The 144179-nt window shown below is 44.5% G+C and overlaps 1 protein-coding gene across 4 annotated transcripts; it reads right to left on the bottom strand.

Moving 5' to 3' along the window:
- Window positions 1–20995: 20995 nt before the first annotated feature.
- Window positions 20996–120507, bottom strand: FUS (FUS RNA binding protein). 4 transcript variants are annotated; one of them, XM_044086359.1, is made up of 15 exons: window positions 120428–120506; window positions 102143–102170; window positions 101901–102058; window positions 100020–100152; window positions 96629–96843; window positions 95650–95845; window positions 94550–94584; window positions 93331–93363; window positions 92661–92767; window positions 89110–89239; window positions 73740–73841; window positions 66525–66627; window positions 64634–64734; window positions 29834–29981; window positions 20996–21169 (listed from the first exon to the last, which is right to left on the bottom strand). In XM_044086359.1, the coding sequence occupies exons 1-15, from the start codon at window positions 120438–120440 to the stop codon at window positions 21130–21132; spliced, it is 1542 nt and encodes a 513-aa protein (XP_043942294.1). In that variant the 5' UTR covers window positions 120441–120506; the 3' UTR covers window positions 20996–21129. The 4 variants fall into 4 exon arrangements, with proteins under 4 accessions (XP_043942294.1, XP_043942295.1, XP_043942296.1 ...); XM_044086360.1 differs by lacking the exons at window positions 64634–64734; window positions 66525–66627; XM_044086362.1 differs by lacking the exons at window positions 20996–21169; window positions 64634–64734 and having other exon boundaries at window positions 29843–29981; window positions 120428–120507.
- Window positions 120508–144179: the final 23672 nt, after the last annotated feature.

Raw genomic sequence — 144179 nt, forward strand, 5'->3', positions numbered from 1 at the left:
CTCACAAAAACGCCAAGAGCTCTGGAATCTAGCTGTTGCTTGAAGAGCGGCAAACTAGATCTGAGGTCAGTTAGGGTAGGCAGAGGATTATGGGTAAGGGGAGGAGCTAGGATCTATGCTATGATAGAAATTGCCGGATCGGATCCGTATCCCAAAGGTTGCTGACAAATGAAGTTCCTACTTCAGATTGGACATTTCAGAGATCACTTTTGGCAGAAATGAAGGATTAGTTCTCAAAGACACTTATCTTTATGAAAAATCAAGTATGGACTCGATGCATAAAGCTTGAAGCTCAGAGATACATCTGGCAGAAGTAATGGCTACCAAAAACAAGGTTTTCCATGACAAATATTGAGATCGCAAGAAGCAGCTGGTTCGAAGGGTGGCCTTGTCAAAGCTTGCAGAACTAATGACAAGTCCCATGGTTGAACAGGTTCTCTAAAAGGGGTCTTCAAATGATTTACACCTTTTACACAGGTCTTGCATAATTTGTGCGACATGAGAGGAGTCTTGGACACCCTCATGGAAATTAGATATTGCAGCCAAATGAACTATAATGGTAGAGGCAGACTGAAATAGTTCGGACAGATACTCTAGTATTATCGACACTGGTGCTGAGAAGGGATCTACTTGTTTTTCTTTCAGTCAACAGGTAAATCTTTTCCACTTGCTTAGATAAATAATTGTAGTGGAAGACTTATGAGATGCAATAAGAATGTCCCATACTGGTAAAGATCGTTCTGCCTGGCAATCAAAGGAATTGGAGGAGCCAAGCTGTGAGCTTCAGGCTGTCCAAGTCTGGGATGAACCAGATTCTGCGGGTGTGAGATCAACTCCGGGGTTGGATGGAGAATCCATGGTTGATCTAGCAGGTGAGGCCAAAGGAAGGGGAACCAAATCTGACGAGGCCAATACGGTGCTATGAGGATCACCTTGCCCTTCAACCGACGGGCTTTCTTCAGAAACCAGAGAATGAGGTGAAAAGGTAGGAATGCATAAAAAAGACCAGAGAGCCAATCATGGAGTAGAGCATCCCTGGGTGACTTGTCCCAAAGGAGGAATCAGGGCGAAGTAGTTGCTGCATTTGCAGTTGGTCAGGGATGCAAAGAGGTCGCAGCAAAGACGGCCCCAGCGGTGGAAGATCTCCGCCGCTATCAAGGAATTCAGGGACCACTCGTGAGGTTGCAGAATGCAGCTGCTGAGTATCACGTTGGAACTCCCGGGAATGTGCGTTGCTAGAAGAAAATGGTTGGTAGCCATTGCCCTATCCTCATGGCCTCTCAACAAAGGGGGTAAGATTTGGTTCCACCTTGTTTGTTGACGTACCAGACTACCACCATGTTGTCCGATTGAATCGCAATTGTCCCAGATGGCAGCAGGGGATGGAATGCTTGCAATGCCAGAAGCACTACCCTCAGCTCGAACATTTATATGCAGTTGGACCTCCAATTCGGACCAAGTGCCTTGGACTGTGTCCCAGACATAGCCCCCCCACCCCATTAGGGAGGCATCCATGGTCACTGTAGCCTTGGGTTGCGGGTCATCCACCAATTTAAATCCTGTTTGCACCCGTGGGTTACTCGAATCTTGGCTGAAAGAGGATGCTGAAAGGGTGAGCAGTAGCCATAGTAGAAGCGTCACATGAAACCTGGCCAGGGGGACAATGATGATGGAGGCTGCCATGGAACCCAACATCTGTAGGGCAGAGTGAGCTGTGGATTTCTCCCTTGAAAGGATTGAGGTCAGTTTATCCTTAGAATACTGTGCTCTGGGGATGGATGCTCTGCAATTCTTTGTATCCAAGATGACCCCTATGAATTCTGTGGACTGAGATGGGGTAAGGTTGGATTTTTCCCAGTTTATGGTTATGCCCAGCCTTTGTGCAGCGAGGAGAGAGTATGCCAGGGCTTCTTCCAATAGATGTCTGGTGGGGGTGGAAATGAGCCAGTTGTCTAGGTATGGAAACCTGGAATCCTTGTAGTCACAAGTGAGCTGTGATGACTGCCATGCACTTTGAAGGGCAGTACTCTGAACTGGTAGTGACTGGCTCCCGCACAGAAATCTTCTTTATGGCCTGTTCACTTTTATGTGATAGTACGCATCTTGAAGATCTATCAAGCACATCCAATCATCTTTTTCCAAAAGCGGGAGGATAGACTACTGTGACCATCCAGAATTTTTGTACTCACAAACTTGTTCAATACACAGATCCAAAATTGGTCTCCAGTCCCCGGTTTTCTATGGCACCAAAAATAGAGTAGAATCCGGATCCTATCTGGACTGGAGGGACTATTTTGGATGACTCTTTCTTAGCAGCTTTTCTATCTCTAGTGGTGCTTCTTCCCTTTGACTGGGTGGAATGTTGGGAAGGTTTTTTGAAGGGACAGGACAAAGATCTAAGGGGATATGATAACCTCTGGTTATAATCCTTTGTACCAAAGAATCGGTGATGATGGTTAGCCACGCAGGAGGGTACAAGGAGAAACTACCCCCAACCACCTCTAGAGAAAAGGAGTTGGGCCGCTCCTCAGGAGCGCTTGGAAGGATTGGCCAGGAATAGTCCCTGGAACCCTGGTTACGTGGACCCCCTCTGCCACGAAAGGGGCATCTTCCCTGCGAGTTTCCCCCTCTGCCTCTAGGGGAGAACTCAGCCTGTGTGTCACGGAAAGGACCCTGAGATTTCTTGAACCACATACTCCCACTCTTTAGTTTCGGGAGAAAGTAAGTTGAGGGGAAGAATAACGGTCACCTACGGCAGAAAAGGCCTTACCAGCCTGTTCACATCTGGCCATTGTGCTACTAACTTTGGGTCCAAACATAAAAAAGGCCTGAATGGGAGCATTAAGAGAGGAAGCCTTAAAGGGTTCTGAGAAATTGCACAAGTGCATCCGGGCTTGTCGTCTCAAGACCACAGCTGAACCCGCCCACTCTAGCTGCTCATTCTGATGCGTGAGATATCAGTCGCATGGAGGAGTTTGATATTGACTCAAATGGTGACCAGCTGAGAGGCCACTTTATAACGGACCTCAGACATGGCACCAGCCAAGGTTTCAGAGAGCTCAGAAATTCAATCCCTTTGAAGCCTGGGAAAGTGTGCCATATAATTCAGGGACCGGATAGCAAAGATCACTGATGCAAAGGTGCGCTTCCCTATCCTGTTCAGGGCACGGGACTCTCTGTTGGGCGGGTGAACAGTCTGGCTTTCTTCTTCCGCCAGATCCTTTTTGGTTGTGGCCGCCTCCACCAGAGCATCCACAGGAAGACTTTTAGACCAATGGGGATTCGTAGCAGGAGGGGACAATCTTATCTGGCCTCCGGGGAATAGCCTCGACGGTGTCAGGAGCCTTCCACGCACGCTGCACGATGAGCCAGACAAGTTCATCGGCAGGTGGGGTAACCCAGGAGGTAGAGGGCTGGGTGCGAAAAGCCTGCAGGAACACTGACTCCTCAGAGGTCAGATTAGAGGGCTGCCAGTCACCTCTCTAAGGATTGAGGATATCACCAAAGGATACCTCAGAGGGTGATCAAGGGCATCCTTCCCCCACAAAGTCCGTGTCTTCAGTGAGGGACTCCTCTGTGGAGTCCATGTGCTTCCTCTTGCACAAACTTTTCCAGTCAACTTCCTCAGAGGGAGAAGCTGGGGAAAACAATGGAAAGAGGGTTTCCTGTGGTAATATGTCCTGAGGCCCTTGCACCTGGTGTCCGCTAGGTGCGACTTGTGAACATAGCAGTCCAGAGGAGGGCAGGGAGATGGACAGTACAGTATCTCCAGCAGAAGCCGGAGCCTTTTCCATCAGTTGGAAGGCTGGTCCACCTGAAGAGGGGTAAGTGTCCAGGACAGGGGTCACTCCTCCCCTAAGTGGCTCAGCCTGCCGACCCGGACTCCTGTGAAACAAATTACGCGTGTCACAACTGTCACCCTAGGTCATAGGAAAACTTCTGCCACGAAGGCAACTGCAGTTCCTTAGTGAGATCCATAAAGGGAACCGTAGAGGGGGAAGACTGCGCTATATCAATAGACTTCAAAGGCAATGAAGACTTCAAAGGCAATGAAGGAGGAGAAAACAAAGGGGTCTTTGGTGATGGGTGATCACCTCCCAAGAAAGGGTAGGTCCTGGGGGGCGGGATACCTCTGGCCAGAAGCACTTTATCCACAAGACGCTACACGTAGTGTTCGGAAAGGCTTCTAGTGGACCTCATGGAGACTGAGGGAGGAACAGGTCTGTCCACAGAAGAGACAATCTCTGCGCTCACCTCACCAGTCCGCACTGAGAACAATGGTGCCGACAGAGACTGGACTATGGGTGTCTGCACAGAGGAAATCATTGGTGCCAAGGTCACGCTCTGCACTGACAAAAGGATCGGTGCTGAAGTGGTTGCCCGTACCAACGCTGGGACCAACAAAATTGGTGCCAATAACTGAGGTGTCGGTTCCGAGTAAGATGTCAGAGCCGACATGGTCAAGGTCTGCACCAACAGTTGGTGCAGATGTAGTAGTCTGAACCGAGGAGCCCCTCAGTACCGATACAGTAAAGGCTACAGTAGACAGAGCAGAGATCACTGCTGGCGCCGAGGGCCTTGGTGCCAAAGGTCTAGGCACCGAAAGCGCTGGGGCCGACTGAGTGAGCTCCGAAGCAGAAACTTTAGCCTTCTTAGGTCTTGGCTGGCGGGAGTCCCCAGCCAGGGACGAAGGCAAAGACTTGGCCTTTGTAGGATCATGCAAAATTTTCTTATGGGCTCCAGGAGGGGTTGAAGCCTCCGACCCAGAGATAGCCTCTGAAGAGAGATTTGCGAAGTCCCTTCAGCAACAACTTGCTTTTCCTTTCAAAGTTCTATTGGAAAATTTTTTTACAAATACCAGAAAGCGGGTCAACAGATGAGTGAGACACAAACAGACAAGGAGTGTGCATCTGATGTAGATAATTTGTGTCCACAATCAGAAGACCTTTTAAATCCTGGACTACCTTTTTTTTTTATCTGCCATGATAAGAAAGGAGACAATAGAAAGGGTACCAGCAATGGTACGAAAGAATACCCAAAGGTAATGAAGAAAAGGAAGGGTTTACCAACGATGGTAAGGTGGAAAATCCCTCGCGGTAAAAGTGCAGAGTAAAGAGAAGGAAACTCAAGAAAATACGGTCGCTAAATGTGATAGGGTACGAGACAACAAATTAGAAACTTTTCTGACAGAAAAGGTTATATATCTATACTTAACTCGAGAAGCAGCTTGACACGACCAAATAGTGACGCGGCAAACGAAATCTGAGGTAACAGGGAGAGGGGAATTCTGAGTACGAGTTTAGCTCGAGAGTTTGTAGCTGACACGAGCTTGGAAGATGGCCGGCTCTGTTCCAAGGTCAGATCAGATACCCATACGTAAGGAATGAACGAGGATTAACAATATCAGAGAGTGTTACCATCAAGGTATCTTTTCCTAGCATAGGAAGCAACTGGTGAGGAGTCAGCATCTTGAACTTTGGAATCACCAAAAAGGTGTTTAGAGTAGACAAGTCCAACATAGGACGCCACGAATTGTCCTTTTTGGGTACCAGGAAAAATTTTGAGTAGAAACCTTGTCCTTTTTCTGGTACAATCTGAATAGCCTTTATGTTTAGAAGAGGATTTGCTTTTGAGCCTCTGCCCACTGATTTGGGGGTAGATCTGGCCAACCTTTTGACTCTGGTAATGTGTGGAAGTGAAATCTGTATCCTTGCGACACTATTTAAAACCCATTTCTCCTGGGTAATGAGTTCCCAGTTTTTGGCCTGCAGACCAATCTTTCCCCCTAAAGGAGCATTCAGTTGAGAAGAGCTTGGAAGTTTTAAAATCAAGTCATTGAGACAGTTTTCCATAGGAGGAGTCTTACTACTTCCGAGGTTTGGAAGCAGAAGCCCCCCACAGCTTAGTCCTGTGCGTACCCTGGGACTGAAACCTGGGGTTTCTGTGTCTAGGTTTGCTGGAAGGAGCCAGAAAGGACCAATTCTTAGACGGCCAATGCCTACTAAATCCTGGAGGCTGAACTTGTAAGAAACAGTTTGCATAGATTATATTCCATCCTTTTAAGAACTTCCTCAGCTTTGTTGCCAAACAAGGCAGTCCTGATTTAAGGGAGCATCCAGTTTAGCTTTAACATGATCAGGCAAAGATTGCTCCTTAAGACAGGCATGCCTTCTGAGTACACACCCAGTGACAGCGGCCCTGCAAGAGGCCTCTAAAATCAAATCCACATTGCAAAGTACGTTTTCCAACCTGTTCAACAGAATGCATTAAATCCTGTAATTCCTTATTTTCAGCAGTCAGGAATCATCATTTTCTGTTTAAGCAATCCAATAATATGTTGTTGATACTTTTAACATATGAAACTTGCAGTTTAAGGCCCTAATGGCCAAAGTTGCAGATGTGTAAACTTTCTTACCCCATCTATCCAGCGCCCTGGAGTCTCTATCAGAAGGGGTAATGTTTTTGGCAGTAGAGGCCTTAATGCCCTTGGGTCCCTGGGAAATAGTCTCCGAATCCGCAAGAAAATTTTTAAAAAGGAACTTGTGAGAATCAGGAACCCTGCGATATCTGTCATGTTTTCTAGGAGGCAAAGAATCAGGTGCCAAACTATATTCTGAAAACGCATCAACAATGTCTAGTACAGGAGGTATAGCTAAAGGCCTATGCTGATGCAAGAGTAAGAAATCCCGGAGCCTCTTTTTTGAATCAGAAAAATCCTGGCTTTCCCAGTGGAAATGCTCCCTTAAGAGTATGCAAGGTTTCACCAAAAGAAAAATCCTCTGGAGGGGAAGCAGTGGGAATAGAGTCCTCTGCATCAGAATCTTCATACGTAGATAAGGGCAAATCCAGACCAGAAAAAACAGAATCCTAGTCAGAAGATTAACAACTTCAGTCCTCTGTCTCTTAGAAGGGGGGGCCTACCCCCGATTAGAGTTAGATCTTCAACCATTCTTATTTGTTTTTTAGGCATAGAGGCCTGAGCATAGTCTTTTTTAGGCATGGTTTGAGATTTAGATCTAAGTGAAGGAGGCGTCTGTTTAATATGCAAGTCCGTTGGCCTGAATACACCCTTAGAAGCCGGTGCCCGCACAGCAGGTTCCATAGCTGAAGCATCTCTCAGCATACCAGACTCCGAATGGGTCTCAGTAGAGGCCTGCGAATCAGAAGCAGCGGGTATCAGGGGCTGCGAAAGCACCTCACCGAGTACCAGCGAACTGGCAACTGGCTTAGAAGCGTCGTTGGCAGTTTTGGACCTCGGCAGCCTGTCTATCTTTGCATTTTTTTGGAATCCCAGTAGTCCGATAGCTAACCGACATTTCTGGATAATTAAAGATATTTAGAGGCAAAAATATACAGATAGTGTGCTGATTAAATAAGGCACAAAACCAACAGCAAGGTAGGTTGTGGTCAGGGCCTAGGCAAGGAATACAGTACGAATTAAAGTCTTTATAACTTCAGGAAGAAACAGCATTAAGAGTACTGGTGTCTCCTTGACCACATTTTAAAGGATTAGTTTTGCAGGACGTCATGACCAACATCCAATTAATCTGACTACTAACTTTAGTAGATTACTGAAGTTCTTTGTAGCATTGTCTGTACACAGTGTATTGTGAGGTATTTGCATTCCACAAGTAATGCAATTAACTTTTACTGACATCGGTAAGGAGTTTCCCCAATGAGGAAACGAAAACTTCAGGAGTCAGCCGACCAGCACTTGCAAACTGCTTTTGCTTCAGGGACAGCACGGCAAGAAAGACTGATTTAATGGCATCGGCTGCATGTTTTATACCCCTGATGTCACGGAAGAAGGGTCAGCAACCAAAGCAGGACCCAAGACTTTGTTAATCAGGCCAACTGAGGGCTACCTGCAAGCAGATAACCCAAATGTAATGACTGCAACAGTGAAACACGAAGAACATCAGTATTTATATTAATGTATTTACTGTACGTTATACAGGATGCCAGTTTTCATACATAGTTTATATCTGTGGGGCTTTTCTCCCTGGGTTTCTGCAGAAAATGGATAAAATTACCCAGTCAGACCTTCTCAGTAAACAAAGGTCAATAAATACGAAGTCAATAAATATGAATCCAATGAATCAATTGCATGCTTCCCTGCTGGTAGTTATCTAGGCAGTACTGGTTACTTAAGTGTTTGCATCGTCACCTAGGACATCAGAAACTGCATCTCAGATCTATGTAGAGTTTTACCCAACATATAACCCTGTGCAACTGCAGAAAAAGCCAGGGTAGCAGAGAAGTTTCTCTCAAAAGAGACCGCTACAAACTAATGCAATTTAAAGGTCATGCTACTCAGCACTAGAAGTCTAAAACTCAAAATGCACTCGCTCAAAGCACTCCTTAAAATGGAGTGCAGCAACAGAGACCTGGTTCAAGGCAGCAGAAAGCACCCCTGCACTACCAGTCTAACTCGTTCCACACCTTTCACACCCAGAACTGGGACCGAAGCTCCAAAAGTGGTGGTGTTTCCATATTCACAAAGGACGTGCACACCTCCAGACTAGTAGCCCAACATAACACATAGATACTTCAGGTGCAGCTAACATTGGGTATGACAGCAATTCAGGCATAGCCTGCTATAGGTCCCCAACCATGTCCCAAGACTCGCACTCCATGTTCCAAAGCACCCTGGAGAATATTAAGGTCCAACGTAACACACTCATACTGGGCGACTTCAACTACCCTTCCACTAACTGGGAAAAGTACTCTGGTACCAATACACTTGGCCAAAGTTTCCTGGAATTCATTACTTCCAATGCCCTGGGTCAGCTCGTCCTTACCCCCACTACAGATAGCAACATCCCTGACCTGGTCATTACAAACATGGGTGACCGTTGCTCAACACCAACAATCAACTCTTCCCTGGTTAGATCTGACCAAACACTAATCACCTTGGACCCCCCCCCCCCCGCAAAGTTAACCAACATGAAAAACTTCTCCAAAGCTAACTGGGAGCCCAACTTGACTGCACCCATGCAAATGGAGATCAGATGCATGACTGCTGAATCATACACTAATGCACTGTATGAACATGTACACAAATGCATGGATCTCGCCATAGCCAATAGAATAAAGATGCTCTCCTCCAAAAAAAGGAAGCCAATGTTGTGGTCCCCCTGCCATAAACACAAAACAGGAGGAGGAAACGAATAAGGAAGTCCCAAGACTGGAAAAGCTCCCTTATCAGCCTCAACAAAAAGTTGAGATCCCTCATAAAATACTCTAAAGCCAACTATGAAAACAACTGCAACAGATGGTAAAGACAACCACAATGCCTTCTATAGTTATGTAAAGAATCTCCACAGCAATACCCAGATTTGCTCTGAGTTACTGCACAATGGGACCTCCCATACTGAGCCAACGGATATTTGCACGCCAATATACTGGCAGACAGATTCAGTGTCAACTTGACCCCCCTCTCTCCCCCTAAGGGACCAGTCACACTACCAGTAGATTGCCAGGCACCCAGTATTACTGCTGCACTGGTTAAAACAGCACTGTCCAAGGCTAAGAATAAGTACTTATGTACCTACCATAACGTTCCATGTTAGTTGTCTTCAGCTCGCCTTCTTTCTTGCTGGATGGGTTCGGAGCAGATCCTCCGCTCCGACTCTGTCTTTTACTAAAGCTCGAGAGCTATTTACCGGCTCAAGGCCTCCCCTTATCCCACAATAATAGGCGTCAGATATCCAGATCTCGTTTGGAAAAGCTAACACCATGGAAAAAACACACTAGTTCCCACCAAAGGTTTATCTACAGTGCTACAAACAGAGGAGGATGTAACCTAAAAACAAGGTCAACCGTAGGAAGGCCGCCTCAAAAGGGATTCTTCTTGGTCCTAAGCAGGCTAGGAGGATGGAGGGTGGGACGCAAGAAAGAAGGCGAGATGAAGACAACATGGAACTTTATGGTAAGTACATAACTTCTTAATGTTAAGTTGTCTATCTCGCCTTCATTCTTGCTGGATGGGACAGCGTCCCTAGCACCTTAGTCCTGGGTGGCTCATCGAAACTCTAGCACAGTGGAACCAAAATCAGCTCGACTCCTGGAGGCCATATCCAACTTGTAATGTGAAATGAAACTACAAGGAGTGGCCCATGTTGCTGCAGCACAAATAGATTCCATTGGAAGTCTAGCTTGAAAAGCTACCGACGTAGCCAATGCCCTGGTGGAATGAGCTTTTGGTTTTGAAGGAAGTTCTTTATGTCTGTTGGTAGATCAAGGTAATAAGAGGCCAGCCACCTAGGCAAGGTAACCTTAGAAACTTGCAGGTCCTGCTTCCCTTCAGCATAGGACAGGAAGAGTTGATCTGATTTTGACTGTTCGGTCCTATCCAAATAAAAATGTAGCTGCCTGTGAATGTCCAAACAGTGCAACTTTTGTTCAGCTCTGAATAATTAGGAAAAAATACAGGGAGATCAATGGCCTGATTGAGATTCGTCTCAGGGGGTATTTTGGGCAAAAAGGAAGGATTAGGCCTGAGTGAAACTCTTATCTTTGTGAAATGGAGGGCGAACGCAAAGGGCTTGAAGTTCCAATACTCTTCTGGCTGAGGTGATGGCTACCAAGAAGAGAGTCTTCCAGGAGAGTAATTTTAAGGAACAAGAAGCTGCAGGTTCGAAAGGAGGGAGAATCAATGAAGTTAATATCAAGTTCAAATCCCACGGAGGGGGAGATATTTAACCGGGGGTCTAAGTAACATAGTCCCTTTAAGAAAAGCTTTACAAAGTTTGTGGGACATGACACTGGACTCAGGCTATCGTGAAAATTTGCGATAGCAGCCAATTGTACCCTAATGGTGGCAGCAGAGAAGCCTGCTCGAAAAAGTTCCGCCAAAAAATCTAAATTATGGATAGGGGCTGTAACTGAGTTAATCTTTCTAGCCGATGGCCAGAAGGAAAAGTTTCCACTTACTAGCATAAGTCTTTCTAGTAGAAGGTTTGTGCGAAGAAAGTATGATTTTGCATAGGCTGAGAAACATGTGGAAGCCTGGCTAAGGTTGGAAGTGAAGCAACCAAGCTGTGAGGTTGAGAGAGACTGAAGGGATTGGTGCAGCCCGCCCGACTGATGGATCAAGAGGTCTGGCACTGGGTCCAGATTCCAGGGCTGCTCCAGCAGGTGACGATGCAGGAATGGGAAGCAAATTTGTCGAGGCCAGCAAGGAGCAACGAGGATCAACCTGGATCCCAAAGCGGTCGCTTTCTGAATCAAGTTTTGGAATTAAGGGAAAAGGAGGGAATGCATAGAGCAGACCCCGGGGCCAATCGTGAACTAGTATGTCTCTGGGAGTTTGGCCTGGGAGAGGGAAGAGAGTGAAGAAGCCGCTGCACTTGCTGTTGAGAGGGGTTGCAAAAAGGTCGCAGTTAGGATGACCCCATCTGCAGAAAATTTTGTCCGCTACTAACTGAAAGACCACTCGTGAAGCATAAGGATCGCTCTGCTTAGCCTGCCCGCTATGACGTTGGACTTCCCGGGGGATGTGCGTTGCTATCAGAAACCGTTGAGAGGAGATTGCCCACTGCCAGAGTCTGAGTGCTTCTCGACATAAGGGATAGGACCTAGTTCCGCCCTGCTTGTTGATGTACCACACTACCGACATATTGTCCGTCTGAACTGCAATAGTTCCGGTAGGTAGAGTCCTGAAGAGTTTGCAATGCTAAAAATACCACTCATCTCCAAGACGTTTACGTGCAGATGGTACTCTAGGGATCGCCAAGTGCCCTGGACAATCCTGCCCTGAAAATGCCCCCCCCCACCCGATCAGGGAGGCATCCGTTGTCACCGTGGCAACCGGAGGAGGCAGTACAAACGGTCTGCCCTGAAAAACTTGAGGGGAGACCATCCACCAAGAAAGGTGGTCTTTGCGTGACTGGGTGATTTGTGAGACATCGGTAGCTGTTGAAAAGACCATTGGGTAAAAAGCATCCATTGAAGAATCCGCATGTGAAAACGAGCCAGGGGAAGTAATGCGATTGCTGCTGCTATGAGACCCAAGGTTTTCAGCACAAATCTGGCCTGGATTCTCTTGCATTGTAGTAACGTTTGAACATGTCGGTGAATGACTAATACTCTTTCTAATGGAAGTTTTGCCGACAGTTCTTTTGTGCTTAATATGGCGCCTAAAGTTTATAGATTGACAAGGAGACAACGCAGACTTTTCGAAGTTTATGGAGATACCTAGCTCTGAGCAAGTTTGGATGGTATAATCCCTGGCTCGGATTAGCTGATGCCTGGTGGAAGCAGTTGGGAGCCAGTCGTCTAGATATGGAAACACCTGGAATCCTCGCAGTCTCAGGTGAGCCATAACCACTGGGGCTCTGAATTGGTGACTGGATCCCAGCCGGAAGCGGAGAAACCTCCTGGAGCGTCTGTTCATTCCGATATGGTAGTACGCATCTCGAGGCTCTATGGAGCACATCCAAATGTCCGGATCCAAAAAGGGTAGAATGGACTGAAGCGTGACCATCCTGAACTTCATTCTTTGAACAAATTTGTTTAACCTGCTGAGATCCAAAATGGGTCTCCAGTCCCCAGTCGTCTTTGGTACCAAAAAAAACTTGGGAGTAAATCCCGGATCCTTGCTGGTCTGCTGGGACTGGCTGGATGGCTTTTTCTTAGCAGTTTTGAGATTTCTACTACTGCTTGTTCCCTTAGACCGGGTGGAACATCTGGAAGGGATCTGTTTGTTTGAATAGGGGTGTGGACAAAGGGGATTTTGTAGCCCTCTGATACGACAGCCTGTAGCCATTTATCTTGCCAGGCTTCTGGGTACAGTGATCTCCCCCAGACTGCCTCAGAGAGTTGACAGTCGGGCAAGCCCCTCAGAGGTGCTGAAAGGGTTTGTCGGAAAAAGTTTCCATGCTATCCTGATTCTGCGGACTCCCCTCTGCGGCGTCTGTTGTTGTTCCCTCTGCCCCTGGAGGGAAACTCTCCGTGTCAGACACGACTCCTTGGGGTTTGCGAAACCACATTTTCCCACCCTTCTGAACTTTAGGGTATGGTCTAGGAGTAGAAAAACAGACTCCCATGGCAGAGAGAGTCTTGCCTTCCTGCTCACACCTGGTAAGGGTATCTTTCACCTGTGGTCCGAACAAAGCCAAACCATCGAAGGGTGAAGGACGCCTTAAAGGGGTCAGCAAAATTGCATAACCGCATCCACGCATGTCTTCTCAAAGCCACGCCTGTGCTTGCAGCCCTACTCGCCCCATCAGCTGCATAAGAAGTGAGCCGCATGGAGGAGTTAACTATAGAATTAAGGGTCGCCAGCTGGGAATTTATCTTTTCCTGAGACCCCGCAGCAGATGGATCCTGAAGGGTATCACCCAGTTCCTTAAGGAGATCTCTCTGAAGGCGGGTGAAATGGCACAGATAGTTCAGCGACTGCATAGAAAAGGTCGCTGAAGAGAACATCCGCTTGCCGTACCTATCCATCGTTTATTAGGTGGATGGACAGGCACCGAAGGGTCAGCCAACTCCTTAGTAGCTGCTGCAACCACCATAGCATCAACAGGGACACCCTTAGTGAGAAAGTGTTTATCGGATGGGGCTGTGATGAATTTTGTGGGGCTGCGGGGAATTGGTTCTACTGTGTCAGGGGCAGTCCACGCCGCCCAAGCCACTACTTCCATGAGTGGGTCGAAAGGCGGAGACACCCAAGGAGGTGGAAGGACGAGAACCAAACGCAGCCAGATACACAGACTAGTCCTCTGAAGGGTTGAGAGCAGTCCAGTTCCTCCTCTGCTTAAGGATCTCAAGGATGTCTGAAAAGGAGACATCCTCAGAGGGGGACCTTGGGGACCCTTTCGAATCCTCCAAGTCGGTGTCAGAGGTGACTGACTCGGGGGAGTCAACATGCTTCCTCTTACATTTTCTCTTCCGAGGGGGCTCCTCCTAATGATCAGGGGAGGCCTCGGAAGAGAAAGATGCACCCAATGGGGGGCTAGCTGGAGCGCTTGTTCTCCACACTTGGGGTCAGGAGGGTGGACAGACAGACACAGGCACCATGGGGGGAGGAGCCGAAGGGGTCGATCGCAGAGCCGACCCAGGAGTCAGCACACTCCTCATGACCTCAAAGGCACCCCTATCAGGCAGAGAAGAGGGCCCCCGCTCCAAAGAGACGTGAACCCCTCCTGGCACAAAGAGGGATGGCTCAGAGGCAGATGGGGCCGAGCTCATCTGCGCCGAGGCCCCGAGAGGGAGAACGGGTTCGGACAAGGGTCCGATGCCACTCGCCCCCTCGGAGCAGACGAGGGAGTCTCGACGCCTGGATCCCGCCAAGGACGGAACCAATGAAGAGATCGGAGTCGAAGGGTGGGGTATCGGCTCAGACGATTCGAGCCCCAACAAGCTCCAGCTCCGAACACGGTAGTAGAGTCGGAGGAGGAATAGTTGAAGAAACAGGGATAGCCACAGTCTTCTGAGAAGAGCTAGTCAACATATTGGCCAGTGCCTGCGACTTAAGGAGCCTGCTGACCACCCTCTCTAAGTCATGGTCAGATAACCTGGAGGACAGAGAGGAATGGGACCTATGACTCTGCTCAGATTGTAGTAATGGGGACCTAGGAGCAGAGTGAACGGACTCTAAAGAGGGGGATCTCGAACACTTCAGGCTCAGAGAAGGCTCCGATGGCAAAGTCGGGGCCGACTGAGGTTTCAAAGTGTTGGTTCCAGCCAGAACAGATAAGGAAGTAGAAGCTCCGCTCGGCGTCTTATTCCTACGTTCCTGCAAGACTCTGACTGAAAGCATGACAGACCGAACAAGAGGTCTGCAGGTGTAGGGGGCCCAAACAAAACACAAGTGTGACCGTCTGTCAGACATCTTCTGACAGTACGAGTCACACTTCTTGAAACCTTGGTATCTTTGGACATAGAAGAGATACCAAGGAAAGTTAAACTAGTGCTTAAACACAGATACACACGCACTAGAACAGACAATGCAACCTCTACAACTATAACAGTTAATTAACCAAAAAACTATAAAACTATAAAAATATAACCACACTATAAAGAGATAGGCCTAACCACTACCCCAAATGCGGGATGGGGAAGGGAGGAAGGGAATAAAACTCTGTAATCAACAGAAAAAAAAAGGATTATAAGTGGGTCTAAAGAGTTTAGAATTTAACAACTCAACAGAAAAGAAAATCTGAAACAACGACTATGAAAAGTTATAAAAAGAATTACACGACCTGGAGCCGGTAAAAAACACAACCTCGTAGCTGAAGCGGCAAACGAGATCTGGATATCAGACGCCTAGCATTGTGGGATAAGGGGAGGCAGAGCCAGTAAATAGCTCTCGAGCTTTAGTAAAAGGCCGAGTCGGAGCAGAGGATCAGCTCCAAACCCATCCAGCAAGAATGAAGGCAAGATAGACAACTTAACATTACAGCTTCTATGGGACCTGACAATATCCCTGGCTGTGTTCTACATAACTACAGAGTAAACTGGCACCTCACCTGTGTGTCCTTGTTCAATCACAGCCTCACCTCAGGCTTTGTCCCTACTAAATGGTGCACTGCTACAGTCATCCCTCTCCAGAAAGGAGGAGCTACTACAGACCCTGGGACTATCGCCCCATTAGCCTGACAAGTCTGATATGCAAAGCTATGGAACGCATCATTACGAACCTAGCAAACAAGGATATAGGGAATCTCCAAACTCTGGATCCCACAGTTTGGTTTTTGTAAAGGGTAGATCATGCCTGCTCAACTTTTGAGTCCGTCAACAGAGCTGTGGATGAAGGCAAGGTGGTTTTATACAGTCTACCTTGATCTGGTCAAGGCCTATACCACCATTCCCCACTCAGAAAAACTCAGTAAGCTAGGCATCAACCCCTATATCACTAGGTGGGTTGCAAACTGGCTCACAGGTAGAACTCAGTGTTAAAGTAGCTGACTCAAGTTAGACTGCCGACCAGTCACAAGTCGAGTCCCACAGGGTTCAGTTCTGGGTCCTCCACTGTTTGCTATCTACTGTCAAATCCAACATGAAGGAACTCTGGCTGATAAAAGTCCACAGATTGCAAGTTGGGAGCTATTACTAAATTGCCCAAGTGATGTTGACACCCTACAAAAAGGCCTCACTGAGACCAACTGGTGTCAAAACCATGGCCTACAGCTTAATGCCAAAAAGTGTCATCCCTTTGCGAAAAACCTTGTTCCCATGAATTACCACATTGATGGTAGTCCACTGAACACAGAAGGCATTCGAGATCTGGGAACACAGGTTGACAGCAACATCTCAACCACCACATTGCCACTGCGGTCAGAAAGTCCTATGTGGCACATCTCATTACTAAGTTTTGCATTCAGGAAGAGGTAGTCTCCCTCTACTCTTCCCTCATTAGGCCAATCACTCGCGTACAGCTCCCTATTTGGCATGTACCTCACTAGGCCAATCACTCGCGTACAGCTCCCTATTTGGCATGTACCTCACTAAAACACCTGCAACAACTGGAGAAACCGCAAAAGTACCTCACAAAGAGAATCCTCTGCATTAAACATTTGTCCTATAAGGACAGCCTATTCTGTCTTGTATCGCCTACTTATAGCTCGGTTAGAAATGCTACATCTTAAGAATTCCCAGTCCCTCTGCACCACACTCTCCAGAGACCTCGACCTCATTACCACAAACAGAACATGCTGGAGGGACAGGTTCATAACTGGGACTGCCTATGCTATGGAACAGACTTCCCATACATGTCAGAGCACCTCACTGGCCCTCCAAGAGGAATCTTGAGTGAATGGGAAATAGAAAATTCACCCCAGTGGCTTTACACGACAGAGACACTGGGAACCAAGGTCGGGTGGCACAATGCCAGGGCAATCCTATGGGCTACACTTGTAAAGGCTCCAGGGCCATTAGCCTAGTACACACCTATGAAACCAAGTGATCTAGGATTTTCAAAGAAATCCATAGAAAAACTGTCTTCAGATAGTTACTAAAGGCTTTTTTCATAACATCCTTTTTACTACATAGGTCACATATGTTGTACAGTAGACAGAATGGCATTATCTAAACGAAATCTGCAATGCACTACATATAAGTTTAAGCTCACCTTACTCGTCTGATCAAATAAAAAATGTTCACAAAATGAGAGATGCCTGGCAATAATCTAAATATTTCCATAAAAATGTGCCATGGGTGGCTTGTCATCTGCTCAAGCAGATAAAATTAATAAATCAGCTCTTTAGTCTCCTTTGTCATGTCCAAGTTCCACTAACTCAGTCTACCATAATTAGCTGTCCTTACCAGAACCCTGATAACACTAATACCTTCTACCCAGACTCTTACCTTGAAGTGCCCCGATCACGCCATAAACTTAAAACCTCTTCCCCAACTTAATCTACCCATCATTTACTAAACCTCAAATTTCCTTCCTATCCCCACTCTTGATTGCTCCCTAAACCCAAAATATTTTGCACTTCCCATTCCCTGATGTAATAAACTTCAAGACCCCCCCCCCCCTCCATGCTTTTCAAAAGTACATGGCGCCTGCGATCACATCCTGTTATAGTACTGGCTGTGTGAAAACAGATGCTGCCTGTTGAAAACTTCAGCTCTTCAGAAATGTTTATGGCTAGTACAGCGAGTGTCTCTTCATAGCAACTAAAACCTAAATCCAGGGATTTAATCTGGAATGAATGCAAATGGCAACCCTCAATTAAAAACTATCGCTACTTCAAGAAAAGAGCCAGAATTGCTACTGGTGCATCAAAGGCTTCATTCACTATGAAAACCATATGGGCATATGAAGTAGAAACTTGCTGTAAAACTGCAAACGCGAAGTGCATTTTTAGCATTATGCTAGCGACAGAAGCAGTGCTGTGTGGGGAATCGGAACTCTTCTGCAGGGGAGTTTTTCTGGAGTGAGAGAATACTGACTGCACTGGTTAGCGTAGTCGCCTCACAGCAAGAGGTTTTCCGGTTAGAGTCTCATCTGGGGTGCCTTCTATGAAGAGTCTGCATGTTCTCCCTTCTGCAGGTCAAGTAGGTTTCCTCCAGATGCTCAGGTTTCCTCCCACATTCCAAAGACACGCAGTAGGTGGACTGGACACACTAAATTGGCCATTGCTGAGTGCGTGCGCGCAAGTGGTCTGAATGAACTAACAAGGCAGGGCTAACCACCCGGTAAACCTTGGCTTGAGAGGATTGTCACTGCAGAATTGAAACCCTGACTGCCATGTGCAAAAATGGGAAGGAGTGGAGGATGGATGGAGAGAAAAAATGGGAAGGAGAGGAGGATGGCTCGAGAGAAGACTGAAGGTCTGAATTTGATGTCAGCTGAAGTTGTGCAACAATATGCGCCTGACCGTAGACACATTCCTGGACTGACCCATTTAGGATCGAGACAGGATCCGCAAAGCTTACTGTTATTTTAAGGTACTTGCTTGGAAGGTCCTCAGCCAAGGTGGAGCATTGCATAGCTTAACTGCAGTTTCATACAAAACTGAGCATTGGTTTGAAAGTGAAAGTGGATGTGGGTGACATGTGGCTGCTGGGTAGGGTTGGCTTAAATGTTGGGGAATCCTTGGTTAGGGATACTACACTATCCACGGAATAGAGATGAAATTCTACTGCAGTTTCCACTGGTGAGGTATTTTGAGAGAGAGAGAGAGAGAGAGAGAGAAAGAGAGAGAGAGAGACAGAGAGAAGTTAAGGTTGAATTTTTAGCTGGTATTTAAAGCTGATCAGAATTTAAGGCCGTGTTTAGTTCTGTCAAAATGTTTCAATCTGAACACTTGAAAAACAGTGTCAGAGGTCTGTTCCAGTGTTCTTCCCCAAAAAAAAACAAAAAAAAAAAAAAAAAATTCAGAAAATTCAATTTCAATCCTCTCAGAAGAAATGCATTCACTGTTCCAGTTCTAACTCGCAATGTCTGTCCACATCAAATCTACAACCTTGCATGGCCCAAACCAAAAGCAAAGGTCTCTCTAGTCCATGGGAAACAGCTTCAGCCACAAAAAACGTAAAAATCCCACCCAGGTTTAATAGCCTACCCACGTTAAAGCTCAATTTGCATACTAAGGCATCACACTTCTGTCTTGCATTACTCTTGCAAATGACTGTTAATATAATGCTGTGACAGGAACAGAAAGCACCGAGCACATTAATAGGCACCCTGCTATGAAAAAGACAATTCCTGCAATGATTCTGATGCATTAAAACAAGAAAACAGATGTGACTGTTGACTGACATTTCCACAAACCTACCCGCAAAATCTGAGAATGAGGCAAATAGAAACTGCCTTACAAAGTTTAAAAAAGCCAATATCCCTCCAATTTCTAACTGAAACAGGCACCATAAGAGCATTTAATGCTAAGCTTTACTGGACTACAGTGTGAATAAACACATTGTATACATACATACACTGAAGTTCTAGGTTAACAGAGCTCTGAAAGATTTGCTTTGTGTAGCCCCCAGTGAAAGGCAGTCAAGGTCTAGCTAATTTAAAAAGGGGAAAATGGACTAAGAACCTTGCACTCTACCCCCCCCCCTTCCTGCTAGGAGGCTGAAATCTGAATCCCGAGAAAGTGAATCAAATAAGCAATAATACTTTGAATTATTTTTTTTGGGGGGGGGGGGGCGCTGGCAGACATCCTCCTGTACAGTAGTACAGTCTGGCTTAATCTGCACTAAAATGGATAGAGTTCACATAAATGCTGCTACTTAACAGCCCTCCAGGCCAAAAAATTGCTGCAGTGCCATCTGACTCTTAAAACCTGGGCAGTGCTTTTTGTGAATCAGTGCTACCACTAACAGAGACTTGTAAACGAATGACTGAAGTGCGTTAGGACAGCATTTATTTTGGCTTTAATAGTTTATACCCTTAAATCCTCACACAGACACAAAAAGACATAGGCTGCAAAGTCGTTGTCAAAGCTTAAATGCACACGTGTCATGCTTACAAAGTTAATTTGCACCTCAAGCAAATTTGTTCTACTTGCTGCCCAGACCTCAGTTTGGAAGTTGCAAGAATCCCAAAAAGCAGCCAACACTAGACAACCAACTCAAATCGCCAAGGAGGTACTTATTTTCAAGCTCTTTGTCCTGGCGCGGACCATTAATACAAGTTTCGTTCAAGAACTGAACATGGCATCTACATTTAGACACGATATCCAAGGAGGAGGAAACGAATGTGGGGGGGATGCCCATGAGCCAAAACTCTGGCAGAAGGGAGGACTCCAGCTGTGGCAGATACTAAAGTTACAAATGCAACAGTGACCAACCTAAACATCTAAAACATTCAACTTGCCTACAACAAAACATTACCTGTCCAGTTTCTGCTTAAGCTACGTGCATCAGTAGTGCTTCTCTATGCAAATATCACCCATTCACTATCCATCTACATGGTTGTCAGAATTAAAATCTGTAAAGAACTCTCAAGCCACCTCATCTCTAAGAAACAGGAAAGGACTTCCCTGGAGGTGTTTAATCCTACTCCACCCACTCAGACCTCAGCAAGGCCTCATCTCTCCACACTATTCTCTCTCAATATGCTCCCTTCTTGTATACCAACCCCTTTCTCAGAGGCCACCCCACCATAGCATCCGTTTGTCATGCTAGACTCCCTTTGGTAATAACACTTGGGACATACATAAAAACTCACAGCATCACCTCTTGAGCCCCACAAAAATTACAAAGCAACTGCTTTATCCAGAAATAGTTGATCTGGCCTTTGGAAACCAAAACCTATGCATACCTGAAGGCAAAACAGCCATCACACTTAAGTCAAACTAGGAATGCTCGCTCAAAAAAGCCTCACCCATGTACCTGAAAGACAACTCTCATTCTGCACACTGGAGAAAGTGGAGCAAAACTTAAAACATCTTAATGCTCTTTAGTTTATGGTCAACACATCAAGACATGTTTAACCATGATAGAAGTCTTGCAGCTGAATATCCTCAAAATACATGCAAGTCTCGCATGGAATAGATTTTGCAGGGTCAATTTTCAACAAATAAACAGACTAATCTAAAAACCAGTGTATTTCTTAATTTATTGTGGGAATGTGCAAGGCAGTACAAATAAATCATCCATTTACACACAATCTGCTACACAACACTGTATAAAATAGTACAAATTATATACATTTTTACAAGTTTACAGTTAATAAGGTCTGTCCCTACGATCTTGCCTGTGGTCACCCCTAAAAGGGAAAAAAAAATAGGTTAGTTTCAAAGTAAAGCACAGTACTGGTTTAAAAACTATACATGCACATTAAGGGCAAAGTACAGCAAAGGCTGTGAATGCCATAAACTGCAGTGATCACACAGCCTGCGAGAAAGTACTTCCATGGCCTTGGTGTTCATAGGTATTCAGCATTTTTTTCAAATACGACTTTTATGCATTTTTAACACATTTAATATCAAAAAACAGTTCAAGTGAAGTTTACAAAGTATGAACATTGCAGAGCATACCCCCCAAAAAAATACAACACTGTGTACAGACAATGCTACAAAGAAATTCAGTAATCTACTAAAGTTAGTCAGATTTATTAGATATTGGTCATGACGTCCTGCGAAACTAATTCTTTAAAATGTGGTCAAGGAGACACCAGTACATACAGTTTCTTTCTGAAGTTACTAGTGATATTTCCGAATCCAGCCCAGGACATTTATGTTGGGTCTAACTAGTTCTATGTTAATATACAATTTGATTAAGGGACAAAGTACGATTAGAATATGTAGCTTCTGGCCAGAGAATATAGACAAGTTGGTGTGTCCCAGCTTTTCCTGGTTAGGGGTCGCCACAGCGGAACTCTGGTCCGCTGATTGGCAGTAGACTTATGTGCAGAGTTGCCAGCCCCGATGTACAACCTTCAACGAAGATACGCCCATTCACGAATGTCTCCACACAGAAGACGCTCTGAGAATCGAACCGGACGTCTTACTGTGAGGCGACAATGCTACCACAGCACCATCACCGCAGTTCAGTGCAGACAAATTACAAATTCAAGGGAAAGAGTTGCTTTCTCATAACCCATCTTTCTAAGCAAACTCTAAAGAGTGCCATTATTTATAACCATTATTTATAAGAACATTTGTAGCTCCAAAATGGTTAGTAAAAATCAGCATTTGAATATTGGCACATCAGGGGGATCCCTGGCTTGTATTTAATTTGGATGGGGTTAAATAAGCATTATTAATTAGTTGTGTGTAGATAAGTTTTTGGAAAGGTGTATTGGATTAAAGAAATTGAAACCTTCTCTGAAGGACAAAGTCCCAAGTGATCAAAACTACTTTCAAGTACAACAGGGATGAATGATGTTAGAGTATTATACGCTCACTAAGATTTTTCTTCAACAGTAAAAACTTCAACAGCAGGTCCTCTAATTCTTTATCAAAAAAAAAAAATAAGTCTTTCACTAAAGACAGCACAGGTTCTCCTGTCTTACTATTGTGTAACAGGTTTAAATTGACGTTTCTAATGTCTTCAACAGAGGTGGTGCTGCGGTAGCGGTGTCGCCTCAGTTAGACGTTGCCCGTTCGATTCTCAGAGCGTCTTCTGTGTGACGGTATGCGTGAATAAGAAGTTATGTACTTACAATAACGTTCCATGTTAGTTGTCTTCTTCTCGCCTTCTTTCTCGCTGGATGGGTTCGGAGCCAATCCTCGGCTCCGACTCGGCCAATACTAAAGCTCGAGAGCCAATTCCACCGGCTCGAGGCTCCCCCATATCCCACAATGCTAGGCGGTAACTCCTCAGAGCTCGTTTGAAAGCTAGGCCAAGCAAGAAAAAACTCCATAACATGGAGAAGGGTAACCCACCTCTATAGGGCTGACTGTGAGGTGTCCTAAACCTAACAGAGGAAAAATATAGAGGTGGCAGAGCGTGGGAGAAAAGGATTGAAAGGTCACAAGACAATCTCCTCTAGGTCTGTCCAGGCTAGGGGGAAGGAGGGTGGGATGCAAGAAAGAAGGCGAGAAGACAACTAACATGGAACGTTATGGTAGGTACATAACTTCTTAATGTTAAGTTGTCTATCTCGCCTTCATTCTTGCTGGATGGGACCGCGTCCCTAGCACCTTGTCCCGGGTGGCCTATCGGAACAGACTCGTGAGAACAGTGGAACCAAAGTTGGCACAGTCTTTGGAGGCTATGTCCAACTTGTAATGAGAAATGAAGGTATGAGGGGAAGCCCAGGTGGCTGCTGAGCAAATAGAATCAATAGGAAGCCTATCCTAAGCTATGGATGTGGCAAAGGCCCTAGTAGAGTGAGCTCTAGGCTTCAAGGGCAATTGTTGGTGCCTGATCTCATAAATAAAGGTAATCGTAGAAGTAAGCCATCTAGAAAGTGACACTTTAGTGACTGGAAGGCCCATCCTGCCTTCCGCATATGAAATAAACAGTTGGTCTGATTTTCTAAACTGTTTAGTCCTGTCTAAATAATACCCAAGTTGGCGATGAACATCTAAACAGTGCAGTTTCTGTTCTGATCTGTTGCCATAGTTGGGGAAAAAAACTGTGAGATCAATAGTTTGATTCAGATTTGCTTGAGGACACCTTGGGCAAAAAGGATTGATTGGTACGCAAGGATACTCTATCTTTGTGAAAAGGTAAATACGGGGGACGACAGCATAGAGCATGGAGTTCCGTTACCCTTCTAGCTGAAGTGATGGCTATTAGAAAAAGCATTTTCCAAGACAACAACTTCATAGAACATGAAGCCGCAGGTTCAAAGGGGGGTAGAATCAATGATGCTAGAACCAAGTTCAGATCCCATGGAGGAGGTGGATCCTTGATAGGGGGCTTAGGAAGAAAGACTCCTTTCAAAAAGGCTTTACAGAGTTTGAGACATAATAGTCTGACACACCCACATGAAAATTAGATATAGCCGCCAATTGAACTCTGATAGTAGAAGGAGAAGAGCCTGCTTGGAAAAGTTCAGCTAGGAAATCCAGAATGGACTGAATAGGTGCAGTAAAAGGATCCATTTCCCTGGACGCTGCCCAGAAGGAGAAACATTTCCCATTTGCTGCTATAAATTTTCCGGGTAGAAGACTTACGAGAAGCTATCAAAATATCTCTGAGTGAGATATTAAGGGAAGCCTGGCTAAGGTTGGAATTGGAGGAACCACGCTGTGAGGTTCAGAGAAGAAAGGGATTGGTGCAGCTGACCAGATTGATGGGTCAATAGAGATCTGGAACTGGGTCCAGATGCCATGGTTGCACCAAAAGGTAACGGTGAAGAAAGGGAAACCAAACCTGTCGAGGCCAATAAGGGGCAATGAGGATCATTGAGGCCTTCAGAGCGATGGCTTTCCGAATCAGCTGAGGTATCAGTGAGAAGGGGGGAAAGGCATACAGGAGTCCCGGAGGCCAATCGTGAACTAGAGCGTCTCTGATGGGATGACCTGGTAGGGGAAAGAGGGTGACGAAATCGGGACACTTGCTGCTTTGGGGAGTGGCAAAAAGATCGCAGCAAGGTTGGCCCCAAGTTCGAAAAACTTCTTCCAACACTGATTTCTTCAGAGACCACTCGTGAGGCATGAGAATTGCTCTGCTCAATCTGTCTGCTATCACATTGGACTTGCCGGGAATGTGCGTTGCTATCAGGAAGCGCTGAGAAGAGATCGCCCATTGCCACAGTGAGTGCTTCTCGACATAAGGGGTAAGATTTGGTCCCGCCTTGCTTGTTGACGTACCACACTACGGACATATTGTCCGTCTGAATTGCTATAGTTCCTTTGGGAAGAGAGTCCTGAAGGGCTTACAACAGTAAAAGCATTGCTCTCATCTGTAGAACATTTATGTGCAAGTGGCACTCGATCGGCTGCCACGTGCCCTGGACTGTCCTGCCCTGGTAATGCCCCCCCCCCACCCGATCAGGGAGGCGTCAGTTGTCAGAGTTGCAGCCGGGGGTGGAGGAATGAAAGGTCTCCCTAGGAGAAGTTGGGGAGATGTGACCCACCAGGAAAGAGGATTCCTGCATGACTGAGTTATGCTGATAGTGTGGAACAAAGTTGAAAAGACCACTGAGTGAAAAGCATCCACTGAAGAATCCTCATGTGGAAGCGGGCTAAGGGGAGGAGAGGAATAGCCGCCACCATAATCCCAAGGACTTTCAACACCAGTCTGACCTTAACTCTGTTGTGTCGTAATAGAAGAAAAACACGCTTGTGAATGTCTGCTACTCTTTGTTCCGTGAGTCTGGCTGACAGACTGTCTAATCTTGCGCCTATAAAGGTAATAGACTGACAAGGCGACAAGACAGACTTTTCGTAATTTACAGAGATGCCTAGAGTCTGACAGGTTCGTAAAGTGTAGTCTCTGGCTAAAAGAAGTAGATGCCTGGTGGTGGCACTCAGGAGCCAGTCGTCTAAGTACAGAAACACCTGGAATCCCTGGCCCCTCAAATGAGCGGCGACCACTGCCATGCATTTGGTGAACACTCAGGGGGCTGTAGTGAGACCAAAGGGCAGGGCCCTGAACTGAAAATGATTGGCTCCTAGCCTGAAGCGGAGAAGTCTCCTGGATCGTCTGTTCATTTTGATGTGATAGTACGCATCCTGGAGATCTATGGAGCACATCCAGTTGTCCTGACCCAGAAAAGGCAGGACGGACTGCAGCGTGACCATCCGAAATTTTGTTTTCTTGACAAACTTGTTCAAGTTGCTGAGATCCAAAATGGGTCTCCAGTCCCGTCTTCTTTGGAACCAAAAAGAATTAGGAGTAGATTCCGGATCCTTGTTGGTCTGCTGGAACTGGTTGAATGGCTCTTTTTGCCAGCAGCTTTGAAATTTCTAGTGCTGCTTGCTCCCTTTGACTGGGTGGAACGTCTGGAAGGGAGTTTCTGGATTGTTTTGGGATGTGAATGAATGGAATTCTGTAGCCTTCGGATATGATAGACTGTACCCACTTGTCTTGAGTAAGGGAAAGCCAGGCTTTTGGGTACAGAGATAATTTTCCCCCGACTGCCTCCGAAGGTGGACAGTCGGGCAGCCCCTCAGGGGTGCTGAAAGGGTTCGTCAGAGAAAGTTTCTCGACTACCCTGATTTTGCGGGCCCCCTCTGCCTCTAGGACGGCGTCTATTATTGTTCCCCCCTCTGCCTCTAGAGAGGAAACTACTCTGTGCGTCCGGTAAGACTCCCTGTGGTTGTCTGCAGAACCACATCCCCCCCTTCTGACCCTTGGGGTAAGGCCTAGAAGGGGTAGAAAAACGGACTCAGACGGCAGAAAGAGTCTTACCTTCTACCTCGCACCTTGTCAGAGTATCCTTCACTTGTGGACCAAAAAGAGATGATCCCTCAAAAGGGGAGTTAGTGAAGGACGCCTTGAAAGGGTCCGCAAAGCTACATAGCCGCATCCAGGCGTGGCGGCGTAAGGCCACCTCTGTACCTGCAGCCCTGCTCGCTCCATCAGCCGCGTACGAAACCAGGCGCATGGAGGAGTTGACTACTGAGTTAAGGGTAGCCAGCTGGGAGTTCATCCTATCTTGAAACCCAACAGCTGATGGGTCCTTCAACACTTCACTCCTATCCTTGAGCAAGTCCCTTTGGAGGAGAGTGAAATGACACAGGTAATTCAGCGAACGCATAGAAAAGGTCGCTGATGAGAACATCCACTTACCGTACCTGTCCATGGTCCTAGATTCCTTATTAGATTCCTTATTAGGAGGATGATCCGCTAGTTCCTTCTTGGTGGCTGCAGTCACCACCATGGCATCCACAGAGACACCTTTGGACAAAAACTCCTTGTCTTTGGGGGTAGTGATAAATTTGGCTGGCCTCCTAGGGGTGGGTTCCACTGAGTCAGGAGCCGCCCAAGCCTTCCTCGCCACCACTTCCATCAGGGGGTCAAAGGGAGGGGACACCCAGGAGGTGGAAGGTCGAGAACCAAACGCCTCAAGGTACACTGATTCGTCCTCTGAAGGGTTAAGGGCTGGCCAATTCCCCCTCTGTTTCAAGATTTCGAGTATGTCTGCAAAGGAGACATCTTCAGAGGGGGAACGAGGGGAGCCCTCAGAATCCTCCAAATCAGTGTCAGAGGTGACAGACTCAGGGGAGTCAATGTGCTTCCTCTTGCACCGTCTCTTCCTAGGGGGTTCTCCTGCAAGGTTAGGAGGCGCTTCGGAAGAGGAGGAAATTCCCACTGGGGATACTGGAGGCGCAGATTCTCTACGGTCCGAAGCAAGAGGGTGAGACGAAAACACCGCAGGCACTATGGAGGGAGGGGCTGATGGAGCCGACTGTGGAGTAGAACCAGGTTCTAACACGCTCCGCATGACCTCAAAGGCACCCCTGTCAGGCAGGGCCAGAGGTCTCTGCTCCGAAGAGCCAAAAACCTCCCCCGGCACCGACAAGGATGGCTCCGAAGCAGATGTCAGAGCCGAACTAACCAGCTCCGAAGCACCGAGAGGGACAGCGGTGTCGGACAAGGGTCCGATGCCACTCGCTCCGTCGGAGCAGACGAGGGAAGTCCGGCGCCGAGATCCCTCCAAGGAGGAAATCGGAGCAGACGACGGCGCCGAAAGGAAAGGTATCGGTTCCGATGCTCCCACAGTCTCGGCTCCGAGCAGCACCGGCTCCGAACTCGAGAGTCGGAGGAGGAATATCTAATGGAACGGGGGTAGCCATCGACTGTGTAACATCTGGGCCAGTGCCTCGGATTTAAGAAGTCTACTCACCACCCGCTGCAAATCATGGTTCGAAAGTCTGGAGGACCTAGAGGAGTGTGACCTATGGCTCCGTTCAGACAAGAGCAGTGATGCTGGAGCCGAATGAACAGAGCCGATAGGAGACCTGGATCTCTTTCTAGTGGTCTGTTCCGACAAGGGTATCTGAACCAACTTCGACTCGTCTGTCTCGGCTCCAGCCGGAGCAGAGGACACTGTGTGGCAGGTCTAAGATCGGCTCCGGCCGGAGCCGATGTCTGAACCGTATGAGCGGTCTTTGAACCTCCGGAGGACGGCTCAAGACACTGGAGCAGACTGCCTGGAGGGCTTAGAGGGTTTCCCCGACAGAGACTGGGTCGGGGGACCCTCGGGCTTCAATAAGCCCCTCAAGATCAATTTGTTTTTACGTTCCTGCAGGACTCTAGGGCTGAAACAGTGACAGACAGCACAAGAGTCCTGCAGGTGTAAAGGTCCCAGGCAATACACACATGAAGTGTGACCGTCTGTCAGAGACATCTTCTGACAGCACGAGTCACACTTCTTAAAGCCCGAGATCTTCGATTCTTTAGACATATCTAAAGAGACAACACTAGTGCAATCACTCACACAAACACACAGATTACACTAAAAATTAAACTAAATTTAACAAAGATCCTGACAGAAAAAAAACACTCACTCCAACTACTAGGAGGGGTGGGAAGGGGCCTAAGGGAAATAACCCTTGGAAAGAATTTTTGGAAAGGGAAGATATTTGTAAGGGAGTGCTAACAAACTAAGTAACTAACTAATTACTATCGAAAAACTAACTTAAAGGGGGTCTAAGTTTACTAGAAACTTTAGAAATTTAACTAACATGCAGAGCCGGTTGGAAAAGCACCTCGTCAGCTAAGCGACAAACGAGCCGGTGGAATTAGCTCTCGAGCTTTAGTATTGGCCGAGTCGGAGCAGAGGATCAGCTCCGAACCCATCCAGCAAGAATGAAGGAGAGATAGACAACTTAACATTGGATGTTTCTTTGTTGAAGGTTGTGCGTTAGGCCCAGCAAGCCAGCACGTAAAAATCTACTACCGATCATTAGCGGACTGGAGTTCTGCTGTGGCGACCCCTAACTGGGAAAAAGCCGAAAGACACAACAAATGTCTTCAACAGATCTCTACATTTTAGTATATCCCACATATTCCAATCCAATTCTTAGGAGTAAAGATTAATAAATTTTCTTGTTGATCATATTTGGGTTCAGAAGTACTGGCTAAAGCAAAAGTTAAATTTAAAGAATACAATAGTTTTTGAAGTATGATTATTTTGTTTTTAAAGGTTCTCTTTTAATAAAAGGAAGGGCTCTTGGATTTAATTTTTAATTGTTGAATTTGCCCACAGTTTAATCCATGTTGTCACGTTGTGATCTAATCCGTCCTATTTGGGTCATAGCCCGAAATTTGCACAATCTTACAACAGCAAATTCAGAATACAATTTAAAATCCAGAAGGCCCATTCCACCTTTTTCTTAGGACTTACCAATTTTTGATAACTAATTGGAGTACATTTGGGATACCCAAGAAATTTGGTTAATGCCATTAAGTTTTTGAAACTTTCTTTAGAAATCATATTTGCTGCATTAAACATAGTAATTTAGAAGTTAATTTTTCTAATCACCATTTTCCACAAAAAAAAAAGCAGGTTAAGTTTGTACCATCATCGATTATCTTTAATCATTAATTTGCAATCCTTTACAAAGTTTATGCCAAAGTACTTTAAATTACAAGTTTACTTTTAGATCAGAAAATAATTTAATGACCAACTTGGTTTATCGGAAATAAGACTTGGAATTTATTTTACAATTTGATATCTTAGAAATATTTACCTTTGAAATAACTGCTTAAATCCATATTAGGGAGTTCAAAGTATATATTCAGACAAGCAAATGCGGTCAAGGTTAGAGTAGCTTTTATTTTTTGGTATGGGATGGTAGGTTTTGGGTTTTAAATATAAAAAATGGTTCTGTATGGAGACGGGGCAATCGTGTCCAGTTCCAGATAGATGTAGTAGAAAATGCTGAATACAAGCAGTTCTAACTATAACATTGTAATTTTGTTCAGCAATAAAATCACATCTTTCAGTTTAGCTGAAAACTGAAAGAAAGCTTTATATAGCAGCAGTGTAAACCAAATCTGCAGTTACTTGTCAGCAGTTAATTACCTGGAATCCATTTTTCCTGGTCCAAATCCTCCACCTCTGTCGCCACCTCTTCCTCTAAAGCCACCACCTCTGTCACCTCTATCACCACCGCGTCCTCCTCTGAAACCACGGTCAAAACCACCTCTTCCTCTGCGTTCTTCAAAGCCACCTTAAAAAAATATTTACAAAATTAACCAGGAATTCTCTACAACAAGCATCAAAAAGCAACACTGGCTTCTAAAGAAACAAACAATTGTAGGGAGGAGCTCACAAAAAGATTAAACTAAACTATTCTACCACTGAATATGGTCCAGACAACCAGAAATACTAGCAAAGGGTCAAAACTAGCTTGCAGAGGTGGGAATTTAGCATTATCCCCATCCTTAAGAGGTGGTGCACTGATTTGCTGCATAACTGACCGCCAGTGGGGCAAGTAAAGTGAAGCAGCATGCAAAACCATAGCTATAACTCTGCTTGTATACGAGGTATGTACTCTTCAGAGCCAGTTCTGCTGGCTGTTACTATTACACACATCTGGCTATTATGCTTGCTTAAGAAGTTATGCCTTACCATAACGTTCCATCTGTGTTGTAGACCTTTGTTCATGTTCAGTCCTCGGAACAGATACAGCCGTTTCCAACCTCGCGCCAGCCAAAAACTCTCAGCCAAGACCTACCCATAACTCCATTATCCTAGTTACTTCAGATTGAGTTTGCCCGCCCCTATATAATAAAGGGTAATAGAAAAATAGAAGGCTCTGAGCGAATACCCTAACCAGGAGGAAGTCCACCAAGGGACCAGGAAGGGGGAAGGAGAGCGGGAAGTAATGAATGAACAAAGATCTACAACACAGATGGAACCATAGTTATGGTAAGACTACTTCTTTATCTGATGTTGTAAATCTTTGCTTATTCATTACAAATAGGACTGGAGTCCTGGGTGGCCCCAAGGAAGGACATTCCAGAGTACCATAGAACAAAAGGATGTTAGTCCCCTGGAGGCCAAATCCAATTTGTAATGAGATATAAAAGGTATGAAGCCTTGCCCAAGTGGCTGCTGTGCAGACATCAGAGGGGCTCTGGAATGAAATGCTACACAAGTAGCCACAGATCTGGTAGAATGAAATTATTCTGGAAGGTAAGGATAGCTTAGTCTGATGGTATATGAAAGCAATGACATTTCTAAGCCAGGAGGATTAAGTCACTTTGGAAACAGGCTCACCCAATCTGGGTCCTGCAAAGGCCACAAACAACTGATCTGTTTTCCTGAGAGTCCTGTCCAAACAGCAACAAAGCCGCAGATGCACATCAAGGGTGTGCAAAAGGTACTCCCCTCTATTAGAATGCTGAGGAAAGAAAAACGGCAGGTCAACAGATTATGGAAAAAAAAACAGAAATGACCTTGGGCAAGAAAGAAGGGCAAGTACGAAAGGACACCCTATCCGTGTGGAAGATCAAGTAAGGTCTCACTCAAGGCCTGCGTGCTACTAGAAGTAAGGTTTTCCATGACAAAAATTTTAAATCACATGAATCAAAGGGCTCGAAAGGACCACCTGTGAGAGACTGAAGCACCAAAGTCAAGTCCCAGGGTTTTAAGTGAGGCCTGACCAGAGGTTTAACGTGTAATACTCCTTTCAGAAATGTCTTGCATAGGCAATGTGACAATCTAAGAATTATCAAGTCCATTATGAAAATTGGCGACAGTTGCTAAATGTACAGTGATGGGAGATGCCGAGGCTCCTGCATGTAAAAAATAGTCAAGTAGTGAAGGATCTTTTGAATAGATAAGAGAAGGGATCTATGTTCTGATTTTTAGCCCAAATAGAAAACCTAGTCCATTTTCTAGAATAAACTTTCCTGGTGGAAAGTTTGCATGAAGCCAGAAGATTTTTACGAACAGGAGATGGGATATCAGGCAGCCTGGCAGTCACTGAAAATGGAGGAACCAACCTGTGAGCGTGACACTGTGGAGGTTCGGAAGAATCAATCCCAGAGGATGAGAACAGGTCTTGGGAATGAAACAGGATCCACTGGCTGTGAATCAGATGAGGCCATACAAACAGGAACCAGACTTGACTGGGCCAGTAGGGGGCAAGGAGGATTACTTTCCTTCTTAACCTCTGAACTTTCTGTAGAAATTTTGGAATGAGGGAAAATGGGGGGGGGCGCATACGGAAGACCCAGGGGCCAATCAAGCATTAGAGAGTCCCTCGGGGGTTCTCCCTGGGGGGGGGGGGGGATCAGGGCAAAGTAGCTTCTGCATTTGTAGTTTAAGGGGGAAGCAAACCTATCAGAGCAGGGCTTGCCCTAGTATCAGATCTGATCTGCTGTTACAGGGTTGAGGGACTACTCGTGAGGCATCAGGATATTCCTGCTCAAGATTGTCTGCAATAAGGTTGGAACTCCCATGAATGTGCGTTGCTATAAAGAAAGCGGGTGGAAGCCATCACCCAGTGCCAAATCCTCATGGCTTCCCGACACAGGGATAAGACCTGGTTCCGCCTTGCTTGATGTACCAGACGATGGACATGTCTGTACTGCAATGGTCCCAGAGGGTATGGATGCACAAAACACTTGCAACGCCAAAAGAACTGCCCTCAGTTCAAAGACATTTATGTGCAAATTGGACTCCATGGGGGACCAGGTGTCTTGGGACAGTCTTTCCCTGGAAATGCCCCCATCCCCACCCTAACAGGAAAGCGTCCATAGTCAACATGGCCTGGGGAAGACAGAACAGTCGACACCAAAGGCTCATTTGTGGCTTCATCCACCATAGCATTTCTTCCTTGCAACGGTCTGAAAAATGTTGTGGTCAAGCGGGTGAGATAGAAACGACCATTGTGCAGAAACGAGTCACTGCAGGAGTCTCATGTGCAGCTTTGCCAGTACTAACGTAATGGCAGCTGCCATGGAGCCAGAGAGCTGCAGTACAAGATGTGCTGGTACACAGGTCTGAGGAAGGTGGTCTTGGACTTGGTGTCTTATTTTCGAAACCCTGTGAGGGGGGAGAAGCTTGACAAGATGTGTCGAAGACCGCTCCAATAAATTCCAGTGTCTTCATTGGAGACATTTGAGATTTGTCCTTGATTGTAATACCCAAGCAGAGAGATACCTTGAATTGAGAGGCTGCAGACTAAAAGATCCTTGGTGGGAGCGGTAAGGAGCCATAGTCTAGATACGTAAACACCTGGAATCCTTGTAATCGAAGATAACTGCCATACATTTGGTGAACACTCGAGGGGCTGTCGAGAGACATGGCAGTGCCCTGAACCAGTAGTGACTCTCAGCCGGAAGCAGAGAAACCTCTGGGAGAGGTGATCCATCTTTATGTGGTAGCACATGGAGGTCTATAGAGCACATCCAGTCGCCCCTCCTTAGGAAGAGAAGAATGGACTGCACCGTGACCATCTGGAATTTTTGATGTTTGATAAATTTGTTCACTAGGCTGAGATCCAGGATTGGTCTCCAGTCCCGTCTTTTTGGCACTAAAAGAATCTACAGTAAAATCCAGATCCCGTCTGGTGGGACTGTTTGGAGGACTCTTTCTTAGCAGCTTTTCTATTTTTAAGGCGGTCAATTCCCTCTGACTGGGTGGTAACATCGGGGATTCATTTGATGGGTCTGGGAATTTAATCGAATGGTATTTGGTAGCCTCTGGATATTACTCTCTGCACTCAAACAGTGGAAGCAATAAGATGCCAGGCTGGTAGGTGCAGAGAGAAAGAAAAAAAGAACAAAAAAAAGACTCCTGACTGCTTCCAGAGGAAAGCAATCGGGCCACTGGTCAGGAGCACTGGTAGGTAGGGTCTGCCTGAGAAAATCTCTAGCGCCCAGGTTACACAGACCCCTCTATCCCAAAAAGGGAGTCTTCCAGATGAGTTGCCTCCTCTGCCTGATAAGTTCACCATGTGTCACAAAAAGATCCTCGGGATTTCTTGAACCACATTTTTCCTCTTTTCTGGTTCCTGGAGTAGGACCTCAAGGGGGTTGCAAAAGCATATTGCCCACAGCAGAAAGGTCTTTCAGTCTTTCTCACTTCGTGCAAGCGTCTCGTACGTTGGGTCCAAAAAGTGTAAATTTGTCGACAGGTGCGTTGACTAAGGGACATTTAAAGGGGTCTGCGAAGTCACACAACCGCATCAAAGCATTACGTCTCACAATGCCCGATGTGGCAGCTCGAGCTGCCCGCTCGGTGGTGAGATATCAAATGCATAGAGTTCGAGATGGAGTCGAGGGTAGCTTAGCTATGAGGCGACAGCATCACGCACCTCATCAGGCAGTACCCCCACCAAAGAGAGACATTTCGGAAATAAGGTCTCTTTGGAGGCGAGCAAAGTGTGCCAGACAGCTCAGCGAGGAATACCCAAGTGTTAGCCTAACTTTGTCACAAAGTACAGCACACATTCTCTGCAAAACAAAAAGTTGTGCAAAATCTTACTGCTGCAGTATTCTTAACCGGAGGGATCTCCCACCTGAAGGTTGTACAGCCAGTATAAAGTATTAAACTACTGTGGGATGGGTTCTACACTGGATCCGGGGGGGGGGGGGGGGTCGCTGTTCCAACACCCTAAACATTACATTAAGTGGGGGGCTGCATACCCCCCCCAAATTAAATATACCAACTCTGAGACTGCACTACAGTGCCAAAAACGGCAAAGGAACGAAAGTGGCCAAGCAAATTCTTTCCCAGGGAAAAAATTTGCTTAAAAGCCGCCGTGATCTTTTGCGGTTTCCATATATTGAGTTCGACCAAGACGCATTTGAAAGAATGAGCCTTCAGTCTTCTAATAGGGAACCTGTGGGATGTCAGGCATATGCCATAAAAGTAACATGCACGTACCATCCTCAGAACTGACTGCCTGAGGAGAAATTAAAATTTCATCTCATCCCTTGGTTCCAAGCACAGAATCTCTTCCATTTTTCAGCATAAGGTTTTCTAGTACTAGGCCTCCTTTGCCTCCAAAACTACATCCATCACAGGCTTGCTGAGGGATGGTAAAGGAGAGTTTGTAATTAGCCAGGCTCCAAGGTTCAGTGTTGGAAGCTGAGGGTGCAGAATCTGGTTCTCCTGCTGAGACAGCAGGGAAGGAGTCTGAGGCAGGTGCCTTAGAGATAAGTGACACACTGCGCAGGAGGGGGTACCAGTGTTGGCGCAGTCAGTCTGGAGCAATCAAAATCATCCTTGGTTTGTCCCGTTTGATTTTTAGTAATACTTTGGAGAGCAGAGGCAGAGGGAGGAAGGCATAGACCGATAGGTTTTTCCAGCTGAAGGACAGAGCATCCACTTTCCAGGCTTGTAGTCCTTTTGCAAAATTTGTCCAATTGGTAGTTCTGGGGAGAGGCAAACTGGTCTATATCTGGGCTCCCCCATTCGCTTGTCAACATGTTGAAAATCCCTGGTTCCAGTTTCCACTCGTGTGGGTCCATAAGGTTTCTGCTTAGTCCGTCTGCCAGTGTATTTAATTTTCCTGGCAGGAATTGAACTTGTAGGTGCACTTGGTAGCTCTCAAGGCTGTGTTCCACAATGCCATGGCTAGTCTGCAGAGGGATAAGAATGTGTACCCCCCTGCTTATGTACCACATAACCGTGGTGTTGTCAGTCTTTACCATTAGTTGTCCTGGAAGAATGTAGTCCTTGAAGACTGTCAGAGCATTCTGTATATCAAACAGTTCTTTTTGAATGATATGCAGGTGCATCTGACTTTGGTTCCATTTGCCCTGAATGCACTTCCCTGCCAGGTGAGCACCGCCCCCCCATGCATAGTCTGATGGATCTGTTAGGATTTGGGCGGCAGGGGGTAGTAGTGTGAAAGGTAGTCCCTTGTTTTGGTGGCAGGCCTCTGCCCACCAAAGGAACTCTAGGCGTAGGCAAGGTATGACAGGAATCATTGTTTCTAGGTTGAGAGAATGTTGACACCATAGGCTTTTTAGATACCACTGTAGTTTCCTCATATGCAGTCTTGCACATGGAATTAGAAGAATGCAGGAGGCCATGAACCCCAACGCTTGCAGTATGTGTCTTGCAGACAAGCAGGGTTTTTGTGGCCACTTGTTTGAAGTAGGTTGTCAAATGAATTTGCTTTTCTGGCATGAGGCAAGCCATCTGGGAAGTAGTATTCAAACTTGCTTCCAAGAATGTAATTTGACAGGGTACCAGTTGGGATTTCTTTTCATTTATGGTGTACCCCAGACAAGTTAGAACCCTTTTTACAAAGGCCAGATGTATGTCCTAAAATAGACAATTGTCCAGGTATGGGTATATTTGAATACTTCTTTGCCTGCAAAATTCAATAACTGGAGCTATGCACTTTGAATACCCTGGGTGCAGTAGATAAACCAAAGGGCAGTGCAGAGAACTGATAGTACGTGTAGCCTGCATTAAAGCGTAGGCATCTTCTGCAACATTCCCTGATTTGGATGTGCAGGTAATGCTTCTTTTAAATCTAGTGTTGCCAGCCAGGCGTCTTTGCCTAGCATAGGAAGTAACTGAAGAGTCAGCATCTTGAATTTGAGAATCTCCAGAAAGGTGTTTAGAGTAGACAGGTCCAGGATAGGACGCCATGATTTGTCTTTTCTGGGTACCAGGAAAAGTCTAGAGTAGAAACCTCGTCCCTTTTCCTCTTCTGGTACCAGTTGAATAGACCCATACTTGAGAGAAAGTACTTGTTTTTGGGCCTCTGCCCACTGATTTGTGGGTAGGTCCTGCCACCTACTTGGTGTTGGCAACGTGTGCAAGTGAAATTGGTATCCCTGGGACACTATTTAAAACCCATTTGCCCTGGGTAATGAGTTCCCAGTTCTTTGCATGAAGAGCAATCTTTACCCTGAAGGGGGCAGTCAGAAGTTAAGCGTTTGGAAATTTTAAAAGGAAGTCACTGAGGCAGTTTACCACAGGGGGGAGTTTTATTACTCCCAGCTTTGGAAGTGGAGCCCCCCCCCCCCCGCTTAAGTCCTGTGTGTCCCCTGGGACTGAAACTTGGGGTTTCTGATGTCTGGGTTTGGTTTGAGAATATCTGGAAGGGGCTGGAGAGGACCAATGCCAACTAAATCTAGGAGGCTGAACTTGTAAAAAATCTTTTAACAGTTTGCATAGATTTAGCTCTATCTTCCATCTTTTTAAGAACTTTTTCAGCCTTGTTGCCAAACAGGCAGTCCTGATTTAAAGGAACATCCAACAATTTAGCTTTAACATGATCAGGCAAAGATTGCTCCTTAAGCCTTCTAAGCACAGACCCAGTAACAGCAGCCCTGCAAGAGGCCTCTAATGAATCAAAACCACATTGCAAAGTATGTTTTAAAACTTGTTCAGCAGAATGCATTAAATCCTGCGTCAGGAATCATTTTCTGTTTTAGCAGTCCAATAACATGTTGCTGATATTTTAACATATGAAATTGGCAGTTTAAAGCTGCAATGGCCAAGGTTACTGAAGTGTAAACCTTTTTACCCCATCTATACAGCGCCCTGGAGTCTCTATCAGAAGGGGTAGGATTTTTGTAAAGGAACGTGTGGGACTATGGGACCCTGTAGTACCAGTCAGGTTTACTGGGAGCAGGAGGCAGGAAATAGTACAGTTGTGTACACCTACCATAAATGTAGATGTTAGAGTGTCTTCACTGTTGCAGTCATGACTGTAGGGTTCTCCCCTGCCGGCAGGCATCCCTAGGTCGGCCAGAATCCCAAAGTCTGCGTCCGGCGTCAGCTGTTCAACCACGCTCCCTGACGTCAGAGCGCCAGGAGTACAAAGCTGACAGCAGACGCCATCTTCCAGTTTTTCTTGCCCCAGATGTCAAGAGTCCCAAAATGAAAAAGGTCCCATAACCTTTGCAAATACACCTCAGAAGAATGGTGAAAAAAGGAAATACACAAAAGTAAAAATAAGAGGGGACAGGAGGGAGGGAAACCCAGACTGCAACAGTGAAGACACTCGAACATCTACATTTATGGTAGATGTACACAACTGTACTATGTTCATAGTGTTTCACTGTTGCAGTCATGACTGTAGGGTAGAATCCCAAAGCTGAAAGAAAGGGAGGTGGTCATAAAGAAGGGGCAGCTAAAAGGCCCTGCAAGACTGCAGAGGCAAAGCCTGCCCTAGACTTAGAGTACAGAGGTAGATTGTAGTGCTTAGAAAAAGTATGCACTGAACCCCAAGTTGCAGGAACTCCCCTGAGGAAGGCCGCAGAAGTGGCAGCAGCTCTGGTGGAATGAGTCCGTATACTCCCTGAGATTTGCTTTCCATGATGAGAATAAAATCTGATTCCATGAGCAATCCATTTAGAAATGGTAGTTTTGAAATGGCTTTACCTTGGGAACTTGTAGCATAAGAAACAAACAATTGTTCTGATTTTCTGATGTCCTTGGTTCTGTTCAGGTAAAAACGTAGTTGACTGTGTACATCCAAGGAATGTAAGATCCTTTTCCCTTTATTTTGAGGAGTGGGGAAAAAGGTTGGCAAGTGGATAGTTTGATTTAAAGCCACTTTGGAAACCACCTTAGGCATGAAGGTAGGATTAGTCCTCAAAGGTACCCTGTCTTGATGAAAAATAAGGTTCCACAGCCATAAGAGCTTGTAACTCTGAAACTCTCCTGGCAGAGGTTAGGGTTAACAGGATAGCCGTCTTCCAAGATAAAAACTAAGTCAGAAGAGGCAGCAGGCTCAAAAGGAGGCAAGGTTTTTCCAAAACATAGTCGAGATCCCAAGCAGGAATGGGAGGAGATCTAGGAGGTCTTAAGTTCTTAGCTCCTCTGTCTCATGAGCTGGTGGGAAAAGATGGGAGGGTCTGTATTATGAGCAGAAATAGCAGAGGCATGTATCTTAATGGAAGAGAAAGAGAGACCCTTATGTAAGAGATCTGTCAAGTAAAGTAAAATTAAAGTAATGTTAGGAAGAAGAGGGTCAGAATCCTGAGCCTGCATCCAGGAACAAAATATTTTCCATTTTCCTGCACAAGATTTTCTAGTGCTAGGACGTCTGGCTTCTAAAATGACATCCATAACCTGCTTGGGCAGTAAAGAAGAAATCAAAGGTCCTAGATTAACCAGGCCGCCAGGCTGAGAGTTCTGACATGAGTGTAGAACCTGACCCTGATGTTGGGACAGAAGGTTCAGGGACTGAGGTAAAACCCAAGGGGGCTCCATGCATAGGTTTTTTAGAGTTGGATACCAAAACTGCAGAAGCCAATTTGGAGCCAGCAAGATTATCATCTTGGGCTTGTCCTGTTTTATCTTCAATAAAACCCGAGGAAGAGGCGGAAAGGCATATCCGAGAGGTTCCTCCAACTGAATGACAGGGCTTCCACTTTCCAAGCTTCTCTGTGGAAAGTCCTGGTGCAAAAATTCTGTAGTTGATTGAGATGGGATGCAAAGAGGTTTATGTGAGGACATCCCCAGACTGCTGTTACCATCCTGAATATTTTGGTGTCCAGCATCCACTCGTGTGGATCCGAAAGGTTTCTGCTCAGACTGCCAGGAAGTTTTGTTTCCCTGGTAGAAACTGAGCTTGAAGATCCAGATTGCAAGCTAGAGCTGTGTTCCATAGATCCATGGCTAGTCTGCAAAGGGGGTAGAAATGAGATCCCCATTGCTTGTTTATGTACCACAACTGTGGTGTTGTCTGTCTGTATTAGCAGTTGTCCTGGTTGTAAAAGATTCCTGAAGGCTAATAGAGCTTTCTGAACGGCTAACATTTCCTTTAAATTGATATGCAGGTGCTTCTGATCCTTTGTCCAAAGGCCCTGCAAACAATTGCCCTGAAAATGGGCTCCCCAAGCATAACCCGTGGCGTCCGTGGTTAGAATCTGAGTGGCAGGAGGCAGACTGAAGGGTTTCCCTTTTAGGGCACATGCCCTGGACCACCAAAGAAATTCCTTTTGAAGGCAAGGAAGGACGGAGATCAGTATGTCTAAACTGTGGCAATGTTGCCATACCCTTTTTTGTACCACTGTATTTTCCTCATGTGTAGTCTTGCATATGGTACGAGAAGGATGCAGGAGACCGGAGGCCATGTAACCCAAAGTCTGCAGGACTTTCCTTGCAGATAGCCGAGTTAGAGTTGCCAAGGTTCTGAAAGTTGAAGCCAGCTGTAATTGTTTTTCAGATGTCAGAAATGCCATCTGGTTTGTGGTGTTTAGAAGTGCACCCAGAAAAGTTATCTGTCGTGGTGGTGTCAAATTTGACTATGTTCACAGAGAATCCCAGGAACTTGAGGAGGTTCTGTACAAATTCTAGATGCTGGAGTAAGACATCCTTGCTGTCTGCCTGAATTAGACAATCGTCCAGATAAGGGTAAATTTGAATTCCATTGAGTCTGCAGTAAGCTACTACTGGAGCCAGGTGAAGACCCTGGGCGCAGTAGACAATCCAAAGGGCAGTGCAGAGAATTGAAAGTGCCTCGATCCGGCCTTGAACCGGAGGTATTTTCTGCGATCCTGCCTGATAGGAATGTGTAAATATGCCTCCTTTAAATCCAAAGTTACCATCCATGCATCTTTGGACAGCATTGGAAGTAGCTGCTGTAGAGTAAGCATCTTGAATTTTGAAATCTCTAGAAAGGTGTTCCAAGACCGACAGATCCAGAATTGGTCTCCATGAGTTTTGCTTCCTTGGGACTACAAAGAGCCTAGAGTAAAAACCTTTTCCTATCTCTGAAAGAGGAACCAGTTCTATGACATTCATAGCCAAAAGAGCTCCCACCGGGTTTAAGGCCTCCGTCCATTGAGGTTTTGGAAGGTCTGGCCATCCGCTTGGCCTTGGCAAGGTATGAAAATAGAATTTGTAACCTCTTAAAACCACATCCAAAACCCACTTGTCTTGGGTTATTTGAGTCCAATTTTGATAAAAAAAGAGAGAGTTTTCCTACGAGAGGGGCTTCCAGGCAAGAAGTTCCTGTAGCCCAGAGGGAGTCATTGAGTTTGTTTCCTTTGAGATTGTGACCCGACCTCTACTACCCTAGGGGTGGAAGCAGTCCACTGTCTTGGCCTATAAGCAGCTTGTGTTTGAGGCCTCCCTCTGGAGTGTCTATATCTACCCCTCTGAGGCCTGTCTGAAGTGGGAAAAGACCAATTTTTTTGAAGGCCAATTCCTGCTAAATCTAGGTGGCTGTACTTGTATGGATGGATTTCGCCTTATCCTCCATCTCTTCAGCTTTTGATCCAAACAAAACATTATGCTGAACAGAAGCATCCAATAATTTAGCCTTTACTTTTTCAGGTAAATTTTGTTCCTTTAGCCATGCATGCCTTCTAATGACTGTGCCAGAGACCGCAGCCCTACAAAAAGCCTCCAAGGCATCAAATCCACAGTGTAAACCATGCTTCCCAACCTGTTCAGTGGCATGCAATAAGTCATGTAATTCCTTATCTGCACAGGCAGAAATGGAAGTAAGCTTTTTAAGACAGACAAGAGAAATTGCTGGTATTTAAGCATATGAAATTGACAGTTTAAAGCCCTAATTGACAAAGTAGCAGAAGTGTACACCTTTTTGCCCCATCTTTCTAAGGATCGAGAATCCTTTTCAGTAGGAATGGGATTTTTGGCAGAAGTGGCCTTAACCCTTAACTCCCTTAGGACCTTGAGAAATGGTTTCAGGGTCAGCAGAAGGGTTCTTGTATAAAAACTGATGGGAATCAGGAACCCTGTAATATCTATCAGGCTTAACAGGAGCAGGAGGAAAAGAGTCAGGGGTTAAGTTAGCCTCCGAAAAGGCATCATCCACAATATCCACAACAGGAGGAATAGCCAGGGGTCTATGTTGGGGAAGAAAATCCCTCAGTCTTTTCTTTGATTCCAAATACTCCTGTCCTTCCCAGTGGAAATGTTCCCTCATTTCATGCAAAGTTTCCCCAAAAGAGAAATCCTCAGGGGGAGAAGCTGAAGGAATGGATTCTTCAGCATCAGAATCCTTATAAGGAGAGAAAGAATATTCCTGATCAGAAGAAGAAACTGAGGAACAGAAGCCTGATCAGAGGAATCATAATAAACATCCTGCCTTGGCCTTTTGTCTGGAGGGGGATGTGAACCCCTAATCATAGCAAGTAAATCCTCCGCCATCTTGAGTAACTGTTTCTGTGACTTGGGAGTCGGTTCAGAAGAGGCCTGTGTTGAAGTCTTTGATTTAGGAGGAGTCTTTGCCGTTACTATTAGCAGAGTAGGCCTGAAAACCCCTTCGGAAGCCGGTACCTGCACAGCGGCTCCGGACCCATCCGAAGGAGCAAATATTTAAAGGACTGGTTGGCTCCTCATGAGAGTCCATTTCGGCCGTCTGTTGAAAAGCGCCTCACTGACTATGGCCGAACCTGAAGCTGGCTCCGCTTGTGCGCTATCAGATTTGGACCTCGGAGGCCTGTCTATCCTTGCGACGTTTGTGAACTCCGGTAGCCGGGACAGTATCCGACATTTTGTAGTTAATGTGCCTACCGAAGTAATGAAAAGCAAAATCGTACCTTCGCTTAATTGTACGTTGATTGAATCTAGCACAAAACAGACAACTAGCTACGTCGTGGTCAGGGCCTAAGCAAGGAATACAGTAAGAATGAAAATCCTTGAGGTATTTGCTTCCCACATGAAACGCAATTAACTTTTTCTGACATCGGTGTGGAGCAAGAAAAAAGTTTCCCCAACGGGGTACTTGGCTTTGAGTGGAGAAGAAAGTCTTCGGACCGAAGTATATCAGAAAAATTAGTCAGGAGTCAGCCGACCGGCACTTGCAAACTGCTATCACCGCACGGCAAGAAAGACTGGAGAAGATGGTGTCGGCTGTCAGTTCTGTACTCCTGGCGCTCTGACGTCAGGGAGTGTGGTTGAACAGCAGACGCCGGACCCAGACTTTGGGATTCTGGCCAACCAAGGGCTGCCTGCCGGCAGGGGAGAACCCTACAGTCATGACTGCAACAGTGAAACGCAATGAACATCGGGCCAAACTGGATTCCGAGAAAGCATCAACAATGTCTAGTACAGGAGGAATAGCCAAAGGCCTATGCTGAGGTAGAAGGAAATCCCCAAGCCTCTTTTTTGAATCAGAAAATTCCTGGCTTTCCCAGTGGAAATGCTCCCTTAGAGTATGTTAAGGTTTCCCCAAAAGAAAAATCCTGAGGAGGGGAAGCAGAGGGAATAGAGTCCTCTGTATCAGAATCCTCGGCAAGGACAAATCCAGGTCATCAGAAGTCAGAAAAAACACAATCCTGATCAAAAGATTCATAATCAAGCTCAGTCCTAGGCCTCTTAGAAGGGGGGGGGGTTGGCTACCCAGTCCTAAGCGCCTCTCAAAAGGGGGGGGGGGGGGTTGGCTACCCCTATTAAGAGTTATTACATCTCCATTCTCTTTTTTTTTTTGCATAGAGGCCTGAGCATGTGGCCTGGGCATCTGTTTTTTAGACATGGACTGAGAAGTCCGTAGGCCTGAATACACCCTCAGAAGCCGGTGAATGCACAGCAGCTCCAGACCCATCCAAGGTAGAGACATCCGCAGGTTATATAGCTGAAGCATCTCATGGCATACCAGACTCTGAATGGGTCTCAGTAGAGGCCTGCGATTCGGGTATCAGGGGCCTGCGGAGTACCAGCAAATTGTCGTCGGCAGTTGAGGACCTCTGCGGTCTGTCTTTATCTTTGCGTTTTTTCGGAATCCCGGCAGTCTGATGGCTAACCGACATTTCTGGATAATTAAACAGAGAACCGAAATATTTAAAGGCAAAAATATATAGACGACTGATAGTGTGCTGATTAAAGCACAAAACAGACAGCAAGGTACGTCGTGGCTAGGGCCTAGGCAAGGAATACAGTACGAATGAAAATCTTTGAGGTATTTGCTTTCCACAAGTAATGCAATTATAAACTTTTACTGACATCGGTAAGGAGCAAGAAAAAGTTTCCCCAACAGGGTACTTAGCTTTTAGTTGAAGATTTCGGTTCTGAAACTCAGAAATGAAAATTTCAGGAGTCGGCCGACTGGCACTTATGAACTGCTGCTTCGGGTACAGCACAGCAAGAAAGCCTGATGCAATGGCGTTGGCTGCATGTTTTATACCCCCGACGACCTGACGTCATGGAAGAAGGGGACAGCAACTGACACAGGACCCAAGACTTTGTTAATCAGGTCGACTGAGGACAACCTGCAAGCAGATTACTAAAATGTAATGACTGCAACAGTGAAACATGAAGAACATCGTGAAGTGTGCTTTTGAAAAGTTTTTCACGGTGGTTTCCTTGATTGGGGGTGGGGGCGGAATGTGGATGTCTATGGTCTGATCTAACCAGCAAGGGTTTGACCTCCGGTGTAGATGTTGTAGATCCCATGTTGGTGATGACCAGGTCCAATGTCACCTCTGGTGGGGGTGTTGACCAGTTGATCCAGGGCGTTCGAGTTTATAAATTCTAGGAAGCGTTGGGCAAGGGAGTTGGTACTTCTTCTCTCAGTTAATGTTTGGGTAATTGAAATCACCCAATATTAGGGCGTTTGGTAGGACCTTCATATTTTCCAGCGTCTCCAGAAACACGGAAAAGGGGTCCTGGGTCATGGTGGGTGATCTGTAGCAAGCTACAATTTGAATTACATTTTGCCCATTGTTAGCTGCACATGGAAGATCTGAGGCATTGTGCTGTGCCACTAACCTGGAGGCGTAGGTATCTTTGATAAATATGGATACACCCCCACCCTTTGGTGTTTTGGTCTGGGTTCTGTGGCCGAAAAGAATGGTATGAGTTATAGCCTGGTAGTGCTAGGGTGCTCTCAGGAGCCTTAAACCAGGTTTCTGTTACTGCACAGATATCTATGTTCTCCATATTGAGGAGTGCCTCAAGTGCATGCTTACTTCTGACGTTGAGTAGCATAACCCTCATGGTTACTTATGCTATTTATGGTGGGTAGGTTTGTCTTTTGAGCCGTGCCTAAAAAAGGCACTATGTGGGTGGCAAAAGCCTTGGCCAGTATTCGAAAGCCTAAGGGTGACAGGTGCAAGCAAGCCATCTCTTGCGAAGCAACATGGCTTATCGACCATGTCATCCCAGGTGGACAAGGGAGTTGGAGAACAACTTACAAAATTTGAAAAAGGAGAGCTGAAAAATCTCGAGATTCCCTGCATCAACTTACCCCTCTCATCACACTTTTGACGACCTCTACAACATAGGAACATCTCTATCCTAAGGAGAATTTTTCACATCTGCTAGGTTGAGAACATATGCAGGTAAACCTCAAAAAAGTAGCAGTTACGAAAGTCCTGGAAGTATTAGTCATACATAGTAAACAATGAGTTGTGACTTAAAATTTAATTTTTTCCACAAAAAACTGCAAACAAAATATTCCTTATATGTTCTCAATTAGTAAGAATAAACTTCCAACATACAAGCCTGACAATTCAAAAATCAAAGCTGCAGAAGCATATACACTTTCCCATACTTAATCTTCCCATCACTGTCAAGAAAGACTAGAATTAACTAAACATTTAGCAGCAGCAGGATCAACTAAAGCTACAGCTGCTAGGTCAGGTTTGGGTAGTCTATAAAAACTTGGGCAGCAAAACTGCAGGTAGTTACACCTCCGAAAGAGGACAACGGAGAAATGGATGAAGGTTCTGGAAGTTTCTTCTGTAACAGACAGCATTTTTCTAAGAGACTCTTACCATAACGTCCCATCTGTGTTGTCAATCTTCACTTATCCTCGACTGTGGACTGTTCAGAGCCTCAGAAAAGACTAAAGACTGACTATTATTTCAGCTAGAGCCTTCCAAACTCTTGAGCTAGGCTTTTACCCATAATGCTAATCTCAAAAATTAGCACAGAGTTTGCCTAAAATAGTGGCAGACAAAATGAGTGTACATACATATGGTTGACCGGGTATGGCCAAAAGGTGTGGCAATATCACAGAAATGTGATTGCAAGTGTTGCGAATCACAAATTCCCATCCCCTTTTTGACCCATGTTAGCACTCATTTTAAGAGTATAGAGCGATTGAAAATGTAGAATTCTGTTTTTACGACATTCTGACCATTCAGCGTTACGAGACTCGCTTAGAAATGTCAGCTAACTGTATGGTCAAACAATGTGCACTCTACCATATGAATGTAGAGACACAAATGCATCTCCCTAACATGAAGCCAGTCCTGGGAGAATTTGATCCACTAACAGCCTCAAGGCTGGGGGATGGAGGGAGGGGATGTCAAGGATTAGTGAAGATAAACACTGATGGAACGTTATGGTAAGACAACTTCTTTATCTGATGTTGTCCATCTTCATGTAATCCTTGACTCTGGGACAGTCCTCAGCTACCTAAATCTTGGGAGGTCAAGAATATCGAGTGTTAAAGGTATGAGGAGAATCCCAAGTGGCTGCTGTACAAATGTCATCTCAAGAGGCTGTGGCATGAAAAACTGCAAAAATTGCCACCACCGTTGAATGGGCCTTTACTTGACGTGAAAGGTGGAGCCCTTTCGACTGAAAGCCATTTCACCAAGGCAACCTTTGAAATTGGATTACCTAGAGAGAAAAAGGAAACAAATGATCAGAAAAATCTTACAGAACTAAACAGCTGTCTGGACGTCTAAAAGGGAGTACTCCCATTTACTGGAAAAATCAGGGAAGAACAGTAGATGAAGTGTCAGATATTAGATTGAGACTTTTTCAGTAAAAAGGATTGATTAATCCTAAGGGAGACCCTGTCTGAAATATGTAGGATGGTTTGCAGGACAAGGCCTGAAGCTCAGACACTCTTCTGGCAGAAGTGATGGCCACTAAAAATAATTTTCCAAGTCAGAAACCAAGTCACAAGTAACTGATGGCTCAGAAAACAAGGGACTGAAGAGCTAGTTTTAGGAGGAACGGGTTCTTTAAATGGAGGTCTTAACATTAGGGCTCCCTTTAAAAAGGCTTTACAAAGTTTGTGTGACATTAAGGGATGACCCATCAAATCAAACATGAAAGTTTGAGACTGCCGCTAGATGGACTTAACTGTTCAGGTAAAAGAATCGGACTGACAGAAGTTAGCCAAGAAATACAAAAACTTTACCAGGGGTCGTACAAGGATAAAATTTGTTCACAAGGGCCCAACTTGCACATTCTCCCCCATTTACTTTGATAGAGTTTCCTAGTCAAAAGGCTTTGATGGGCCACAATTTGACACGACAGGACAGCAAAGGGAAGGATGCCTAGCAATCATGGGTATTAGAGAATCTATGCCATGAGCTTAAGATGGAGATTCAGATGAACCATGCCCTCCAGATTTGACAGCAGATCTGAAGCTGGTCCAGTATAAAGTAATTTTACCATAACGTTCCATCGGTGCTCATCTTTGTTCATTCATTACTGATGGGTTATCTGTTCAGTCCTCTGAACTGAGCCAGCCAATATCAAGCTAGTGTCAGCCAAAAACTCTCGAGCCAAGGTCCTACCCAGAATGCTCTATTCAGTTACCGCAGATCGAATTTGCAAGTTGATAGATAAAAGAGGCCATGTCTGGTCATAACAGACCTACCAGGAAGTAGTACATGAGATCAATGAAGAACCTCCGGATGGGGGACAAAGGGTGGGAAGTAATGAATGAAAACACAGACGGAACGTTATGGTAAGACATAACTTCTTTATCTGATGCCGTTAATCTTCGTTCATTTCTTACTGACGGGACAGAATCCCCAGCTACCTGTATTCCTGGCTCTCATGGAAAGACATTCCTGAGCACCATGGAACCAAAGGAAGCTATACCTCTGGAGGCCAAGTCCAATTTGTAATGAAGAATAAATGTATGAGGTTTAGCCCAAGTTACACCTGAGTACATACCATTGAGGGAAGCCTTGCCATGGAAAGCTGCTGAAGTTGCCATAGATCTTGTAGAATGTGCTTAGACTCAGAGGCAAGGTAAGATTGTTTTTGTTGTAGATAAAGGTGACAATTTCTCAACCATGAAACCAATTTAACTTGATACAGGATGACCCCGTCTAGGACCAGAAAAAGCCAAACAGTTGGTCTGATTTACAGGTAGATTGTTTTGTCCAAATAAAATCTTACTGGTCTATGAACATTCAAGGAGTGTAAGCAATACTCTCCCTTGTTAAAATGGTTAGGAAAAAACACTGGATCAGTAGAGTGGGCGATGGATCGCTCTGACACCACATTTGGTAAAAAGGTATAATTGGTTCTCAGTGATGCACTATCCTTATGGAAGATAAAGTTTGATGCATAAGGCCTGAAGTTCTGACAATCGTCTGGCTGATGTGATTGCAATCAGAAGCAGTTTTCCGAGAGAGATCTTGCATCACAAGAGGACACAGGTTCAAAGAGTGGAACTGTTAAAGCTTGCAGAACCCAAAGCAAAATCCAAAGGTTGTACGGGTTTCTGAAGGGAAGTTTTAGGTGGACAACTCCCTTCAAGAAAGCGAGTGTGTGACATAAGTGAAGTATCTTGAAAACCAGTATGAAAATTTGAGAAGGCAACGCACACGGACAGTAGAAGCAGACACCCCAGAGTGGAAAAAATGTGATAAGTAATCTAATATCACCGGGATCGGGGCTAACAATGGGTCTATTTGCTTATCTGCTGCCCATAGAAAGAACCTCTTCCATTTAAGATTAGTCTGGTGGACGATTTAAGAGATGCAATAAGAATATTGCGCACACAGGTTTTCATGCCTGGCAATCCTAGGAAGTGGAGAAACCAAGCTGTCAGTTTCAGGGTTGTTAGATTGGGATGAATCAGACCCTGTGGGATATCAATGTTGGTGATGGATCCTCCATGGTTATCTAGCAGGTGAGGCCAGAGGAAGGGAAACCAGACTTGAGGTCAATATGGAGCAATGAGGATCACTTTGCTCTTCAACTGTCATGCTTTCTTTAGAAATCTGGAGATGAGGGGGAGAAGTGGATAGGCATAAAGAAGACCCTAGGGCCAAACGTGGACTAGAGCGTCCCTTGGTAACTGTCCCAGAGGGGGGATCAGGGCAAAGTAGTTGCTGCACTTGTAGTTGGTTGGAGAGGCTAATAGGTCAAAGCAAGGCTGGCCCCAGCAGTGAAGGATTTGTGCAGCTATCAAGAGGATTGAGGAACCACTCGTGAGGCTGTGTTCTACACCTGCTCAGTTTGCTCAATTCATCCACTATGTTGGGGCTCCCGGGAATATGCGCTGCAATCACAAAGTGGTTGTGAGCCATCGTCCATTGCCATATTCTCAAGGCCTCTCCTCATAACTGGTAAGATCTGGTGTCCCCTTGTTTGATGTACCAAATCCCTGACCTGTTGTCTTGCTGTATCACAATAGTCCCTGACAGAAGGATGGAGTGAAATGCTTGCAACGCTAAAAGCACAGTCCTCAGTTCCAGGACACTGACATGCAAAAGTTCCCTCGTCTCTTACCAGGTGCCTTGGACAGTTTCCCTGACATAGCCCCCCCACATCAGGGAGGCACCTGTGGTCATCTTGGCTATCGGTAGATGGGGGTGAAAGGGCGAGACCACTGTTGGGGATTTCGAGACCTCCACCAGAGTAAATCTTGTTTGCATCTGAGTCGCACTACAGATCGAGCAGGGGATTTGTGATGAGAGCAAGGGAGGAACTGGTCTTATTCTCTGAAATCTGTGTTCTGGAAGGGATGCTGTGCAATTTGTGTCCAACAGTACCCCCTATGAATTCCAAAGAGTGGGGGTTATGTTGGATTTCTCCCAGTTTATACTGATTATACTGACTCCCAGGCTTCGAGCCGTTGACAATATACTGCAAGGCTTCTTTCAGTAGACGCTTGGTGGGGACCGTAAGGAGCCAGTCGTCTAGATATGGTAACACCTGAAATCCTTGACGTCACAAGTGAGCGATAACCACTGCTGTGCATTTTGTGAAGACTGAGGGGCTGTAGAGAGACCGGAGGACAGAGATTGAAACTGGTAGTGACCGGCTCCTATACGGAAGCGGATATCTTAAGCGTTTGTCCATCTTTATGTGGTAATAAACATCTTGAAGATCTACAGAGCACATCCAATCATCTGCTTCCAGAAGAGGAAGGATAGACCGAATCCTGACCATCCAGAATTTCTCTGTTTTACAAATTAGTGTATCGAGATCCAGAATCTGTCTCGAGTCCCATCTTTTTTAGCACTAAAAAGAGCCTAGAGTAAAATCTAGATCCTATCTGGTCTGGGGGGGGGGGGGGGGGGGGGTTGTCTGGATAACACTAGTGTAGCTGCTTTTTGGATTGTGTGTGCTGCTGTTTTCCTTTGGGTGGAACATCGGGTAACACTCTTGAGACTGGGCAAAGATGGAAGGGGATGTGATATCCTCTGAATATAATCTGTTGTACCCAGTTATCTTGCAGGGTACAAGGAGAAACAACCCCGACTGCTTCCCGAGGTGAGCAGTCGGGCAACACTGGAGCGTTGATAGGGATGGCCAGAGAATCTCGAACCCCGGTTTCAGATCTCCTCTGTCCTGAAATGGGAGTTTTCTGCCTCAAGGGGAAAACGCGGCATGTGTATCCCAAAAGAACCCAGTGATTTCTAGCCAATTTCGGGAATACAACCTCTGAAGGAGTGGTGTCTGCAGACAAGGTCTTGCCATCTTGTTCACACCATGCCAGCATATAGTTCACTTTAGGGCCAAACAAAGAAGCGGCCTCTCTGGGGACAATCATGAAGGGAAACCTTAAAGGAGTTTGCAAAGTCACAAAGGTAAATCCAAGCTTAACGTCTGGCAACTATACCTGTGCCTGCCGCTCTAGCTGCCTATTCCATTGCGTGAGAAATAAGATGGATGGAAGAGTTGGAAATGGACTCTAGGGTGGCTATTTGAGTTACATGCTTACATGCCTCCAGCTTCCACCCACAACATATCATCCAGAATATACCGAAATCTCAATTTTTAAGAGCCAGAAGAATTTGTTCCAACCAACAGTCCTATACAAACACTCGGGATGACCTTGCCCATAGATTTTTAGAGAGGGGTTATCGTCCATGTACTGTGAATTTGGCAAAAAGGTGGGCTTCCAACTTGAATAGGCAGGACTTATTGTGTTACAAAGACAGGAAGAAAGATGTGACAACAACCTATACGATTGGTTACTACTTATGGACGGAACTCAAAGGGCTTTATTAATATTATTCAGAGGCATTGGAATGTCTTGATGGCAGAAGAAAAACTTCACCCTTTCCTTAGAGATAGATGTTCTTTCTCATTTAGAAGGGGACGTACAATAGCTTCTAGGCTCAGTCATTACAAGAGACCTTCTTTTGACTCCACAGTGTCCACTCAAACATCTCTTAGAGGGGGACCAGTTTTAGGATGCATTCCATGTGGCCATTGTTCATACTGTGTCCGTGTTTTACACACCCGGGAATTTAGCAGTAAAAATACCTCTGATTTTTTACATTAAATTCTGGGCCAATTGCAGTACGGAGTGGGTCATCTATTTGGTGACCTGCACATGTTCTGCTTTTTATGTGGGTCAGACTTCTAGATCTTTTCGCCTCAGAATCTGTGAACATCTTAGCGATATCAAGAATCAACGCCCCAATAATGCTCTATACAAACACTCTGAAACATATTACAGCTTCTTTCAAGTTTGTTATTATTGATCATGTTAAAGGTGTTTGTAAAGACAAAAAAAGTTGGCATGATGTGCTTAATTTTAAAGAAAAGAAATGGATAGTCAAACTTGGAGCTTTATTTCCACCTGGTCTTAATGACCAACTTTAATTGTTAAATATCTGTTTTGATTGGTTCTTAGGTCATTTACCCAGGTATATATACATAGACACTGGGTTGTGAACATTTTGAATGTTTATCACCGGTTTGGATTTACCACTGACGTGTTATTCAGAGGATTTTTCCCTTGTGTTTCAATAAACCATTGAATTTTGCACTTTCTACACTTGCTGGTTTTGTTCTCTGGATTTTGGTTTATATTGCCGCGCAAGGGTTCCACTTGCATCTGCGTTTGGACTGGCTATTTGAGTTGCCACATTATCACGGACTTTGTCAGAAACAGCTCCTGCCAAGGTTTCAGAGAGCTGGCTGATAAAATCTTGCTGATGCCTGGTAAAATGTGCCAAATAATTCAAAGACCTTACGGCAAAGGGCGATGAAGCAAACTCACACTTCCCTAATCTGTCAATCGACCTCTACCAAACCCTTCTTAGTAGCAGCTGCCACCACCATAGAGAGTCTACTGAGAGACCACGTGCCCAGCGGGGGTGTTCTGTCGGGGGGGGGGGGTCATCGCCATATCTTATCTGACCTCTTAGTTATTGCTTCCATGGTATCAGGCGCCTTCCATGCGTGCTGCACGATGAACTTGACGAGCTCATCGGCAAGCAGGGTGACCCAGGAGGTAAGGGGCCGGCAAGAAAAGCTTGCAGGAACACTGATTCCACAGAGGAAGAATTAGAGGGCTTCCAGTCACTCCTCCCTCCCTCCAAGGATCTCGAGGATGTCACCAAAAGGACACCTCAGAGGGTGACAGTGAGGACCCTTCCACATCAAAACATGTATCTTAAGTCAAGGACTCCTCAGTGGAGTCCATGTGCTTCCTCTTGAACAATGCTTTGCGGGACGCTTCCTCAGTGGGAGGTTCTGGGGAAGACTGCAAAGAGGGGGGGGGGTCTCCTGAGGATGAGAGACCTGAAGCTCTTGTGCCTAGTGTCCGGGGGGGTTTGAGGGTTGTGGCAGTTGCAGCACAGGGGGAAAGAGGACCAACAACTGAGCTTTGCTAGCAGAGGCAAGCGCGCTTCTCCTGGAACAGAGCACAACCTCAAAACCTGGCGTCACACCCCACCGAACCTGCCCCCAGACCAAGAGTCTGAAAAGGACCATAAACCGCTTGAGAACATCCCTGGAAGGTGCCATGGGGGGGGGGGTCTGCATGGAGCCTGGAATGCCCTCCCCAACGACACAGCCACTGGTCTAAGAGCCAGATGCCCAGTGCACACAGGGCCACAAGGACGACTGGTTCCAAAGTGAGATTCACCATCAGAATCAGGAGGAGGGACACCGCTGTTGAGACTTAAGTAGAAGTCAAAGGAATATACGTAGGGGTTTGAGGCAAAATACGCTCACCTGAATGAGGGAATGTGGACTTGGGTCGAGACAGACCTCTGGCCACAAGCAACTGGTCAACAAGCCACAACACATCCTGCTCAGAAAGACTCTTGGTTGACCTCATGGAGAAGGCTGATGGCGATTCTGGCCTTTCCAGGAAAGGACTATACTGTTTGCAAAAGGATCCAATGAAGGGGAATATTTGGTCCTTGCTAGTTCAATAGTTGCAGAGCCCAGAAGTCTGCACCGAAGAAAATGGTGTGCAACAGTCTGCATCGGAGAGGTCTGTGCCATGGTAGTTAAAGGTGTCTGCATCGTAAAGGCAAAGGTCTGCCTTGAAGGGTACGGTGCCATAGTGGAAAGTGTCTGTACTGGCAATAAGCACTGCGTAGAGAAGGAACTGCAGCACAGTGAACAGAAGAGTCATACTTTGAGCAGAAGGTGACTGGACCAATAGTGCCAAAGAGGAGTGAACCTGTATTGACAGTGCCATTAGGGGTTGCAACAGAACTGTTGGAACCGTAGTTATCTGCACCGGGAATTCCGGTGCAGATATCGATAAAGGAGACATGGCTGTAGTAAAGATCATTTGGGGGCAGTGCAGAGCCTAGAGCACATGGCAGTAGTAATCAATTTCACCTTCTTGTGAGTCAACTCCCTACGATCGCCGGAGGGAGAAGGGAGCGACTAAGAAGAGGAAGAACACCTCTTGTGGGGTTTAACAGGAGGGGTGAGCATTCAGACCCAGAAATAGCCTCAGAGAAAGGAGATCTTTCAAAATGAACTTATTCTTCCTCTCGTTGAGAGTCCTGGTAGAGAAGTTTTTACAGATCCCACACGGAGGATCTACAGTTAAGTGAGAGACATTAAGACAGTAGACCAGTCACTGCCATCAGAAAGTGGTAACTTACGGCCGCATTCCTTGCACTGCTTAAAACCAACTGAACTTTTCTTCTCAGAGCGGTTGTGGAGAAGCACAGTAGCAAAAGGAAGAATAACTGCTACCCAAGAAAAGGGTAGAGAGAAAAAAGATTACAAACAATGGTAATGGAGAATTACCACAAGGTATGAAAATAGGGTAATAAAGGGAAAACACTAAAGTCTAAAGTGTGCGATAGGATAGGAAAATATTAGAACAAACTTGAGAAAACTTTAAGAGCAATATATAAACTCTCAAAATTATACACTTAGCTGAGAGTGGCTTGACACAGCTGGATCGCAGCAAGGTTGGCTCCAGTGACAAAATCTTCACCACTACAGATTGAGACCACTCATGAGGAATGAGGTCCCCAAAATATGTGCTGCCATGTTATGTACTCACCATAACGTTCGATGCATGTAGTCCATCTTGCCTCATTCTTACCCGTGGATTTGGCTCCGACTCAGCCATACTCTAGCTCAAAGTCTTTCAATTACCTGGGCTAAGAGGTATCCCATACTGCACTGCTCCCTTTCCCCAGATCTTGTTTGCTGCAAGCTCAAGTCACACAATCACTCCCCTTCATCCACATGACACAAAGGAAAAAATATTCCAATAATGAAAGGGAGTACTGAAACCATAACTAACCTTTAGGTCCTCCAGGATGGGGGATGGAGAGGGGGGTAATGCGAGGCGAGATGGACTACATACATCGAACGTTATGGTGAGTACTTAACTTCTTGATGTTATGTAGACCAATCTCACCTACATTCTTACCTGTGGGACAGCATCCCCAGCACCTGAACCCTGGGAGGCTCAGTGGAAAATACTGCTGAGCACTGTGGAACCAAAGGAAGATCTGCCTCTGGATACCAAATCCAATTTGTAGTGAGTAATAAAGGTGCGAGGAGATGCCCATGTAGCTGCAGCACAAATATCATCCATAGATCTCCTGGCCTGAAATGCTGTAGAGGTAGACCTAGATCGGGTAAGAACGAGCCTTCACTCTAAATGGTAAATCCTTACCACCCGAGGCATAAATGAAGGAAATACAACCAGACATCCATCTAGACAAAGTTACTTTGGAAACAGGAGACCCAATTTTGTTTTCTGAAAACGAGAAACCGCTGGTCTGACTTTCTAAGATCCTTTGTTTTATGTAAATAAAAGCATACTGCCTGTGAACATCCAATTGGTGAAATTTGAATTCTGCCCTATTAGAGAACTCTGGAAAAAATACGGGCAGTTCAATGGATTGGTTGAGATTACTAACCAAAGCCACTTTTGGCATAAAGGAAGGGTTTGGTCTGAGGGAAACCCTGTCCCTGTGAAATATCAAGTAAGGCGGTCTTACTGACGAGGCTTGGAGCTCAGACACATCTGGCTGAAGTGATGGCTACCAAGAAGATAGTTTTCCAAGTCAAATATTTCATGACGCAAGTAGCTGCAGGCTCAAAGGAGGAAGTGGTGAGGCATTGTAGCACAAAATTTAGATACCAAGGCATAACCAGTTCAAACACTGGAGGGCTAAGCAGCACAGTGCCCTTCAAAAATGCCTTACAAAGTATGTGCCATTAAACTGGGTTCATTGGCAACGTGAAAAGTGGAAATGGCCGCCAACTGGACCTTTATGGTAGCAGATGCTGAACCTTGATTGAAAAGCATGGAAAGAAATTCCAGAACTGAAGAGATCGGGGCCAAGGATCAATTTGCCTTTCATGAGCCCATATGGAGAATCTTTTCCATTTACTGAAAGAATCTTCCTGGTCGAAGGCTTATGGGAAGAAGAGAGTATAAACCACTTCCGGAGAAAAACTATGAAACCTGATCAGTGATGGAAGTGGAGTAGCCAGGCTGTCAACCGTTGGGTTTGAAGAGAGGGATGGAACTGCCCAGTAGGTCTGGTTGTGGGTGCGTCCATAAGATAGGGATGGAGAAAGGGGCCAAATTTGATGAGGCCAGTGTGGAGCAATCAGAATCAATTTTGCTTGCCAAGGATTGCGCTTTCTGAATAACCTTTGTCAGCAGAGGAACAGGAGGGAACAGAAGGGAAGGCATACAGTAGACCGGGGGGCCAATCGTGGACCAGAGCATCCCTGGGTGACTTCTCATGAGGGGGAATAAGGGTGAAGTAGCTGCTGCACTTGGTATTGAGGGAACTGGCAAATAGGTCGCAGCAAGGCTGATCCCATCTGCGGAAAATATGCTCCGCAACTTGACTGTTCAGGGACCACTCGTGAGGCATAATAGCAGCTCTATCACGTTGGACTTCCCCGGAATGTGCATTGCTACAAGAAAACGTTGGGAAGACACTGCCCACAGCCACACTCGCATGGCCTCTCTGCAAAGGGGATAAGATCTGGTTCCACCTTGTTCAGATACCATTGTCTGAGTGGATCGCAATAGTCCCGAGAGGAAGAAAGCTCTGAAGTGCTTGCAACGCTAGTAGCACTGCCCTCAATCTCAAAGACATTGATATGCAGATGTATCTTGCGTTCTTGTCACATGCCTTTGACTGTCCTGCCGAGATAATGCCCCCCCACCCCAATCTGGGAGGCATTCGTGGTCACTGTGGCAACAGTGTGAAGCCACCAGCGTAGATCCTGCTTGCACCTGTGATTATGAGATTAGAAAGCAGCATATTTTGTAGAGACCACTGAGCGAAGAGCATCCACTGAAGGAGCCTCATGTATAGCCCTGCAAGAGGGACCAGCATAATTGTTGAGGCCATTGTCCCTAACAATTTCAGAACCGTTTTTGCCTTCACTTTCTTTAAAGGGAGCAACAAGTTTACCTGTTGCAAACCTCAAATCCTTTGAGGTAAAAACGCCCTCATGTGCACGGTGTGTAACTCGGCGCCTATAAAGGTGACACGCTGTGGGGGCGACAAGGCAGACTTTTCCCAGTTTAGAGTGATACCCAATTGTTGACAGATTGATCATGGCGTCTGGTCTGTAGTAGTAGATGCCTGGTGGTGGCAGAGAGGAGCCAGTCGTCCAGGTACAGAAACAATTGGAATCCCTGACGTGTCAAGTGAGCTGTCACCACTGCCATACACCCTGGGGGCTGTGGTGAGACCAAATGGCAGGGCTCGAAATTGAAAATGACTGGCTCCCAGCCGAAGCGTAGGTGACTTCTGGATGTCCTGTCCATTTTTATATGGTAGTAAGCATCCTTGAGGTCGATGGAGCACATCCACACTGCTTTTCCCAACAATGGGAGAATAGATGTGACCATTCGGAACTTGACTTCTTCACATGGAGGTTTTAAGCAGCTGAGATCTAAGATGGGTCTCAGGTCGGCTGTTCTTTTCGGCACCAAAAAGAATCTGGAGCAAGTCCCTAATCTGAACCGGTCTGAGGGGACATGCTGGATGGCTCCTTTTTCTAGCAGCTTTTGAATTTCTGAAGCTGCGGAATCCCTTTGATTGGGTGAAACATCTGGGATGCTTTTCATCGGCAGGGGGGGGGGGGGGGGGGGGGGAGTGATGGGGTGGAATGTGATATCCTCCAGAAATAATTTTTTTAATACCCACTGGTCCTGAGTGATGTGCTGCCAGGCTTCTGGGTATAATGAGATGCGACCCCCGACTGGCTCCAGAGAAGCCCAGCCGGGCATCAGGAGCGCTGGTAGGAAGGACCACGAAAGGAGTCGCGGTCTCCCTGGTTATGCGGGCCTCCTCTGCTTCTAGGGTGACGTCTACTCGAGTTGCCACCCCCTCCCCTGGAGGGGGATTCACTTTGTGCGTCGGGGAAAAATCTCTGGGATTTCTTGAACCACATTCTCCCACCCTTCTGGCTCTTGTGATAAGGTCTAAAAGGCATGGAAAAATGGACTCCCACGGTGGACAGAGTTTTACCCTCTTGCTCGCACCTAGTGAGCGTCTTTCACCTTGGTTCCGAACAAGGAGGAACCATCAAAAGGGGCGTTGGTGAATAGGCCTCCGCAAAATTACAAAGGCGCATCCAGGAGAGACTCCGGAACCTGCTGCCCTACTCGCTCCTTCGGCTGCGTAGGAGATCAGCCTCATGGAGGAGTTAGCTATAGAATTTAAGGTAGACATCTGAACAGACTGAGCCACTGTCAGATGAGTTACCCTGCAGAGCATCTCCAAGCTCTTTCAGGAGATCTCTTTGGAGCCTTGTAAAATGTGATAAGTAATTCAGCGACCGCAGAGTAAAGGCAGCTGAAGAAAACATATGCTTTCCATACCGGTCCATGGTCCTAGACTCCTTGTCAGGGGGATGGACGGTAGATAAAGTCTCAGCCAGTTCCTTCTTGGCAGCAGCTGCCACCAAAATGGCATCTACTGGGACGCCTTTTGTAAGAACATCTTTGTCAGCAGGGGCGGACAGAAATTTGTTGCTTCACCTGGGGACTGGTTCCACAGTGTCAGGTGTTTCCACCCTTTGAACTCCTGGATCTGGTTTGTTATAGGGTGTGGGAGAGACCCAAGAGGCAGAAGGCTGAGCCCCAAAGGCCTTCAGGAACACTGACTCCTCTTCAGAGGGGGGTTTTGAGGGCCAGTGGCCTCTATTTCAAGATCTTTAGGATATCAGGAAAGGAAATATCCTCAGAGGACCCCTCTGATTCCTCGAGGTCAGTGTCTGACGTAAGAGACTCTTCCTGGGAGTCCATGTGCTTCCTCTTGCACGTTCTTTTTCTGGGGGGGGCTCCTCAGGCACAAACTCTGGTGAGCCCTCAAAAAATGGGGGACCACTCACGAGCGTCTCCTGAGGCCTTTGGTCTCTGCTGTCCAAAGATATAGGGCGATCAGAGACCGTTACCGGGGCTGGAGGGGGAAGAGTGTCAGAACTGTATTGATGCAGCAGCTGAGGATCTGGCCAGCACGCTCCATATGACCTTGAAAGCTGGTCCCCCCTGGCTCCGAAGATTGACTAACCGTGGAATCTCTCAGAGCAGAGGGGACAAGGTCCGAAGCACAGAGTGGGAGGCTGGGAGCCAAAGAGCGTCCCAAGGCCTCCCCTTCGGGTCCGATCAAGGAACCACGAGTCCTGGACCCTGTGGACAGAGCAGACAGGGCTGGAACTGAGCCAACAAGCTGGGATGGGCCACCGGAGCAGACCTAGAAGCATCATACAGAGCCGACCGCTCTGGCTCTGAAGGCTGGGATTTGCTTGGAGAATCTATTGACGATAGATGGGTGACTGGCTCCAGAGCACAGGGCTGGAGCCGAAAGCAATTTAGCCAACACCACACTATTCACATCTGCATCAGTGTGTCCTGGAGGACCTAGAGGACAAGGTGGGAGATCTAGAACTCCTCCCAGGAGGAGACCTGCAAGGAGGAGAGACTGGTCTAAAAACTGGAGACCGGCTCAGAGCTAGCATCTCTGTCACCGGCTCCGAAAAACTGGGAGCCAATGTAGGTCCTGTAGCTTCAGAAACTTCCTTCAGCAGCGAAGACAGTGGAGCAGAGGATGCCACAGTAGATTTGGTAACTTTCTCCAGAGGCTCCGATAGTAGACAGAGCCGGAGAACGTTTCTTTGCTTTATTTTGTTGAGAGAGGACTTGGCACTAGAAGACCTCTCCAAAATCTTCTTCAAAAGAGGGTTTCAGCAGACCCTTCAGTATCAATTTGTTCTACCATTCTTGAACATGAGGGCTGAACGCATAACAAAAAGCACAAGATTCCTGAAGGTGTACAGCCCCCAAACACATACCGAATGCCCATCGGTAATAGACATCTTGTACCCACATTTACACTTCTTGAAGCCCGAAGGCTTATGTTCTTTAGTATCTTTAGACTGTAGGCAGGATACTAAATACGACACCACAGACTAACCAGCAAAAAGCGCGGAAACAGTAACTAAAACTACAGACAACACACCAGGACCTCTAATTCAAACGGTCCTGATAGGACAGGACTAGGTCCTCTAACAGTCCTAGCCCAGAGGGGATAGGTACCTAAGCACAAGACAAACCAAGGGAGGACTAGGTCCTCTAACTGAAATGGGCCTAGCCCACAGGAAGATGGCTGACAAGATACCAGTAAAGTAGATAAAGAAACAGGAGTGCAAAACAGCTTAACCACAACACACACGCAGACACAGCTATGAAAATAGCTTTTGGAGCAAAAAATTAGTCAATTAAGACACAAAAGTTATACTTAGCCAGAGCCAAGAGCGAGACCGCGTCCGAGCTTTGCGAGCAGCAAATGAGATCTGGGGAAAGGGAGCAGTGCATTATGGGATATCTCTTAGCCCAGCCAATTGAAAGACTTCCAAGCTAGAGTATGGCAGAGTCGGAGCAGAGGTTCGGCTCTGAACCCAAGGGTAAGAATGTAGGCGACATTGGACTACATATCACCTATTGCCAAGGGCTTCTCTTGTGGGCACAAAATAATTAATTGCTGGCCTGAGAGAATCTCGTTGGAATGGAGCCACCATGAAAGATCCTGGTTGCAGCAACTGGTAGTCACAATTAAGACGGTTGATGCAGAGACCAGTGGGAGGCAAGGAGACATTGCAAAATTTTCATGAGATATCTTGCCTTGGGAACAAGAAATTGAAGCGGCCATCAAGCCTAATGCTTGTAGGACTAATCTGACAAACCTTTCTGCTTTGGATAATTTGGCCGACCTGAGATCTTATCCTCCGTAGTCTTTCTAGTGAAATAAAGCAATTCCTGTTAACATTGTCCAACCTCGCCCTGATGAATTATAATTGTTGAGAAGGCTAATTTACTGTGATGCCTAGAGATGCACAGACATGCAGAGTGTAATCTCTTGCCCATTCTGACACTTGGTGGTAGCAGTGAGAAGCCAGTCGTCGAGGTATGGAAAAACTTTACATCCTTGCAGTCTGAGATGAGCTGCAACCACTGCCATGCATTTGGTGAACACCCTGGGGGCTGAGTTGAGTCCAAAGGGCAGCGCTCTGAACTGGAAATAACTGGTTCAAAGCCAGAAGAGCAGGAACCTCCTGGAGCATTTGTCCATTTTTATATGGCAATACACATCCTGGAGGTCTACACAGCACATCCAATCGTTTTCAAAGAATGGAAGTACCAACTGTACAGAGACCATTTGGTTTGCAGAACTGCTTTGTTGAATTGGCGGAGATCAAAGATGGGTCTCTAGTCCCGTTTTCTTTTTGACACTAAAGAACTTGAGTAAAACCCAGACCCTATTTGGTTATGGTGGGACTTTTTGGATGTCTTGTCGAGCAGTTTCTGAACTGCTGCTTCCCTGTGACTGGGTGGAACACCCAGGACTTTTTTGGGGTTTTATGTATGGCAATGGGACATGGATATTATTCCCTAAACCCATTTGTCCGAAATTAAGTTGTCAGGGTTGTCAGGCTGGTGCAGGGAAAGTAGTCCCTCGACTGCCTCCAGAGGACAGCAAACAGGCCTCCACTTCTGGGATGCTGATAGGAAGCACCAGAGAGAATCTCTGGACCCCTGGTTCTGTATGCCACTTCTGCCTCTGGCACCTCGGTGAAATGGAATCTTTGCCACGTGAATCCCAGAAAGGCCATAGAGATATTTTTAAACCATAGTCTCCCACGTCTCTGGCTTCTACAGTAAGGAGTGGAGAAACGTACACCTATGGCAGAGAGTCTTCCCATACTTTTCACGTCTGGTGACTGAAGACTTTGGGGCCAAAAAGGGATGATACAGAGCGTTGACTACCGACTATAAAAGGCTCTGCAAAAAAAAAAAAAAAAAAAAAAATTCACACAAGAGCAACCAGGAATGCCTTCTAAAGGCTATGCCTGTACCCACCACTCTTGCCTGCTGCATGAGCAATCAGCCTCATGGATTAGTTAGAAACTGCTTCAAGGGTTGCGAGCAGAAAGGCAACTTTGTCCTATACCTCTTCAGCTACTGCTCAGGAGACTATATCAGATAGCTCTTTGATCAGATCCCTTTGCAACCTTCCTTCTTTGTTGTCACCCCTCTGTTTTAGGATGCCCCTGAAGGAATCATCTGGGGGGGACCTGGGGGAACATACCCTTCAAAGTCAGTATCTTTAGTGAAGTGGGGGGGGGGGGTGCCCGTAGAGAAAGCTACCAGGGTGGGTCCTACCTGGGTCATTTCCACTGTCTGTCCTGGGGATGAAAACGATGAAAGCTCCAGACAAGGAGATGTGGAAATCTGCCCCGACAGGGATGGCACAGACAAGACCACAATGGATAAGACCTTCTCCATAATTCGAAGGACCCCCCCCCCCCCGAAGAGGGATGACAGCCCGGAACCAAGGTCTCACTCTGCACTGAGATTACCCCCGAAAACATATGCCAGTCTCTCTCCTATAAAGGCCTCTGGTGCCAAAAGGCCGGAGGAACTCAAGGCAGCTCTTGGTACCAGAGAAAGTTGCTACCGAAACAGAGGGCTCCAATAGGGAGTTGTAGGAGGAATGAGCGGTGGTGTAGGACTGGTTTGACACCTCCAATAGGGAGTTTTAGGAGGAATGAGCGGTGTTGTAGGACTGGTTCGACGCCAGCTTGGCTAGGAACTGAAGCTAATCCCTCACAGTCAGGGGCAGAGACATCAATGAATGGGCATCAATGAATGGGCTTGGAGGTCTACCCTAAAAGGGATCAATTGAGGGACAGTACCTGGATCTGGGTACAGAGATCAATTGTTATTGCTCCAATACCAGTTCTTTTCTTGGTGCCAAGGAAGCTAAAGTTGGCTCTGAAATTTGTCTATGACTAATCTTTGTCTTTCGGTCTCGCTCATAGATAGGTATTAGGCTATTGGCCCTAGGGCCTATATAAGCCTAGCCAAAAAGGTACCCTGGCTTTCGCCACCCAAGAAAATTATTTTCATGTCGAGCAGAGGCCCAGATGTGGTTCCCAGGGTGAATTTCCTACTTCCCATCCAATCATATAGGTTCATAGACTGACACATCGGCACAGAAGGGTGTTTTTGAAACCTCCTTAGGGTGTTTCAAAACACATGGAACCAAAGGAGGATGTTTCTTAGAGGAGGATGATAAACAGACTTCAGGTTTTTGACAAAAATAGCCTCTTCAAAGTCGCTCTTCAAAAGGCTGTTAGGAATGAGCTCGTTCAAGTGTCCTAGTAAAGAAAAAGCATGACAAATATAACAGCTCTCCTGTAGATGAACTTTGCTTAGACAATACAGGGTACCTGCCCTTCCGAATTGTGCATTTTTACGACATTTGAGACGCCTTTTAAAACCTGAGGTGCACCTTTGGAAGACTTGTCTTTAGACTGCCTCACCAACCATAAAAGATTAGTCATACAAATTCTCAGACAATAAAGAGCTGAAAATGAGATAAAAATACCAACTATGGTAAAGAGAACACCTTTCAAGATAAAAAAAAGTACCAATAATACTACGAAGAAACTACAAACGGTAGTGTAGAGAGTGAGAAAGGGACACAAGGAAATTAGCTAATGACAGGGGGTTAAAAAAAAAAAAAAAAAAAAGATGTACTATAGGACAAACAAGGCCTTGGAAAAAGTATGCATTAAGATAAAGCCAAGGCTATGGAAATGTCGGAACGCATCCGACACAAAGCGGCAAATGAAATTTGAGGCAATGAGAGGAGCTTGTGGGTAAAAGCCTAGAGAGTTTGGAAGCTGCGAGCTAAAATAAACGGCAGAGTCTGTTCCACGGCTCAGAACAGAGCCCTCACTCAAGGAATACGTGAAGACTAACATCAGATCGAGGTTACCCCTGAAAACACAGTCACATTCCAGAAACAAGTCTCAGAGAAACACCCACACGGAGAGTCAAAACTGGGCTCTCCACAGTGTGGATCAGAAAACTGAGGAAAAACCATATACCTGTTCCTGCATCTTCCTGTTCAGACTCCGGATTTGAAATCTCTTCAGGAAGAGAGGAATCCCTCTTAACAAAACACTACCTTTAACAGCCTGAATCAAATAAGGAACTAGACCCAATAAACTACTTCTATCCAAAGAAAATGGAGTAGAAATATTCTTGGTTTCGCTGACAAGAAAAATGGGGACAATGGTAATGGTAGCAGTAGCCTCACCAGGAAGGAGTAAAACATTCTTAACCAAACAGGGAAGCCTTCCCTGCTCAGTCTCCCAGGGATGAAAGCACCTTCTTTCTTACTGCAGATGACATGGCTAACCCCTGGTCCATAACAGCTGTAGCTACTACACCACAGGAAGCTCACCACAGGAAGCTGTGGAAAAAGAGAAGTCCAAAAAACCTATGGTCTAGAAACTGCTAAAGTGTGGTGGCAAACGCTCTCTGCCTAACATTTTACTGTAGTGACTGGAAGAACAAACCACATGACTTGTAGTTTGATCACTGGTAAAGCCGAAAATGGACTTTTCCTGGGGAAAACAGGCAGCAAAAGCCACTAAAATTTTAAGTCTTTAAAAGTGACTTTCACATAAAACATAGTAAAAAGCACTAACAAGGGAAAAAAAAAACGTAAAAAAAGTGCTCCCGTTTAAAATACACGACCGTTTAAACTCCTAGCTTAAAAGAAAATTTAACAGGAAAAATACAACAAAAGGCCTTCCAAAGGGAACTTGTCTGCCCAACAAGGAAGAGCACAAACATTAGATTCGTGAAAACCCACAGAATAGCACTCAAACAGCAGGAAAGCTCCAAAGGGCTTCGCACCCAAGCCTGTTACTTTGGTTTAGCTCAGCCCGAGCAGACCAACAGTTGGGGTGTACGGAAGGTGCCTTGGAAGCCAGCCACTATATCTTTGCCAGGATATAACCTACATCCAAGGCTACTGCAGCTGTGATCAATACAAAAATGCCCAGCAGGCAATGTTAGCAGACAGTCGACATGTATACAAGTGCAATCTATGCCGTAAGGATGACTTGTGTATTAACACTGCATTAGACGCATGCAGACCGGCAGAAAGCATTTAACAGATCCTGTTTACTAAACACCCAAGTCTACTGACTTACCGCCCATAGGAGGTGATCCTCCTCCTCCTGGTCCATCTGGTTTGGGAGCTTTGCACTGATTGCACTCATTTCTCCATGAAAAATTCATATTCTCACAAGATCTGAAAACAATGGGAAAACAAAAATCTATCTAAGTCGCACCATACTCTAAAGAACTCCTGTACTGTAAAAAAAAATGTGGGTGTTCATAGAAAACCGATCCAAATGGCACCCCAAAAGGGGTGAAACAACCCTTTTTCAGCAGTTAATATTCTTTAAAACAATCCTTTACCAGGATTTCCTCAATAAGTGCAACTAAAGCCGTCACCACCTAGGCAAGACACTGAAACCTGCCCACCACAGATTCAAAATCAGAACACTCAAAAAATCAAGACCACTGTGAACTTCCATACAGCAAACTAATTTTCCCCAAGGAAACTACATATTGGCTTGTTGTGATCATATGGATTCAAACAAGGCTATGAAAAACCCCAAGTGTCATTTAAACAGACTTCACTATGCTCACTAAAGTGAACACTCAAATGCGCATTACAATGTCTAAACACAAATAAGCTGCAAAACTAAATTCCATTTGAGAAGGTTAAGTACCCAATGTCCATAGAGTTGGAAATGCATTTACAACACTGAAAAAAAAATGTTGAAAGGCATTTAAATCCTGTCATGTTATTGTACCGACTTGCATTTACTTCAGCAAGGAACGCCCACAGACAGTAACTACAGTCCTTCAGGAACGCCCACAGACAGTAACTACAGTCCTTCCAGGTTTGTCACTTGCCCTGTACATGCAAAGACATGCAGAGGAGCAAGAGCAGTTAGCATCTATTTAAAAAAAAAAAAAAAAAAAAAAAAAAATTCAAACTTGTTTGGTTGGTAACTTGCTGCTACCACTGGTACAAGTGACTGAGCCATCTAGGACACAGGTGTAGGCAAACATGAGCTACACATTATATAATAGTAATACATGATAGCTTTAAACATATCTGCTTTCCAAAACTGCAGGATTCAAGACCCCAATGAAATGCGCCACAAATGCCAAGCTACTGGTTACATACCAAATACACAATACCCCAGGGCAGCATAACAAGGTTAAATTACCTTTGCCTTAAATCAATTCTCAAACATTTATGCCCTCACATGTGGCATATTCACAGGGGCACAAGTCTCCTCAAGTCTTAACTGTCCAGAGACAGGGACAAAGGAGTACTAGTTTAGCAGGTTAGGTGATGGCAATAGACTTGTTCTAGAACATGGCTATTTCTACCTGGGTTAGAATAACCTAAACAATGACAGTTAGCCTCAACATTTTTACAAAGTGCATGAGCTAGTTTGTGACAAAAATACTAATTATACTCAGTAGGACATTAAGTGCTGTTCCAAAGATGGCTAAATCTACACATAACCATGGCAATGCCATCAATTACATTATACAGCTGATGCACAAACAGTCCAAAACAGGCTTAGTCTCTTGCACACCTCCATTCTAATTCTGGCACCCCCCCCCCCCAGCTATTTAGGCAGCAGCCAATCACAACAGGTTTCAAATAGTTAGTCAACTAAAGGCCTTTTAAATATTAGGTGTGCATATGCAACAATACTGAAAACAAGTTTCCCACCCATAGTAATCTGTTTACGGCACTGCCTTGTATACAAATATGTATACATATCACAGGATACATACATGCACACCATATATGCATTGTACAGCATCCCAGGAAACTACCACTTCAAACAACGGCATAACTGAGGATGGTGGCGACACCTGATCATCCAGCAATAAAGCACTGAAAAAGTGCAAATTCAGCTACTACCTTAAGAGCTAAACAAATCAGTTTATAAGACACACTTGTTCATAAAACCTTTGGTCACAAAACCATAAGAAGCTAACACTTACGGGTTTGAGCATTTCCAGTCTCCAGCTCTTTGTTGTCCACCACCTCCACTGGAAAATCCACCTCTGCCACCACCAGGAACGCCACCACCACGGCCCATAGGTCCTGGGGAAAAAGTACAAACATCAAAACTAATATGGAGCTAATCAAGAGCCACCCACTCAATTGAAAAAAGTTATGTTCTTAACATAACGCTCCATCTGTGTTGTTGATCTTCATTCATTCATGATAGATGGGTCTCTGTTCCATCCTTGGAACAGATGACCAAATATAACAAGCTCGCGACAGCCAAAAACTCTTGAGCTAAGGTTACCCATAGTGCCCCTCTCCTCATCTCCTCTGATAAGAGTTTGCCTGTAAGGAAAGTGGAGGCTTTGTCTAAGCAAATGTAACCAGGACTAAATCCGAACCTCTAGGAGTCTTTAGGAAGGTGATAGGAGGGTGGGATGTCATGAATGAATGAACACAAACGGAACATTATGGTAAGAACATAACTTCTTTATCTAATGTTGTTAATCTTCATTCATTCATGACAGATGGTACAGAGTAGAGTCCCTAGCTAATTTAAGTCCTAGGATATTCCCGAGCACCATTGAGCCAAAAGATGCTGTCCCCCCTTGAGACCCAAATCCAATCTGTAATGAGTGATTGGTATGAGGGGTATGAGGGGTAGCCCAAGTGGCTGTTGCGCAAATGTCATCCACAGAGGCTCTGGAATGAAAGGTCACTGAAGTAGCAAATGATATGGTTGAATGCGCACAAGAAAATAATCCAACAAAAATGTCACAGGATACCTTATCCTTGAAAAGAACCAGACAAGCTAAGGTTATAAGCGCTTTCGCTCCATTTGTTCACACTCAATACAAATGGAACTGCAGATACCGGATTCAAGTTGTTAAAACGCATTTGATTTTGTTGATGGACAAAGGAGATGTAGTCTCGGCCATTTGCCAAGATGAATTTGGAAACAGATCTTCCCAACTTGTTTGCTGAAAAAGACAGGAACAACTAATCAGATTTTTAAAAAGATTGTCCATTCCATGTAGAAACATAGTTTACTATATATATCCAATATATACAAACAATATTCTTTAGAAAAATTTGTGGCATATCAATGGACTGATTAATATTTAGCTCAGAAAAACAAATAGAAGTAGCACACCAGGATCCACCAAAAAGTATTTAAGCGCTTTCGTTTAAGTAAAAACCTTCATCACAATAACAGACATACAAAAAACACACTGACCCTGCTTTAAATACCCTTCTAGTTCATTAATATTGTCAATTACCTAAAAGGTATATGCCACTTAAAAACGTATACAAATTCATCACATATACATCCCCTTCCAAGTAAAACGAATGAACATTAGAGACTTTCAAAACACAAAATTGTGCAAACAAAACATACTATCATATTGTTAAGCCCCTGGTTATAAACTTGTAAAATATATTAAAAAAGACAAAACTATCTAAAACCATTACTATTGTAAGATTAAATAATTTTATATTTTATATGCAACCCTCTAACCTAAGCCTAAGGATAGGGCTTATAGAGATGTTACTGTTAAGCCCTGGTTGTTCAGTGGCATTAGTTCTGAACTGCCACCTCAATTCTTGCAATTCTAAAAAATCATTTAAAAGGACCTCCCCCACATCATAACCACATGCTCTAAAATAGTAAATATAAAATATAATATTTATCTCAGAAACTTTGGGTAGAAAGGAGGGGTTAGTCCGAGGAGATATTCTCTTTGTGGAAAACTAGAGAAGGACGTTTTACGCACAAAGGCCTGCGATTCTGACATTCTTCTCGCAGAGGTAATGGCTACCAAGAATAAAGTCTTCCAAGACAAGAGTTTCATATTGCAAGTGGCAGCAGGCTGAAAGGGATGACTAGTCTTGTAGGACTAATGTCAAACTCAAAGGTTCAATAGGCTCTTTGAATGACTGTTTATATGAATGACTTCTTTCAAGCTTTACAGACTGACATATTAAAAGAGGAATCTTGGAAACAGTAATGGAAGTTTTGATGGTTGCTAAATGGACTCTGATCTTAGAAGCTGATGCTCCTGAATGGAGTATGGTTGACAAATACTTCCAACACCAAATCAAAATCTGAGCTGAAAAGGGGTCTTATCCTTTTCAGAAACAACACATCTGTTACATTTACTAATTTTCCTAGACTGTTTATGGGAAACCGCAAGCATTTTTCATACAAGGGGAAGACAGGTTACTTAGCCTAGCAATTACTGGAAGTGGAGTTACCAAGCTGTCAGCTTAAGGCTCGACAGGTTTGGGTGATCACCCCCAGAGTATACAAGAATCTCCCAGTTGGAGCCAGAGTCCATGGGTCAGTGAACCAGGTGAGATCAAAGGAAAGGGAACCAGACTTTGGGCCAACAGGGTGCAATGATGATTACTCAACCGAAGCGCTTAGAGGAAAGGGAAAAGAGAAGGCATAAAGCAGTCGGGGGGGGGGGGCAATCATGTACTAGAGCATCCCTTGGAGAACTCCCGGAGGGGTGGGGTGGGGGGGGATTAGGGCAAAGTAGCTACTGCATTTTTGGTTGGCAGGAGATGCAAATAGACTGCAGCAAGGCTAACCCCAGCGATAGAAAATCTCCGTCGCTACATCAGGATTGAGGCCACTCATGAGGCAGGAGAATGCATTTGCTCGGTTTGTCCGCAATCACGTTGGAATTCTAGGGAATGTGGTTGCCTCCCAACTGCTGACTGGTAGCAATCGCACATTGTCAAACTCTCAGGGGCTTCCTGACAACAGGTAGGATCTGGTTTGGTTCCCCTTGTTTATATACCAGACGACCGACATGTCTTGAGTGGATAACAACTGTCCCTAACAGGAATAAGGCAGATTGGAATGCTTTCAACACCAAAGCACTGCCCTCAGTTGTAGGACACTGATATGCAAATTGGCCTCCAAGGGAGACCAAGTGCCTTGGACTGTCTTTCCCGGAAAATGCCACCCCCCCCCCCACCCCACACGTCTGTGGTCACTACAGCCACAGGCTGACAGGGTGTGAAGGGACTACTCCTTAAGTATTTCTGGCTTCATCCAATTCAGATCTCGTTGCAGTGGTTCGTTATGCAGATTGGATAAGACATAGGATGTGTCAATAGGGACCACAGTCGCTAGGAGCCAATGTTGTAATCTCGTATGGAGTCTTGCTAGGGGAACTACAGTGAGTGTTGCTGCCACCGATCCTAGCAGGTAAAGGACCGAACGAGCTGGGACTTAGGAGTTGAGATCTTAATCTCTGAAGCCTGTGAAGAGGAAGGGTGACTAGGCAAGACCTTGTGTCAAAAACTGCTCCTATGAATTCTAGGCTTTGAATAGGTAACTAGGTTCGACTTCTCTTCATTTGAGATCCATAGTAGTCGCATCCATTTGAGATCTATAGTAGTCATGCTAGCTGTAAAGTGTAGTGCAAGGCAAGAAGCAGTAGAGGCTTGGTGGGAGTGATAAGGAGCCAAATTGTCTACATATGGAAACACCTGGAATCCTTGCAGTCTCAAGCGAGTCGTTACTACTACCATAAATTTGAAAACTCCGGGGCTGTGGAGAGATCAAGCACTAAATTGGTAGAGAATGGCTCCCAGGTAGAAGCGGAGATATCTTCTGGAGCGTTTAATACTCATCCTGAAGATGTACTGAGCACAGTCTTTTTCCAAAAACGGGAGAACAGACTGAACAGTGACCATCCGAATTTGGTCCGACAAACTTGTTTAGGATGCTGAGGTCCAAACTGGCCTCCAGTCCATCTTATTTGGCACTATATGGGATGCCAGGCTAAGTGATGCAGAGAGAAACATCCGCCGACTGCTTCCAGAGGTCCAGATCGCTCTGTATTTTTGTTCCATCTCCGGGGGTTTGATTCAACAGTGTCCGGGGCCTTCCTAATGCGCTGCATTACCCCTCCCCCTCATCGTAGTCTGCATCTTTGGTGAGAGATTCCACAGGGGTATCAACGTGCTTCCTCTTGCACAATCTTACAGGTGGCTCTTCAGCGGGAACGCCTGAAGAGGACTCCTAAGAGAGGGTGCCCTGCTGTAGGGCATCTTGCTGCTCCTGTGCCTGATGTCCCAGTGTAGTGGACTGTCAGCTGTGAGCCAGAGGACATACATATGTGACATTCTAGCACCGAAAGAGCCAACTGCAAGCTTGCAGAGGCGAGTTCTCTCTCCATAACCTGGAAAGCAGCCCCGCCCAAAGAGGGATGGGAGCCCAGAACCAAGAACGAACCTCAGAACTGAAGAACCTCAGAACTGGTCACACCCGACTCTTGACGAGCCCGTCTCCAGGGAAGGAGCCACAAGAGAAACCAGCTGACAAGGCAACCAGAACCGTAGACTGTGCCATAGGAAAAAAAAAAAATCAGTACCATACTAGGGGTCATGGTGCTGACAGACCAGTCATGATCAAGGGTGGGTCAGCTCTCCAACTTGAGCAGAGGTCCACAAGGTAAGTTTACAGAACCACGCAAGATCTACCAGTGGAACCGAAGAAGCTGGCAGGATAGGAGTCAGCATCGTCACCAAGACCTTGGAGGAGGTTGAAGGAACATAGAATGGAGTCTGGAGAAAAGCCCTTGGCTCTGGGTGGGAGGGAGGTCCTAGATGGAGTTGGGATGCCTCTGGCCTCTAGGTACGGATCCAAAATTTTCACTACATCGAGCTCCTAAAGGATCCTGGTTGAACAGGTTGGCATCCCAGGTTGGCATCCCCAATGGTGATAGGGGGACCAGTTTTATGGGAGACACTACTGTTGTTGCAGAGAGGGTCTGCGGTACTGTGGAAGGAGTCTGTACAAGTGGGAATATATGGTTGTCTGTTCCGTAGTCAAGGACGGCACCACAGATGGAGTTTTGGACTCTGGTACCAAAGTAGGTAATTTTGGCATGTTTCAGTTTCGGTTCCATATGAACCCAGGGCTTAGTGGCTTTTGATTAATGGACGGAGGAGACCATTTTACTAAAAGGCTCCTCTTAGTTTCCTCCCTAGGAGACTTCAGATCTCTGTCTCAGATAAAGCCTCTCAGAAAGTTTTTTTTTTTTTTTTATTTTTTTTAAAGAGACCCTTTTAAGATTAATTTATTCTTGTGCTCAGCTAAGGTTTGGGCACAAACGCCCCTACAAAACTTGCACAGATATTGAATAGTCAAATGTGGTACCCCTAGACAATAGATGCAGGAGATTCCCATCAGAATTTTGCATACTCCTGCTACATTTCATCACATTGCTTAAAATCAGTAGTGCCCTTATCAGACATCCTGAAAATCCAGATAGCAAGACAGTAACAGTAATTAGACAAAATTAATATCCTGTTACAACTAGGTATATACACCCTCACAGAAAAAAAGGATACATTTATTTACCAACAATGGTAATAAGAAAGAGTAAAGGGAAGGAAAGAAGAATACCAACTACTTAAATTACCAAAAGGTAATGCGAAGGGAAGGGCCTGTACCAACAATAGTACGAAAAAATGAATGCAAGGTAAAAGGGAAGAAAATTCACTCACACAGGAAGGTTAACTAACAGTAACTATAAACTATCAAGACTGAGAAGAAAAAAAAAAACTTGTTTTGAGAGCTGGCCTGACATCTTGACACTACGCGGCAAACAAGATCAGAGAAGGGCGGCACTATGGGTAACCTTAGCTTGAGAGTTTTTGTCTGGAGTGAGCTTGTTGCATCGCCCAAGTTGGTTCAGAGGATGGAACAGAGACCCATTCGTCATGAATGAAGATAATCAGATCTCTAGACTATTTTCTGTTCGTCCCCCACCCAAAAGGCTGCAATATGGGTGTCAAAATCAGCACTTGCATTCCAACAGCTTTAAGTACTGCTCTGATCAACATAACACCTAGTTTCAGTTAAAAGGCAAATCCTACCCCACAAAGCTCTCCTCGGACAAGACTCCCCCCAAGTAACAGTTGTAGAATATGGAGGAAAACGCTGCATTTAACATGCAATGAATTGTCAGTGTAAACCTACACCACAATCTTACAAATTTCAAAAATGTTAAACATAGCATTGCACACAAGCTCAGTAGTACAAAACTATTTCACAATAGCACAGGCTTGTGCACCAAGGTAGAGCAAAAGCAGTGTTGCAACAGAAAGGCAATGCACTCCAACTTACAGCACAGGTAAAACAGCAAGACGATATATGCTCTACACAGCAAGATGTGTCCAAGCATTACACTACCATGTAAATCTTGATGCAACACCTGCTTGCTAAGCACGACATTCACACTACCATTACTACTAAGCTCCTGGTACTCATGTACTTCCCCAACTTTCTCAACAGTGCAGGCAACACCAGAATCAGTACTGCATAACACCCTGAAGCCAGAGGATCAGGGCTAGATAGTACAACTGTTCTACCCATATATGTCATGGGTATGTCACTAAACCATCATGTGCTCTCCCCCACATTAACCAACTCTATACCCCCTATTGAACAAACTAAATGAGATCCCCATACACTATATGCACGAGGAAAGACTTGGCTCAGACTACCAAACAAAATCTTTTTCTCTTGAAATATCAGTGGGCTACACCTATGGGAGCACATGCCCAACATAACTTTTATAAAGCAAAAGCACTACCCTCCACACTGTACCACAAACTTTTGGCACTCCCAACAGTATGCTTATAACCCTTCTCAATGTGCACAGCTGATGCACAACAAAATGCCCTTTGATCAATAAGCAGTACATGTGCTTACAAGCAGAGAACACAACTCAATTACAGACTGCTCACATTGCATAAATGGACTCAACACAGCCTCAGGGAATCACTGTTTCAAGACTCTCAGCCTGATTTGTAAGCATGTCAAAATGGATGGTAGAAAGCTGAAGGAAATACCAGGCTGTGAAGTATAATCCACTGAGTCATACATAACACCCTGTTTTTACACCATAAAAGTATTCAGCAATTCACAAAAAATTTCACCTCTGGTGAAGGTCCAGGAAAAGATTCTCTGCATTTACAGGTTGGTGTTTGAAGTAAATACATAAACACATCATATGAATTACATCTAAAAACTCAATGGCTATAGAATTGAAATTACATCATCTCTCATCAGGCATTTCAACAGTATACTGAATTATACACTATCTATAAAAATAGATGACAGACTATTACTGATTATTGCAAACTGTCACTTAAGCATTAATGTACAAAAATCCAAATACCCCCTCCGCTGCCTCTTCCACGGCCTCTGCCTCCACCTCTGCCAAATTCTGCTCTTCGTGTAGCAAAGGATACCTTGATGGGCTTGCCTTCAAAGTCTTTACCTGAGGGAGGAAAAGACAAGCCTCAATATTTCCAAGTTCAGAACATCTACAAAGCACACAAACTGGGGATACTTTCAGTGCATCAAATATAGAATTCACCACATACAGGGATACAAATGCAACATTAAAAATTACACTTTAGTAACTAGGTAGAATAAATAGAAGCATTTAGTCTACTTAAGTTTGCTGCAATCCAAAACAAGGACAGCAACTGCGCCCCACAGGTGGGATTAGCAGGGTTTGTTCATCCTTAGCACAACTTGCCCTCTACCAGCAGGGAATAGGAGGTGCATGTTCTCGCCCTGACAACAGAGATGGACCAACTGGATTCAGGAAGGTGAGACACTGGGCAGATTCACACCAAAACCTCAAACTCCCCAGCCTAACTCACTTGAAAGTGGAGTAAAACCACTTCTGAAAAGCTTTAAGTTTGAGAAAACTATTAAGACTATGCATCACTGCGTCCTGGAAAGGTAGGAGCATTAAAATGTACTTGCCAAAACAATTTTCACTTCCAGGTGTAATCCACAAGTACCACCTCTAACATTAAATTTTCAGTACTGGAGAAACTTGATTCCCAAGTACTGACCAGAAAAGGCAGCTATATGCCTAGCTAAGGTGTAAGCTACATTTAAACTTAGAAATGCTTTCAAGTGGCACTTGTTATGCACTTTAATGAATGTTGCTTACAAACTTCGTTCAGAAATTGAAGTAAAGCAGTGCCAAAATAAATAAAGGATACAAACCAAGTGAAGACAGACTGGTTTCAGTGGGGGGGAGGTAGGGTCGGGATAGGTAGAAGGGTGGAGGTGGGATGGGCTGTCCTGGGGAAGGACAGAAAAGGCTGTGAACAAAGCAAATCAGTCTTTTCAATCTACCTTGGCAGCTTGTTCTCTACTTTAGCAGCTTTCCCACTTTGAATAATGTAGGTGATCTGAACAAGGTAAGGGACTTTTTCATTTTGTATGAGAGTCCAGGTTGGGACCCATTGATGTTTTGTATCAGAGAAAAGGCTAGTTATGTTACTGTTGACGTTTAAAGACATTTTGGTTCAAGAGCATGGTAGGCAGATTTTTTAAGTTACCATCTGATGTAATGGCTTTAGTTTGTGTAATCTTGTAATTCAAATCAATTATATTTTTGAAATGCCTGGAGATTAGTTTACAAACAGGCTAGAGGGTAAAATATGTACCTGAAGGTATCAGACTAAATTTAAATGGCAGAATAGGTTTAAATTAATACTTCAAGTAGGGTTTGCTACGGGATTAAGGCTCACTTAAGGCATGAACAAAGGCACACATGCCTAAGTGTAGCCTGAGGTTTAGGAATAAGATGCAAAAGGTTTTAGCAAAAGCTGAAATTGTTTTTCTTAGCAATCTAGCAAATAGTTGTGGCCTGCAATTAATTAGATGGCTGGGGTCAAGTAAAGAATCACATGGCAAGGCTAGTGAGTTGGGGCCTGTTTATATGCTTAACACAACATAAATCACTTTTGGTTCACTCATTTGTTGTGCTTAATGCAAGTAAATCATGTCTGGTTAGTTTCTTAGAAAATAAAATGAAATAAAAAATAATACTACATAATTCAGCTAAGTGGGTCATTAAACTTAATCTAGGTCTTATGGAATTTATAGACATTCGCAGGTTGTAAATGAATACAGTGGGTAACTGTGGATAGAAAGGTTTGGCAAAAAGTGGAAACTCTTGTTCAGGAAAGCAAAGCTAATCCTGTGGATTTACTTATTTTATCTAACACTGCTAAACCTTGGTGGAGTAAAGAGCAGTTTGTTGGATGGGATTCTGTAGCTAAGTAGCAGAATATTGTAACCATTTCAATTTAGGTGGTAGAAAGGTGGGGGGAGGTAATGGGTCAGTGCACAGAATTTCTTCAGGAAAGGCTGGAATATTTCATAGGAGGTCAAAGCTTTGATTTGTTGGCAATATTTAGCTAGGATTTGAGTTATCACTGTAAAGTGGCTTGGCGGAACAGAAAAAAGCATTTTCCTGTTTGAGAAAGCAGGATTTCTAAATGGGCAAAAGTTTCATTTTAGCTGCTAATTCAAGCTAGAATCTTAACCCATGGCTGTAAAGTTTTCTGCAAGACAAGAAAAACTAGCAAGCAGGTTCTCTGTCACCCCCCACTTCCTGCAGTGTAATTAGGTTTTATAGGGGTAGGTTTGGTGGAGACAAAACAGATCAGGTAGGCACTATGCACTTACAAAAGGGAAATATGGGGAAGTTTTATGGCATTCCACATACAGTTCTTAGGAGGAATACTTTAAAGCCTTAGTAATTTTGGGGCACTGTAAAGGCCTTGAGTTGCAAAACATTAACAGTCACTTTATTAGCGCACATATTTTTGTAAGTTGATAGATGTGCAAATGCACTGTCTTGTCTTTAGATATCCACATTAGTTGGGTGGCAAGAATTCAGCAATAGAAACAAGAAAGCTTAGTCCGGAGGAAAGAGGTAAATGATCATTCTGAGTACTCAAATCTGGAGGCATATGAAGATGTTCGTAATAAAAATAAAATGGTGACAGCCAGAAGGTCCTCTAACGTGACAGCCAGAAGGTCCTCTAACGTGACAGCCAGAAGGTCCTCTAACGTGACAGCCAGAAGGTCCTCTAACGTGACAGCCAGAAGGTCCTCTAACGTGACAGCCAGAAGGTCCTCTAACGTGACAGCCAGAAGGTCCTCTAACGTGACAGCCAGAAGGTCCTCTAACGTGACAGCCAGAAGGTCCTCTAACGTGACAGCCAGAAGGTCCTCTGTCATTAGGTAGAGTGCAGCATTCCTTAACTTCATGGTTTAAGAATTCTGGTCAAAACCAAATAAATTTGTAAGTATTAATGAAATTCTCTTAGAAAGTTGTTAAGAGGACCATAGATGCTGAGAGTGTGCATTTTCCGAGTAAAAAAAAGTCACTATAGGACTTTGCTTCGAACCAAATAAATTTGTAAGTATTAATGAAATTCTCTTAGAAAGTTGTTAAGAGGACCATAGATGCTGAGAGTGTGCATTTTCAGAGTAAAAAAAAAGTCACTATAGGACTTTGCTTCGGGTGTGGTAGTTTACATGGTATTATGCAGTGTCATCATGCAGGTTATATGGTTTAGCTTGTGTACTAATTTGCTACAGTGTCATTCTCCATGCATAACACCTAAGGAAAGGAAGAAAAAAACAAGAATGAAGGGAGCTCTGAAACCAGACCTATCCTCCAGGACAGGGGGGGGGGGGTTCTAAGAATGTGAGGCGAGATGGACTACATACATCGAATGTTATGAGAGTACATAACTTCTTGATGTTATGTAGTCCAATCTCGCCTACATTTGTACCCTTGGGACGCGTCCCCAGCACCTAAATCCTGGGAGGCTCAGTGGAAAATACTCCTGAGCACTGTGGAACCAAAGGAAGACCTGCCCCTAGATACCACATTCAACTTGTAATAAAGGTGTGAGGAGATGCCCAAGTAGCCGCAACACAAATATCACCCATAGACAATCTGGCCTGAAAAGCTGTAGATGTAGATACAGACTGAGCAGAGTGAGCCTTCACCGGGAACGGTAAATCTTTACCCCCTGATGAATAAATGAAAGATACAACTGGAAATCCACCTGGACAACGTGACTTTTGGAGACAGGAGACCCAATTCTGTTTTCCGAAAAGGAAACAAAACTGATCAGATTTTCTGAGGTCTTTCGTTCTGTGTAAATAAAAACGTAATTGTCTGTGCACATCCAAATGATGAAATTTGAATTTCTTGTTTGAAAAACCAGGGAAAAAACAATGGCAATTCAACAGATTAAGGTTACTGACAGACGCCACTTTGGGAAGAAAAGAGGGATTCAGTCTGAGAGAAACCCTGTCCTTATGAAAAATGAAATAAAGGGGTTTGATTGATAAAGCTTGAAGCTCCAACACGCGTCTGGCTCACGTGATGGCTACTAAAAAGACAGTCTTCCAAGTTAAGAATTTTAAATCGCAAATGGCTGCAAGCTCAAAGGGGGGGTGAAGCAAGACTCTGTAGAACAAAGTTTTTAAGTCCCAAGGCATCACAGGTTCTGATACCGGAGGATGAAGTAACATGCCCTTCAGGAAAGCCTTAGAGTCTATGTGCCATCAGGCTAGGTTCATCTGCGACATGAAAGGTAGAAATCACCGCCAATTGGACTTTAATGGTTGTGGCCGCTGAACCCTGGTTAAAGAGCATAGACAAGAACTCCAATACAGACGAAATTGGAGCAGTGCAAGGGTCATTCCTTTTGGCACGTGCCCAGATTGAAAACTTTCCATTTGCTGTAATAAATCTTCCTGGTTGAGGGCTTATGAGAAGATAAGATATGAACCACCTCCGGCGAAAAAAGATGAAGCCTAACTAATGACGGAAGTGGAGTAGCCAGGCTGTCAACCGGAGGGTCCGAAGAGAGGGATGGAGCTGCCCTGACGTGTCAGTAAGTCTGGTTGTGGGGCCAGAATCCAAGGAGCGTCCATGAGATAGGGATGGAGAAAGGGGAACCAAATTTGACGAGGCCAGTGTGGGGCAATCAGAATCATTCTGCTTCCCAAGGATTGCACTTTCTGAATAACCTTTGACAGCAAGAGGACCGGAGGGAAGGCATATATAGTAGACCGGAGGGCCAATCGTGGACTAGAGCGCGTCCCTGGGTGACTCCCCCTGAGGGGGGATTAACGTGAAGTAGCTGCTGCACTTGGCATTGAGGGAGCTGGCAAAAAGGTCGCAGCAAGGCTGACCCCACCTGCGGAAGATCTGTTCTGCAACTTGACAGTTCAAGGACCACTCGTAAGGCATCAGAATAGCTCTGCTTAGCCTGCCTGCGATCACATTGGACTTCTCCGGAATGTGCGTTGCCACCAGAAAACGTTGGGAAGACACTGCCCACTGTCACACTCGCATGGCCTCTCTGCAAAGGGGGTAAGACTTTGTTCCTCCCTGCTTGTTCAGATACCACACCACTGACATTGTCTGAGTGGATTGCAATAGTCCTGAGAGGAAAACTCTTGAGTGCTTGCAGCGCTAGTAGCACAGCTCTCATCTCCAGGACACTAACATGCAGATGCATCTCGTGCTCTTGCCACGTGCCTTGGACTGTCCTGCCTAGATAATGCCCCCCCACCCCATCTGGGAGGCATCCGTGGTCACCATGGCAACCAGGGGCACAGGAACAAATGGCTTTCCCGCATTCAGGTTGTCAGTGCAAAGCCACCAACTGAGATCCTGTTTGCACCTGTGAGTAGAATAGGGTGAGAAAGTGGAAGACATTGGAGACCACTGGGCAAAGAGTAGCTATTGTCCCTAGCAATTGGAGGACCCATCTTACCTTCGCTTTTCTCAGAGGGAGAAAGGCGTGAACTTGTTGTAGGACTTTCCTGTGGTAGAAACGCCCACATGAGGACGGTGTCTAGTTCAGTGCCTATAAAAATGACACACTTGAGGGCAACAAGGCAGATTTTTTTCCCAGTTCAATGTGATGCCAAACTGTTGACACAGGTTGATAGTAGCGTCCCTGGTCTGAAGTAATAGATGCCTGGTGGTGGCAGAAAGGAGCCAGTCGTCCAGATATGGAAACACTTGGAATCCCTGACGGCTCAGGTGAGCAGTCACCACTGCCATGCATTTGATAAACACCCTGGGGGCTGTGGTGAGACCAAAGGGCAGGGCTCGAAACTGAAAATGACTGGCTCCCAGCCAGAAGCGTAGGTGACTTCTGGATGCCCTGTCCATCTTTATGTGGGTAGTAAGCATCCTTGAGGTCAATGGAGCACATCCACACCTTCTCCCAACAATGAGAGAATAGACTGCAATGTGACCATTCGGAACTTGGACTTTTGCACATGGGTGTTCAATTGACTGAGATCCAATATGGGTCTTGGGTCCCCTGTCCTTTTTGGCACCAAAACAAATCTGGAGTAAGTCCCTAATCCGATCTGGTCTGAGGGAACATGTTGGATGGCTCCTTTTTTAAACTTCTGAAGCTGCGTAATCCCTTTGACTGGGTGGAACATCCGTGATTTTCTTGATTGGAGGGGGAATTTGACGAGAAGGGAATGACGTATCCTCCGGAAATTATTCGTAGAACCCACTGGTCCTGGGTGATGTCTTGCCAGGCCTCTGGGCATAATGTGATTTGACCCCCCATCCCCCCCCCCCCCCCGGAGTGGCTCTGGAAACGCACAGTCGGGCCTCCCATCAGGAGCGACGATAGGGAGAACCACAAAAGGAATAGTGGTCTCCAGAGTTGCGGGGGCCTCCTCGGCCCATAAGGCGGCGTCTCCCTGAATAACCACCCCCTCCCCTGCCTCCGGAGGGGGGCTTCACCTTGCACACCGGGAAAAAAACTCTTAAACCACATTTTGCCACACCTCTGGGCCTTGGGATAAGGGAAAAACGGACTCCTACGGCAAAAAGTCTTTCCCTCCTGCTCGCACCTGGTGAGAGCATCTTTCTCCTTGGTTCCGAACAAAGAGGAACCATCAAAAGGGGCGTCTGAATGAAGACTTGAAGGCCTCCGCGAAATGACAAAGGCGCATCCAGGCCTGCCTCTAACAGCAACTCCTGAACTTGCTGCCCTACTCGCTCCTTCGGCTGCATAGGAGATTAACCTCATGGAGGAGTTTGCAATGGAATTGAGGGTAGACATCAGAGCGTTGACAGTCTGAGCCACCGCCTCAGAAACGTTACCCGTGAGAGAATCTCCAAGTTCCTTGAGATCTCTCTGGAGCCATGTAAAGTGTGATAAATAATTCAGTGACCATAAGATAAAGGTCGCTGAAGAAAAAGTACGCTTCCCGTACCGGTCCATGGTACTAGACTCCTTGTTACGGGGATGGATGGTGGAAAAAGTCTCTGCTAATTCCTTCTGAGTGGCAGCTGCCACCACCATGGCCATCCACAGGGACACCCTTGGACAGAAATTCCTCATCAGGAGGAGCAGACAAGAATTTATTGGGTCTCCTGGGGACGTTTCCCACACCCTTCGACAAACCAAATCCAGAAGCTCGAAGGGTGGAGATACCCAGGAGGTGGAGGGCTGAGCACCAAAGGCCTTCAGGAAGACAGACTCCTCCTCTGAGGGGGCTCTGGATGGCCAGTCACCTCTGTTTCAAAATCTCTAGGGTGTCAGAGAAAAAAAACCTCAGAGGATGACTTGGGGGACCCCTCAGATTCCTTGAGGTCGGTGTCTGATGTGAGAGACTCATCCTGGGAATCTATGTGCTTCCTCTTGCACGTCTTCTTTCTGGGTGGCTCCTCAGGCAAAAACTGAGGGACCCTCAGAAATGTGGGGACCACTCATGGGGATACCCTGAGGCCTTTGGGCTCTGTCTAGAGATAGATGGTGATCAGAGACCTGCACCAGTGTAGTAGGGGACAGAATGACTGACCTGCATGATTCCACTGACGACCTGGCCAGCGCACTCCGCATGGCCTCGAAGGCTGCCCCCCCCCCCAGAGTCCGAAGAACGACTAGCCTCCGAAGCTACGACAGGAGTTGAACTTCCCCATGCCGAAGCACCAAGAGGGAGACTAGGAGCACTTCCCTGGGTCAGACCGAAGGATCCGGAGTCCTGAACCCCATGGACAGCACCAACAGGGTCGGAGCGGACGTCTGTTCCGATAAGCCAGGAGGGGCTGTCGGAACAGACTTGGGGACATCACGCGGAGCTGAGCACTCTGGCTCCGAAAGCGGAGGTGTTCTCGGAGGAGCAAGTATTGAAGCAGGTTGAGGGGCCGGCTCCGGAACAGACTGGGTCGGAGCCGAGAACAACTTTGCCAGAACCAGTGACCGAAGGAGTCTCTTCACCACTATCGATGTCCACACCTGATAAGGTCCTGGAGGATTTAGTGGATCGAGACCTCCTCCCCGAAGGGGACCTGCGAGGAGGAGATACTGGCCTAATGCTAGGCGATCTGCTCCAAACAGGTTCCAAGAAAATTGCAGCCGAAGCAGGTTCCATAACTACTGATACTTCCTGCGGCCCCGAAGACAATGGAGCAGAGGATGTCGAAGACTTTGCTATTTTCTCCGGTGGCTCCGAGGAGACTGATGGAGCCGGAGATCTCTGATTTAGAAGATTTAGTAGGAGCTGGAAGCACTCTCCAGACCCTCATTGAAGGAGGGTTTCAGAAGTCCCATCAAAATCAATTTATTCTTCCTTTCCTGAAGAACTCGCAGAGTAAAAGCATGACAGAAGCTACAGGACTCCTGGAGATGAATCGCTCCCAAACAATGTACACAGACAGTGTCCATCGGTAATGGACATTTTGTAACTGCACCTAGAGCACTTCTTGAAGCCCAAGGGCTTGTGCTCCTTAGTATCTTTGGACATAGTTAAACACTAATAAAACTCCAAGACAATAAAACACGGACTAAAGGACCAACGGTCAGTCACAAGGCGGGAAAAACTACAACACACAAATACCACAAGATCTACAAGTTAAACGATCCTTATAGACACACAAGGGAGAAAGGACTAATACCTCTAATTTAAACGGTACTTAGACCCGGTAAACTTAAAAGACAAAGAAAGCAAGGGGACAGATTAGGTCCTCTAACTGAAACGGGCCTAGCCCGCTGGAAACAGCTAGTGGGATACCACAGAAAAAACTATCCAAAACAATTTTTTACAAGACAGGAACACACAATAGCTATTAAAATAGCTTTTTGTTCGCAAGAAATTACTCTGATAAGGAAGAAAAAGGGTACATAGCCACAGCCAAGAGCAAGACCACGTCCAAGCTACACGAGCAGCAAACGAGATCTGGGGATAGAGCAGTGCAGCATGGGATACCATCTTAGTCCAGCCAATAGAAAGACTTTGAGCTAAAAAACTTGGCAGAGTCTGAGCAGACATTCGGCTCCGAACCCACGGGTAAGAATGTAGAAGAGAATGGACTACTGACAGAGGCACAGCAAAATGATAGGCATAGTTTTTATTCAGACTAAAGGGGTGGCGAAAGCCACATAACTATGGGCTAGGCTTATAAATGCCCTTGGGCAGATAGCCTAGTATGAACCTATGAACCTATGAACCTATAACATCTAAAGTTCCCATTTTGGAATGGTATATCAAGTGGTGATTAGGATGAGGTTGGTGATAGTATTAAGGGTACATGTAAATTTGCAATATACATTTATAGCTACAAGTATGAATATGGTGTGTAGAGGTAATACATGTACACACATGTATGGATATTTCTGTTAAAAGGCTGGGGGAGGCAAATGACCAAGATTCTTGACAAGCGGTACCCCATAGATTCAGCTGTATTACACAAACTATGGCTTGCTGTTTCTCTTATGTAGCATTATTTAGGGCTGGCTTTTTGTGGGGCATTTAGATTGCTGAAACTGTCCAAACAAGAAGGCCAGTGGACAGTCTTGCCTTTGGCACATGCGCTGGGGGAGGACACTTGGATTTATGTGGCTAAATCCAAAAGAGATGAAGGCAAAGGTAACTGGGTAAGAGTGGCTACCCCAGTTTGGAATGAGAAGCGACTAAAGTGGAGTACAGCAGCTCTAGGGGTATGTTAGATGGCCCACTTTTTTGCCATCAGCGAGGTGAACCTCTCAAGTGTGAGCAGTTTTTAAAGGAGGCAATTAAGTCGAGTGGCTTAGACACAGACAGGCATACACTGCATTCTTTTCGGATAGAATGGGCAGGTGGAAGTCAAATGCTTATAAAAAATATGCAAGGTGTAAACTCTTGCCTTTATTTCTGATCCGATGTGTGAGCTGAAATACAACCTGGATAGTTGGTCACTCTTACTCAGAGGTTCTACCTCCGGGTCCAAGGCAGGCTGAGTTTATCTTTCCAAAGAGGAAAACGAGCTTCATGTAAACCAGTTTGGTTTGGGGCATCAGGAATGTGGTGGCATCATCTTAGTGCAGTAAAAGCAGCATCAAGAAGTGGTAAACCTCCTACAGCCATTGTGTTACACCTATGGGGTAATATCGGTCAACATCCAATAAAAGATCCAATTGGTATGATGGTTGTTTGTCTTTCAGCTTTTCCCGGTAAGGGGTCACCACAGCAGAACTCCGGTCCACTAATGATTGGCAGTAGATTTTTACTAAACGCTGAGGTGCCAGCTCGACGCCCAGCCTTCAAAGGCACACCCATTTACGCACGCATGTCTTTTGAACGCTACCCAACCGCGGGACATGCAGACTCCACACAGAAGGCACTCCCAAGCCCCGACGAGAATCCAATGGGAGAACTTCGCTGTGAGGTAACAACGCTGCCGCCATAACACCGCATTATGAATGCTAGCCACAAGCCATTTGTTAGACAGAAGTGGTACTGAGAAAAAGACAAGAGGGGTCTAGGTCCATTAAAGCTGTGGAAAGAATGAGACAGAATTAATTTGATGGATAAGGTGTGTTAAGGGGACATTAATGGGTTGTACATACGTCACCCTGACATTCAGGTCTGGTGGTCGGAACTAAATTACTACAGCAATCAACTTTCCTCAACTTGTCTAGAGGAAAAAAAAGTTGTCTTTCCATAATGTTCCATCTGTGTTGTAGATCTTTATTTGTTCCTTACCGTTAGGACCTCGGTTCTGAACTCTGAAAACACAGCCATTTCCCAGCTCGTGCAAGCCAAAAACTCCCAGCTAAGAACCTACCCACAATGCCCCTCTCCTAGATACTCCAGATAAGAGTTTGCCCGCCCTAGATAAAAGATGTAGTAATAGGAAAAAAGTAGGAGGCTCTGTCTGAGCAAATACCTTAACCAGTACCTGAAGTCCACCAGGAGTCCAGGAACGTGGGAAGGAAGGCAGGAAGTAAGGAATGAATAAAGATCTACAACACAGATGGAACATTATGGCAAGACATAACTTCTTTATCTGATGTTGTAAATATTTACTCTTTCCTTATTGTTAGGACAGAGACCCCAGCTACTTGAGCCCTGGCTGGCCCTAAGGAAGGATATTCCGTGCTCAGAACAAAGATGTTCGTCCCTTGGAGACCAAATCCAATCTGTAATGGGATATGAAGGTATGAGGTCTTGCCCACATGGCTGCTGCGCGGGATCCGCCACGTAACTCACTCAAGGTCACTCCACAAGTACAAATATGACTGTCACTGTCCATGTTGGTGTGAATGACCACAGTTGTACCTCCCTGGACTATATGAAAAGAGACATGGAGGAGGCAGTTTATGACCCTAGTCCGGAGTACCATCTTGCATCACCCAGAATGATACCACAATACAAGGACAATGATAGACTTCAACAACTGGCTAAGCTTCTGGTGTCATTCTAAGGGGATCCAGTATGTTTGCCTGGGATGACATGATAGACAGACCACGATGCTTTGCCAGAGATGGCCTGCACCTGTTGCCCTTGGGATTCCGGATACTGGCTAAGGCTCTTGCCACCTCTATAGTGCCTTTTGCAGGCAAGGTTCAAATGACAAATTCATCACCGTAACAGGTACAAGCAAGCAAAATCGGAGGGTAATGCTACAAGTCTAAACCTCAAAACGCATTCACTCGAGGCATTCCTTAAAATGGAGATCATCAACATCTGTGCAATGAGACCTGGTTCAAGGCTCCAGAGAGCACCCTTGCATTACCAGGCTATAATTCATATCACACCTTTCAACCACCTAATCTGGACCGAAACACTAAAGGTGGAGGCGTGTCCATATTCATTAAGGATATCCACACCTCCAGGCTGGCTGCTCAGCATAATGTATCCGAGATTATCCAAGCGCAACTAATTCTGGGCAAGACCGCAATCCAAATTGCAATTTGCTACAGATCCCCCCCCCCCCCACCATGCCCCAGGATTCCCACTCATTTCTTGATACACTGGAAAATTAGGGTACAACCCCAACACCCTAATAATGGGCAATTTCAACTACCCCACCATTACAACTTATCCACACCCCCCACTAGGGGCAGCAATATCCTAGACCCAGTCAATACCAACATGGGCGACCGGTGTTCCACACCAGAGGTAAATTCCTTGGTCAGATCCGACCACAAGCTAATCAGCCTAGACATCCACATTCAGCCCCCACCCCCATTAGGGAAACAACCATAAAAAGATTACTCCAAAGCCAACTTCACGCTTAAGACAGAAGTGGCAAACTTCACAACACCCATGCAGACTGACAATAGAGGTACGACTGCTGAATCCTACACAAATGCACTTTATAAGCACTTACGAGTGCATGGATCGTGCTACCCCTAACAGAACCAAGATGCAATCCTCCAAGTCAATCTGGTGGTCCTCTGCCATAAACTCTACAAGAGAAGAAAAATTGTTGCAAGAGTAAAATCCCATGACTGGAAGAACTCCCTGGTCAGCCTCAGTAAGAATGAGATCACTCAAAATCCTCCAAAGCTAGTTATGAAAACAAAATAGTCAGACTCTAAAGACACCCACAAAGCATTCTATAGCCATGTCAAGAATTCTCAATGGCAACTCAGATCTGCTCTAAGTTGCAGCACAATGGCACTAAATATACAGAACCAATTGATCTTGCAAACATCCTGGCAGATAGGTTCACTGCTAACTTCACCCCCTAAAGGGCCCATCTCTATACTGGAAGAATGCAAAGTGCCCATAATCACGGCTGCACCGGTAAAAAGACTCTCCAAAGCCACTACCACAGCATCCATGGGACCTCAACATCCCAGGCTGCATTCTACATGAACTACAGCATGAACTGGCATCCTACCCAAGCACCATGTTCAATCATAGCCTCACCTCAGGCTTTGTGCCCACTGAATGTCACCCCATTAGCCTGGTCTGCAAGGCCATGGAATGCATCATCATGGAACTTATAAACAAAGATAATCTCCAAACTCTGGATCCCACCCAGTTAGGGTTTGTAAAAGGCGGATCATGTCCCCTAAACCTGATGAACTTTGAAAAGTCACCAAAGCCGTAGAAGAGGGTAAAGGTGGTTCACACAGCCAAGGCTTATGACACCATCCCCCACACTGGAATTATAGATAAACTCACTAAACTAGATATAAACCCCTATGTCACAAGATGGGTTGCCAACTGGCTCAGTGACTGAACCCACACTGAAAGTAGCAGACTCCAAATCTGACTTCAGACCAGTGACAAGAGTACCACAGGGTTCAGTTTTGGGTCCTCTCCTGTTTGGCATCTACTTTTCTGAAGTACAGGCTAACACAGAAGGTCCTAACAAAGTTCGCAGATGACTGCAAACTAGGAGCCATAATTGAAACTCCTAACAATGTGGACATCCTACAAAAGGGCCTCAATGAGACAGATGCCTGGTGTCAAAGCCATGTCCTCAAGCTCAAAGCCAATGTGCACGGTCATCCCCTTTTGTAAAAACTCTACACCCATGAGCTACCACATAGGTGCACCGTAAGTTAACAAGATAAGTGAAGTTATAAACAAGATAAGTTGAGACCTTGGGACACAGGTGGGCAGTAGTCCCTCCTTTGATAATCACATTGCCATAGCAGTCAGGAAATCCTTCAACATGGCACACCTAATCACAAAAAAGGTTTCTCATCCAGGAAAAAAGGTCAGTGCTCCCTTCTACTAAGTCACTCATTAAACCCATTAGAGTACAACTCCCCTTTTAGTATGTACCTCACAAAACAACTGGAAAGGCTGCAAAAATACCTCACAGAGGATTACCAGCCTCAAACAGAGGCCCTACTCAGTCTCGAATAACTTCAGCTTTACTCCGTCACATAACGCCTACTCAGGGGCAATCTCTGCCTAACATACAATGCTGTGTCAAACAGATGTTGGGACATGCTCCACAAAGAAATCCCAATCCCTCAGAGCTACACGCTCTAGGGACCTAAACCTTGTCACCACAATAAACAGAACATGCTGGAGGGATAGACTCCTGCCTCAGAGACTTCCAGACACTCTGGAACAAACTATCTGTATCAAATAAAGCTCCTCATTAGCATTCAAGAAAATCTTGACTGGATGGGAAATGGGAAATTCGCCCCGGGGATCACATCTGTGGCTCTGCTAGACAGGGGCACAGGAAAATAATTTTCTTTAGTGGCAAAAACCAGGGTATGTCTTTGGCTAAGCTTGTATAGGCCCCAGGGCCGATAGCCTAGTACCTACCTATTACAGGGTTGGGGTTCATTTATCTGAAGAGGGTTCACAGGGCTTTTTTTATAAGGAATTACAAGCAGGTTTAGCTCTGAAGGGCATCCACCTAGAACAGGATGAGATGTGCTGGTGGAAGGGAGGAATACTTCTCCCTTCTAAGTGGGGGAAGAGGTCAGACTCTTTAGCTGGACCTTCCACAGTTCAGACAGCTTGCCAGGAGACTTAGCCTGGCAATGGCTCCTTGGCAGATTGTAAGGCGGCCCAGAGGAATTGTGAAAAGTTATGATGTGGGTATGATGAATCAGAAGGGTCTGGTATCGACAGTGCTGTCTGTTGTCCTGTAGGTTTAGGGGAATGCTATGAAGGAAATAAATGGGCCGCCCTGATATTTCTGCCGTGCGCAAATCTCATAATAATTGGCTTCTATTAGAGAAAAGGTTGACCGAAATTGGCAAACACGTGGCTGTGGCCATTTAATCCATCTGAGGTCTGCTTTTACTGAATATGTGCCTTATGGTAAACCTGACTCGTTAAGACACACAACCTTGATACATACGTTGACAATGATGCAATAGAATGACATGCTCTGAACTGATTCTGTATAGAGCTCAATGGCCTGATATGGATTATTAAAGGTATTATGAACAATGTGTTCAATGTTTTATGCAAGTTAACATGTGAAGGTTATTCCGGAAGAATCAGTGGCAAAGTAAAGTTGTCAAGGGTGGTTATTGGATTACTAAACTTTAGTAAAGGCAGGTAGAGCCACAATCTCGAACAAACAGGGTAACTATTAAAACAGCTAACATCTAAGCAACCACTCACTGTCATTATCACTTTGTTCATCCAGCTGATACCTTAAAGATGAGGCTGAGCAGCTATATCTATGCTACCCGGTTGGCTGAATATTTAGAAAAACTTTGACAGTATATAAATATTATGAACAAAGAACTTTCTACCTGCACTACTCAAATATCAATACAACTGTGTAAGCATCAAGAGGAAAGCAGCAGGATGCAATTGCAGAAGCACTTGGAGGCATCATTCAGCTGTAATGAGTCAATAGCCAGTTAGTTTATCAACTTCCTTCAGGACCATTTTGTTCTATGCATTCACTATACTGAACCACATTAAAACTTTAAAATGCCCTACTGCCCAAGATCAAAAGTGCCTACCATCAAACCAATCAATCGCAGCTTTTGCAGAAGGAGGGTCATCAAATGACACTGTAGCTTCTCCTTTTAATTTCCCAGTTTCACGATCTGTATAGAGGTTTATCATGGGAAGGCCAGTCTTTTTGTTGGTCTAAAAAAAACAAAAAGCTCAGTTTTAAAAGTGCAGGTAATAATGTACTTGACAATACAAATATGCCACATTAAAACACAGTGCAATCTTACAAAAAAGGCATCAGAATGGAGGTTGAGGGCTACACACATGGACACATTTGATTAAAACGGAAAGAAATTCTGTTACCACCAATGGAAGAAACCACGGTAAGCAAGTAACAATATTGCCCTCTGTTATGCTCCAATTAATTTTCCTATGGAAATATTTACATGGCAGAACACGTGCCTTTTGTTCAAAGTCTCCCTACTTGTAAAAGCCATCTTGCGATGTGCACTTTTTTTGTTCCCTTTTCTGCTGCGTAAAGCAGAACTATTTTCTCACTAGGTCATGAAACAGCAGAGATAACCTGTTGGTACCAGACATCTACTTACTACAACCTTCTAAGCTACACACTCAAGATATAGGATCCCTGGCTCCCTATCAGTATTAAGTCATGCAGCTACCAAGCTTTGCCAATTCTTTAATGCTCCTGCCAGTCAGAATGGCATCCCTTTTCCCAATCCCTCACTAGTTTAGACTACCAAGTAAACAGAAGTGTCAGATCCAGTTTAGTACCAGACAACTAAACAAATTTTACTGTAGTTATAGGACTAGGCTCTGAATTAGACCACTTCAAACCTACCTGTACATTTATGCTTAAATGAAGTGGACTACAAGACTAGGCAAGAAGTAGGTCTGTACTTGGCACAGAAAATATGGCATATAAAAACATACAGAGGTGTGGTTAATGACCACCATTTTCTTATATGCCTGTAGCTCAAGATACCACCTCAGCAAGTTACCATATACACTTTAAAAACATAATGGGTGGACTGCAGGACAACTGAAACTACCTTACGAAAGTGCTCAAGTTAGTCACATGTTTTATACCCCTGGCGCACTGACGTCAGGGAAGAGGCAACAGCAACCGACGCCAGACCAGGACTTTGGAATTCAGGCTGACTGCGGGTAGCCTGCCAGCAGGATAACCCAACTGTAATGACTGCAACAGTGAAACACGAACATCTATACTCTCGCTGTAATAAAAGGTGAAAACTATTTCAGGAAGTAATGTCGAGTGGGATTCCCTACTTGAGGCCTGAAATTTGCTCCGGCTCTGCATTTTAGTGAAAATCAGCTAACATTCAATGGCAATTTTGTTATACCAAACCATTTCTCACCTTTTTGTGATGTGACTGCAAAAGGCCTCATCAGCCACAGTAAACCCCAAATTAAGCTTTTTTTAGTGGGGCAGTTTTCCCTGGCATTGACCCCACTAAATTGGTTAAAGTCTGAAGGAAGTGCTTTTATTTTAATTTGCTGATTCTGCAGCCTCATTTAGGTTTATTGAAGAATTTAAATGCCAAGTTAGACTTACTAGCAAGTTACATCTCCCTGGTCTGGACAGACACTGGATCATCAAGACCAGTTTTACTGCCCAAGACTCTGGATCATCAGATCTCTGTTTTACCACCCTCTAATAATGGCAACAAACTCAAGCTCGAGCTCCTCTCATTTTGCATAATCCTCTGCTGCTTTCTTCAGAGTTCACACACATACAATTATGAATTACAAATAAAAAGGAAAAAAATCTTATGTCTGCTAGGTCTTGCACTCTAACATAATGCACGCTACTCTGCATTTGAGAACCTTTAAACATGGCAGGAGTAACTCCCTCCTTAGCTTCTCTGCAATCACACCAGTAGGCCTAGATATGCAAGTTGCTATTTTTTGCTTCCATAAGTAATGGGCAAAATCAGGCTCCCTCTTGCTTGTTCAAATACCATACCCACCTGCCCTATCCCCAGACTATGTAACGGCACCTAGAAGAGCACTTCCTGCAATGTCTACAATACAAGAACTGCTCTCCTTGAGTTTTAGGTGCAGAGGACTCTTCCACAGTCCATAAGCCTTGTTCACGTCTGCCTAAAAAATGCCTTCCCACCCCAGCGTTATGTAAGCTTGACAAAAAGATCCTAAAGACACTTCTATAGGTTTATCCATTAGTCTAGGCTTATTTCGATAACCTCTAACATTGACAATAACCTGTATCCCACAGTGCACTAACTAGGCTTAGTGGACCGATCTCACTGACCTGTTGAGGTCACTGCAAAATTCTCCTATCAAGTAGTGTCATGGGGAATCTATGACTTGACACTGCCAGAGAACCTTTACTTCAGTTGCTGATGGATGCTGCTGCTGAAGCAGGAGAGTGACCTTGAAAATTAGAGGCAACTATGTTCCGTGATAGAATCAGCTACCTACAGGTGTCTAGATGGCACCCTATAAAACCGGATCTCCTATAAAACCAGATCTCGTTAAAGCTTAATTTATTTACAGTTATCCCCCCCCCCCCCCCAAGGACATGCAGATTTGAAGTATTGTCACCTTACTAGAACAAGCCTTCTTAGAATGTGCTGCTAGAACCAATTGTCTAAAGTACAGGAATAGGATGATCCCTTAAACGTCCACTATGAGCTATGCATCTGATGACCCAGAGAAGCCAAGCTTCAGGGCCCAAAATTGATGGCCGTTTAAAGCTCAGGGCCAGAACCATAGGCACAGATGAAATCAGGTCAGTGCTGACAGACCTGCCTCACTGTTGACAAAGCTTCCAAAGTAGAGAACAAGCTGAAGATAGTCTATCCAGGAATCAAAAGCCAAATGTTAGCATGAAGAAAATGGCACCATAACCTTCAGGGCTTGCCCATTGTGCAGAAGGCCCAAGCCACTGATGACTTCAACAGTCTAAGGGTTCAGTGTGTGTAAGAGGTGAATTCTACCCATACTGAAGCCCATAGGTGGACAAGTAGCCATTGTAGAAAAGCCTCAAAAGTCTTGTTCAAGAAAAATGACCAAAGAAAATCCTTTAGCACTAGAGCTGTCTTAGGACAGTCGGACGTGGCAGAGATCTGAAAAAGCACCAGCAAGGGTTTATGGGTAGAGAGCAGCTCAAGCTTGTGAAGAGTTGGTTGCTATTACTAGGGAGTGCCAAAGGCACCAGTCCATCTGGTTTAATTTAGGTATTTCATTCTTGGAGAATATTTGCAAATCTCTGTTCATCTTACAATGGCATAAAATTTGCTCACTCTCAAACCCTCAATCAACACTGACCTACAAAATAGCCCAAGCTCTGCCCTGGCAATGCCTCAAACTACAGGCAAGACAAATTTAGAACTTCATAGGTTACAACAGGTCATTTAAAATAACATTTTTGCACTGCAAGTAGCTGCAGGACTGCTGGAGAATGAAGCTGAACATGTCTAAAGTGCGTATCTGTTGCCCATTAGCTTTCTGAAGGCCTACATTAATTATTTTTAGCAGTATCCTAACAAGGCTGAACAGCTCAATTTAAATAAAAGCTACAGTAGATGCAACTTAAAAGCTACAGCAGGCTTACCTTAATTATGCCTATCTGCTTGAAGTAATCCGCCACAGAATCGATAGTTACATTTTCACCAAGTCCCGAAACAAAAATGGTGTTATTATCCGAATTATCCTGATCAACTGTAAAAACAGAATGTTTTTAAAATCTCAGCTTACAATGAGTCAAACTAAATAGACATGCAAGCTTGCTAGTGACAAGATCAAACATTGTCCACTACATAAGATACCCTGACCCATTTAGGAAATAAACACCAAGTTGAAGCCTTCAAAAAAATGTCTGGCTGAAAAGTGCCACATTCTGCTAACTGTTTTCAGATTGTCAAGAACTAGAGGGAGTAGTCAATGCTCTCTTCTACACAAGTAATCATTCCCAAAAGGCTTGCTTCTGTAAGCCAAAATGAAACTTGGTTGCCCTCTGACACAGGAGTTTATTACCACAGCACAAAGACAAAGTGATAGCAAAAGGCCAACTACAATTAGTAAAACAGAACCCTTAAAGACTGAGGCTTTCATGTCAAGTTTAGCCCTGTATACCAGTCTGAAATGCTAACAAGTACTAGGTTCTACAAATAGCCAAAGTTCCACAAAAGATGCTGTACTAGGGCAAAGAAAAAAACTTCCTAGTCTGTCGAAGCATGGCTGAGCAAAATTGTTGGTATTTTTATTCCAACAACCTAACTTACGTGTCTCATGTCGTGGTCCCTGGTCACGTGGCCCTTTAAAAAAAACAAAAGTATGTCAGAAGTGGGAAACATACAACTGTTCTGACAATATTAAAACTTGCCTATGTATATTACTCAATTGTTTTCACACACCATCAATATCAAGTACACAAAGGACTTTTTCCACACGAGGAAATTAGCCATATTGGTTTTACAGAGCAATGACACTAACCAATCTAGTTAAAGAACCAAGTTAAGTGCAGACCACACTACACATGTAGTCCCTAGTGGGGTTTAAATGCACAGAAAGCTACACACCATCTTGCATTGAGTGATATGGACAAGGTACTCAACCCATTTTTGCACCTGTCCTTGTAAACACAGCCAACAGAGCAAAACCTAAGTCCAGGTTCTCAGATCCACCTAGTCAAAGTCTTGTAAATCAGGTTCCTCTAGTGTTGGCCTATTTTCTCTAAAGTGGGGACTGATGTGGCACTACAACAGTCCACAACCTACAGCACATCCACTATTACCAAGACATGCATATCGTGCTCAGGTATGCCATGGCCCCCATTTTCCACAAGCCATCACACCTCTGAGCCTTTCTGCATAGCAGATAAACCTTTTCCGAAATTTGCCAGTGAGAACTTTCAAACCCTTTTCATGTGTCACATTTCATAAGTTATAACAAAGTACATGCCCAATACCACATAACAGTAATGTAACAATTCATGCCAGACCCTTTTCAGTAACCCATGGGAAGCCTCTTTAAAAACCTCAAACCAAGAAAAAGACCTTGAAGCAAACATTGTACATGTCCCTTGTTAGACACTTTGCTTTCCACTTAGTGTACTGTGACACTTAAATAAAACCAGTACCTGTAGTACTTTATATACCCAGTATAAATTCATTTACACCAAGATTTCATTTACGCCTGATATGAATACTTTCTATCACCACTGCCATGCAAGATCGGCATTGTTTTTGCTTGCCAAGTGTGCTAGTAATGCACCTTTACCATGTTTTTATACCAAAATTTTTTTGGACACAGTTATTACCTTTTTACCAAAAGCAACCAACCAATCACATGTCGAATGACATTACCTTTACTATTGTGAAAAACTCTTATTACACCAATGAAGATGCTCCCATAGGTTATAGCTGATAATGGTGGCTTTACCTATCACATGTTGCATATGAAACACCAAGTTTCTGAAAAAGTTTGTCAACTCTGACTTACCACCAAATTTATTGAAGCCACCACGTTCACCACCTCTGAGGAAACAAATTAGAGGAAATATTTGAAGTTTGTCCGTGTTTGAAGATTCCACACTACCAGATCACCGGCAAAATTAATCAACTCTTTCTGCAAGACCTCAGATTGTCAGTTTTACTCTTCACCATATTTATAACCCAATATTTGATATACATATTACCACAGAAACAAAACTTCAGCCAGCATGGCATACAACATGGTGTCAAGCTTCCCCAAACGCCTGCCTTCAGATTTCTTTTCTGGGCTTCATAAGCTATGGAAGTAGATTGCATCTTGGGCTTTAATTTGTCCATTACCAATGAAGGAAACCAACAGTACACATTTGGCCAATTTGACGCACACAATGGAGTTTTTGCACAAATACAAAACTCCTAGAATGTGACTAATCTGAACCCCCTAAGATTCTGCAGTACAACAGATTTTTGTTGCATATAAAAACACAGAACATCTTGATAACCAATTTCAGAATAAAAACTGAGAACTACATAAATACTTACCACAATTTTTACACTAACTTGTTGGACAAAAAAACACCCAACTTCTAATTTTAAGACTGCTTTCAAAAGCCTGCAATACCAAAAATGATGCACGCTTAATGCAATCCTGGCTGGGTTTGGACAAAACTAGAGTTGCTTGCATGGAAACAAGAGGCAAAAACCTTTACTCATTTAAATTCACATTCAGAGAATATGAGTTAATACATTTCCTGTGGCAAGAAAGCCCACGCCGAGTTAATACCTTGTGAACACATTTTAAGCCCTTCCACCACTGCCGGATGAAAGCCATACTATATTTGGTTAGCTTCCACCATGTGTTGAGCCAAGTTGTGAAATTATTCTTAAACCATAACTCCTGCCTACGAAACTAATTTAATACAAGGTACCGATTTTGCAATAAAAAATACATGTTATTACTTATAGGACATTAAAAAATAAATAAAAATATGCATGCACGTTAACTTTTAAGACTTAAAGCAATAAAGGCACCACTTTAATTACAATTTCCATGCTGCGTTGTGTAATGCAAGATCAACTAACCAGCTCACCATTTGCATTAATACCTACCCCATTCCACCACCTCTTCCTCCACGGCCTCCTCGTCCACCTCTGTCAAATCCGCCACCACCTACTCCACCACCACGTCCAAATCCTCCACCGCCACCTCCTCTACCTCTGTTACGATCCTGCTGTCCTCCGTATCCCCCAGAATCTTGGCTGCCATATCCTCCACCCATGGAAGATTGATCCTGGCCATAACCAGCTGCACAAGGGGGGAGGAAAAACATTAACACTTTACACTAAAGCTGGAAAAAAAACTAGAACACTGAACAAAACTGTCCCAAAAATTACCACATTAACACATCACAAGTTAAAAAGATTACAAGGTACACTTGCGTATTATCACAAATGCAGCAAAGGCTCTACTTGCCCTCCACTACATTCAAACGTCACTAAATCAAATATCTCAAATCCTGCTGTAAGCCAGCAAGTGGTTTCATTTAATGAACAAGAACATGGCACTGTTTCAGCCAGTGTTAAAGGCAACGCATCGAACATTTTAATAAATTCCACAGTATTAAAAGTGTTAAAAGTCAGCCACCATATTCAAACTAAAAGTTGAACCATTATGGATGGGCTGCTCACCTATCTTTGAATACTTGCCCCATGAACAATTCCCACGGAAATGAACCCACATAACATCCTACAAACCCTGACCCTACTCACTTATACATTTCACTTCTTGTACTTCCTTGTTCAGTCAAAGGCTCAAAAAAATTCTCTTTCCTCTCTCACAACTGCTGCCTTTATTAAAGATCATCCTAAAGTTAGTCTTAAGGGGCACTAAATCTTTTTCATTTGTACAACACAATGTCCAGCCTTAATTTTCTACAGTTTTCGGTCAATGTACTACCCCCCAAATCCTTAACTAAACCTGTGAATATATGGTCTTGGTCAGAATTAAATGCCTTTACATCCAGTTTAAGTAAACCACATTAAAGTCAATCTGCATTCCGCAAGCAAGCAAAGGGAGATAAAGGCTTACATCCACCTCCTCCGCCATACTGTCCTTGGGATCCATATCCCTGCTGAGGAGGATAACTGGACTGTTGGCCATACGAGCCCTGTTGCTGACCACCATAACTCTGTTGTTGTTGTTGTTGTTGCTGCGGCGGCTGCTGACCATAGCCTCCACTCTGAGGTTGACCATAACTGCTCTGAGGTTGTCCATAACTGCTTGTCTGGGAACCACTGCCATACCTGTTGTAAAAAAAAAAAAAAAAGTTTAAATTTACCTTAACAATCCAGCACCATCTGCAAAGCTTGCACCAAACCAACCAATCTGAACACAGCAGACACTATTTAAATCTCACCAAAACTTAAATTTACACCAAAATGCACCACCCTACAGTTAAACTGAGTATGCCACCTTCCAAAAACTCCAAAAGGCACTTCCCCTCCTCCTCCAAATTACAAGAGGAACTGCACATTTGTGACAAAAGCTTCTTTGGGACTGAATCCATTTAGCCTGCTAGGTCCAAACAAATGGTCACAGAATAACAAGCCTTTCTAGTCCGCTGGAACCTTTTGAATATTTGTCAACATGAACATCCAATAATGGCAATGATGAAATGCAGGGAGTATAAATATCCACTGGAGGACTATCTATCCTTGTCCGTGCAGACAGTCTCCAAAGGAAGGCAAACAAGAGTTGAGACAGCTGCAAATACACCATTCTGTTACTGTAGGTTATAATGAATGCACGGCAGACCTGCATCTGGGAAATGCATTAATGAAACATTTCACACTCAGAGGGTCCCACCCCAGCTGTGCTCGCCTACCACAAGCTGCAATTCACCTGACACTCAACACTGAAAATATGAAAATGGATAAGTTAAGAACCACAGGTGAGTGCTTGCATCTGACACCCCAAGTCAGACCATAGTCAGAGGGATACAACAGATCAGTTTCCCACAACTTGTTAGCATGCAGGAGGTGGTTTCCTTACACAGGGTGAAGGGACAGAATTGACCAGCCACCCCCCTAGTCTCCACGGCATAATTTGAAGCTCACCTCCTACAACTCAACTTCTGGAAACGAAGTTAATAATGTTGGCCACTTATCTAGCCTTCTACTTGGGCATTTAACACCCAGTTCGGGTGACTAGCTGTACAAACTCTCAACATCAAAGAAACTCAGTTACCAAAAAATTTGAAAATCCTCTCTTCATTACGGAAGGCACAGAACCTAAAGGACAAGATAACTGGTGGCCGATGAAGCACCACTCCCCACCAAGCAATTTAGCTTACACCAGGAAAGCCACCTTATTACTAAGCACTGTTTTTCTTTCGGCTTTTCCCAGTTAGGGGTCACCACAGCGGAACTTCAGTCCGCTAATGACTGGCAGTAGATGTTTACAGCGCCGAGGTGCCAGCCCGATGCCCATCCTTCTAAGGTACTCCCATTCGCCAGGTCTTTCAAACACCACTCAACCGCAGGGAGGACATGCAGACTCCACACAGAAGGCGCTCCCATCAGAGAATCGAACAGGAGAACCTCTTGCTGTGAGGGGACAACGCTACCGCTGCACTACCACGGCTTCTGAGGCCTGTAAGTGTCAATGTGAGGAATCCATGTATCTGGAAACTCTGCATCAGAAGTAAACTGGCACAGGGAAAGGCCAACAGAGAAAAGGACTCCGTAATGCATCACAAGTTTCGCCAACAGGTGCTAAGAAAACCTGCACTGGTCGAATCTATGCCAATAGAATCTTGGCAACAGGTACCAAGTCCTGAAATAGAGGAACTGACCCCCAAATAGTGTGAGGGCTGATGAAACAGAAGCTGGTGCAAAAACTCAAGGACACCACCAGGATCAGGAAAAGAGCAAAAGCCAAAATTCCAACTGAAAGGCCACACCCTTTACCCAGAATCAATGAGCACAAGTAGAGCTTTTGTTTTTATTTTTTCTGGACTGACAGTCACACCAAGCCAATGTCCTCTCAGGGGAGACTGGAAATGCATGCACACTGAATAGGGGAAATCCAGGGAAGCACCTGGGAAATTCCCCTACTCTTTTTGACAAGTGTCCTGAGATTTTTAACTACCACAACTCAGCACCCACAAGTAGTGCAGCACCTCACCCAAGCTGCACTGTAGTACCAATATTGGAAAATAAGTATCTAGCATTGGAATTCAGCCTACAGCCTTTTGATCTAACACTAAATGCAAATGTATTATCTGTTGAATCACCGATAGTTCTGTACACTACCACGAGTCACAGCCAGTTAAGACTAATCTTGGGGAGTGCATATGAATACACATACGAGGAACACAGCATCCCAGAGAAGATTACAGGGCCTGGATCCATACCTGAAAACATTTGTTAAACTCTCAAGTGCTGAGTAGTTGAAACCATGGAATGATGCTCTCGAAGAAGCACAACTCCATAAGGTCTGTCACAGCAGGTGGGACAGCACAAGTGAAAGCAGTTTCACAATAAAATATGTTGACACTGCAAGCCAGCAAGTGGTAGGCCCAAGCTAACAGTAATGAGAACCAATGCACTAAATGAAAGTTTCTTTTTAAACACAGCTCAAAGCTCAGAAATTAATCTTGTCCAGACACAGTGTTTACAATTGTCACAGATAATCTTATCCATCAGATTCAGTACTTAGAATTGTTAGAGGTTAATTTTGAGAAAACTGATTCAGAGGCACTTAAATGGAAAAAAAATAAAAACAAACATCCAAGGACTGTTTCTTCTAACTCAAGCTGAAAACAACCAAGACAGTACTGCATGGCATGTTGAGTGTTTGGCAGCCTAACTAGTTACCTGCTCAGGACTGCTGCTGAGCAGTCCTAAAGACCGCAGCGTTAAGGCTTGCAATAAAGGCTGCCAAGAGACCAGCCTACTACATTCATGTTACTCTTGCAATTTTGAATAATACCAGAGACTACATTCTATTAACCCTACACACCTTCCAATGGTGGGCAATACAGGCTCCTCCTGCATTGCAATTTCTATAATACATTCCCCATCACCCACAAGGCCAAGCCATAAGCCTCTTGTCAATTTGTTTCATGAGCACACCTTTTTTTAAGAAAACATTAACTTCAGTTAATCACCACTTTTATTCCAAACCACAGACTCTAGTCACTCGCTGGACAGTACTACCCAGAGACATATCTGCCCCCACCCACCATCTGAAACAATGTAGCCCTAACACGATTGTGTGCTTATTTTCTAAACTACCCATATGTAATGCCTAAATATAAACACTACACTGAAGAGGTAAATTTCCACAAAACTAGCAAAGCTTTGGCACCTGTAGATGACATGATCAACCCTTTTTGTTCAGAAAGGAAAAAAAAACAGAAGTCATGTTCATCAGGACCAAAATACAGGTCACCTTTTTCACATTCCCAAATTCTTACCCTGAAGATGATGTGCCTGATGGCTGCTGGCTATAGCCAGGATATGACGATTGCTGCCCATATGATGGCTGAGAGGTCTGACTGCTTCCATAAGAAGATCCATAAGACTGAGAAGACTGGCTGCCGTACCCCGCTGAAATTCACAAAAGTTTCATTACACTCAACTAGTAAATACTGTTGAAACATCACTTCGTATTTATAGCCTTCCCTTCCAATTTCATGACATTCCAAACTAATACCACTCAGCATAGCAAGGTCTGTCTGAAACTCTACTTTAAGCAGTTAGCCACACACATCCCTACCGAAGTACATGGCACACTTATCACCATTAAACAAGTTTATTCCAACTCAAATTTGACAGGCCAGAACAGCCAAGCCTGAAACATTTCTAATTTGTCTATACATGGGCTAAACTCTTGGCTATGCTTATAAGAGCCTCAGGGCCAATAGCCTAGTAACTTCTAAACCATGCACAAGTATGTTCAAAAATAAATTTAATCATGCAAGACTGCTGTATTCATTTGTGCTGTAAAAGTGAGTGGGAATCCACAATAAAAATTATACCAGAGCTGAACAAACGTGTCCTCAACTATGAAAACCTGTTCAAGTGCACCCCCCACTTGGCTGACCAGATCAGACCATGCAGATGAACTGTGGAAAGGAAGCCCCTCAAAAGTAATAACAAAACTCAAAGTACCACGGTAAATGCACAATCTGCATTAGATTGGTCAACTCTACACATTCTCAATAACTGCCACTATTAAAGTGAACTTGGTTTCTCTAGTTTTACAGTCAGTGTTATTTTTGTATGACTGTATAGCATTTCTGGTAAAGCATTGACAGATGTGTCACAGTGAGGCAATGGATGTATTTGAAGTGCTTCAAAAAAGCACAAAGCCTGGGCTAGAACACCAAGAGTAAGAATCCTAGCAAAATGATCGTTGGATCCCTCAACAGCAACTGTAAAGGACCTACTTAAATGACAAGCTGCAAGACATGTTAAATTTATAAGAATACAAGGCCCCATCTAGAGCAATTAGTATGCATTCCCATATGTGAGGCACAGGGAACTAATCTAAGGGGGTGGCGAAAGCAAACACATTCTGGCTAGGCTTATAAATGCATTCAGGCAGATAGCCTAGTACCTACCTACCTATGAACCTGTGTGTTAGCCATGTGCAGAGGCTCCCCACAAACCACAAGCCAATAAAAAGCAGAAAGTTGAACATGAATGGCCTAAACTGATTTTTTGCACACAAATGTCAAGACAATACTGCATTTGTTTTCAACCTTCACTATCAAACTGTGCAAAACGAGCACTTTGCTTGAACTTTCAAAGGTTACATGAAAAAGCAGCAGCTTATACCTAATGAACCAAACAAGTGAAAAAAATAATGCGCAATAAAACTTCTTCCAATTGCCCTCAAAATCCTGTAGTTTTACATACCCCATACACACAAATTAAAAAAACAGGAGTCACACCCAGCTCTTCATCCATAAGCTCTCACTTTTAAGAATTGCTTGGTCCCAATTAAACCACAGCCATTATGAAAATAGTCAAGCCATTTACACTCTGACACAAAGTACATACTTTATTCCACACCACCTGTATACACCAGCAATCCAGAAAACTATCAAGCTCCTCTACCCTACTTAAACAGATTTCATACATCTACTCCTCATTTTTAGAACTGTAGGCATTTACAGAAAACAATACACACAGAAAATTAAGCAGCTCACCTGTTCTAGACAACTCTTGCCATTGCTGTCAACTGGCAATTTCATTTTACCTCCCTGCATTCCCCATTCAAAGTACACCTCAGAAATCTTTATCTACTTCATTTTAATGCTTTCTAGCCATGCACTGATGCAAGAACATACCTGACTGGGTGCCTTGTCCATAAGAACTAGACCCATAGCCACTCTGTCCATATGAGCTGTCAGAAGACTGACCATAGGTACCGTAACTCTGCTGCCCATAGCCACCTTGGGATGGCTGAGTGTATCCCTGCCCAGGCTGGGCACCATAGGAACCGTAACTAAAAGAAGAAAAAATAGCCAATTAATTACAAGTAAAAAGTAAAAAGGAAAAAGTAAATAAATAAAATTAAAAAAAAACATACCTCTGAGCAGCTGAAGACTGTGAATAATCTGTGGAGGAAAAACAAACAAGTGAATATTCTGCAAAACCCACGCAATTGATAAATTGCGACTTGTATTAAAAAAGGCCCCCACGAGGAATTACCCAGTAAAATGTGAGCATTTCACATGGTCAGTTTGATGGAGTGTGTCTTGAGAACTAAGATTAAAAAAGACTACATACAAAATCAGAACACACCACATAGAACTGAGCCAGTCTAAGTCACTCAGGCCCTCAGCAACGATATGGGACAAGAGGGAAAGACAATTGGTACAAAAAAAGTCAACACTAATGAAGCATGTGATCAGAAACATCTGATCACACAATGAAGTCCTACAGAACTCAAACCTGCCAGCAACTACCAAGATTTTCCCCAACGCCAAAGTGTCTTCATGGGATCGGACTTTAGTGATCCTCACCAATATGTGCACAACATGGACATGGAAAAGATGCCTACAGACGAAGGACTAAACCCCCAGTAATGGACCCACCTAAAAAGATTAAAACTATTATTCAAACCAGTCTTTCTTTACACAGTAGCTATAATGTAGACTCAGTTTTCGTTATCCCACAATGTCCTTAGCATTCACCGTGCTACCACTATGTGCCCCGTTTCACTCATCTATGCAGTTAGCACAACTGATTTGCTGAAGTATAGGTGACTACACGCCACAATACCTTTCACTTTCTCATTTCCTACAGGGTGTGGAAGAGAACACACTGAGCCATTCACGTTCTACTTAAAACCATGCATTACAGGCAGAAATTGAAAAAGTCCTTGGACCTGCCCATTTACTCTGCAAAGGGAACCATCAGTAAAGGCCCCTCAACTCCACCTAGCTCTAGGGGAGCAAGGTAAAAAAGACAGCACAGAAAACACCCTGAAAGGGTTAAATCCATACTAAATTAAAATTTGCAATGCCAATGAATGCCCAAGTTTACAAACACAAACTGTTCAATCACTATGCATATTTTAACAATCCGGAACTATAAATCCTTAAAACTGAAAATTTCTGCAGCTTCCACTGGATGCTGAGAAACATGGAAATGAACACAGAACGGGGCTCAAAACATCTGGATAAACACCCAGGCCTTCAACATGTTAAATTACCATACAATCCTTCAAAAATACAGAAATACCTACACATTAAATCTGAATCAAGTACATAGGTTCATACTAGGCTATCTGCCCTAGGGCATTTATAAGCCTAGCCAGAATGTGTTTGGCTTTCGCCACCCATTTTAAATGAATTTTGCTATGCCCTTTTTCGAGGTTAGTATACTGTGCCTCTGTCTAACAGTGACACAGAAGTGACACCCAGGGTAAACCTACCATCTCCCATCCACTCATCAAGATTACTCGGAGAGGAAATGAGGGACTCTGCCTAACCTGGACTGGGATTTTACTCCAGAGTGAAGGGAGCCTCTGGGTTATGAATCTGTCCCTCCAGCATGTCCTATTTATTTCAGTGCTGAGGTTCAAGTCTCTCGAGCGCATAGTTCGATGGGATTTGGATTTTCTGAGGTGCAGCATGCCCATTAATTACGGGTTGGACATGGCTTTATACATCAGGCACAGATCGCCTCTGAGCAGGTGGTATGCCACTGAGTAGAGCTGGAGTTTCTTTAACCGGGCAGCATATGGCATCTGTTTGAGCCCTTTGATCCTCTTGGGGTCTTTCCAGTTGCTGCAGGTGTCTGGTAAGGTACATCCCAAAAGGGGCATTGTACTCTATTATGGGCCTGATGAGGGATGAGTAAAGAGGCACGATGACCTCCCCTGATCTAGATGTGAATCCCTTCACGATTAGGTGGTCTATATAAAATGTTTTTCTAACCACTTTGGCCATATGATTGTCAAATGAGATTGCCAACTTGGGTCCCCAGGTCCCTAATTACTTCTTCCGTACTATGTGGTAATTTGTGGGCACTTTGTTTTTGCCAAAGGGGATGACTACACTTTTTGGCATTTAGCTCGAGGCCATGGCTCTGGCACCAATTGTCTGTTTCTATGAGGCCCTTTTGTAGGATGCTTGTGTCAGCTGGAGAGTCGATTATGGTGCCCAGTTTGCAGTCATCTGCGAACTTGGTCAGCCACAGTCCTTCCGTGTTAGCATGTACCTCCGAGAAATATACACCGAACAAGAGAGGTCCCAGGACTGAGCCTTGTGGGATGCCACTTGTAACTGGTTTGGAGTCTTGACATGGCTCCAGCAATTCTAACCATGTGGGTTCTGTCCACGAGCCAGTTTGCAATCCATCTAGTGACATAGGGGGATTTATATCTATAATGCCCGAGTGGGGTATTGTATGCTTTTGCAAGGTCCAGATAGGCTGTGTGGACCACCTTTCCCCTCGTCAATGGCCTTGGTGACAGTTTCAAAGAAATAGACCAGGTTTAAGAGGCAGGATCTGCCCTTAAAGCCGAACGGGGTAGGATCCAGTGTCTGTAGGTCCCCAATATCTTTACGGGGTCCATGATGATCATTTCCATAGCTTTGCAGACCAAGCTAGTCAAGCTTATGGGGCGATAGTTTCCAGGAACAATTGAGGCACCACCTTTGTGGAAAGGGACCACTGTTGCTGTATGCCACTCTTTGGGTACATATCCTGTAGTAAGGCTGAGATTGAACAGTAGTTTTATGTTTGGGTTTAGTTCTTCTTGGGAGTTCATGTAGGACACAACCTGGGACAGTCTGGTCCCATTCATGCTGTGTTTTTTTGCTTTGGAGAGGGCGGCTGTTACCTGAGCATCTGAGATGTCAGGGGGGCAGCACTCTACTGGGATAGATATTTGCCCTTTTGGTGGGGAAGGGGGGGGGTTTGCACTGAACCAGTCAGCTAGGATGTTGGCAATGTCTGTGGGTTCAGTGTATTTTTTGTCATTTTGGACTAATTCTGAGCATATCTGGCAATTCCCACCCAGGTTCCTAACATAACTAAAGAAAGCCTTGTGATTATCCTTAGTGTCCTGTGCAATTTTTCTCTCGAAGCTGGCCTTAGACGATTTTATGAGTGCCCGTAGTTTTTTGCTAATACTGATCAGAGATTCCTTCCCTTTTTGGGATTTTGCTCTATCATGTACTAGCTTCCTCCTTCTATTGTATAGTTTTGTTTATGGCTGGGGTCCACCAGACAGGACGCCTAACTTTGGAGGATTGGGTCTTGGGTTTTATTTGGGATTGCATGATCCATGCATTCCTGAAGGTGTTCATACAATGTGTTTATAAAGGATTCTGCAGTCTGGACCATATTTTCCACAAGCCCGGGGGGTTTTGAAGGATTCCACCTCGGTTTTGAGGAGTGTGAAATTTACTTTAGAGAGGTTTTTCACTGTGGTTTTCTGGGCAGGGGCTGGGGTCGGGATGTGAATATCTAGTGAGATTAGTTTATGGTCTGATCTTACCAGTGAGGGATACACTTCTAATCTGGAGCATAGAGTCCCCATGTTGGTGATGATCAGGTCCAGTATGTTTTCCCCTCTCGTGGGAGTGGCAACAAGTTGTTCCATAGCATTTGAGTTTATAAATTCTAGGAACCTTTGGGCTAGGGTGTTGGAGCTAGATTAATGCTCCCAGTCAATGTTAGGGTAGTTGAAGTCGCCCAATATAATGGTGTTTGGAGAGACCTTCATATTTTCCAGTGTTCTCAGGAAGGCCGAGTGGGGTTCCTGGGTTTGAGAGGTTGTCTGTCGCAGGTTATAAACTGGAAGGCAGTTTTACCCACTGTTAGTTGCACATGGATAGTCTCCAATGCTTCGTGCTGTGCCACCAACCTGGAGGTGTGGGTATCTTTGACTAATATTGATACTCCCCCCCCCTCCTTTTGTGGTTGGGTCCAAGTTTTGGGGCCGAAACACATGGTATGAGGTATAACCTTGGTAGTGCTGGGGTGCTCTCGGGAGCCTTGAACCAGGTTTCTGTTACTGCACAGATATCGATGTTCTCCATGCTTTTATACGTCAGGCAAAGATAGCCTCTGAGCAGGCGGTATGCCACTGAGTAGAGCTGGAGTTTCTTTAACCGGGCAGCATATGGCATCTGTTTGAGCCCTTTGATCCTCTTGGTGAGGTACTTTTTTGGGTTTTTCCAGTTGCTGCAGGTGTCTGGGTACACCCCCAAAAGGGGCATTGTACTCAATTATGGACTGCGTCCTACATGAACTCCAAGAAGAGCTAAACCCAAACATAAAACTACTGTTCAATCTCAGCCTTACTACAGGATACGTACCCAAAGAGTGGCGTACAGCAACAGTGGTCCCTCTCCACAAAGGTGGTGCCTCAACGGATCCTGGAAACTATCACCCCATAAGCCTGACTAGCTTGGTCTGCAAAGCTATGGAAAAGATCATCATGGACCTCATAAATAAAGATATTTGGGACCTACAGGCACCGGATCCTACCCAGTTCGGCTTTAAGGGCAGATCCTGCCTCTTTAAACCTGGTTGATTTCTTTGAAACAGTCACCAAGGCCATTGATGAGGGGAAGGTGGTCCACACAGCCTACCTGGACCACGCAAAAGCCTTTGATACAACACCCCACTCGGGCATTATAGATAAGCTCACCAGCTTAAATATAACCCCCTAGGTCACTAGATGGGTTGCAAACTGGCTCAAGGACAGAACCCACATGGTTAGAATTGCTGGAGCCATGTCAGACTCCAAACCAGTTACAAGTGGTGTCCCACAAGGCTCAGTCCTGGGACTTCTCTTGTTCGGTATATATTTCTCGGAGATGCAGGCCAACACGGAAGGACTCTGGCTGACCAAGTTCGCAGATGACTGCAAACTGGGCGCCATAATAGACTCTCTAGCTGGCACAAACATCCTCCAAAAGGGCCTCATAGAAACGGACAACTAGTGCCACTAAACGCCAAAAAGTGTATAGTCATCCCCTTTGGCAAAAACAAAGTGCCCACAAATTACCACATATGTGGTAATCCATTAAGTACAGAAGTAATTAGGGACCTGGGGACCCAAATTGATAGCAATCTCTCATTTGACAACCACGTGGCCAAAGTGGTTAGAAAAACATTTTATATAGCCCACCTAATCATGAAGGGATTCACATCTAGATCAGGGGAGGTCATCTTGCCTCTTTACTCATCCCTCATCAGGCCCATAACTGAGTACAATGCCCCTTTTGGGATGTACCTTACCGGACACCTGCAGCAACTGGAAAGACCCCAAAAGTACCTCACCAAGAGGATCAAAGGGCTCAAACAGATGCCATATGCTGCCCGGTTAAAGAAACTCCAGCTCTACTCAGTGGAATACCGCCTGCTCAGAGGCGATCTGTGCCTGATGTATAAAGCCATGTCAAACCTGGAATTAATGGACAGCATGCTGCACCTCAGAAAATCCAAATCCCATCAAGCTACACGCTTGAGATACTTGAACCTCAGCACTGAAATAAATAGGACATGCTGGAGGGACATAACCCAGAGGCTCCCTTCACTCTGGAATAAAATCCCAGTCCAGGTTAGGCAGAGTCCCTCATTGACTCTCTTCAAGAGGAATCTTGAGTGGATGGGAGATTGTAGGTTTACCCCGGGTATCACTTCTGTGTCACTGTCAGACAGAGGCACAAGTATACTAACCTCGAAAAAGGACATAGCAAAATTAATTTAAAATGGGTGGCGAAAGCCAAACACACTCTGGCTAGGCTTATAAATGCCCTAGGGCAGATAGCCTAGTATGAACCTATGAAGTACTCAACTAGGCACGGCCTGAGGCCACAGGTTCCTCATAAAAAATATGGGTAGTAAAACTGTATGTGAACCATATCAAAACCATATTCTTGTATTCGTCACCTACAGACTGCTGCAACATATGCCTATACTTTCTATAATCTTATTCAAATAACCTAGCTCAAAAGACGGAAAATTGGAAATGCCCCTATTTTGGCACCCATGGCCCCAATGGACAGAACAGGGGTAGTCTGAACACATCGTACAAACCCTACACCCCAAACTCATTGACCGCAACTACAAATCAGCAATACTTTTGGCAAATTTAGGATAAGCTTGGCTAGACTAACCACGTGTGAACCTATATCCTGACACAAGGGAGTATATATGCATGTGGGGAAGCTATTTCCCCGCAGTAAGTTATGTACAGAAACTGGTTAGGCTTCATTTTATAGAACGGCACTCTGTAAAAAATTTTACTGCAGTTGCACTGTAAATGGCCAGCAACTGCATGATCATGCTGCCCATTTTAGTTGTTGAAGGCTGCTAATCACCAAAGCCACACTCACATCTGTGCAAAACTGTGCTGCACTAAAGGCCTAAAAATATGCTGCAAATCTAACTATAGCATATAGCAGTGTATTACAAGACAACTCAAAACTCTTGACACTACTATACCCAGCAGTGAAATAGAAGTGCACACCACAAAGGTTACATTGCCTGTTGACCAACACATACGGAAACTTGTTGTACCATCTCAAAATACATTGCCTGTTGACCAACACATACGGAAACTTGTACCTCACAAACACCCCTTGAGTATCTTGTTCCCCATTGACCCTTTTTTTCATTTATAAAGAAATTCCCAATACTATTCTAGCATGTCCAAAGGTCAGTTGTCAATCTCCTCTCTGGTCCAGCTGGTGAATCTGGGAATCTTGAGGCAATGTTACAACTGCCTCATGTACACAGACAACCCTCTCCTCCTCCCAACAAATTCTAACACATGTTGAGAGATGCAACCATATAGCCAAACTGGAGGCTAAGCTCTCTCAACTCAGTACTGGCGTAACCAGTCAGGAGGAGAAGGAAACCACACTCACTACAATTCCAGTCTCACATAGACCTATCATGACAGCAAACCAAACACACACAAACATACTCAGAGGCTCTAAATAAAAATCTGCCTAAGCAGCAGAGACCTCCAAAGCAGACACCCAAGCAACCGCTAACAAAACACGTGCAACACATAGCTCACAAAGCCAGTGCGCCGAACAGTCACAGCCCTTAAGGCTAAACAACACACCTGATACACTTGTAATAGGGGACTATCGTCAGGCACACTGACGTCCCGCTCACCAGGCTGAACAAGAAAGGTCACGGTGAGCTGCCTGTCGGGCGCTAGGATCCGCCACATAACACAAGCACTCTGGTCACTCCAAGGCAAGTACAAATATGACTCTGTCATTGTCCATGCTGGTGTGAATGACCCGAGACGTACCTCCCTGGACTACATGGAGACAGAGGAGATCTCTGAGCATTAGCCCAGGCCGGTATGACCCTGACCTTGAGTAGCATCTTACCCTCACCAAGAATGCCACAATATGAAGACAAGATGATCAATTTCAAAAATTGGCTTAATTATTGGTGTCAAAGGGGATCCAATGCCCGTCAGCCTGGGATGACATGCTTGACAAGCCACGATGCTTCACTAGGGACGGCTTGCACCAGTCACCCCTGGGCTTTCAGATATTGGCAAAGGCTCTTGCTACCCCATAGTGCCTTTTTTAGGCAAGGCTCAAAAGACAAACCCACCTCCATAGGTATCACAAGGGATAAGAAACAAAGTAATGCTACTCAACGCCAGAAGTCTAAACCTCAAGATGCACGCACTCAAAACTCTCCTTAGCATGGAGAACAGATAACAGTGCAGAAACAGAAACCTGGTTCAAGGCTCCCGAGAGCACCCCAGCACTACCAAGTTATACCTCATACCATGCTTTTTGGCCACAAAACTTGGACCGAACCACAAAAGGCGGGGGAGTATCAATATTTGTCAAAGATACCCACACCTCCAGGTTGGTGGCACAGCACGAAGCATCAGAGACTATCCATGTGCAACTAACAGTGGGTAAAACTGCCTTCCAGTTTATAGCCTGCTACAGACCCCCCCCAAACCCAGGAATCCCACTCGGCCTTCCTGAGAACACTGGAAAATGTGAAGGTCTCTCCAAACACCATTATATTGGGCGAATTCAACTACCCAAACAGACTGGGAGCATTACTCTAGCTCCAACACCCTAGTCCAAAGGTTCCTAGAATTTATAAACAAATGCTATGGAACTTGTTACCACTCCCACAAGAGGGGAAAACATACTGGACCTGATCACCAACATGGGGACTCTATGCTCCAGACCAGAAGTGTATCCCTCACTGGTAAGATCAGACCATAAACTAATCTCACTGGATATTCACATCCAGACCCCACCCCCTGCCCAGAAAACCACAGTGAAAAACTTCTCTAAAGCAAAGTTCACACTCCTCAAAACCGAGGTGGAATCCTTCAAAGCCCCCGGGCCTGTGGAAAATACGGCCCAGACCGCAGAATCCTTTATAAACGCATTCTATGAACACCTTCAGGAATGCATGGATCATGCAATCCCAAATAAAACCAAGACCCAAACCTCCTGTCTGGTGGACCCCAGCCATAAACTATACAATAGAAGGAGGAAGCTACTACATGATGGAGCAAGATCCCAAAAAGGGAAGGCATCTCTGAACAGTATTAGCAAAAAACTACGGGCACTCAAAATCGTCTAATGCCAGCTTCGAGAGAAAAATTCCACAGGACACTAAGGATAATCACAAGGCTTTCTTTAGTTATGTTAGGCACCTGGGTGGGAATTCCCAGATATGCTCAGAATTAGTCCAAAATGACAAAAAATACACAGAACCCAGACATTGCCAACATCCTAGCTGACAGGTTCAGTGCAAACTACCCCCCCCCCCCACCAAAAGGGCAAATATCTATCCCAGCAGAGTGCTGCTCCCGACATCTCAGATGCTCAGGTAAGAGCCGCCCTCTCCAAAGCAAAAAACACAGCATCAATGGGACCATACGGTGTCCCGGGCTGCGTCCTACATGAACTCCAAGAAGAGCTAAACCCAAACATAAAACTACTGTTCAATCTCAGCCTTACTACAGGATATGTACCCAAAGAGTGGCGTACAACAACAGTGGTCCCTCTCCACAATTGTGGTGCCTCAACAGATACTGGAAACTATCGCCCCATAAGCCTGACTAGCTTGGTCTGCAAAGCTATGGAAAGGATCATCATGGACCTCAAATAAAGATATAGGGGACCTACAGACACTGGATCCTACCCAGTTCGGCTTTAAGGGCAGATCCTGCCTCTTAAACCTGGTCGATTTCTTTGAAACAGTCACCAAGGCCATTGACTAGGGGAAGGTGGTCCACACAGCCTACCTGGACCTCGCAAAAGCCTTCGATACAATACCCCACTCTGGCATTATAGAGAAGCTCACCAGCTTAAATATAAACCCCTATGTCACTAGATGGGTTGCAAACTGGCTCAAGGACAGAACCCACATGGTTAGAATTGCTGGAGCCATGTCAGACTCCAAACCAGTTACAAGTGGCGTCCCACAAGGCTCAGTCCTGGGACCTCTCTTGTTTGGTATATATTTCTCGGAGGTACAGGCTAACACGGAAGGACTCTGGCTGACCAAGTTCGCAGATGACTGCAAACTGGGCGCCATAATAGACTCTCTAGCTGGCACAAGCATCCTCCAAAAGGGCCTCATAGAAACAGACAACTGGTGCCGCTGAACGCCAAAAAGTGTATAGTCATCCCCTTTGGCAAAAACAAAGTGCCCACAAATTACCACATAGGTGGTAATCCATTAAGTACAGAAGTAATTAGGGACCCAAGTTGATAGCAATCTCTCATTTGACAACCACGTGGCCAAAGTGGTTAGAAAAACATTTTATATAGCCCACCTAATCATGAAGGGATTCACATCTAGATCAGGGGAGGTCATCGTGCCTCTTTACTCATCCCTCATCAGGCCCATAATTGAGTACCCTTTTGGGATGTACCTTACCAGACACCTGCAGCAACTGGAAAGACCCCAAAAAGTTCCTCACCAAGAGGATCAAAGGGCTCAAACAGATGCCATATGCTGCCCAGTTAAAGAAACTCCAGCTCTTCTCAGTGGCATACTGCCTACCCAGAGGCGATCTGTGCCCGACGTATAAAGCCATGTCCAACCTGGAATTAATGGACATGCTGCACCTCAGAAAATCCAAATCCCATAGAGCTACGCGCTCGAGAGACTTGAACCTCAGCACTGAAATAAATAGGACATGCTGGAGGGACAGACTCATAACCCAGAGGCTCCCTTCACTCTGGAATAAAATCCCAGTCCAGGTTAGGCAGAGTCCCTCAATGACTCTCTTCAAGAGGAATCTTGAGTGGATAGGAGATCGTAGGTTTACCCCGGGTATCACTTCTGTCTCACTGTTAGACAGAGGCACAGTATACCAACCTCTAAAAAGGACATAGCAAAATTAATTTAAAATAGGTGGTGAAAGCCAAACACTCTGGCTAGGCTTATAAATGCCCTAGGGCAGGATAGCCCAGTATGAACCTATAATCTGTTAACGCAGAAATACAGAAGGCATATCCGAACCTCTATACAGTCAGTGTCCAGTTTCTGATAACTGCTCCATGAGCCCCCTTCCCTTCTGAAAGTAGGCACTACCCAATAAGGCCCAACACATCAAATATAAATACATAAAATGTGCACTTTGTAAGGCCATAATAAAGGGCAATGGAACAGAATATTCATTTCCTTACTTAACAGCACTTTGAAGAATAAACCCCCAAGTTATGCAAACCAGTACAAAAAAGAGACACCATCAAAAGACGAGACAAGTGTGTGAGCAAGGATCCTATGCAACACGACCAAGTCTTGCCTCATCAGTTCACAGTGAAGCTAGGACAAAAACTGCAGGCAACACAAAGATCAGAAAAATGTGATACACCAATGCCCCCTACATACAACAGATGTAGAAAAAAGTCTTTGTAAAACTAACATGAAATCCACAACCTCCATTAGGTCAGGATTTTTCATCTTACATACATTAGTCAGACTAAAAGAATAAAATAAGCTAGAAATGGTGTTTTACTTATGCATACATTTTAGAAAGCATAAAGAATCTTTCACTTAATGCTGACCTTGCTGAAATAAGTTTGTCAAAAGAAGATTGCAGAGAGTATTTGTGTTTTTTTTTTCTCTCTCAAGGAAAGAATCAAGAGGCCATTTCCTATCCCGTCTCCATAATCATAAACCGTACCTTGTCAGAAGCCTTCATCCCCTCCATATGGAAAATGTCCCACATTATTCCTCTCCATAAAGGTGGTAGCTCACTAGAGCTAACCAACTACAGACCTATAGCTATACTCTCACCCCTGGCCAAAATTAAGGAAAAGTGTGTCCACAAACAACTGATGGAACACCTCACCAAAAATAAAATTCTAGCCAACTCCCAACATGGCTTCAGGCCAAATCACAGTACCACATCAGCCCTACTATCCTTTTCTAATACCATCAATAACTTCAGAAACAATAATAAACTATCTGCTCTTTTCTTAGACCTCTCCAAGGCCTTTGATATGGTGAACCACATTCAACTCCTCCATACATTAAAAAAACGATCACTCAGCAATTCCACACTGAAATGGTTCCAATCCTACCTGTCCAATAGGCAACAGGCAGTTCTATGGCAGGACACATTATCCACATGCCTACCCGTTACACTTGGAGTTCCCCAAGGATCTATTCTTGGCCCTCTTCTCTTCACCATCTTTGTTAATGACCTGCCCACAATCACCCCCCATGCCACATGCATTCAATATGCAGATGATTCGACTATCATCAGCACTGTCTCCAACCTGGCAGACCTCACTGCTTCAACCCAAGACACCTTCAACCTAATAGAAAAATGGTTCAAGTCGTCAACTAGTTCTCAACCCCAACAAAACAAAACTACTTACTTTCTCACCCACTAACAAGACTCTTCCCCCCACCTTCTCTATTACATCCTCCAATGGAATCACTATACCAACAGAAGCTCACACAAAGCTATTAGGTGTTACCATTGATAACTCCCTTAAATTTGACACCCATTTCAATCTTACCATCAAAACAGTCAATAAAAAGCTTGGCTCTCTCTAAAGTAAAACACTTTCTCACTCCTCACGCTAAAATTACAATTGCCAGCACACACCTACTATCAAATCTTTTCTATGCCTCCCCCCTCTTTACAAACCTAAACAAGAAAACCCTTAAACTTGCTTCTTGTTACAATCACATAGCTAGATTTGCCACAAATTCCACCTTTTGAACGCACCACTGCACTAACTTGAAGCAACTAGGGTGGTTAGAGTTTTCCAGCCAACTCCATTTCAACCAACTCAAAACGGCTCACCAGATACTGTATCACCCAGAGAAAACACCAGCTCTGAAAAACATCATTCACCCCTATATTAACCTGCAATCTTTACGCTCCTCCAATAAGATCTTAGCTCAAACTAACAAAGCCAATAATTCTGCTGGGGATCCTCTATTCTCAAACTTTGTAGGTAAAATGTGGAACTCCCTACCGACCATGCTCACCTCAGAACCTTCACTCCTACAATTCAAAAAAAAAGCTTAAACCCCATCTCAATACTCTCTGGCAATGTCCCTGTTCCAAACCTGATTAACCACTATCATTTACCCTTCTCTTACCTCACTATCCTTAACCACTTTTTAACAAGGCGCCTCACCTTTGTAACTGACCTATGTTTTTTTTATATGCTGCTGTTATTTTTTTCCCCAAGATGTGATGTATCTTTATATTGTATTTAAAACTCAACTATCTTCTTTTTTGCATTAATAATGTTCATATGTCTGTTATGTACCTGGAGCTTTTCTCCCCGGGCCTCCGCTGAAAATGGACATGTATCCAGTCGGACTCTCCCGGTTAACAAATGTAAAATAAATAAAGAGGAGCTAAAAACAAGACATTGCCTAAGGATCAAGGATTAAGAGGTGGATATATTCAACAGAGGAAAATTACTGAAAAAAAAGAATATAACATGCTGTGTTGAGGATGGCAAGCAGTTAAGATTAATAAATTCATTTGAACTGTTACTTCAGAAAAAATGTCTTAACACTAGCAGGAGTACAGAAAACAGGTCATCTAGAGACTTCTCAATTTACATTGCTCAGGACAATCATGTACAGCAACCTGGGTACTTTTCGGTTATCAGGGCAACACTAACTGTACTGAACAGATAATGGTGTTACTAAAGGTGGGAAAAAGCTGACCTGCGTTTCTCTTCAGAAACAAATGCTCCGTTTTTTTCTTACTGTTAAAGAACAAACTTCCCGAAAGTTAAGATCACTTGCATGGTTCTGAATTAAGACCCAACCTTTCCTGGGAAATGAAAGACTAATAATGGAAAGTAAATGTGTTTATCAGTCTACATAGCTTTTCCAGTTACTTATGTACCCCTTTTAGGTGGAAATTTTTTCAAGCGTTACAAATAAATCAACATATTAGAATTAGGATTTCACCGAGCAGTGTACATTGTGATGATTTTTAGTTTTAGGCATGCCTCTCAACTGCCTAGAAATACAAAATCATTCTGCCTTATATTTTGGACTGTTCCTAAGAACATTTGGGGCGCTTAAAAAAAGTGTCAGGACAGCAAAGGAAGACAGATGACTTTGGACCAAGTTTACCCCACCCACCTCCTTAAACTTGCAGCAAAAATAATGGCATCATCTAGACTGTGCCCTGGCTTGTGTAACGCAACTTCTACACCTTGCCAACACACACTCGTGTGGCAAAGGTGAAACCTAAAACTGCCACCGGAACCGAACAGTTTTACACAACCACACACTGGTACAACTGGTGAATTGTGCTACTGAGGAAAAAAATCTAAAAGCTTGAACAAGTGGCAACAATTGTTTCCCCATTACAATTTTAACATTTTATATTTAGCAAGTTACTCGGGTTTAATAGCCAGAGATTTTTAATCTAAAAATAATTATATGCGCTGGGCAGTTACAAGCATGAAAGATACGACTGCAGAGCTGTACACTCCTACCACTCAACTTCTTAACACAAGAAAGATGGACAATGCCTTAAACAATAGCTTACGTATCAACCTCAGAGTATTGGATTGCATTGTGTAGTGTGCTGGCTTTAAGACTCAAAGAAATCTGCCTAGTTCAACCTTGTAATACTTATTTGCTTTCACTGCAGTTGTTTTGGCGATAATGTAGTGTACTGACTCACCAGAAGCGCAGTAGCCAGCACCGCCCAAAACCCTCCCCGTTGTACGTCAGTCGGACCTATTGAATATTCATCCGGTGTCAATGCATATTGACTCCAATGTATGAGAATGCCAAGAAAACATGCATTTTCCAAACATAAAACATGCTACATGTATGACAGTTCTGTATTTAAAATAAAAATGCATTTCCGAACACGTTTCCGAACTGCCACAATTGCCAATTTCTGAGAATGCTGGATTTAAAATAAAAATGATTTTCCGAACATAAACATGTTTTTACATTAAAGGTGATATTTGTAAAGGGCAAAATTGAAGTGTAAACCCCGCCTGCCAGCACTTTGAGTGCACCGCCCACCATTTGATTGAAAGACGCCACCATAACACAAGGTAATATCTGCCATATGCAAAACAAGTTAATCGTGTAATTGATGTGATCTGCCAAGTCCTGATACATGTCCATTAGAAAGAGTTTGATAACTGAACTGATAAACCCAAAACGGTACTTTTCCGTTATGGGGGAAACCGCTCTAACGCTCAATGATCATAGTAGTCAGCCCTGAAGCAGTTGTTAAAGCAATAATAGTGATATATGGAGATAATACAAATTATTTTATATTTTTTACGGTAGGAGTGTTAGTGTGCAGTGGTTTGACGCCAGACTGTCTGTCACCCTTAGAAAAGGTTTTTGTCTGTCCCCTTTGGAGGGGAGGATAATGACTACACACTTAGCTGCAGAGCCCAAATATTGCGGCCCATAGTACATCTCAACACTACCATCTTCAAAAGTAAACTTACTGAAAAAGGGTGATGTCGTTTGAAAGAGGAACATCACACTAACCGAAAAACATCCCACACCATTCCCCTTTAAATTTTACGTTAACGTACCCTAATAAAAGATATGGCATCCCACTGCATGAAAATGCAATTTCGTCAAGGTTTGCCAAAAAGTCAGGAACATTTTTAACAACGAACGATGGCTGTATTATTGCTCAAATACGGAACTTTGAACAGACTGCAAAGAATCCAAGACGATGACAGAGAAGGTATACAAATGTGGATAACATTATCTCGGAATAAAAAAAACGTGCTTTTTGTGAAGTTAGCCTCGTTAACCAGGAGAGTTAGGACCATAATCCGTTTCAAAACTACCGGTTCAGGGCTAACGGCTGTGCGATCATTTCGTGCACCTGCTTGCACGTTACTAGTGTTGCCCCAATAATGGAAAAGTACCCAAAAAAATACTTAAGTAGCAGTCTGACTGCTGCCAATACTGGATGAACTAAAGTATTCTCATGGAAGCTACTTCAGTTGATTTAAGTGCAGCAGAGCTAATACACACAGCTTTCATTTTTAACTACAGTTGCTGTGGTCATATGCTATTTCCCATTTGTTTACGGTGTCTTAAATGCTCCGTTTTTAACTCTATGGATTTACCGTTTCATTAGCATTGCGTGTCAATCACGGCACATTGCCGTTGTTAATCCTGCCCTCCCGCATGTCAATCATGGCGGACATGCCCATACCTGCGCGAACTCGGTGGTGGGTTAATACACTTCAATTTCACCTTGTCACGTACACTTAACTATAGTGTTAGATTTACATTGGAAGAGCATAACTGTAAAGTGATTGCTTTTACATTTAATGTGCTATTTGTAAAGCAGACTTGTCTCAGATACGTTTCTTGAAACTGTAGCTCTAGGAAGAGTAAACGGGCCACATTATTTGTATGCATGATGTCACTAATATGAATGGCACGTCAATCATGCCTCACTTCATAGGCAACTTTTCACACCAATCACAGAAGCCACGCCCACTAATTGAAGGGGAGCTAGTACACTACACGAATGGCACATCAATCATGCCTCTTTTCATATGCAACTTTTCAGGCCAATCGCCGGAGCTACGCCCACTCCAATACAGAACTGAAGGTGAGCCAGTACAACACACTATCGCCTCCGTTTTATAAGCCATTAAAAAATTCATCTTAACTTGAGAAAGTTTATACTGGTAGAGATTACTTTCACATTTTTCAAGCTCTTTAAAAATTAATCTTTCAAGCGTGCCCATATAAACTTGAGAAATTGGACACCTTTACAGTGCAATCCGGAAGTTGGTACATTGAAGCAGCGGAGAAGCAAGGCAACAAGGAGGGCTTGCCCCCCCGAAAAATCTTATATCTTGATTACGGTAGCATTTACCGTTTCTTCGTAAACTTGTTTTTAACTGGTATGCTAGGAATTAAACATTCCTGATTTACGTCCATTTGGCAAACCGTCGCCAAATTAATGAGCGAAAAGGATGAAGCCACACGCTCTAGGGATACAAGCCTCACCAGAATAAATAGGACGGGGGGGGGAGATTTCTAAACCAGACACTTCCATGCTTTGTAACAAAATTCCAATATACATTAGGCAGAGCATTTCGCTAACACTCTAGACAAACCTTGACAAATGGATAGGAAACGAAATTTACCCCGGGAATCACTTCAGTGGCTCTGCTGTATATAGGCAATTAGAACTAAAGTGGGCGGCGAAAGTAAATATTCTGGCTAGGCTTATAAATGCCTTCGGGCAGACAGGCCTAGTACCTACCTATCGCTTTGCTCAACTAAATATTATTGCTGTATTGTGTGATGTCAACCTGTTGCTTGGTGTTGCCCGTCCATGTGGCGAGCCCTCAATTTCCTGTAGTTTGCCAAAACAAGGAGCGGAACAACAAATGCGAGGCAAAAATTTAGACAATTGAGAAGCAAGCGTTCGCGGCACCCAACTTCCACTAAGAAACTGACGTCACGCCATGCGGCTATAAAGATAAATCCTTGCTCTTTTCTCAACGAACTGGTGTACCGAATACTTTGAATATTCATGAGGCTGGCGAAAACATCGTCGTGAATATCTTTTAAATATTCACACATTACTGTACTGCACATCACAAGGGGCGTTAGAGAAACGATGTAGTTTTGAAAAGCACCTTCGTGAACTAGTTCATTTCTGGTACCGTTCCTTTGTCAGCGGAAAACACTACAGGACTGTGACAGATGGGGGCAGTACGATGCAAAGCAATCCGCCCTCCAAGACGGGGTGCCCTAAAATGAAATAAAGCCCTTAAGTACAACAGGGACCGGCAGCCGCGTTGTGTGTGTGGCTTTTTTCACCGACACTTCGAAATCAGCCTGCGCGAAGTCTGACGCAGTGTCCTACAACCACCGCCGAAAATTAAATGGGGACCTGCTTCCGGGGGAGACAAGCGCAACTAGTAGTTACTTCAATGAAAACGCACGTGCCCATTATACACAATTGTCGACATCACATATAGAGTAGCGGTACCCTATTGGTATATAGTGCCAATTGGCGAAAGCTGCTAAAGCGTCTACATTAGGGAGGACCAACACTACCAGCTCGTTTAAAATGCAGCCTTACGGCCGTGCCATTCAGCTATTTCTACACTTTTTTTATGATCACAAAACACTGACGAAAGCCTATAGGACAAAGTCTTGTTAAAGCGCTTTAGGAATCAACCCATGGAGCTCGTGGTCTCTTAGCCTTTGAACCCAGCCCATGGAGCTCGTATTTTCTTAACTTTCGGTACCAACGGCCCAACGACAAGATTACAGCCTACCGCCCTTAAGAAGCGGAAGGCGGGAGCCAGAAGAATTCGTCAAGTCTGTGAAGCCATTGGCCAATATTGTGCCGCAGTATGACATCACACTCCTGCGAGTAGCTTTCTTTCAACATAGCCTTTTATCAGGGCGACCAACTACCTCCACCCGATCGCAATGGTGCAGCCCAGAAAATGGCTGTTAATTTTAGTATGGCGTTATCTATAAACCAATTGCGAATTCTGATTAAACTTCATAAACAAAACCAACAAGTAATGAACATTTAATTAAAATGCTCCAAGCTTCACTTTTGTAAAACATTTTAAACGTTCGGATTCCAATCTACAGTTTGATTAAATTACCGTGATAAAGTTAATCAAAGGTGCTAGACTCGGACTGTCCATCCGTACGCCATGAATTAACGTCACAACACACTAATTTTCTAAACTAAACATCCTAAGCGGAACTACTTCATAAAGGTAGAACAAACACACTCTAAAATTCCAAATTACAATTTCATCGTGCTTGGAAACCATTCCTAGAAAGAATATATAGAAACGCTATCAAGGCTCCTAAGACTGAAAGAAAATTATTTTTAAAAAAACCTCACCGTTCGCAGCCATTGCTATATTTTTCCAATACAATGGTTTATTAACCGACTAAAAGAACAAAGCCGTCGAGCGCGAATATATTACTTAAGGGACGTTCATACTCCCGGGAAGCGTGGGGGTCGACGCAAATATAAAATTAGACAGTGTGATGTGTATTGTTCCTATACTTGCACTTCGTTTATTATGTGTGTATAGATATTACAAGTGTAACAACTATTTTCTCAAAAAGTGATGTATGCACAAGTAAATCAAGCATCAAAAATAAAATCGTTCTTCCCCCATATTTGCTAAGTGGTACATTCGTAATCTCTCGGTAACTGGAGTTATTACGAAAAACATTCAATTCTGACTGCTTCCCTGTCTACTATTTTTCTATCTCTTTATCTGTTAACTGCACTTTATTATGAGGAACGTCCCTCATTTTGACTCTTAAAATCCATTGAAAGAATCGTTCGCACATTTGTTCTTAAGCAGGTATCTAGGGTAAATGTTTAAATCGTATTAATTCACACAAAAACTTGGAAGTATGGAGAAAATGGTTATTAATCCTGCTTTGACCTTCCTAGTTGAAGTTGTTAGTTAAGTGTTTCACATATTGCCCATTTGTTTCAGTCCACATTATGAGGGGTAGTATTCCACAGCTAGATGTGTTTGTAAGGCTATGAGCGAGGGTAGTGAAACAGTTGTCTTCCATTTATGTTATTTATTTCTTTTACATTTGTTGACCGGGTTAGTCTAATTGGATATATGTCCATTTTCAGCAGAGGCCCGGGGAGAAAAGCTCCACAAAAACAGATAGTTACAACTTCAGATATAGTACACTTTTCAGACTAATAAATGTTCTTCGTCTACCATTGCTGCAGTCCTGACATATGGGTATTCCGCTGTCCACCATCGGCCCGAATACCAAAGGGCTAGAATCTGGCGTCTGTCATGGCGCTCGAGGCTGACATCAGTATGTGCCAGTACAAATGCGCATGACCGACGCCATACCCTCAGTCTTTCTTGCCGCGTGTTCCTAAGCAGAAGCAGTGTTTGCAAGTGCCGTTCGGCTTTCTGGAATTGTCGGTTTTCGAGTTTCAGACCGGTGACCAAGCTGGGCTAAGTACCCCGTTGGGGACACTTTTGTCTTTTTCTTGCCTCAGTATTACCGGCTGTCAGAAAAAGTTAATAACTGTATTTCTTGTGGGAAACAGATTCCTCATAGGGATTACCATTTACTCTGTATTCCTTGTTTGGGCCTGAGCACGGCGTTGTTGGGTGTCGCTTTTGTGCTGCCTTTGATGAGTGCACTATTACACGTCGCTTGGACTGTGCTAGGCTAGTGTTTGGTAAACGGTGCAATTATAACATGCCGTCGGATTCTCCGCCCAGTTCGGCTAAAACACGCAAGGAGTAATCCTTTGCGGTCCAAACAAGATGAGTCCATTGCGGACGCCGGTTCGGTAGAGCCACCGACTACTTCAACGGCTCCTTCTGACAGTTTAGCGGAGTCTCAAGGGGAGCCTTTGCTACTTCAGGAAGTGGCTTCTCCTGTTGTAGGCCAGGCTGAAGGGGCTTCTCATGTGTCGGTAGTTCCCTCCCCCTCACAGAGTTTCTAGGCCTCCCCCTTCTCATAGTAAAAGCCTTTCTAAATCTAATTCTGCCCCTGCTGGTGTCTGTCCACAGGGTCCAGCTCCTAGAAAGCACATGTTAAAGGTGGCGGAGGATTTGATTACTTTAATTAGGGGTTCTATGCCTCCCCCTGAGAAAAGGCCCAGGGTAGAGCCAGGGATAGTGGGTCTGGATCAGTCTTCCAATGACCCTGATTCTTCTGTGGAAGAGCTCCAGGATTTCCCTCCCTACTCTGATTCAGAGGCTGAGGATTCTCCTCCCTCTGCATCCCCTCCTGAAGATTTTTCTTTTTCTGAAACCTTGCATTCCATGAGGGAGCATTTTAAATGGGAAGGCCAGGATTATTCTGATTCTCGTAAAGGGCTTAGAGAATTCTTGTTTTTGCCTCAGCATAGGCCTTTGGCTATTCCCCCTGTATTGGATGTTGTTCAGGATGTATTTTCTGAGGCTTCTCTTAACCCTGACTCTTTGCCTCCTGCCCCTGCTAAACCAGATAGATACTGCAGGGTACCGGAAGCTCACTAGTATTTGTACAAGAGTCCTAGGGCTGACCCAGACACCATTACTCAAGGCCCCAAGGTTGTCAGGGCTGCTGTGGTTAAGAATCCAGTTCCTTTGGACATGGATGCTAGAGCTCTGGATAGGTGGGGTAAGAAGTTGTATACCTCTTCCACTTTAGCTATGAGTGCTTTACATTGTCAAATTTATTTGCTGGGCCAATTGAAATGTAAAGTTGATGCTTTATCTGAAGGTATTGAATGTAAAGAGCTTCAGGATTTAGTGCATGTTTCAGACCAAGTTGGTAAGCATTCTTTGCAATGTGGTTTTGATGCTTTACAGGCTTCTTCCAGGGTGGCTGCTACTACTTTAGTTCTTCGCAGGCATGCCTGGTTAAAAGTTCAGACGTTGTCAGAGCATGTTAAGGCTCGGATTATGGATGCTCCTTTGCAGTCTGATGTTCTTTTGGCCCTCCGGTTGAATCAGTTTTGAAATAATGGAGGAGAACGCTAAGTCTATGCAGACAGTTACGGATTGTTTACAGGTTCAGCCCCCTAAGTTCAGTAGGAATTGGCCTACTAAAGGGTGGTCTTTTCCCTCTTCAGATTATCAGTCTAGGGGCAGGTCTGGGCGAGGTAGGGGTAGAGCTTCCTCTCAGGGCCCTGCTACTCCTAGGACTTTGGGTTCTTTTACCCCTTCTGCTGGGGAGGGCAGGGGTCGGTCCTTTCGGAAACAAACTCAATGACCTGCGTCTTCAGCTGTCGGACTCTGCCATGCTGGCAGCTCCTCTAGGAAGAAAACTGGGACTTTTTGCAAAGTATTGGCATTTGGTTACCCAGGACAATGGGTATTGGACATTGTAAATCGAGGCGACAAATTTTATTTCCACACTTTCCCTCCTTTCAAAGGTATGCCAGATATGCCTCATCAGCAAAGACTGGAAGCACAGGCAAAAAAAAAAAAAAAAAATTTCTTCTCTGCTTCAGTGGAGGGCAATACAGGAAGTACCTTCTGCTGAAAGAGGCACAGGGTTTTATTCCCATCTTTTCTTAGTGCCAAAAAAAGTAAATACTTGGAGACCAATTCTGGATTTGTCCATTCTAAACACCTTTTTGGAAATTCCAAAGTTCAAGATGTTAACGTTGCAGCAGTTGCTGCCTATGCTGGGCAGGGCTCATTGGATGGTAACTCTGGATCTCACAGAGGCCTATCTTCACATTCCTATCGGGCCCAGTTCCAGGAAGTTCCTGAGATTTCGAATGGGAATTTGCATTATCAGTTCTCTGCATTGCCCTTTGGCTTGTCTACTGCGCCCAGGGTATTCACAAAAGTCCTGGCTCCAGTAATTGCTTTTTCAGACTACAAGGAATTCAAATTTATCCTTATCTGGACGACTGTTTGTTTCTGGCTCAAGGCAAGCAAGAACTTCTTCAACATCTTCACTATGTAATGACAGTTTTAAGATGCCTAGGGTATTCTGTGAACGAAATAAAGTCCAGTCTAGTACCCTCACAAGAGATGTGTTTTCTGGGTGTGAGACTGAATACGGCAACCCAGATGGCATTTCTTACCCTGGACAAACAAAGACATCTTCATCAATACTTCCAACAGCTTTCAGTAATGTCCAGGCTGACTGCAAGGACAGTCCTTCAAGCCTTAGGGTTCATGGCATCTTGTATTCTAGTGCTTCCCAATGCCAAACTGCATATGAGGAAGTTACAATGGTATCTCAAAAGCGTGTGGACTCAACACAGCCACGATTTGGACACTGTCATTCAGATTCTCCCTTGCATACAAAAGGAATTTCTGTGGTGGGCTCAGGAATGTCACCTAAACAAGGGACTCTCTGTGACCCAGCCAGAGGCATGTCAGATATTAACGACAGACGCCTCGGAGTCGGCCTGGGAGCTCATCTCAAGGAAAATGGATTCAAGACCTTTGGCCCCAGAGCTACTTCATTTACATATCAACATGAAAGAGATGCTGGCAGTTCAATTTGCTTTGGAAGCATTCAAGAGCCTACTTCAATCAGGACTGGTGTTGATTCGAACAGACAACACAACAGTCATGTGGTACATCAACAAGCAAGGGGGAACCCATTCTTATCCATTGTGCAGACAAGCAATGCTAGTATGGGAAACTGCTTTAAAACTGCACATCACTCTTCGAGCACAGTTTCTGCCAGGAGCACAAAATTCTTTAGCAGATGTTCTGAGCAGACAGATTGTGGATCCTCGCGAATGGAAGTTGGATCATCAGGTGTTTCTGCAGTTGGCCATGGCTTGGGGAACTCCAGACATAGATCTGTTCGCTTCTCCTCTGACTTATCAACTGCCAAAGTTTTGCACAAGGCTATTTCATCCGAAAGCCTGGAAAATAGGTGCACTATCCTTCAGCTGGAGAAACCTGCACGTGTATGCCTTTCCTCCTTTGTCTCTTCTTCCAAAGGTATTGTTGAAAGTCAGGAGGGAAATGCCTCGCATGATTCTGATAGCACCAGATTGGCCTCGACAACATTGGTACCCTCTCTTAAGGAGTTTAATTCATGGGACACCTTGGCCATTACCACAGTTTCCTCACTTATTGACTCAGGAGGACAATCATTTTCTCAATATCAGGGTGCAATCTCTTTACCTGACAGCCTGGGGAATTCAGTTTTGAGGAAGGAAGGCCTGCAGCTTCCACAACAAGTTTTGGATGTTCTTTTGGAAGCCGGGCGTCCTACTACTCGGACAGTTTATGCTGATAAATGGAAGAGTTTTTTCTTTGGAGTGCAGCTCACGGCTTTGATGTTAAATTGCCTAACTTGAGTTGTATTTTGCAATATTTGACTGTTTTGTTAGACAAGGGATTGTCTTTCTCTTCTGTTAAAGTGCATGCTGCAGCTATTTCTGCTCACTATGAATGTGACCCTCCTTTGTTTTCTCGTCCATTGGTTAAACAGTTTCTTAGAGGGGCAAGGAATATAAGACCCCCAAGAAGAGCTCCCACTCCAGCCTGGGATCTTAATTTTGTTTTGGAGAAGCTGACTCTGCCTCCATTTGCACCTGCAGCTACAGCTGAGTTGAAGTTGTTGTCTTGGAAGACTGCTTTTTTGTTGGCTGTTACTTCTACTCGAAGGGTCTCTGAATTACAGGCCCTCATGGCAGTAGAACCATTTCTGATTTTTCACAAGGACAGAGTTTCCTTACGTACTAATCCTACTTTTATGCCTAAAGTAATTTCATATCTGGCACTGAACCAATCTATACATTTGCCTACTTTTTCTGCTGACCCCCAAAATAAAGGGGTGAAAGTTTTGTATTCTTTGGATGTGCATAGGCATTTAAGATATTATTTGAGCAGAACCACAGAGTTCAGAAGATCTCAACAGTTGTTTGTTTCTTTTGCTTTGACTTCACAAGGGAAAGCTGTTTCAAAACACACTATCTCCAAGTGGATTGGCCATTGTATTGCTTTTTGTTATTCTCATCATGGGACAGATGTTCCTGCTGGGATCAGGCCTCACTCTACTAGGGCTACGGCCACCTCTACTGCTTTTTTGAGAGGGGTAGCTGCTAAGGACATTTTGGAGGCAGCTACTTGGAGTTCTGTACATACATATACTGAGCATTATCATTTACCTCTTTATTCTAGGTCTAGGGCTGGGTTTGCCACTGCTATTCTACAGGGCATGTTAGCAGCTCCTAATTCTATTTAGTTGGCCATCCTCCCTGTTTTCCGTTGCTCTGGGATTCTACCCATATGTCAGGACTGCAGCAATGGTAGACGAAGAACATAGTACAGTTTTGTACCTACCATAAATGTAGATGTTCGAGGATATCCATTGCTGCAGTCCAAGTTTCCCTCCCTCCTACCCCCTTATTTAGGTTTGGGTTTTGGGTGGTGTTTTTTGCATTCTGACGTCTGAGGCAAGAAAGACTGAGGGTATGGCGTCGGTCATGCGCATTTGTACTGGCACATACTGATGTCAGCCTCGAGCGCCATGACAGACGCCAGATTCTAGCCCTTTGGTATTCGGGCCGATGGTGGACAGCGGAATACCCATATGTCAGGACTGCAGCAATGGATATCCTCGAACATCTACATTTATGGTAGGTACAAAACTGTACTTTATTTACATAGCAACTTAGTAATCATGAGAGATAAATTAAAAAAAGACAAAATAATAAAAGAAGAAAAAAATATTTAGAAGGCAGTGACACATTCATAAAGTCCAAGCTGGGTAAATATCAACATGTTCTATAATAGTTTATAATAAGGCTGGAATTTATCCAGTCTTAAATTAACTTAACTGATTCACAGAGGTATAAGAAGGAGGTGGACTTAATGTAGCAGTAGAGAAATTAGTATTTAGTGCACATAACAGGAAGGGGTTTCTTAGTGTGAGTACATGGGCATAGCCAGTGAATTGTAAGATATAATTTGAATTTCTTTTTGAATAGAGGAGTTGAAGAAAGAGATCTGAGTGGGCCCCACTAGTGACTAGCCTCTTTGTGGAGGTGGAGTGCCCTATCCTTTTTTAGTCCTATCAGTGAGCTAACTGGCAACAATCCATCAGGCGACATTTATTTATTGCATTTTGTTTACTGGGAAAATCCACTGGGCCACAGAGAACCCATTTTCAGTGGAGGCCCGGGAGAAAAGCTCCATAATACAAAATTTTAAAGCTTCACAAAACAAGATTTTAACAGTTAAAATTACAAGATTTGAGTTTGCAAGACTAAATTATACAAATACATAGTGCAAAGAATAATCTAAACTGCATAGGACAAGAAAGAAGTTGAGATTTGTACAAAATACATAGTAAAAACCCATAATGGTATAATTCATAAGTTGAAGTTTCAAGAAGTATTGTACATGAACAATTTATCTTTGGTCTCTTTTTAGATTACTATTATATGATCACACGAGACCGAGTAACTAAAAGTGGTGTAGCGCGTGGGATTTAGTACAGGTGCATATCAAGCTTGAAGACAAGTGACTGTATAGAGACGTTTTAAAGAAGGTGGGGTTTTCAATTGTTCTAATTACATAAAGCAGATAGTTCTAGTTTTTGGCTATTGTGCAGGAGTAAATCAGTTGGTCAGGTGGGAAATTAGGTTTGTGTACCTGCAGGAGATTTTTACCCCTGATCTAAGGGGCCTTTTTGGGTGTTAGTAGCTAAATATAGAACTAAGGGCAGGACAGTCTAGAGGTTTAAAGATCATTTTGTGGGCTGTGATTAGTTGTAGATAAGAGAGAGAGTTTAGTAGTTTCAGTCATTTCAATGACTTAAGAGCTATGCAGTCATGGGTGGAGTATTTAGAATTTGTTGCAAATTTAGCAGTTTTATCACGTCTCAAGTTTGGATTTAGAAGAGCTTTGAGTGTTAGTAAGCAGAGGGGCACTATTGGTGAGTGAAGGTAATAGGTTGGTTGTGGCTAGGGTAGCTTTTGTTGATGGACTTAGGAAGTGGTTGTGTCTATAGAGTTCCAAGGTTGAGATGTGTTTTGTGAATGTTGTGTTGTATGTGCAGGTCGAATTTTAAGTGTTCGTCGATACTGTCTCCAAGGAGCTTTGTATGGTTAATAACTTTGATTAAAGCCTTAGAGTAGACAGTGAATTCAGTTTTATTTAAGGGGGCTGTTTTCTTAGGAGTGAATAACATGATTTTGGTTTTGTTAGGATTCAGGGCAGGTGGTTATTGTGCATCAAGGATTCTGTGTAGAGAGGGCCTTTTGAGTTGTTTGTAGTAAGTCAGATATGGAGTTGGCAGAGCAGACAATGGTAGAGGCGTCTGTGTATTATATAACAGATCCTTGAGGCAGAGATGAGTGAACATTGCTTATGAATATGCTAAATAGGAGAGGTCAAGTATGGAACCTTGGGGAACTCCAGTAGGGATGTTGAGAAAAGGAGAGAAGGAGTTTTCCCATCTGACTGCCTGTTGTTTTTCATTTGAGTAGCTGGATAACCAGTTTAATGTGGGGAGGGAAATACTGATAGAGAGTTGGATGATGAGTAAGGAGTAAGAAATAGTGTCAAAAGCTTTAGATAGGTCAAGGAAGATAGTGGAGACAACTTTGCCAGTGTCATAGGCTCTGTTGACAGTATCCATGAAGGCGAGAAGGGCAGTTGTAGAACTGTGGCCAGGACTGAAACCATGTTGTGTGGGTGAAAGTATTTGGTTTTCAAGAAGATATTGAAGAAGATGAATACTGATTTTTTTTTTTAAGATTTTGGAGATGGGGAAATAATTGCAATGGGGCGGAAGTTAGAGATGTTAGTATTGTTGCCCCCTTTATGGAGTGGGAGGATGAAAGCCTTTTCCAGGTTTTGGGAACATAAGCCTTGAATATGGATCTATCGAAAAGTATATTTATTGGGTAGGTGATGCTATCAGCAGGTATTCTGTAGGTATATCATCTGGGGAGTTTGAGAAAGGTTTTAGCTTTTGTAGTAGTCTTACTTATTGTTGACAGAGAGATAGGTGTTAGAGTAAAAGTGGGAGCAGGGTGGATATTGGCTGTGTGTGAATGTTGGGTGTTAGAAGAAGAGGGGAGTAGATGGGTATTGTAGATGGGAGAGTGTAGGTAGTGGGGTAATTAGTTTGACATAATTTTGCTGTGATGTCGGCTATGGACTTGATAAAAAAGGTATTGGAGAGGCTATTTTATTTGGAGAGTCAAGGAGGGGGCAGGGTTTGTTTTTTTTTTTCTGGGGTAAGTAGTGAGGTAATGGATTTCCAGAATTTCTTTGGGTTTTGTTTGTGGTTGGACTGCAGTTTCAGGAAATTTTCTCTTTTGTCTTTGTTGACTAGTTTGTTTGTTTTTTTTTTTTTACCTGGTTGCATATTTCTTTGAATTTGAGTAGTTCTGAGGTGTTTCTGTGTGCTTGCCATAGCTTCCAGATTTTGCCTCTGGCAAGCATGAGAGGTTTTGTGGGCTTGGATAGCCAGGGGGCATGGTTATTTTTGATTCTTTGTCGATGCAGAGGTGCAAGGCTATTTAGTGTGTTCATAAAGGTGGTGTTGAAGTACTCAACTGCTTCATCAAGAGGGAGGGCTTTTAGTGAGTGCCAGCTTGTTTTTAGAATATTGTTGAATGTTACAGGGTTGAATGAGGTGAGATTCCTCGTTAGTTTACAATAATGTTGACTTCGACAGGAGGGGGAAGCACGGTTTATAAAGGCAGGGAGGTGGTTACTGAAGGTATTGGATACTGTTCCTGCTGAGGAAATTTTGTTACGGTTAGTGACCAGAATCCAGTCTACAATGGATCTGTTGTCATTGTTTTTGTTAGGTCTGGCTGAGGAGAGAATGAGCTGGGTGAAGTTGAAGAGACTGATATTTGAATTTATGTTGTTGGAGTTGAGTTCTAGCCAGTTGATGTTTACATTGCCTACTATTATAGTTTAATTTTTGATATTGGTAAACATCCAGGCTAGGATATCTTCTAATATGGGTATGTTGTTTCCATGGGGTATGTAGAAAGCAACAATACAATTTTTTGCGTGGTTATTCATATTTAAGAAGGTTATAAGTTTTTCTGGATTAGAAAACTGTAGTATGTGGTTAGTAAATGGGACTAGATTGTAGGTGTTGGCAAACAGGATGGCAACACCTCCTCCTTTTTATTGGCCCTGGCTAATCATATAGTTTGGAAGCATGGGTGGAGGAATTCTGTGTGTCTTTAATGTGGGGTTTTAGCCAGGTTTCAGTATTGGCAATTATGTCTGGTTGTTGGTGAGAGCTCCATGCATGGAAGTCTGTAATTTTATTATATAATGACTTGTGGGAATTGTTGTTGATGGGTGTGGTAGGATGGTTGATTGTTGTGGATCCAGGATTAGGGTGTATGTAACCAGATAGTGCTATGGTGGATAGTTTGAGAGTAAGACATGGAAGCTTTTGGTTAGTGGTGGGTTTGGAGCGATGTATTTGAAAAATTATAGATGGGAAGTTTAATTTATTGAACTGGTGTCTAGATATTGTGGAGATAAGCTTCACTTTGTGTTGGAGGAGGGGATATAGTTGATATAGGCTGGGGGAGATGTCTGAATAGTAGTTGGGTGAAATAAGCAAGGTAGTAGAGGTGGGAGAGGTGGTAGACAGTTTAGTGGTGAGGGAAATGGGGTGTGTGACTGTGGGATGTAGTAGAGATATAAGCAGTGTGAAGAGGAGTGGGGTAGAAAGTATGAAAGTTGATGGTGGGAGCATGGTAAAACCAAAATTCTTTTTCATGGTGGTTGCCTCAGTAGGGAAGTATAGTAGCAGAAGTTGTTGGATTGCAGAATTGTGAGGTAGTAGGAGCATGAGCAGCAATAGTAGAGCTTGTAGTTGGTTAAAGAGTGAGTATTGGTAAGGGTGGTGTAGAGGGAGAAGGATATTGGTGTGTGGAATATATCCTTGGGAGTGAGATGTGGAGTAAGAAGAGGAAGGAGTTTGATTAGGATTGGGATATGGATGGAGTGAAGTCTGGTAAAGAGGGGTTAGATAAGGAAGAGGGTAAGTTGGGATGGACATATATTTGTAGTAGGAATAAAGCTAGTTGGGTGTGGTTAGAGTAGAATGAAGGATAGGTTCAAGAGGTGAATGGATTAAGTATACTGGAGGAGTGGCAAGGCTGATGCGAGTGATAGTTGGAGCGAGAGATGGTGATTGGTTGAAGTTTATCAGGGGAGAAGTTAGAGAGGTACAAGTGTGGGGAAAGTGGGGGTGGGAATGGGGTAGGGTAGAGAGCAGAGCTACACCAGACTTAGAGCATCAGAACAAGCTCATGAAAGAAAAAACAATCAGTCAAGAGACAGTAGAAGTTAGCAAAAGGTAATAGTAAAAAATAATTATGTTTTAGACAATTAGATGGTCAGAAAATTTAAATGTTATAGCAGGGGGTGGATCTCTGGAAGGATGAAAAAATAACACAGTCAGTTACCATGCTGCTGTCAGGCCAGTGCCACAAGCTTTATATGTTAAGAAACAGCAAAAAACGTTTTCATTGTCAGGCACTAGTTTTCTGGGCAGCGGTGCTTCCAAACTGAAGTACTGACACACAGCAGCAGTCAGTGGGGAAAAAACTAATAAATAGCTGATGTGTGGTGTAATATGTAAGAAAAAAAGAAATTATGTCTTATCATAACGTTCCATCTGTGTTGTAGATCTTTGTTCATTCATTACCATTGGGACCTAGGTTCCATCCTTGGAATCTATATGGCCGTTTCCAAGCTAATGCCAGCCAAAAACTCTCAGCTAAGACCTACCCATAATGCCCCTCTCCTAGTTACTTCAGATCGTTTGCCTGCCCTTAGATAATGGATGTAGTAATAGAAAAAAAAAATAGTAGGAGGCTCTGTCTGAGCAAATACCCTAACCAGGAGTTCCTAAAGTCCACCAGGAGTCCAGGCACGGGGAAGGAGGGTGGGAAGTAATGAATGTACAAAGATCTACAACACAGTTGGAAAGTTATGGAAAAACATAACTTCTTTATCTGATGTTGTAAATTGTTGTTTATTCATTACCATTAGGACAGAGTCCCCAGCTAGTTGAGTCCTGGGTGGCCCTAAGGAAGGATATTCCTGAGCACCATAGAACCAAAAGATGCCCGTCCTCTGGAGGCAAAATCCAATTTGTAGTGAGATATATAGGTATGAGGTCTTGCCCAAGTGGCTGCTGTGCAGATATCATCCATAGAGGCTCTGGAATGAAATGCTATAGAAGTAGCCATAGATCTTGTAGAATGAGCCTTTATTCTGGAAGGTAAGGATAGCTTATTCTGTTGGTAGATAAACGTAAGGATGTTTCTAAGCCAGGAGGATAAAGTCACTTTGGAAACAGGTTTACCAAATCTGGGTCCTGCAAAGGCCACAAATAATTGATCTGTTTTCCTGAAAGATTTAGTCCTGTCCAAATAACACTGAAGCTGCTGATGCACATCAAGGGTGTGTAAAAGGTACTCCCCTCTGTTAGAATGCTGAGGGAAGACAATAGATTGATTAATGGAAAAGCCAGAAATGACCTTGGACAAGAAAGAAGGAATGTCAAGTCCCAGGGTTCTAAAGGAGGCTTGACCGGAGGTTTAACATGTAATACTCCTTTCAAAAAGTTCTTGCATAGGCAGTGTGACATAATTGAAGAATTATCAAGATCATTATGAAAATTGGTGATAGCTGCTAAATGTACAGTGATCGAAGCTGATGCTCCTGCATGCAAAAACAGTAGTCAGGTATTGTAGGATCTTTTGAACAGGCATAGAGAAAGGGTCTAAGTTCTGATCTTTGGCCCAAATAGAGAATCTAGTCCATTTACTAGAATAAACTTTCCTAGTGGAAGGTTTGTATGAAGCCAGAAGAATTTCACGAACAGGAGACAGGATGTCAGGCAGCCTGGCAATCACTTGAAGTGAAGGAGCCAAACTGTGAACTTGAGGCTGTGCAGGTTCAGATGAATCAGTCCCTGAGGATGAGATAACAGGTCTTGGGAATGATCCAGGATCCACGGACTGTGAATTAGATGAGGCCATAGGGAAAACCCGGTGGCCAATCGTGCATTAGAGTGTCCCTCGGTGGTTCCGCCTGAGTGGAGATCAGGGCAAAGTAGCTTCTGCATTTGTAGTTTAGGGGGGAAGCAAACAGGTCGCAGCAAGGCTTGCCCCAGCATTAGAAGATCCAATCTGTTATTACAGGGTTGAGGGGCCACTCGTGAGGCATCAGGGTGTTCCTGTTCAGATTGTCCGCAATAAGGTTGGAACTCCCGAGAATGTGTGTTGCTATAAGGAAGCGGTTGGCAGCTATCACCCAGTGCCAAATCCTCATGACTTCCCAACACAGGGGTAAGACCTGGTTCGGCCTTGCTTGTTGATGTACCAGACGACTGACATATTGCCTGACTGAATTGCAATAGTCCCAGAGGGTAGGGACACATGGAACGCTTGCAATGCTAGGAGAACTGCCCTCAGTTCCAGGACATTTATGTGCAAATTGGCTTGCATGGGGGACCAGGTGCCTTGGACAGTCTTTCCCTGGAAATGCCCCCCCCCCCCACCCTAACAGGGCAGCGTCTGTGGTCACCGTGGCTGTGGGCTGGGGAAGACAGGGTGGTCAACACCAAAGATTCATTTGTGGGTTCATCCACCATAACATTTCTTCCTTGCAACAGTTTGAAAGACGTATCACGTGGTCAAGTGGCTATATTAGCAATGACCATTGTGCTTAAAGGAGCCGCTTTAGGATTCTCATGTGCAGTCTCGCCAGTGTTACCAATGGAATGGCAGCTGCCATGGAGCCTAAGAGTTGCAGTACAAGACGTGTTGGTACATAGGTAGAAGGTCTTAGATTTGGTGTGTTATGTTTGAAAACCTGTGAGGGGGGAAGAGAAGCTTGACAGGATGTTGTGTCGAAGACAACTCCAATGAATTCCAGTGTCTTCATTGGAGACATTGAGATGTGCCCTTGTTGACTGTAATCCCCAAGCGGAGAGCGAGACCTTGAGTGTAAGAAGATTCCTGGTCGGAGCAGGAAGGAGCCAATCGTCTAAATAGGAAAACACGTGAAATCCTTGTAGTCGAAGATGAGCTACCACAACTGCCATACATTTGGTGAACACTCGAGGGGCTGTTGAGAGACCGAATGGCAATGCACTGAACTGGTAGTGATTGGCTCCCTCCGGGAGCGGTGCTCCATCTTTATGTGGTAGTATGCGTCCTGGAGATCTAATAGAGCACATCCAGTTATCCCTCCCTAGGAAGGGAAGAATGGACTGTATCGTGACCATCCGGAAATTCTGAAGTTTGATAAATTTGTTCAATTGGCTGAGATCCAGGATTGGTCTCCAGTCCCCTGTCTTTTTTGGCACTAAAAGGAACCTAGAGTAAAACCTGGATCCTGTCTGGTCTGGTGGTACTGGTTGGGTGACTTTTCCTTAGCAGCTTTTCTATTTCTAAGGTTGCTAATTCCCTCTGATTGGGCGGTACATCAGGGATGGGAGTTAAATCGAATGGTATTTGGTAGCCTCTGGATATTATTCTCTGCATCCAAACATCGGTAGTAATAAGATGCCAGGCTGGTAGATGCAGAGAAAAACAACCCCCGACTGCTTCCAGAGGAAAGCAATCGAGCCGCTGCTCAGGATCTCTGGTATGGTCTGCCGGAGAAAGAATCTCTAGCTCCCTGGTTACGCGGACCCCCTCTACCCCAAAAGGGATGTCTTCCATATGAGTTTCCCCCTCTGCCCCGAGGGGATTGTTCACCACGAGTGTCACGAAAAGGTCCTTGGGATTTCTTGAACCACATATTTCCTCCCTTTTGGTTCCTGGAGTAGGACCTCTGGGGGGTTGGAAAGGTGTATGCCCACAGCAGACAAAGTCTTTCCGTCTTTCTCACTACGTGTAAGTGTCTCGTACTTTAGGTCCAAAAAGTGCAGATTCGTCAACAGATGCATTGATGAAGAAAGATTTAAAGGGGTCTGCGAAGTCACACAATGGCATCCAAGCATTACATGTCATGACAACGCCTGATGTGGCAGCGCGAGCTGCCCTTCAGTGGAGAGACATATCAAATGCATTGAGGAGTTTGAGATGGATTCAAGGGTAGCTAGCTGCGAGGCGACAGTATCACGCACCTCATCAGGCAGTACCCCACCAAAGAGGGAGACATTTAGGAATTTAGGTCTCTTTGGAGGTGAGTAAAGTGTGCCAGATAGTACAGCGACCGAATGGCAAATGTCACTGAAGCATAGGTCTGTTTCCCTTGTCTGTCCATGGCCCGGGACTCTCTGTTTGGAGGATGGAAGGTGGAACTATCTTCTGCCAGTTCCCTCTTGATGGCCGCCACCACCACGAACATAGAATCAACTGTCAACTGCTATGACCAGTGGGGCTGGTCTTCAGATGTAGATAAAATTTTTTGTCTGGCCTGAGGGACAGGTTCTACTTTGTCCACGGCCTTCCAGGCATGCTGCACAATGATTTTAACAAGGTCATCTGCCGGTGGAGTCACCCAGGAAGTAGATGGCTGGGTACGGAAGGCCTGCAGGAATTCCGATTCCTCAGAAGGGGGTTTATAGGACTTCCAGTCTCCCTGCTGCTTGAGGATTTCAAGACTGTCTCCGAATGAGATGTCATCTGGGGAAGACCGTGGGGACCCTTCCACCTCATCACAATCACTGCCTTCAGTGATAGATTCCTCCGGTGAATCAAGGTGCTTCCTCTTGCACCATTTCTTCCAGGGTATCTCCCTAGTGGGATCTTCTGAGGAGGACTCCGGAGAAGGGGTTCCCTTCAAAGAGGGTTCTTGTAACTCCCGCGCACAGGATCCCAAAATAGAGGGTTGGGAGAGGTGCATGCTATGGGAGGGTTCTGATAGTGATGTAATTGTGCTGACTGCAAGTCCACTACCTGTACAGCAGGCCCACCTGAGGAGGGATGGAAGTCCAGAACCGGGAGGGACAACCTCGAAACCAGGGTCACACCTCACCATGAGGAGCCCACCTCCAGGTGAGGAACTCTGAGAGAACTGGAAGCCGTCAGAGCCGTGGGCATAGACAGCGCCAGCAAGAAAATAGGTGCCAGGCTAAGTACCAAGATACGGATGGTCAAAGCACTGCTTTGGGAGAGCATCGGTGAAGCCGATGCAGCAAGGGAGGACGGTGCCGACAGGGAAAACACTGCTGTCAGAACCAAGACAGTATGCACCGGAGTGGAAGTATCTTGTCCATGGCAGGTATTCGAGTTTTGGTGCTGATGGAACCGAAGAAACTGTTGGCACCATGGCTAGGGATGGTGCCGAAGCAGGTACAATCAATGGAGCTGATGTCTGATCCAAGGACGGCACCGAAGTCAGTGGTGCCGAGGTCGGAACCGAAAAAGGGGTAAATATCATGGATGGCACCGAGGGAAAAGACACACAGCCTGGTGCCGAAGAGGTCTGCGCCGAGGGCCCCAGAAAAGCACAGAGCCGACTCGGTTCCATAACTGACGGAAATGCAGGAACCGACTCCATTTGTCCTTATGTTTTTTGGGGTTTTGGAGGGGGTGAGACCTCCGACCCAGATGGAGCCTCCGAAAAATGTATCTAGAGTAATCCGTTTTTTCGTCTTTGGAGGGGGTGAGACCTCCGACCCAGATAGAGCCTCTGAAAAAGATGTCTTGAGTAATCCATTTTTCCTTATGCTTTTTGGTCTTTGGAGGGGGCGAGACCTCCGACCCAGATAGAGTCTCTGCAAAAGGTGTCTTGAGTAATCTGTTTTTCTTATGTTCTTTGGTCTTTGGAGGAGGTGAGACCTCCGATCCAGACAAAGCCTCCAAAAAAGGTGTCTTGAGTAATTCGTTTTTCCTTACTTTTTTGGTCTTTGGTGGGGGGTTAGACCTCTGACCCAGGTAGAGTCTCTGAAAAAGGTGTCTTGAGTAATCCATTTTTCCTTGTTTTTTGGTCTTTGAAGGGGGTGTGACCTCTGACCCAGATAGAGCCTCTGAAAAAGATGTCTTGAGTAATCCTTTTAAGATAAGTTTAGTGTACAATTACTAAAACTAGCACAAATGTCACAGTCAACTTTAATATGATCCACGCCCAAACAGTAGACACAACGATCATGTCGTCCACACTTGTCACACTGTTTAAATCCCAACTTAGCTTTGTCTGACATAGTACGGCAACAAGGCTACCCTATAGAAAAAATAAGGGAGAAAATACCAATAATGTTATTTTAAAAAATACAACTAGTAAAAAGGAAAGGCCTGTCAAAGACAGGAGAGAGGGGCAGTACTAAAGAAGGTAAAAAATTAAATTACAAAGAAAAAAGGTAGGAAATAGGCCTAGGTTATAGGCAACAGTGAGAAAAGGCTAACTTGACTAAAAATTAAATACTTTTGAAGAGAATCTGTCTTAAAATAAACTTTTAGAGATATGGCTAGCACGTCTGACTAGGAACACGGCAAACGAGATCTGGAGTAACTAGGAGAGGGGCATTATGGGTAGGTCTTAGCTGATAGTTTTTGGCTGGCATGAGTTTGGAAAGAGCCGTATCGGTTCCGAGGATGGAACCGAAGTCCTAATGGTAATGAATAAACAAAGATTTACAACATCAGATGCCATATTACAGATTTGGGGAAGATGGGAGGAGGAAGTTTACTATGATGGATGCTATTCAGTCACTGTGCAAGCTGCGAACCTTTGTTTCCACAAACAGAAGTTAAAGCCTGCTGACAATATCACTATTATGCAGAAGGTAAACATACATGTACAGTAGTTTACAAATCAAAAAGATGCCCACTTGAAATACTTGGTCCATAGCAGTCGACTCTCAAGGGTATAGTCATTCGAGAAGGGGAAATTGAGAGTACTCATGACCTTAGCACTAGAGGACAGCTGTAAAAGAGAAAAAACAGAGTTGTAAGGGGGTGAGGGGACAGAAAGTATCAAAAGGAAGACAAAGCATGATGTTTGGACTCAGACTAATGAGCTCATTTATGGTAGATAATGTATAAAGTATAATTAAGGTAAGTAACACAACTTGAGTAGGCAATGCATATCCAGAATATAATATAAAGAACAAACCTATCTCTAAAACATAAACAATATAGCAGCAAAATGTTTGTATGGATGAACTGCCTTAGGTTAAAGGTGATCTAGGTAGCAAGCAATTAGTGTATAATGCAGGCAGTGACTGTACATTCTCAGATTAAACATATGGATTTATGACTTATTTTGCAAGTTTATCTATAATGCTCGAGTAAAATATTGTGTTGAATGCCTTGGCCAGGTTGATGTAGGCATATATTTAATCACTCCTTTAGATCTAGTATTGTCCCTAGTCAATTCAAATATGCCATTATCATTTCCCTGCCAAATACTTCCTCTCCTAAAGATTGTAAAGATTTCAGACTAATTTCGAGCCAATATCTAACCTGAAAAAAGGTGTAGTGTAAAATAAATTGTTTGAGAAACCATTATACAAACAACTGTTCAATCACATAAATGCCTACAGTTTTCTATGTGACCAACAACATGGGTTTTGAAAACAATTTAGTATTGACAGCTCTCTACACAGATGGTCACAAAATGTATAATAGAGAGTTATTAATTTCAATGACAAGAGCCTTCAAAACAGTAGATCATGATCTTCTATTAACAGAACTACAAAAACCTAATTTTGGAGCAAACACAGTTCTATGGTTCCAAATTATCTGAAAGACAGAACCTTTTGGATACTTTCTAATAACTCCCCCTCAAGCACCGTCACCTTAAACGTAGTGGTTCCACAAGGCTCAGTCCTTGGCCTTTACTTATGTACTATCTTAGGTTCATACTAGGCTATCTGCCCGAGGGCACTTACAAGTCTAGCCCATCGTTTTGTGGCTTACGCCACCCCTTTAGTATGGGGAACTATACCCATTATTTTGCTGTGCCTCTATCGAGCAGTGACACTGAGGTAATCCCTGGGGTATATCTGCGATCTCCCATCCATTGGTCAAGATTTCTCTTGAACAAGGCCAGCGAGGTGCTCTGTCTCACATATACCGGGATTTTGCTCCACAGCATAGGGAGTCTTTGGGTGATGAATCTATCCCTCCAGCACATCCTATTAATAGCCGTGTCGAGGTTTAAGTCTCCCGCCCTTGTGGTTCTGACGGATCTAGATTTTTTGAGGTGAAGCATATTCATCAAATCTGGGTTTGACATGGCCTTGTATGTTAGGCAAAGGTCACCTCTGAGCAAGCGGTGGCGACTGAATAGAGCTGGAGTTCTTTCAGTCGGGCAGCATAGGACAGATTTTGAGACCCTTTATCCTTTTGGTGAGGAACTTTTGTGGCCTCTCCAGCTGCTGCAAGTGCCGGGTCAGATACATTCGAATGGGGCATTGTACTCAATCATTGGTCTGATGAGTGATGAGTATAGGGGACTATGACCTCCCTTGATCTAGATGAGAATCCCTTCATGATAAGGTGGGCAATGTAGAAGGTCTTCCTAACTACTTTAGCTACATGGGTGTCGAATGACAGACTACTATCAACCTGGGCCCCAGGTCCCTGATAACTTCTTCTGTGCTCAGTGGATTGCCACCTATTTGGTAGCTAGGGGTAACCTTGTTTTTCCCGAAGGGTATGACTATGCATTTCTTGGCATTTAACTTTAGGCCATGGCTCTGGCACCAGTTATCCGTTTCTGTGAGACCCTTCTGAAGGATATCTGTGTCAGATGTGTTTTCTACTATGGCCCAGTTTGCAGTCATCTGCAAACTTTGTCAGCCATAACCCTCCTGTGTTTGCTTGTACTTGGAAAAGTAGATACCAAACAAGAGTGGGCCCAGGACTGAGCCCTGTGGGACACCACTTGTGACAGGCTTTGAGTCTGACATGGCGCCAGCAACTCTGACCCTGTGGGTTCTGTCACTCAGCCAGTTTGCAACCCATCTTGTGATGTATGGGTTAACATTTAAGCTGATGAGTTTTTCAATGATACCCAAGTGGGGTATTGTATCGAAGGCCTTCGCCAGATCGAGGTAGGCTGTATGGACTGCCTTTCCCTCATCAATGGCTTTGGTGACTGTTTTGAAAAAGTCAACCAAGTTTAAAAGGCATGATCTGCCTTTGACAAAGCCAAACTGGGTTGGATCCAAAGTCTGCAAATTCCCTATGTCTTTGTTTATGAGGTCCATTATGATCCTCTCCATGGCTTTGCAGATAAGGCTTGTCAAGCTAATGGGCCGGTAATTTCCAGGGTCGGTGGAGGCACCGCCTTTCTGAAGTGGGACCACAGTTGCAGTGCGCCACTCCCTGGGTACGTATCCAGAGGTAAGACTATGATTAAACAGCTGTCCTAGCTGTGGGCTTAATTCCTCGTTGAGTTCGTGGAGCACACAGCCGGGGACACCATCAGGTCCCATGGATGCTGTGTTTTTTGCCTTGGAGAGCAGTTCTCACTTGGGCGTTAGAGATGTTTGGGGCTGCAATCGTTTGGTATGGATATCTCTCCTTTTGGGGGCGGGGAGAAGTTTGCACTGAACCTGTCAGCCAGTATGTTGGCAATGTCTGTAGGATCAGTAATCTTCACATCATTTTGAACTAGTTCGGAGCATATCTGGGAGTTTCCTCCCAGGTTTCTAACATAGCTAAAGAAGGCCTTATGATTGTCTTTTGAGTCTTTAGCTATTTTTCTCTCAAAATTTGCTTTGGATGATTTTATGAGAGCTCTTAGTTTTTTACTTATAGTGATCAAGGGTGTCTTACCTTTTAAGGATTTTGCTCTATCTTGTAGTAGCTTCCTCCTTTTGTTGTAGAGTTTGTTTATGGCTGGGGTCCACCAGACTGGACACTTGCCTTTGGTACAAAGAGTCTTTGTTTTGCTTGGGATTGCCTTGTCCATGCAGTCCTGCAGGTGCTGGTAGAAGGCATTTGTAAGTGATTCAGCGGCTTGAGTACTGTTTTCCGCCGGCTCGGGGGCCTTAAAGGAGACCACACTAGTCTTTAGAAGTGTGAAGTCGGCTTTCGAGAAGTTCTTTACTGTGGTCTTTTTTATTTCAGGTGGGGGTGGGGTGAGGACCTCTAGCGAGATTAGTTTGTGATCTGATCTCACCAGTGAGGGGTATACTTCCGGTGTTGAACATTGTGCTCCCATGTTCGTGATGATGAGATCAAGTATGTTTTCTCCTCTTGTGGGGATGGTGACTAGTTGTTCCATGGCATTTGAGTTTATGAATTCCAGGAACTTTTGGGCTAGGGTGTTTGGGCATGAGTAGTGTTCCCAGTCTATATTAGGGTAATTGAAGTCACCTAGTATGATGGTGTTTGGTGATACATTTATCCCCTCTAGTGTTTTCAGGAAGGCCATGTGAGGTTCCTGAGTTTGTGAGGGTGGCCTGTAACATGCTACAATTTGCTGCGCAGTCTTGCCTATGGTTAATTGCACCTGGATGGTCTCCGATGCATCGTGCGTTGCCACCAGTCTTGAGGTGTGGGTGTCCTTGATGAATATGGATACCCCCCCCCCTCCTTTTTTGGTATTGTCCGGATTTTGGGGCCGGAATGCATGACATGAGGTAAAACCTGATAGTGCTGGGGTGCTCCCAGGAGCCTTGAACCAGGTTTCTGTCACAGCACAGACATCGATGTTCTCCATACTGAGAAGGGCCTCGAGTGCGTGCATTTTGAGATTTAGACTTCTGGCATTGAGCAGCATTACCCTTAGTTTTTTTCCTTTTTTGTGTTCTAGGGTGGTAGGTTTAGAATTTGAGCCTTGCCTAAAAAGGCACTATGGGGGTGGCAAGAGCCTTTGCCAATATCCGGAATCCCAGGGGTGACAGGTGCAAGCCATCCCCTGCGAAGCAGCGTGGCTTGTCCAGCATGTCATCCCAGGCAGACAGACATTGGATCCCCTTTGAATGACACCAGAGTTTAAGCCAATTGTTAAAGCTAATCATCTTATCTCTGTATTGTGGCATCATTCTTGGTGAAGGTAGGATACTGCTCAAGGTCAGGGTCATACCTGCCTGGGCTACATAATCAGAGAGCTCCTCAATGTCTCTTTTCATGTAGTCCAAGGAGGTACGTCTCAGTTCGTTTACACCAGCGTGGACAATGACTGAGTCATATTTGTACCTGCTGTTGAGAGACCGGAGTGCTTGCGTTATGTGGCGGATTCTAGCGCCCGACAGGCAGCTTACTGTGACCTTTTCCTTACTCAGTCTGGTGAGCGGGACGTCAGTGTGTCTGAGTATGGAGTCACCAATGACTAGTGTGTCTGGCATTGTGTTTGGCCTTAAGGGCTGTGACTGTTTGACATTCTGACTGTGAGGTCTATGTGTTGCAGGTGTTGTGTTCTGAGGTGGTGGTTGTTTGGGTGTCTGCTTTGGTGGCCTCTGCTGTTTTGGTAGATTTTTGATCAGAGCCTCCGAGTATGTCTTTGTGTGTTTATGTGTATGATTTGAGGTTTTGATGGTACTATGTGAGACTGGGTCTATAGTGTGTGTGGTAACCTTCTCCTCCTGACTGGTCTTGCCAGTCCTGTGTTGAGAGAGCTCAGCCTCCAGTTTGGCTGTATAGTTGCATCTCTCACATGTATTTGTGTTTTGTGGGAGGAGGAGAGGGTTGTCTGTGTACATGAGGCAATTGTAACATTGCCTCAATATTCCCAGGTTCACCAGCTGAGCAGGAGAGGACACTAGCAACTGATCCCTCGACATGCTAGAAGGAATAGACAAAAAAACTTTAAAAGAGATTCCGGGGGACTTGGGTGACCGAGAAATGGGGGTTTGCCTTTTTGGGGTACTATCTATGACAAGAGTGCCGTATCAAGGTAATAAGTACTGTAGGAGCAAGTGCTAGGTTTAACAGATAGAGAATAGTCTATTTGGAGTCAAGTAGAGATGATCTTTTTAGTTATAGGATACGCTGATTAGATCAGTAGTATAGTTCGAGGAAGGTAGTTTTAAGGGAAAATTTGAAGAGTGGACTTTAGGTAGCCTGAATAGTTTAAACCTGCTTAACCGGCGCTGCCCTAGTGTGCAACAGTGGCAACTCCGCGCTAAAGCGGGCTAAAACGCGCTTTATAGCAGGGGGCTGGAAAAGACAGGAAATGACCCAAAATGGCCAATGGACTACAAGTTACTGCCTTAAACCACTCCTCTAAGGACAAACAGGCAGCTCAGTACTCCCCACTCTCACTGGTGAGTAAAGAAACTTCCCCCTGACCAAACAAGGAAAATGGAGAAACACAGGAACCAAGACAAAGCCCAGGGATCAGCAAAATCTGGTCTCTGGAACACTAGTTAGGAAAGTATGGAAAACAAGGATATTTTTTTTTGTTTTTTCAAGTTTTTTTACAGAAAAGCAGAAAACACAATAAATGCTATGATTTTCGACTAAATGCTATCAAAAGCTAGTACACTTGAGTGTATTAGCCTGTAGTTTAACTTTTAGGCAAAACTTAAACTAGCAAGTGCAGTAAACAGTTTTAGCTTATAAACACAGTAAAAACAGTGCAAACTTTGATAAAACAAGCAGAAACAGTGGTCGAAAGGCACAAAAAGTCGAAAAAGCCAAGAAAAATACTTAAAATCTGGAAAGGTAGTCTTTTCTGGTCTCTGCTGCTAGAGGAACACTGCTGGCCACCACGAGGAGCTGTGCTGAGTTCTCAATAGCTGGAAAAGCCCGCCAAACGCACTTTATAGCAGGGGCTGGAAAAGACAGGAAATGACCCAAAATGGCCAATAGACTACAAGTTACTGCCTTAAACCACTCCTCTAAGGACAAACAGGCAGCTCAGTACTCCCCACTCTCACTGGTGAGTAAAGAAACTTCCCCCTGACCAAACAAGGAAAATGGAGAAACACAGGAACCAAGACAAAGCCCAGGGATCAGCAAAATCTGGTCTCTGGAACACTAGTTAGGAAAGTATGGAAAACAAGGATATATTTTTTTTTTTTCAAGTTTTTTTACAGAAAAGCAGAAAACACAATAAATGCTATGATTTTCGACTAAATGCTATCAAAAGCTAGTACACTTGAGTGTATTAGCCTGTAGTTTAACTTTTAGGCAAAACTTAAACTAGCAAGTGCAGTAAACAGTTTTAGCTTATAAACACAGTAAAAACAGTGCATACTTTGATAAAACAAGCAGAAACAGTGGTCGAAAGGCACAAAAAGTCGAAAAAGCCAAGAAAAATACTTAA

This window comes from Protopterus annectens, chromosome 10.part0, assembly GCF_019279795.1.
Source record: "Protopterus annectens isolate FY-2018-M chromosome 10.part0, PAN1.0, whole genome shotgun sequence".
In the NCBI taxonomy this organism is placed as follows: domain Eukaryota; kingdom Metazoa; phylum Chordata; order Ceratodontiformes; family Protopteridae; genus Protopterus; species Protopterus annectens.

Coding starts and splice junctions, on each gene's coding strand:
- FUS (XM_044086359.1), bottom strand. Junction 102,059..102,142: donor CAGTCTTCAGCTGCTCAGAG/GTATGTTTTTTT, acceptor TTCTTCTTTTAG/TTACGGTTCCTATGGTGCCC. Junction 95,846..96,628: donor GTATGGCGGAGGAGGTGGAT/GTAAGCCTTTAT, acceptor CCCCTTGTGCAG/CTGGTTATGGCCAGGATCAA.